A 144,179-nucleotide genomic window follows, 5' to 3' on the forward strand; every position below is an offset into this window, starting at 1 on the left:
CACTTTAAACCAATCTGAATTCCCTTTCTGGAACTCAAGCTGCATCACAATGCTTTTGGAACGCTTCCAATAGAAAGCACGGGCGTCACCGGCGGGGTGATGTCACAACCAAGAAGCTATAAAAAGCACATGGAGTGAGGTTCCAGGTCCTGGGTGAAGCATTTCTCTGCCTGCCCCTTTAAATCAAGACAGGCTCTAAGATCATGGTTGTGTAGTGATCTGTATTGATGCAATGGTGAAAAGCTAAAGCAAGAACATCAGGGGTGCAAGTCGAAGCTTTTCCTGCTCATCTCTGCCTCCCAGGCTGAGTGAGAGGGCGCTGGTGTAGTGAAGAGATGGACAGGTAGGGGCGTCATGGTGCAACGCAACAATGCTCCGCTACCACTATGAGGCGAAGAAAAAGACGAGGACGGAAAAGATTACAAAACTGCCTAATTGTACTGAATTTGCCCTCTTTTCCAGCCCTAAAAGGGGCATCCCAGCCATACTTTCATGTATCCATCCTCTCCTCTCACAGGAAGTTCCTGAGGTTCACTTTCGGGGCCAAAGCTTAACAATATTCTGTTCTTCACTCTCACCCGAAATATCACAAAGTGTGTGGATGCGACTCTGGTTCCCCTAAGACTTCAGGGCATCCACATCCTAAACTATATCGACGATTTGTTGATATTAGCTCGAGCAGAGCAGTTAGAGGTCCGGCATCGAGACGTAGTGCTCTCTCAAATGAAGGAGCTGGGGTTTTTGCGAAAGGGCAAAAAGAGTGTGCTTTCTCCTTTACAGAGAACCACTTATCTAGGTGTCATATAGGTTTCGACATTAGCGGATGTCCATTTGGTACCTGGGTCTTTAGTGGGGACTTACCTGACTTAATCCACTTTTTAATACCACCCTTATCCCATTGCAATTATAGAAACTATCAATACTATACAAAAACGCAATTATAACAACGCATGGCATTACAGAGAGAGAGGCATTCCGCATATGGAGGGTCAGAACATTTTTACTAAAGCAAGCTTCAAACCTCTACACTACAACGTCAACTGTGCCACCTACATCATCTGGAGCAGTTCAGATTTTATATTTGTCTAATGACATGACAAAAACATAAAAAATGTAAATAAAGTACAACCTTCTCAGCAGAGATGCAGACTCATAATTTGCACCACTCCTCAGAGGCTGTAATCCAGTGGTACCGCTTGTATTCACTGGTTGGAAGTAGCAAACAAACCCTTTCCCAGGCTGAGACAATCAGGGATTGGCGATCTCTCGATGTCTAGCTTTTCTTGAAAATTCTTTTTTAAGAATGTTAGAGACCAAATCAATTTCTCTTCCTCCATAGGCATAACAAAGTCTAACTCAGATGTATTAATGTGTGCAGAGCGCTACAGACATGTTTTGCCAATTAAACTTGGCTGTAACAGTTTCCAACCAATCAGAGGACGGAAAAATGCTAATGCTATTCTGGGCCAGCTAGCTGGCCCTGTGAGGCGAATTTGAAATCTGATTGGTTAAAGAAACAGACTCCTTTCTCATTGAGACTAAGGTAAAAAGGCCAGTACTACCACTTGAAGGCCCTGGGCAGATTAGATTGACATGGCAGCACATAGAGGCTAAAATCTGATTGGACAAAATATCTAACCTCCCCATACATATACTGGAAGCAGTGCAGCCAAGAGAAACGCTACAAAATGAAGAGAAAAAAACTGTTGGGAATAAATTAATACAATTTCATTTAACAAATAGAATTTACGGTGTAAATTTAGGTCAGTGCTTCTGATAGTGTTGAGGCCAGCAGAGAAGGCTTTGCTGGCACTGACCGCCCACCACTGGGTTTTGACTACTATGCATGCACAACTTTTTTCCTGCCCGCATTGTGTTCATCCTTATGGCCGTCAGAAAGGTCAGACAAAGGCAGTCAACCACTGTCAAGCAGTTCCAGAGACTGCTAGGGCTTATAGTAGCAGCGTCCAATGTGATTCCACTTGGCCTCTTGCGCATGAGTCCCCTTAGTGGTGACTCAGGACCCAAGGGTTCTCATGGAAAGGAAATCCCCTCCATATGATCAAGGTCACGTGGCGAGCCCTAACTGCCTTAGATGTTTGGAGAGTCCCCTGTCCTATGTGGGGACTCTCCCATGTCTAGGCCCTGTGCTAAGAGTCCACGGTTGTCCCATAATGCTTATGACAAATGCGTCCCATACGGGGTCTATGGGAAGGGCCTTAACCTACTATGGCACATCAATTGCCTAGAGATGCTAGCCACGCTTCTAGCATTAAAGCAATTCCTCCCGGACCTCAGAGGTCACTATGTGTTGATCAACCACCATGAACCACCAAGGGGTCTGCATTCACACCCCCTGTACAGGCTGGCAGACCAGATCCTTCTGTGGGCCCAAAGGAAGCTCATTTCCTTGAGAGCCACATTCATCCTGGGACGGTTGAACAAAGCAGCAGAAACCCTGTTGAGACAGGGGTTGAGACCCGGACCCATTGAGAAAGCGGCTCCATCCTCAATGTGGTGGAGCGAATTTGGGAGAAATTTGACTGCGAATGACGATTTCTCAGTTAGGATGTGATTAATTTGAAGTTTAAGCTGCCTTTCCTTCCTTTCTCTCCTTCTTCTTTTCCTTTCTCTTCCTCCTTTCCTAATTTTAACTTTTCTCTTATTTTATTTTCATTTTTAATTTCTTTATTTCTTTTTGTTTGTTTGTTTGTTTGTGTAGTTGTGAGAAGAACCCGGGAAAGGGTCTGTTTGCCACTTCCAGACCAGTGAATGAGTGGTACCACTGGAGTACAGCGTCTGAGGAGCAGTGCAAATTATGACTATGCATATCTGGTGAGTAGGTTGCATTTTATTTAAATATTTATGTTTTTCTCAGGTTATTAGACAAATATTGATTCTGAACTGCTCTAGATTTACATTTACATTTGCGGCATTTAGCAGACGCCTACCAGAATACGAGGTACCAAATGCACGGCCCGCCACTGAATGGCACACTGTTATCTATAAAAATAAAGAAGAATCTAAAAAACAATCATCCAAACATTTGTGAGACTCAGGAGGAAAGTGAGTATAGGGAATGTTAAATTAAAGTTAAATGGTGACGGTAAAGTTATTATTTATTTAAACAATAATAATTTAACAGAAAATTACATTTTACAAATAATCTTTTAAATAGACATGTACATGTCTTTGGCAGTAACTTTGGTAGAATTTAAATCACTTCAGTTTAACTCAGAGACCCAAACCTTTTTCAGCATGGTAATACCCTTGTGCAAAAGCTCCATGAAGATACTTTGGTGATGAATAAGAATGCTGAGTGCACTCCAGGCCTCCTCACTCTACATCAGTACCTGTAAATGAATGGACTCAATATTCACAACCACACTCCAAAATTTTAAGGAATATATTCCCCCCAAAAAAAAAAAAAAAAAAAAAAAAATGTAGCCATGAAGAGCTGAGCTAAGGTAAGGTTCACAAAGCAGATAAAAATAAGGAATGAAAGCATAAAAACTGAAGGCACTTTTTCATTTTTTCAATTAAAATACATTACACTAAAAAGCTCTAATACAAAAATACAATTGCGTCACATTCCAAGCAAATTTTTATAAATGAAGTGCCGTATTTTGGAAGTTCTGGGTTTAGACTTATAGCCTTCCCTTACCAAATTGTAAACACCATAAGTGTTTTATTTGTTTATTTAATTGTATTATTATTATTATTATTATTAGTAGTAGTAGTAGTATTGTTCATTTTAGTGTAATGCACCACCCAAAATGTTTCTGCAGCACTAGAAATGATCGAGCCTCAATAGCACATGTCCATTTGGTGGGATAAAAACCTGGCATGATGATTATAGTGATTACTGTGCTAAGCAACCTCTAACACACCTTATGGATTTGTGTGGCTGGCAGATGTGTTTGGCGATTAATTACATCGCAATTCCATTTCCTATGTGCACTCTAAAAATATGTTTGTGAAAGCTGTTGTTTTTGTGGCACTTTTGTGTGTGGTGCTGCCTTTTGTGTTATTATATAGATTGCCCTAAATCATGCTTACACCATACACATACACACAGACACAGGCATTAATGAAATCTGACTCTGGGCACGCAGCACAGTTTGAAGTGCCAGGTTTATAAAAGAACTAGAAAGCCAATTCAAATCAAACTACATGCCCTGGTGGTGCATTTTAAGACTGCTAGAACTCAGGTCTTCTGACCTCTATTTTTAGAATTTTTGTTCAATTTGATGCTTACACATAAATTTGAATTCACAATTTGTGTAAAAACTGACTATATATCTACCAAACATATAACTGTATATTAATAAACAAAAAATAAATGTGGAAAATCTATTTAATAATAAACTGTAATTAAAATAATTATCTATCTATCTATCTATCTATCTATCTATCTATCTATCTATCTATCTATCTATCTATCTATCTATCTATCTATCTATCTATCTATCTATCTATCTTTACATATGTTTTAATGATGTGTGTGCTGTTAAGCATTAGTAGCAGGAAGACCATAGCTTATGATGGTACAGGATTACATTAATAACTACAAAGCTTTAAATAAGATAATCAAACAAATTCAGCCTAACTGTATGTTCTAGACTAAACTAAACATTTTTAAACTAAACCTGTAATCAGTGGTTAGCAGTCAACAATATACACATACATTATATATCATATATATACCATAGCTATGATAATAACTTACACAGTTGAACAAATACACAACGTCATCGATGTCGCTTGAACAAGGAAGCTACAAAATGAGTGATGGTAGCGACATTAGCTTCTTTTGTTTAGGTAAGCACTTTGTGTGTGAGTCTGTGCAGCATGGCCAAAAAGCAAACAAACTGTCGCATGTGTGTCCCTCCTTGCCCCTGACACACACACACATGAGCTTTGTGTTGTTTTCTTGGGAGTTGAGCATGCTCAGTTGACTTTAGTCCATGCTGTAGCCGTATGGCAAAATGCACTCTCCGCTCAGGTCCCGCTCTCGCTGAGGCTTATTGTACCCCACCTGCAGGGCAGTTGCTGGGGAAACACCCTCTTGTGACACGTTTCCTATGCGGCACCTAGAGGCTGATACGACCCAGAGTGCATGGGATTTGGCCATCTATCTGTGTTGGCAGCTCTATCTGAGCCCTCCTTCGAGGCTTTTGCTCAGGAACCTGTCAGTATTCTTTTGGTGATATCCTCCCTGAAAACAATTGGGGACCTACAGGCTCTCTCTGTAGACTCTCAGCAGATGGATAGTGGATGCTATTACCACATGTTATGAGTCCTGTGGTCTTCCCACTCCTTTCGGAGTCAAGGCTCATTCAACCTGGAGTATGGCGGCCTCTATGGCCTGGTCTGCGGGGGTTCCCCTACTGGTCCACACCTTTGACCTGCATCAGGTTTTACGACCTCGACGTCAGAGCCACTTTCGGCTCCTCTGTCCTGCATGCTCATGGTACCCAGACACACTTGGCAGGGAATGGTCAGTATGGCATGATTGGACACTCCTTCCCAAAGCATTTTGACGCAGCTCGAGGTACTGAAAGGGAACGTCTTTAGGTTACATATGTAACCTTAGTTCCCAGAGGGTAGGAGACGCTGCGTCAAAAGTCCATACTCCCTGCATCCCCGTGGTGCTTACCTTCTCATTTTTCAGAAGCTAATGTCACTACCTTCGCTCAGCCATTTTGTAGCTTCCTGGTTTAGGCATCATGCCGAGATCCAAATAAATTCAGAAACAAATAAGAAAGTGATTGAGATCTATCAATCTGGAAAATGTAATAAAGCTGTTTCTAAAGCTTTGGGACTCCAGCAAACCACAGTGAGAGCAAATATTTACAAATGGCAAAAACATGGAACAGTGAAGAACCTTCCCAGGAGGGGCCAAGAGGTCACAAAAGACCTAACCACATCATCCAAAGAATTGCATTGTGCCCTCATTCTTTCCTAGCTCCAGACCAGGAAAAGCTAAATCGACTGTGTCCAGTGCGAGCACTGGATACATCCTTCCACAGGATGAGTCCATGGAGAAATTAGGAGCAACTGTTTGTCGGATATGACCCTTACAGGAAAGGTTTTCCTGTCAATAAGTAGACTCTCAGCAGATGGATAGTGGATGATATTACCACATGTTATGAGTCCTGTGGTCTTCCCACTCCTTTCGGAGTCAAGGCTCATTCAACCTGGAGTATGGCGGCCTCTATGGCCTGGTCTGGGGGGGTTCCCCTACTGGTCCACACCTTTGACCTGCATCAGGTTTTACGACCTCGACGTCAGAGCCACTTTCGGCTCCTCTGTCCTGCACGCTCATGGTACCCAGACACACTTGGCAGGGAATGGTCAGTATGGCATGATGAGCAAAAAGAACATAAAGGCTCGCCTCAGTTTTGCCAGAAAACATCTTGATGATCCCCAAGACTTCTGGGAAAATACTCTGTGGACTGACGAGACAAAAGTTGGACTTTTTGGAAGGTGTGTGCCCCATTGCGTCTGGTGTTAAAGTAAAACCGCATTTCAGAAAAAGAACATCATACCACCAGTAAAATATGGTAGTGGTAGTGTGATGGTCTGGGGCTGTTTTGCTGCTTCAGGACCTGGAAGACTTGCTGTGAAAAATGGAACCATGAATTCTGCTGTTTAACAAAAAAATCCTGAAGGAGAATGTTCGGCCATTTTTTCGTGACCTCAAGATGAAGTGAACTTGGGTTCTGCAGCAGGACAATGATCCAAAAAACACCAGCAAGTCCACCTCTGAATGGCTGAAGAAAAACAAAATGAAGACTTTGAAGTGGCCTAGTCAAAGACCTGAGCTGACCTGAATCCTATTGAGATGCTGTGGCATGACCTTAAAAAGGCGGTTCATATGCTCGAAAACCATCCAATGTGGCTGAATTACAACAATTCTGCATAGATGAGTGGACCAAATTCCTCCACAGCAATGTAACAGACTCATTGCAAGTTATCGCAAACTCTTGATTGCAGCTGTTGCTGCTAAGGGTGGCCCAACCAGTTTTTAGGTTTAGAGGGCAAACACTTTTACACAGGGCCATGTAGTTTTGGATTAAGTTTTCCCTCAATAATAAACACCTTCATTTAAAAACTGCATGTTGTGTTCAGTTTTACAATTTTTTTTTACTAATATTTAAATTAGTTTTATGATCTGAAACATTCAAGTGTGACAAACATGCCAAAAAATAAGATATTAGAGCACCAAAAGACAGAGAGCAGGAAAAGGCAAAAACTAAACCTCAAACCTGGGGACCCAGGGCAGATGAGATTGGAAGCTGTCTGAAAGAACAAACAACCAAGAACCGGCAAAAGAAAAAACAAAAAACAGCCGTCCGAATCCGAAATAAAGCTAGTCCGGAAAAAAACGAGAGATCCAAAATGAGAGTAAAAATATTCCACAACAAAAAAACGGCAGGAAGGTCTCAAAACAAACACGACGCCGAAGAGACAATATGGCGAAGGGATAAAAGAAGCTGGCGCCTATTTATACACCGATGCAGCGCCGGAAGTGGGATTACCAGAAGTGTGCGCGCCGTCGACTGGCAGTCATATTCACAATGGCTACAATTAGACTTTTTCATTTAGCAGAAGGGTGATAGACTTAGATAATGTGCAATTAAAACAGGATCTTGGTGACTAAAGATTGTTTTTTACTAGCATAATCTGGCAACCCTGTCATTAACAGTCCTGTACGGTTAATATTGTTGACCATGAGTTTGTGAAAGCTAAGTGGGGAATTTTTAAAGGTAAGCAAAACAAGAGAAAATTATCTTATGGACTTGAAATTGAGGAATTTGGAAGATTAAAATTTGCATTACGGATTATATAAATGAGAGTGTTTTGCCTTTTTTTTTTTTTTTTTACTGCATTATCAACCGTTAACCAGATATTTATATTAATACAGATAAAACTGTAAAGTATTTATTATCATTTTACTCTGAACAGCCTCTGTGGTGATTAAGAACCAAATTCCTTGGTGTTCACCTGGTGGGGAACCACATTTGGTCACATAACACAAGCTCTATAGCAAAAGAAAATCCAGCAGTGTCCCAAACCTTTTGAGAATACTGAGGAATGCCCAGCTCCCACCACTAATCCTCAAAACTTCATCTACCAGAAATGCAAACAGTAGCAATTGTGCAAATTGACAAGTGCAGATAAATATGAAATATATGTACAGCATGTAATATACTGTATAAGAGGATAAATGTACAGCAAATAAATATAAAGTCTATTACAGTAAAAAAAATGTGCATGAGTTGATGAGTAAGTACAACAAATACATTTTGTTGTACTTACTCATCTATACAGATAAAATAGATGCATCAGGATAATCTAGGATATACAATGAATTATATACAGGATAATGAATAGAATGATTGAAAATAATTTATTGTCCAGAATGATCTAGAATGTGCAGAGTTAAGCAGAACTGCATGATGATTACTGGCAGTAAAATCAGTAAAGTCAGTAAAGTAACAGTGAGCCATCAGTGTCCTAGAAGTGTAGTGCGAAGTTCAAGGTAGATGAAAAAAGCTTGCCCTGAACCTGTTGGTGCGTATGTTCCTGTATCATCAGGGTCTCTCTTCCCTCTATCATGGACATTTACACAACTTGCTGCATCTGCAAACTCAACAGCATTGTGGTTAATCACACACACCCCTCACAACCACTCTTCACTCTCTTGTCTTCTGGAATAAGGTGTGGAAGTATTAGGACACTTACTTCTAGACTGTGTAGCAATTATTTTTAGCAAGCCATTTGATTACTCATTACAAAGGGACTGAACTGTCTCACACACACACACACACACACACACACACACACACACACACACACACACACACACAAACAAATTGCTGCTAAAATATTCATTGTATATTTGTTCAAGATTTATTATTATACGGACAATTCATTAGCAAATTGTCTGTACTAGTCGGTGCTGTGCTGTGTTGTTTTTGCACTAATTGTTGCACATGTGCACTTGTAGTGTCCTAGTGTGTTTTGTGTTATTTTTTGTTATCGTGTCTTACTTTATGCACCTTGGTCCTAGGAAAACATTGTTTTTCACTAGGCCACTTATGGTTATTAGGGTGTGGTATTGCAGCCTTATACATCATAAGCCTCATAAGTCCCAAGGTCTCCATTTAGCTTTCCTTGTTTGCCAGTTCTTTCCAGCTACCTGTTGGTTGGTGATTTGGCAAGACTGCTCAATTATACCAGGTTATAATTACTCAAATATTCAAATTAAGTTGTTGAATTAACGGTAATGGTATTATTGTTACAATTATTTGGTCTGTTCTTTACCAAACAGACAGTATAATATTTTATTAATTCTATAAAAGGGATATCTCCCCAGCCAAGAAATACATGACCTCCCACTTTACTTTATACTGTACAAATAATAGAGCATGTAGTTGAGATTAAATATCGCAGGAACATTGAAATGTGAGCAGCACTCAGAGACAATCACGTACTGACTCCTTTGTAAGAGAAGCTTGTCTTAAAACCCTTAACATCACAGTTTCAACTGTAATCCACTATATTAATTTTCTTTCTTACAACATCTTTAATAAAGAATTAGAACTTATACATTAAAACATTAAGCATTGGTTCTAATGAGTGAATCTAGCCCAAAAAACATACATTTCAAATGATGCTAAGTTGCTCAGACACAAAGCATTTTAGTGAGCCGGTAAATCACATTAGTTTCTGTGACTGTGGTAACCGGGGGGCACTGACAAACAGATGGATAATGCCAATTGGTATTTTGGCAGACATGATATTAGTCCTGCTTAATTCAAATTGGCCAGGAGAAATGTCATGCAAAAATAAACTCTTTACTGTAAAAAAATAAAGAAAGAAAGAAAAAAAGACAAACGTTATAGATCATTGTAAAAAACTGACTTTTGAAAATATGTTTGAATTGGCTTAAAATTTCTGGACGGAAAATAGCTTTAGATTAAAGGGAACAACTTCTTCGTTTTTTGACTGCTCCCATTAGGGGTCACCACAGTGGATCATTTGTATCCACACTACCCTGTCCTCTACATCTGCCCCTTTCAAACCAAATACCTGCATATCTACCTTCACATCCAAAAACCTCCTCCTTGGTCTTCCTCTTTTCCCCCTTCCTGGCGGCTCCATCTTCAGCACTCTCCTACCGATATACCACATGTCTCTCCTCTGCAAATGTCCAAACCATCTTTCCATTTCACTCTTGCAGATACCCTTCTATTACTCTTCTCCACCCACTCCACCCTGCCTGCACTCTTTTCTTCGCCTCTCTAACAATTATATTAAAGGAAATCATAAGGGGGAGAAAAATGATATACAATAAGACATTTTTATTGTAAAAATATTAAAGAAAAAATATGACCATGGCATCATCAACAATTATTTAATTAATTAATTTTATTATTATTTTTTTAAACATAAAGCAAATTGTAGAGACAATTATTAATAAAAGGCAATATTTTATAAAAACATACCTATTACCAACCTACCAAACCTATTACCAACAAGGGACTTGTTTATGTGTGCGTGCATGTGTGTGTATGAATTTCATTAGAAAAAGACTCTGGCTTGGTGCTGCTGATTGTGAGAATAAAGAACATGATTTCAAGTGTGAGCTTGTTTTCTGTGTAGGCAGATTTCTTGCAAAATAAGGGAAACCTACATTATTTTTGTAAATATCATATTTTGTAAAGATAAGACACTCATAGAAAGAAGTGTTATTAGTCCATAACATGGAATAGGTGGGAGTGACGGTGAAGCACTGGTGGTTTCGAGGGGAGGCTCAGTGCAGAACAATGGCCTAGATAATAATTATAACAGTAATTCACAGCTTTTGAACTGACGAAGCTGTTAGTCTCAGATGAGAATTGTTTCAGTTCATATCGAGGACTCTGTCAATCAGATGCAAATCTGAGCACACTGTATGACTGTAACACAAAAGGAGCCATGTGTAATATTACTGAATTCTTCAGCACTCAAAAAAGGCTGTGGGTGGAAGCTTAAACAAAAGATGGCGATTTTCTTTTGCATTTGATCTCATTGCTATCTAGGAGAAATGACAGAAATATCTATTCAGTCTTTCCTTTCCTAAATCATATTCTAATAGGAAGACACTTCTTCAAACTGTGGATGTTCAAAAAGCTACATTGTAAATATCTGGGTGATGCATCTATGGAAATTAAATATAGGTGTTTGGACATTTAGAAAAATCACACTATAACGAATGCTGCTGCACAAAGTTATGTTAATTTATAAAGTTTGTTTGTTTGATTCTTTCTTTCTTTCTTTCTTTCTTTCTTTCTTTCTTTCTTTCTTTCTTTCTTTCTTTCTTTCTTTCTTTCTTTCTTTCTTTCTTTCTTTCTTTCTTTCTTATGTTTTTCTTATGGACACCTGACACCTTTCATATGTAAACTTTGCTTTTATAATAACCTTCACTCTTCTGGGAATATGTTCCACTACATTTTGAAGTGTGGTTGTGGAGATTTTTGCTCATTAAGCACAAGGGCATTAACAAAGTCAGGTACAATTACAGGAGGCCTGGGTTACAGTCAGTGTTCCAATTCATCTCACATGAGGTCAGTGCTCTGTAGCAGGCCACTCCTTTCACTCCAATCTTTGTAAACCATATCTTTATTTAGCCTGTTTTATGCACAGGGGCATTGTCATGCTGAAACAGGTTTGGGTCTACTAGGTTAAGTGAAGGAAAAGTTTAATACTACCACATCCAAAGACTTTAAATAGTGGTCAGTATGAGAGAATTGTACTCAAAGCATGAAATTTTAACTGCTGTAATACAAGATACACAACATTTGTATGGTCCTGTCAAGCAGACAAAAACATGATGAATAGGACATTTGCAATGTCTTTGCAAGGTTAAGCAACATACAGCTGTTATCATTTAGGGTGTACACACTTTTGTTGCCAGCTATTTTGACAGTAATATCCGTATGTTAAGTTATTTTCAGAGGATAGATACATCTATACTGCTATACAAGCTACACATTGACTACTTTAAAATAAATCCAAGTTTTATTTCTTGAAAAGGTATACTATAATAGCTACTTGAAAAGGTATACTACTATGGTTGCTGAAATGTGAAGGGGTGTATTCACTTTTGTGAGATCCTTTATATACCTGCTCTGGTGCTGGGATTTGAACTTATAAATTGCTAATTAAACGCACAATGTTTTAACCACTGAGCTACAACTTGACTGGTATTATCGTTAACTTTAAATAAAAGTCTCCTAACAGGAATATTTACTACATCATTTAGAAGCTCTTTAGAATTAGGCCTGCATTGTGTGGAGTGTCTGCCATACAAGACCCTGTGAATGAACTGTTACTATAGAAAAGATGACATATTAGGACTAGCATGTATTATAAACCTGTCATTTATCTGACAGTCATAAATATTTAAATATGTGTAGCTATAGAAACACTTTTCGGATCAGAGAACTCAGGCAGTGGCATAATTATTGTAATCAACTCACATTGTTAAAAGAAAAAAACTATTGACTATTATTTGTTACCACATTATAGCTTATACTGTATAGTATAGTATATACTGTATGCCTATTAACATGCCAGCATGTGCAATGAAAAAAAGCTTTCCTGCATCCCTGAAGCTCGGGATGGCTTTGTCTGGAGTCAAATAATAAGAATAAAACTGGCTAGGCTGAGGTGATACTAATACCTGGTTGATAATTATCATTTAAACAATCGATGTAGTTTGGGATTCAGATTTTTTAAAAAAAGGATAAACGCTAACCTTGACATAAAACAATCTTTGTATACTCTCTCACTTTCTCACTTGCATTCTCATTTAGTCTATGACAATGTATAAAATAAAGCAAAACCTAATACCATTGAAGAAAGTCACTTATTCAGTAAAACAAATCCGTCTCAATTATCTTAATATTTAAAAACAATTTACCAACATTATAATGCTATTTCCTATAAAATTATTATCCATTGTATATCGAAACGACACACATATATATACACAGGACACATTCTATTTTTTGGCAAGCAACTGAGACCCATTTTTGCAAATCGCCTTATCGCTAGTCCATTTCCTGAGATTTTGATCAGCATGCACTCCTGCACCTATCATTGAAGCCTGCGTGTGAAGCACAGAGATAGCCAGACCAATCAGCAAAGCAAGTACTGCTCCTGATATTCTCAACTCAGGCCAGTGGCTGCAATATAATATCATATTTCATAACATCCTGATATCATCATTGTCCGATATAAATCTTTCAAAATATTCCATTAACAAGTAAAAAAAAAAGATTTTCTTTTCAAACAAAATGCATTGGGAAGTTTCAGAATTACAGATAAACACATTTTAGATTAAAAATAATAATAATAAAAATAATAAATAAAAAAATAAAAAAAAAATAATAATAATAATAATAATAATAATAATAAAAATAATAATAATAATAATAATAATAATAATAAACGTATAAGCTAATATATCTTAAGTCTCAATTTATAATCTTAAAACAAAGCTGTATACATTCTGGTATTTACTTCTCAATATGTTTCAGTTTACTTATAAATTACATAGTCATGAATAAAACCAGGAAAAACAATTCTTTTAAAATTATGTAATATTATACTTTGCATGACTGACTGTCTAGATTTATATATTGATCATACATTTTCAACTTAAACCATGGCTGCTGCGCAAATTTACTATGTAGAAATTGTTCAGCATCAGTTGTGACCAATATAGTCACTGCATTAACCGTATACCCAGTATATCTACTCATTTCATTAAGCATTTACTTTTTTTCCGAGTGAAACTGTGAGCTGGCTGTGCATGGTAAAAAAAAAGAAAGTAAAAGCATTTACACTGTTCATTAGCGATTATTTCCACTAGCTGACAGCTGATAACCTAACACACATTTGTGGAAAACAACCGGAGTTGTATGAGGAAGCGACCATTTATTGTCAAACAGTTTACGAGTTTTACAGCATTGTGTTTCCTGTGGAGACACAGTGGGTCTCCGGGGGGAAAGAAGGTTCTAAATTATTTAATAGGCAATAAGATTTTATTATGAATAATTAATAATTTACCCTCCAAATCAAGTAATTGTGCATTCAAATACTGAAATATATAAAAAAATATATAGTTTAATTTTTAACTGATTCTGTTAGTTGAATAGTTTGCATAAATCTTACATAGAAAGCTACTCAGGAACAATTTAGTAGGATGTGTTTTGTTTGTATACTATCTAGAAAATGAAGATGTAGTTTTCATTTATTTATTTATTTTTTTTTTAGATTTTAAATTGTCCACTTTCTTTTAGGATGTGCACTTTCAGTCTGACCACATGATACTTTTACTTGGATAATTTGGAAATGGAACCCATTGTGGTTTTCTACTCATGCACCTCACAGTTAAATATTTTGTATGTATGTTGAGTTAAATTTCTGCTCACAATGGTTGCAATCTATCCTTCCTGACAGCTTCAACAAATCTGGATGTTTTCCTCTAACCTTTATTTATCAATAAGGACTTCCCTTTTAGAAACTCGAGCTGTGTCACAACGCTTCTGCGTTCTCCACACTCTGAATCATGTGTGCAACCTGTCGAATGCAAGGTCACCGGTGGTGACGTCATGACCAGGAAGCTATAAAAAGCACACGAAGAAGCTGGGTTTTTGTTTGAACACAAGAAGAGTGTGCTTTCTCCATTCCAGAGAACTACCTATCTAGGTGTCATATGGGATTCAACTGCTATGCGTGCGCAGCTTTCTCCTTCCCGCATTGTGTCCATTCTTACGACCATCAGGAAGGTCAGTGAAGGGTAGTCACTCACTGTCAAGCAGTTTCAGAGACTTTTTAGGCTTATGGCAGCAGCGTCCAACGTGATTCCACTTGAGACCCCTTCAGTGGTGGCTCAGGACCCAAGGGTGAATCCCTTTGTACTATCAAGGTCATGTGCCAATGCCTACCTGCCTTAAAAGTTTGGAGAGATCCCGGGTTCCTATCTCTAGGTCCTGTCCTGAAAGTCCCCGGTCGTCAGGTAAGGCTTACGATAAATGTTTCTCTCACGGGTTGGGGAGCGGTCATGAGGGTTTATGGGTAGGGCCCTATTTACTGTGGCACATCAATTGCCAAGAGATGCTAGCCATGCTTTTGGCTCTGAGGTATTTCCAGATCCAAAAGGTCTTTACGTGCTAATCCGTTCGGACAACACATCGGTGGTCTTGTACATCAACCACCAGGGTAACTGCGTTCATGCCCCCTGTACAGGCTGGCATGCCAGATCTTCCTGTGGGCCCAAGGAAAGCTGCTCTCCTTGAAAGCAGCATATATTCTGGTCTCCAAGGTTCCCTTGGTCTTCCCACGACCTGTTAGGTTCCAGGCATTCTATCTTCTTCCAATTCAGGCCCCAGACCAGGAGAAGCTAAACCAGCTGTGTACGGTGAAAACACTGGAGCTGGTCCCTGGAGGAAGTCGAAACAAAAATCTGCTATGGCCCTCCAAGGAGAGGCCTCCCTGATAATAGGCAGACACTCAGCAGGTTGATTATCAATGCTATTGCGTCTTCCTACAAGTCCTCTGGTCTCCCTGCTCCGTTCGGGGTCAGAGCACACTCGACCCGAAGTGTGGCAGCCTCTAAGGCCTGGTCCTCTGTAATGTCCCTCCAAGACCTCTGTCACCCTGCGGAAGTGTTCCCGAAGCGTTGCGACACAGAGACTCGTTCTCTGAGGAAACTAAGGTAACATATCTAACATAGAGACGTTCCCACCCACATAGCGCAATGTATTCATCAATTGTTGTTTGTTTTAACACTATTCTAGTCAAACTCTGGAGACTTTTACGTGTAATTATTCTAGCAGATCCCAATGTGTGAAATGGTCAAACCAGCCCATTTGGTACAGTAATTTACTTTATCCGCTCCGACTTTTCCTAGCGGCAGCGTAACAGGTAATTAGTTCTTGTTTGGGGAATGATAAGAAAGACAAAATTAGCCAATGCATACCACTTTACTTGTTTCCATGCAGATAAATTTGCAGGGTTACAGTGCAATATAACTCCCAGGTGGATAAACTTGCCTTAACCGACCATATCACAGGCTATAACCGTGTTCTCTTTCAGGAACTAGAGCTGCGTCGAACGCTTTGGGAATGCCCCCGCGTTGTTCATGTTCTGAATCATGTGTAAAATACGTGACGTCCTATAGCACAACAGGAACAACCTTTGGCACGCACACTTCTTCCACCCATAATACATTTTACTCTGGACTTCAAGACCCACAGATAGTAGTCTTAAAGTAACAGCTCTCATTTTCCCTCTATTGCAACAAGTACCAACAACAATGCCATGGTTAAAGTAATAGAAATCATATTTTAGATTGAACATTCCCATTGATAGCTTTTTGTTCCCAAAAGCACTGTGTGGACAGGTAGTTTGGGCACGCCTCTAAATAACTTCTTGGATCGTTACTCTGTTTGGACAAATGGCCAAGTGTCATCGGCTGTAATTTTGGATAGGCTAGCTTGTATATAGGTAGCGAAGTGGTTATGTTTATTTCTCTTTTGGCACAGTTCACCTTTGCTGTGTGATTTGTATTTCACTGATTGTAGCTGAATGTTTCTTTTCTTACTATTTTATTGTTGTATGTAGTCCTCTATATGATTCTTGTCATTTGTAGTTTTAACTGGTTAAAGTAAATGGAAACTAAACTCAGTCTTGTTTGTTTTTTCTTTAAGGCACTATCCCATACAACAAGTGTTGCTCCCCTTGACCATAGACCTTAATAGGGAAACATTATACTTTCCAAGATTCTTTAAAGCTATTTACCATGTGCATCAACAGCAAGAAGAAGCATTCTGTACTCAGAAGGTTTCACAAAATGAATGTGCACACAATTCCTGTGAGCTCCCGAGGGTGATGGGTTGTTTTGGACATTGTGACAAGATGAACAGCTTTTTGCCATATTTTCAAACTGTTTTATATGTGACAAAAAGTAGCTTCTCAATACTTACTTTAATCTTTGATTTCACTGTGCCCTTTTGTGCAAAAATGACAGTGAAATAATCACCCTCCTCCCTCACTTTAGACACTCACATTGGACAAAAAACTCCAACCTCTCCCAGATGAAGGCACTCTGATTTGAGTTATTACCACCATGTTGACATTTTACAATAACGTCAATTACTTCAGATAACTCTGGGTCACTGCTAGTCTCCCTTTTCACCTGTCCAGGTGGAATGCAGAAAGAGATGTTATTTCAATGTGTGGACCAAGGCTGGTCATGTGAGATTGGTGGTCAGTTCGGAGTGATAGCGCCCCTTCCATACAATTACTGATGAAATTGCTTGATGTCAAAAACAATGGTAATCACGGGCAAGCTGAAATGTGTTTTTTTTTTTTTTTTTTGAAAAAAATGGCTTTTAGAAAGTAGGTGGAAGATTTACATGGTTTGCTCAAATGCACAGGATACCATTCAGGTAGCACTATCTGGACAACTAGCTGAGGAAGTGGTCCACAGGTCCACAAGTCCCTTGTGTATTAATGTGACTGTTCTACATGCTGTTTAATGGATGCCTGACCAACACCTGCCTTGCTGAATTTTTGACACCCAGTCAGAAAACAATTCAATTCAATTCATTTTTATTTGTATAGCGCTTTTAACAATGAACATTGTCTCAAAGCAGCTTTACACAGACAATGTGGTGATTAAAAGTGAATATGTTCTTTGTAAGTAAGTTTGTCCCTGATGAGCAACTGTGGCAAGGAAAAACTCCCCGAGATGGAATAAGGAAGAAACCTTGAGAGGACTCATGAGGGAACCCATCCTCATCTGGGTTGCATCGAATGTCCATTTTAAGCAAATATACAATGTTGTCACTGTTGACATTAACTACAGTCCAATCCATCCTCAAAGCGCCCGTTCTTACTCCGGAATTTCATGAAACCACCCAAGGTGTTGATGAGAAACCGTCCCAGGCTGCACAGAGTGGCCTCCAGTCAAAGAGAACACTATCCAGAGGCAGGCCTGGACGAAGTGGGAAGATCCACGGAGGGGAGAGGGGCAGGAACAGTGGTCACTGGAGCCTCAGAAGCATGTTTAACTCGACCGAGAGAGAGAGAGAGAGAGAGAGAGAGAGAGAGAGAGGAAGAGAAGGATATGGATTATTAAGTGTCCTTATTGTTGTATCAAAGTTAATGTCACTGTGCAGTTGGAACTCTGGCACGACTCGCTATGGCAGCATAACTAAAAGGGAGAACCAGAAGGTAATACAGGCATGAGGGATCTCTGGGATAAGAGATGACCCATCACACCACCGTCAACAAACCTGTGTGTGAATGTGAGGGGACGACAGCATACAAATATCCCAGTTCACCAAACACTCTATATCCATATTCCCTCCAGATCTGAGCCTTTACCTAAGAAAAAAAATCTACTGATCAAAGGCTTGACTAAATAAATAGGTTTTCAACCTCAACTTGAACACTGAGGTTGAAACAACTGATCAATTAGAATTATTACTCTATCATCGCACGGTTGTGTATTACTTGAAATCTGGATTGCTCCATCTTTTTTAGTACCAGAACAATGTACAAGACCTATTCACAGATCATCACAGGATCAAGATCATGAATCTTGAATTTTGATGCATTCACAGATCATTGCTGGCTCTAAACCACAGCTTGTACAGGTAATCTTTCACCTTGGGTCTTATAGCATTCTACCTTTCATGGACACAGACTTTCTAATAGGTTTGTATTCTAACTTCTTTGTAATATTTTTCATGCTGCCTATTCCATCATTAAAAGCCTTTTTTAGATTTTCCAATATGGCCTGCGGGTGAATGGAACCCAGTGACAGCTTCTTTACTGCTTGCCATTCAAGCCGGATTTTCTTTAACCATTCATGGCCCATTATAGAAGCATAATTTCCCTTGGTAACATATATTGGCAGACTTGCAATTTGCAATTGCCGTTGCACTGAACAGTCACATTTGTCATCCCTTTCATGATTAAAAAATGTGTCTTAAGAACATAGTGCAAGGTGCCTCATAGATTTCCTGTGATACTAATGATGCCTTCAAACCAGTGTCTATCTGCAATTTTTACTGCATGTCCTTCCAACTTGTTTTTAGCCCAGTAGCCTTCTAAGCTCTCATCCACACGGCTTGTCTGCACAGAATTTACAGCAGCAGGCAATTATTCCTCAAAAAATAACTTGTTTTCTCATTACAATGCTTAACTCTGTGAACATATGTTTTTGTGTTAACATACAATAATTTGAGTTTAGTTTTGGGTTTTTTTTGTCCACTTTATATTGCCTTTTTTGCAATTATGACAGTATATATCTTTACACCAGCATGCAAATGCAAGGAATCCAGTGTGCAGATGGGACTTTTTTGTGTTTTTGGTTTATCAGTACTAGATTTGTGTAGTCTACCGTTTAGCAGCTTGGTTTCTTTTAAAGCCATTTCCATTGCTACACTAATATCACAAGATTCAAAGCACTTTCTGTAAGTATCCTTTTTTCTGCATTGCTTCATTCTGTAATCCCCACATATGCTTGTCAAAGTGTGTCACTAAAGGCATCCTTACATTCACAAAAGATAACTTGGTAACTTGCGTAAACATGACTTCCTGATTGCATTTTTAAAATGGGAATCTTTCTGTAATCACCCATGCCATGATGAAAATCTTTAGGATAATCACACTCAAAAAAGTGGGCACTATCTATAACTCATAGTTTATACTATGTTAGCCATGAAGAAGTGTACAAAGTCTTCTTCTTCTTTTTGCTTCTCCAATTAGGGGCCACCACAGTGGATCATCCGTCTCCATACCCCCCTGCCCTGCCTCTTTCAACCCAACCACCTGCATGTCCTCATCACATCCATTAACCTCCTATTTGGCCTTCCTCTTTTTCTTCTTCCTGGTGCCTCCATTCTCAGCATTTCCTACCGATATACACCGTGTCCTAACTCTGCACATGTTCAAACCATAAAAAGTAATCCACTACAATTTGAGGCTTGTAGTATAATAGTGTCTGTTTTTTTCCTCACAGAGGTGTACTTCTACTTTTTTAATTCCACACCTTTACTCACAGCATTTTAAACAATAACACTTGTCAGTTGCCCACTGCTTTGCTCCTTTCTTTGTTGAATGCTGCTGCTGTGACAACCACCTTGAGCACACATGGTGTCTACCTACCACCTTCTACCAACTGTGAGCAATATCAGTGCGAGGCATCAACAGGGATATTAGGGAAAAAACTTGTCCACATTACAGACAAGAAGCATCAAGTTCTTGTTGCCTTTTTTTTGTTCATATTCTTTGACTTAAATAATGACCATTCTCATTTATTCTCAATTTGAAAGTTTTATAGCAAGATGGGTAACAAACACAATTACCCACGATTTGAGATAATGAGGTACACAAAGGGAATCAGATAAGATAAGATAAAATAAGATGATATATCTTATCTTATCTTATCTTATCTTATCTTATCTTATCTTATCTTATCTTATCTTATCTGATTCCCTTTGTGTTCCTCATTATCTCAAAATTCACAGGTTGGGTACCAAAGTCTGATCCTACCACCTCTGTGACTTAATAGATTTATCATAATAGGTTACAGTCTTTAACCATCCAGAGCCTGTGCCCACTGCAGCCTTGTTTTTTTTTTTTTCTTGGCTGATGCAAATAGATCCTGATGTTGTGGTCTACTGCCTAAAAGGTTTAAATTTTTGTGCGTTCTGAGGTGCATTTCTGCTCACCACAATTATAAAGAGTCATTATCTGAGTTAGTGTACACTTTGTGTTTGCTTGAACATCAACCAAAGCTGCTGGCCCATGTCTGTGTGGTTTTGCTGCCACACTGCTGCTAATAAAGAACTCGGTGAGTAAATAGTATTTACATATACAGTATACCATCCACCAAGTGTATTAGGAAAATTGTAGCCCTGCATTTTCCTGTAATTATCTAATCCACCAGTCACGGATAGACCAGGCATCAGAGACCAGTAGTAATACAGAATGTCTTTATTTGTCTTCAACATACAAACATGGAAGAGCTTGAGAAGAGACTGTAGCAAATAGGCACAATCAACCTAGGTAACACTTAATTGAATGCTTCCTCAGGAGCATGGAAGCACAGGGGGCCTGGAAGCACAGGGAACCAGATAGGTAGGAAGTCTAGTTGATCTATGGTCATAACTGGTAGATTGAATCGTAAGTGAGGGGAAATGGGGACCTTATAAAGGGGATAAGTAAATGGGGAACAGGTGTAGGTGATTAGTAGGAGTAGGACAGGTGTAGGTGATTAGTAGGAGGGAAAGGCTGAGTGAGTGTGAGATCATTGGAGGCAGGTGTGACTGGTGGCTCCCTGACACCACCAAGCAATGTTACTAGTTTGAAACCTAATCAAACACACACAGGTCAAAAGCTTCAGTTAATTTAAACCAAACAGAATGGAAGTAGGATCTCAGTGACTTTGATCATTGCAGATTTCTCAGTCAGACCTTCTGATGTGTATGTGTCTTCTTCTTTTTCTTATATAATAATAATAATAATAATTATTATTATTATTATTATTATTATTATTATTATTATTATTATTATGTAAATCTGAATGCTTGAATATGTATACGTTATACATGTATGTATACATGCATTTATAACATAGTATTACAGCATTTAGTTATTTTGTACATATTTTTAAAAATTCTTTGGCTATTATTGTGCTTATTATGATTCTGCTGAACCTGTCTAAAAGCAGCATACTGACTAACATGTTTTTACCTAGAACTAAATAAACAGGGAAAAATACTTTACCTACCCATTGCTATAAAATTATATACCATGTTATTATGTAGTGAACACAAGAGATGGGTTAACATGATAAAGTGCCCACTTTATTCTGAAGGAGTAACTAAGAAACAATAATATGGACATTTATGAAAAGAATCAAACTAGACAGACTTAATGAAGCCTGCTTATGCACATTTAAAGATATGAGGTCCATGTAATCTAAGCCTTGTTTCATTTGGCTTAAGTGTTAACATCATTGTTTCTGACACTAAATCAATAAACTAAAAGCAGCATAACTACTCTGCATTAATCTCTATTAGTTTTCAAACTCGGTAAGGGAAAATAGCTAGTATCTTCAGATTGTATTGATAATACAGGAGTCCAGTGGTTTATATCTCAAACCGGAAGCCTAAAATGAGTGTGGTCTGTCTGATTAAAGTCATATTAAAATATTGCCCATCCCCTCAACTGTCATTCTGATATTTTATATGTAAATTATAATTATAAATGGAAGGGGAATGAGAGTATAATTTATTCTCATATTTAGTAATTCTGCACATAATTTTATCCAAAGCAAACCCAGAAATAAATGCACATGGCTTGCAGGCAAAGCAATGCTATACAGTCTTCTAACATGACCTTCAGTGAAACATACACAAGGTTAATGTGAGATACAAGGCTTCTAGAAACAAATGTAAAACCCACCCAACAAGAAATTGCGGTTTTTTATTTATTAATTGACAACCGATATCATTGTGTTTTTACCCCTCTTAAGAAAAGAATACAACAGATAGAAAACACATAGACAAAGACATGAGTCATGCCATGTTCCTTTGTCTCTATTCCATGTTTTGGCTAATGTATTTGCGTATCTGAATTACCCATCAGTGCTTTGAATTGGCTCTGCTGTGAGCACTTCCACTTTCATACCTTCTTTTTGTTCTTTCAGTGTCGGAACAGACAAAGAATCTTTGTTTTCATGTAGGCAGGTTGAATCAGGAGAGCAGCCTGTGTCTGCTTTGATTTGTTGGAAAATCAGATCTTACTGCTGTAACAGGCTGCTGTTTGACTTTTCGGATATGGAAATTGAGAAAACAAGGCAAGGTAAGTTTAGGATTAAAAGCAAATATTAGCATAAAATCACACCTTTAAGTCTGCAGTAGACTGAGAAATTGCCCCTGAGGTGAAAGTGTATAATTTTATTCCAGCACCGTTTTTTCTTATTCAGTGCCATTATGTATTATTCTTAGATCAGTATAAACCAGTGGATACAGTATATTTCACCTGTTAAACGTGCTATAAGTTATATGAAACTTTTTCAAACACGGTAGACAGAAATGCCAATCCATCAGCTCTAAGTAATATATTTTTTTGTAATATACCATATCTTTCTGTCAATGAGTTAATCTTAAAGTACAAGACACTGATCTCAAACTTCTTTGTGTTGCTGAGTTCTAATTTCATTCAACTATGCACTTTTGTAAAACTTTGTTCTACTGTCCAATTCTTTGTTTAATAGACTGTATTGTTGAGTGGTCACACCCTTTGTGCTCTGTCAGTTTTCCAGGAAGAACCAAATGTCATTGCTTTGAGGAAAGTAAAACGTTTAAATGTAGCCAACAAAGTGGAACATTGTTTCACTCATTAACTATATGTTAGCTGTTTAATACAATCTGTTGAAGCAGATGGTCTAAATTATGTCTCCCTGATAATGGGTATTGAAAAAGAAATAATTTGATGAATAGCAGAATCTACATCTCTGATGTAAATTGACCTTCTACCATATTGTTTAGATGTAAAAACAATATCTATAAATTGTACATTGTTTGGTAACTTACCAGGTATTTATATTAAACATGATATGCATACTGAAGATGTGTAGTACTATCGGGATTTACACAGATTTGAGTTGAGTGAGTGTATTGAAGGTTAATACAGTAAGAGCAATTAGTATTTGGCCTAAGACAAAACTAAGGATTTTTTTTTTTTTTTTTTTTTTAATTAAAAAAGCCAGTTTTGGGAGCATTGTGCATGAAGAAGGACAGCATGTTACTCATTTTCACTTTTTATTTTTTATGCCTGAATATTCTATGAATAATAATATGAGTTACAGGTATTAGCTAAACTGATTCACTAAACTGGGGCACGTTTTTTTAACAAGAAAGCATATTGATTTAAACAAAGCTTTGACATTATTTTATTAATTTGACAGCTTCAATTATGAAATTTAAAGTGTTATAAAATAGCCAGCATCCAACACACAAATGATCATGAACTCATTTTAGTATATCTTGGCTTCATTAAATTGTGTGTAACACAAAAAAGGCAGTGAGCCTGTAGTGATTTCACTTTGAGTTTCCCCATAATATATACAAGACTTGTTTCTATGCATCTAATGTCTAAAGTCTATGTAAATGGCAACCTTAAGCTGGTATGTCTGAATACTGGCAATCACTTGAGCAAAAGCAGTGAAAGAACTGTGTGCATTGTCGATAAGCTTTCCTTGCAATTGTTGGTGTCGTGTCTCAGGCGGTTAACTTAAACATGTGGAGGCTTTTTCATGTATATCTGCACACATGGCAGCAAACAAAGCCACTGCATAATATACTGTAAAGGCATTGCATTATTTTAAAAGGTGGCAGAAAATAATGGCTAGGAATTCTGGAACTTTAGTTTAAAATGTTTACCATTAAGGGAGTCCTACATTGGTAGGTTCTGAAAGTCTGTTAGAAATGGACAAAGCTTATATTTTATAATAGAAAATGAAATCCAGATTGAAATTTGCTATTGTACATTTGTTTCAAATAACTCAAAAATGTCATGCACTTGAATCTTGTTGAATTGACAAGGAGTATTTTGTCAATCAGAGGGACCTTTATACCTTTGTGAACTGATGATGATTTGCTAAGAGGTATAGGACAAACATAGTCATAGCCTTAATATAGTGCACCATGAATAATGACTTATTGCAACTAGCAGACAATTGGTTAAACCTGCTTGTCTGCTTCCTGGCCTTGGCTCTGAACTGTCACTTGTCAACTGGTCCTGTTCTGACTGAGTTTTGAAGTTATACTGCAAAAAAATGAGAGCAAAACCTCACTGAATTTGATGAATACAAAATTGCTTTAATTATCTATAACTCACCTCAATATGTAACTGAGCAACTCTATGATTATTTGTACCTACTGTCTACAGAGTTCTATTAAATGTGCAGATTGTAAATCTCATTGTACTGTTAATGCAAATGTAAATTGCATATGCAAATACTCAACCAATAAAGCATGTGCACATTAGCCACCTACACCTTCAGGTGTGTGTCAGGTTGTCCCACCACACCAGATGAGTAATTTTAAGAGCAGGTAAGTGGAGTAAAGTAACTTCTATTATCCAAAGAACCACTGAGTTGTAAGAGTGAAGTCCTAATAACTACTGTATCTTTGTGCATAAAGACTACTATACTATATACTATAGTGTGTTTATTGACTTTGACTTTTTACTCCAGCCCCATTTGTTTTCTGTTTTACGGTGTATGCACTGCAGTTCTTGACATAATAATTAAAGTCTTGAGCCTTTATTAAAACTTTCTTGCTAACAATCAGGTAGGGGTCTGTGTGTGTGTGTGTGCATGTGTTTATTTCAGAATCCTGCAAACTGCATGTCATTTTTTCCAACCAGGGAAAAAGGACTGCTGTTTTCTGCTAATTGAATAGTTGCTTCGAATGCACCATCTCTCCAAATGAAACACCAAATAATTATATGCACAGTTGGACCTTCACTATCTTGGGAAGGATATGTCTCCGGTATCATCGTCATTACCGACCACCTAAGGCACCTTCACCCTCCTCCAAACCAACACACGCACCTCACATACCACACGCTGATTGCCAATTAGAGCAGAAATCAATTTGCAATCCCCATCGCTAAATTGATATCATTATGTTTATCGCGGAATGAATAATTGATGATCATATTATTATAGCTGAGACCTAATGGTGCATGAAGTCAGCCTGGCAGGTTGTCGGACGAAAAAATGTGATTGTTGATAATTAGGGATTATTATTATCATCTTCCCATGGTGCACAGACACAGTTTTCAAGTAAAGAAGCACTCTGTACTGTACGAACAGACCCCATGGTTTTTTTTTTTCTTTGCTTTATTTTATTACAATTAGTTTCTTACAGTTTGAATGTTTTCTGGAAAACAAGCTCAACATGTACATAAGTTACATATGGCAACATTTCTCTCAAATTTCTTTTCATTAATGATGCATGAATCTATAAATACTATTCGCATAATGTGAAGTAAAACGATGGTCTTGATTTGTGGTTTCCTTGTTTTTATATTCCTGTGCTCCAAGTTATAGAGAATAGTTCTTTTAATGTGTGTGATTTACTCGTTGCATCTATGACCAGCTCCTAAAAAAGAGGAGGACACAATTGTATGAACATACACACAAATATGATTATGCTAGTATAAATATACTTCAGTGTTCTTTTTCTATGTATACATGCAGACAGAACTGGATGGCCTCATTAAACTTAACTGACTAAACTAAATTTTAGATATTGTTTAGAGTGACTAGGGTGAAAGGTGTGAACTTTTAATTAATTCAGAATGAATTTTTAAATCAGTAAATGGATGATGACAGATACATAGATAAAACCCTCACACACATAGTTTATGCAGTAATCCAGTAAGGTCAGTCCTGCTATAGCAGCAGAAAGCATGAATTTATGTTTGAACGGATTCTTATGTTTTTTTTTTTTCTGCTTACCGCATTTGTAAACAGTAATTATATGATTAGCATTGCTTTCCTGGCAGCTAAGACCATTCTGGCAATTCTCCTCTACCATGCAACTGACCATAATCTTTAATTATATATATATATATATATATATATGCATATATATGCATATATATGCATTTAATAATTAATGATTATTAATTATTAATTAATGACTTTTTAAACCTAATTTCTGACCATCAATAATGTTATTAAGCTCGAATATTTTCTCCATGGGGAAAATAAAATTTTAGCAAAACAAATGTAACTAATTTCAAATAAAACTCTTAGGCTATATGCACTGTGTTTCCAACACATAACTGGATAATTATATGGATGGAATGTGCATGTGTTCCTCATTCATTGACATAATTATTCCACTACTACTACTAATAATAATGATAATAATAATAATAATAATAATAATAATAATAATAATAATAATAATAATTATTATTATTATTATTATTATTATTATTATTATTATTATTGTCATCATTGTTTTTGTTTGCTGCAAATACTTATAATAAAAATAATATAAAATAATTACAGATGCATCACACACAATGTGCTGTCATTGCTATAGCAATGTCTTACCTCTGTGAGTGGGTTATGAGTAAAATTCAGCGGTGTTTCAACTCCACCTGCATTCATGGTCACCTTAACAATAAGGAGGCTTCCTGCACCCCAAACTTTTACTTGTCCAAGTTTGAGCTCATCAGCTGAAGCAAGACCATAATGCACAACTGTGTTCGAGAGAGTGTTCTGAAACACACACACACACTCTTATGTACACACTCAGACTAACACGAGGAAAAACAAAAATCTGAAACAAATGTGGTGGATATAAGTGTTGCTTTGAATTTTTTTTCTTTTTTTTTTTTTTTAGGATTTTTAAATAATGTTAAGCACTCAGAATTACGCTCATATGTTTTTAAGGGTTGGTCTAATAGCAAACGAACAATATTAGCAACACAATCATTCCTCTTTCTGAAGCCAATTTTTTTTTTTTTTTCACTTGAGCCTTCCTGCTTGATGCCATATGCACAGTGTGATTCTCTCAAAAGTGGTCATGTAGGGCAAAATTCCAAAAGGTCTCTTTTTTAATCACAATTACTTAAAAACAGCAAAGCAAAGATTATGAAGAGTGTTTGGCTATTAATAATTGTGTCTGGTTCCTTTTTTTAATACAAATTTGAGTTACACTTAATTATAATCATTTATCCAACACCTTAACACCATATATTTCTTTTTTTATTTTAAGCCTGTTTTCTCCAAACCTGTTCACTTGCTTGCTTTGAGACTAGTCAGTGAACCTCAATGAACTGCAGCTTATGCTTCATTATGCTTATGCTTATGCTGAATCTACACAGAGAATTTTTATTCATCCTCTTCCATACACAAGCTGACTGATGTCTTCGGTTGGCTTGTGCCACTTTGATTCACAGGGGAGAGGATAATTACATCCCTCCCACCATGGAAGCATGGCTAGTTTGTTTCATAGGGCATCACAGGGATTCAAACACACGATCTCCTGTAGATAGCATAAACACCTTCTATCTTCTTTGAAAATGTGCACACTGCAAAGTCTACAGATGTTTATTTTTTATCTTAGGAAGGCACATACCAGGACAGCAAGACATCTGTATTTATCATCAAAATGGGTATTACCCACTATTATATCAAAACCATTTCACCCATGGTATACCACTATGAATACTAACTCTATAATGTACTTCTATATTTACAATCTAGATTGCATAATCAGCTTCATAAGGATGTAAAATGGATAGCCATATAGTCAGCGCTTGAAGAGATGGCTTGTGGAAATGGGACAGAACCACTTTTTTTGTTAACGTGTTACTGTACCTTAAACACGGTGAAGTATGTCAAGAGATATTCTTTCTTCTCATATGTGCCTGGAAGGAAATGTCAAAAGACAAAAAAAAAAGACAGGGGAAGAAAGAGAATGATGGTGACATTTAACAGAAAATCATTTTGCCATTTAATTTATATTCTCTATAATACCCCAAAGCCTACCAACACACACTTAATTTCCTATTACAGTATGACAGAGTATATACTGAATTAGTAGCACACTATTTAATCCCTACTGATCCTATCATCCAAAGACATGCTATATTATTGTACATTACAGAAAAATGGATGACAAAGACTTTCACTGGCACAAACACAGTCCATGTGTATAAATCATGTAATGTTCGATATGTACAGTTGAAAACACCCACCAATTCCTTCTCCATCATCCCAAAACAGAGAACCTTTTGCTGATCCTTGATCATCAAGAGCAGCTATCAGACCGAGAGGATTCTTGCGACTGGAGAAGTAAAAAGTTACAAAAATAATAGAAATTATTATATTATATTTTATTATGTAAGAATTATACTATTACATATATAATTCAGTCTATGCAAATTTCACAGATGCAGTGTTAACTAATAATATGATAACCACTAACACTGCCCTTTTCATTTTCACATTGTATTATTGTATTCAATGTGGTATTTAATTAGATTATTACATCTAAAACAATTATCATATTTTGGACAAAAAGTAAGTACAGCTATTTTACATCAATATTTAACACATTCCTCAGTGTTTTTTTTTTTTTTTTTTTTACAATAACTAACTAGGTGCATCAACAACATAACCCTCATTAATGTAATATCTGCAGTGCTCTTAATAAAAAGAATTTGTCTGACAACCAAACAATCAGTCTACAACTAATTCCTAAGAAAGTTCAAGGCTGTACCAACTCAGTTCTTTTTCAAAATTCAAATTCAAAGCCACTGAACACTCAAACATGTAGAAAATGTTTTATATGCTTTCATTGATCTACGCCTTGCCACAATTTTATTGTAAAGTTTCACAGACACTTTCCTGAAAATCATGGCTTTGGGCTTGTCATGAAAATGCGATGTAAATTGATGGACTTTGGTTTTTGCCTTTCCAAAACTGTGTCCAATCATTCAAACTGCAGCAGGGGGACAAAAAAAAAAGAGTTGGAAATTTGTACCTGTAATTTGTGTTGTTCTCAGGTTTCTGCCAAGGTAGGATGAATCCTCCTCTCACATGTAGGTTGATATGATCGAGTGGAGTGGGCATGGTAAGAAACATGCCTCTCGCATTTAGCAACTTTGCCTGAAGGACAAGAAAAACACGTCAAAAAGACAACACAGATTTAAGTTAACCTTTTTTCTATTGTTTTACAAGTTACAAGCTAAACAAATGTTATATATATATATATATATATATATATATATATATATATATATATATATATATATATATATATATAAAGGAAGTGAAAATGGATGCAACAAATGTGTCAATTGCTAATATCTATACTGTATGTCATATTAAAATGTTGAAAATATTCAAGTAGAACAAACACACACAAACAGGTAGACACTCTTTTGTATAACTCTAGAAAGTGATGATACACTGGGATAAATAAGTTTAAGAATTTAAAAATACATGTAATGTAGTTAAACATACCGTGTGGTAATCGTACCAGCGAGCATTAGGGATGTAGCCATTAACCTCAGTTACTCCCTGAAGGAACCATGGGAAAAAAAAAGAATTCAGTAATCACCTCAATAATATATGATAACCATTTTTGCTCTGAGGTGATGTACTTTAGCATGTACAGCCTATATACAGTATAATTGAATCCATTAATTGTAATTGGCCTAATTAAAATCTTTTTTTCTTTCTATACTGGAAAGGCTACTCAACAATATTATAGTGTGTAATACCCTGTTAATGATGGTGATGTGTGTGTGTGTGTGTGTGGGTGTGTGGGTGTGTGGGTGTGTGATGCATAACCTGATCCAGAGCAGGACTGATGAGCAGTGCTGGACCCCAAAGGAACTGTTTATAAATGTCCCATGTCGATTTATCATTCACAAACCTGCAGCGAATAATAAAATCTGACTGAAAATAGACAGTGAAACAAATAGCTATGTGGAATATCTAAACATTGGGGATGTGTGTGTGTGTGTGTGTGTGTGTGTGTGTGTGTGTGTGTGTGTGTGTGAAACTAAATATGAGAATATGAGGGCATGGTGTCCTATTCAGGAACAAAAGGTTATGATTAGGACAAGTGGAACATTTAAATTAGTCTAATCAATGGAGACTGAAGAATATGAGAGACAAAGTGACATCCCCAGCTGAGTCACTACACTTTCAAAACATTCAAGGACTTAGCAAACATAGCAAAGTAAATATAAACAGCAATGGTACATATGTCCACATATAGTTATGCGATATTCAAATTTTCTGTACATATGATTTATTAAATATTTTATTTTTTTACCTAAATTGAAAAACCACAGCTTTGTTCTTTTTCCATTTTCATATTTCTAAGGTTTCTCAAACAGTCAAAGCACTTGATAAGAATGTGCGCAATGGAAATAGAACTCCTTGTTCTTTATTTTTTTATATAGTTTTAGCAAACTTTATGCCCTACCTGTTTTCAGAACAGAGCTTTTTGTGCATTAAGGTTTTCTCTCTAGTGTGAAAAGCTTTTTTATCTGTTTAGTAACTTAAAAAAAAAAAAAAAAAGACTGCTGGGGAACTTCTGTTATAGTTATAGGTAAGTGACAACTGAGAAGATTAAACATAAGAGTATGTTTGAAAGTATACTGTTGCTCATTATAATGGGTTAATTAACGAATTAGTTAATTAATTATATTTTACAATCCTTTGGCAAATCACAATGGTATAAGAAAAAAATAAATAATATTGCTGATTTAGTAATGCTGATTTGTGTGAAGATGTATTAGTTACTAATAACATAACATCTAATTCAGTATATTCCTATACTGCTTTTTGCTATACTTTCGACATGTAAAAGTATTAAGCACCTGCTTTTATAACATCATTTATCAAAAGTGAACCAAAAAAGTTGCTAAATTGCTAGCTGTTATGCATACAGTCAAACTGTAACCTAGAGTACAGTGATAAAAATCCTAACAAAACCAATGCCTGTTATGTGTTTACTTTTGAACAGGCATGGAGTGGCTGGAAAATAAGAAAAGCACTTGCATTGACTGGGCTATAGTGAGATATACAATGGAGTATGTGAATTACACTTTAATTCATGTTGCAATTTTCTTTATATAACATTTTAACCAAGTATGTTGCTATATACTTTAAACTTTAAGCACGAATAAGAACAATTGAAGTGAAAGTAATCATTTGAAAACGATACTTACTCGTGAAGCATAGGCCGGACCACAGTGCTTCCTGCAGTATGAGCCTCAAACATGAGTGTGTACAAATAGGGAAGGAGTGAATAGCGGATGTTCAACACGTCACGAGATACGGTAGTAAAAGTATCATTCCACGCCACTGGATCTTGTCTCTGTTGCACAACAAAATACAAAGCCAAAGAAATTTTCTATTATTAATATGTACTAACGTATCCTGCAGTTTTATAATAATAAAGTCTATAGTAGTCATAATAATGTTTTAAATTAATTTTATATTTTTAGATTGTTCAAATACAATGAATGCAGTGAACACTATTAACTTTGTTGCAGTGCAATAAAACATGCTTGGTTTTGCTCATTTTTATGTAGTACTGTATATGGGCTCTAATACAATACCAGGCACATTAAAAAAAATGTGTTAGGCAACAGGAACCAAACCACAGCCAGCAATGGCCAAAAATAATACTATGTGGCCGTTTAAATTAGCAAAATTAGTTTTAATGATACAACTCCAATTGAACAAGACTCCTCAGACCACAGAACAGTATTGCACATTGCCTCATTCCATTTTACATCTTTGGCCAAGAAAAGACAGCAGTGTTTTTGGATAATTTTCACATTTGGCTTCTTCTTTCCATGTTAAAGCTTTAACCAGCATTTGTTAATTGCACAGCGAACTGTGTTCACAGACAGTGATTTCCTGCGGTATTTCTGAACCCATGAAGTGATTTCCATTGCAGAATCATGCCTGTTTTTAAAGCAGAGACACCTGAGGGCCTGAATATCTAATATTGATTTTAGCCCTTATCCCTTCACATACATACTAACATACTTTTTTATACTCAATCATGTTACTGACCTGTAGCCTTTTAACCTAATTAGTTAATCAAATTCTAATTTACCTTATTGTATTTTCATTCAAATGGAACATTTTCTCAGTTTAAACATTTGATTTAGTTTTTTATGTTGTATTGTGAATAAAACATGGGTTTATGAGATTTGCAAATCATTTCATTTGATTTAATTTACATTTTACCTCATCTGTTTATAATTTAGATTGTAATACTTTGTGCCAATGTTTTAATACTGCATGCTAATGTCACCATCTAAACCAGTCAAAGGTCTTAATAAGCTTCCCAATAACATGATTTGCACACATCTATATATGTAAACAGATTGTTTTTTGTTTATGAGGGGTTGAGGCAAAATATCAGAACACTGTCAGGAATTCTAAACATAAATGTAGGGTTTTTTTGTTTGTTTGTTTGTGTTGAATCATGTCTTTGGAAACTCTGGAATACTGCAAAAGTAGAAACTCTAGATTTGTGTTTACTCTCCAATTTCTATTTACAAGTGTTCACACTGCTTTGTGTTAATGTTGTAGAGTGTGACACGATACACTCTTTGCGCCATTAAATGACTTCGGGGTGGAGACAAAAAGAAAACTGATAATGAGCAACATGTGCTAATAGGCTAACACCTAAACACATTCTGGACCTTTCATCACCGCAGTAAGGCAGAGGTTTTATTTATTTTTTTATTTAAGGTGTGAAGCTCCGTGGTGGAACTAATTGAGAGTGCCTTCACACTTGGTTGGTTTTAGCATTCCAAGTGCTCTCAAAATAAAGAGCATATTCTTATGTATATATAAACACAACAAATGAACCCAGACCCCTGTACAAGTGTCTGTGGTTTGCCTTGAGGTCCACTTATGTGTCTTGGGAAAAGGTAGTAGTTCCAATCTGCCAAGCATTTAATTTTTTCATTATGGAACTTGAGGTGTACTCTCTATACATACAATAATACAATAATTCTATATTATTTTTCAGTTTTTTTTTTTTCACAGTGCTTTTTCTATGAACTCAGACAGAATAAATTCTGAAAGACGTATTTATAACATATTTCTGTCCAAAACTAACAACATTTATCAACAAAGAGTAATAAAATCTAGAATAGTATGTTAAAAATACACAAATATATAAAAAAATATGTGACAGCTAGGTGTCAACTGTTGGCCATATAGTGTGCTGTACTTAATACTTAGTACATCTGCTTTGTCCTTCAGAGAGAGAGCGAGAGAGAGAGAGGGGAAGAGAAAGCGATGACAAGTATGTGGCCTTTTTTCTCAAAACAGCTAAGTATTCCTTGAATCAGCAAACAAATTCCTGCGACCAATAAATCTATCAAGTTAACCTATTAGTTACTCTCATAACTGAAGTTTAAAACTACTGCTACTTGTTGCAATTAGAAATAGCTCAACATAGAGTAAAATACACCAAAGCATTACAAAAGAGTTGAACAAGATGTCCTGTCCTTGCTGGAGTTGTTTATTAAGTTATGTCCAATCTATACCTCTTGCGATCTATCAGCCTATAGTTTCTCCTCTGTTCTGAACAGCACGAACAATCTGCACGGCCCTGGAATGGCTCTCATATTTCCACATTATAACATGCTGAATGCAGTCGACCTCCCCCGGTTGGGGCTAACCGCTTTTCTCAAACAAAAGGCTGAATTATTCCAAATGTACTCGGCTCTGACTCCATTAGCGACAAGCTGAATGTGATGGAAGGCCACCCACAGGCCTCAGGCTGCCTCATTTCCACCAAAAACAGCAGGAGACAAACAGGCCTGTCTGAAGGTAGCGCATCTCTCTCACTCATATCGATGAGTAAATTTACACCAGCAAATGACTTTGCTAGACATTAGGAGTCAACAAGGTGATCTCTTTCTCTTGCTTTATTCCTTTTCTCTGGCTCCATATTTGTCTACAGACTCTGCCTTTCGGCATGTTTTTACATCTCTTCTGATATTCATCACATTCATCAAAGGTTTTGTCTCTACCGCTCTCTCTCTCTCTCTCTCTCTCTCTCTCTCTCTCTCTCTTTTCTCTGATGAACTTTATCTTGACCACACATGGATGACCTTCCATTTTCTAGACTCCTTTCGAGCTGTAAATGCGCTCCTAGCGCAGACACATTAGCACTAATGATACGTTGGGAGTTAATTACAACATGGAGAGGACAAACTCATATAAACAGGAGTATAAGGACGCTCTGTTATCAGGACTGTCACTGAGACTTGTTGCACACAAAGCCTGTGTATCTCTCTCTTCTTCTTAAATTCACTTACTGTGTGTTGGTATGTTGAAAAAGGAATTGAAAAAATGTATGACTCAGGGGGGGCGCAAAAAAAAATAAAATTACGCAACCATTTTTCTCGACATTGTACATTTTTAAAATCATATTTATGCACAGTCCCGGGAGAGCTTAGTTTGTAATCAGATACACAATGTGCCAGTATTCAATATGCACAATATTTCTGGAAGACATTTTGCCCTCTTAAATACATTTCTCTAACATATTTAGAAGACAGTCTCTTCTAAGGACTGATTTGGGAGAAATTTTTCAGACAAGATTTTGCTCAACATTCCATAAAATCCAATCTAAAACACATTGCACACAAAAGTGTAACTCGGATTGAGGACAACTGATGCAATATATTTTGGTATTTATTATATATGTATTTAATTCCTATAGTTAAATGTAGGTAACTACTATAACAATCTGCATAGCACTAACTAGTAATTCCAACTGTTTATCACTTCCATACTGTAGCTTAATCTATTTAAAACCCTATTCACTGACCAGGCATAACATTATGACATTAAACATTATGACCAATGAGCGAATAACACTGATTATCTCTTCATCATGGCAACTGTTAGAGGTTGGGATATACCAGGCAGCAAATGAAAATTTTGTCATCAAAGTTGATGTGCTAGAAGCAGGAACAATGGGCATGCGTAGGGAGTTTGATAAGGGCCAACTTGTGTTTCTAGACAACTGGTTTAGAGCAACTTCAAAAAATCTCTTGTCGGGTGTTCCTGGTCTGCAGTGGTCAGTGTTTATCAAAAGTGGTCCAAGGAAGATACAGTGGTGAATACAGATACAGAGTCATGGGCAGCCTAGGCTCATTGATGCACATAGGTTCTGATCCAACAGACGAGATACTCTAGCTCAAATTGCTGAAGAAGTTAATGCTGTTAATGCTTGATCAATGGCCATAAGGTTATGGGTGGTCGGTATATACTCTTTATTAGTTTATAAAATCCTGTTATTCATCTTAATCTAGTTGTGTACAGCCCCAAAGTTGTGTCTTTAGTACAGTTGTATAAAGGCAATATAAGTTATTAAGGGGGAGGTGGTAGCCTAGTGGTTAAGTCAATGGACTTTGGATCCAGGGATTGTGGGTCCGAGTACTTGCAATAATAGGCTGCCACATAGACCCTTGAGCAAGCCCCAAAAAGTCAGACAACTTCAGTAATAAAATCCAGTATAAAGAAGCTGAATTTGCACAATGTATTGCAATTTTATGATAAAATCCTAAACCTGTAATGCAAAGAGCGTCCTTATATGAAACAGACAATATTTAGAGCCAAAGCTGCTCAGCATTTCAGTAAAAGAGGCCAGAGTGTTTGTGAGTGACATCAATCGTGGGTTTTTGCTTTAATGTTTCTTTTGCTTAAACATCTATTTCCACTGTGTTATTAAATGATTGAAATGGAGAGATCGGCTGCGCAGATCGCCTTAGAAAATTCAATTAAAGTGATGTCTCGCGGTTGGCAACAAAGCCGCGGCGTTGCTCGATGAGGAAATTCAACCGCGCCACATCGATCCCACACACTCAGGGTTTATTGGATTTTCTCACTCAAAGGTCACTTTTTAAACGAATGTCATGGTGAATACCTGACAACACGATGGTCCATCGACCTCTGACATCAGTCACCAACACCCACACACTAATTCTCTCTCTGTGACACAGCAGTGCAGGTGTGCTATTGAGCTTTTAGTGATCTTGAATGCACTCGTGAAAAAAAAGCCCTGGCATATGATCGTATATAGCAAGGGTGACAGACCTATTCGGTATGAAGATCCAAAAAATAACGTTAAAGCAAAGAGCTCAACAGATGTGCGAACAGCACATATAACTTAAATGCCTCATTATATAACAAAGTTTTTTATATGGATTTGAATATTTCTTAAGCCTACCTTAATTTTAATAACTGAGGCTTATCTTGAACATCGCAATACTCATCCAATGCAATGCTGAAGGCTGGAGAATGCTCTATTAATAAATGTTTCAAGTTTTTTTATATTCATGCCAAAGAATAGCAAAAACATCACTGAGGCATTTTTTTTTAACAAATTCCTCTTTACAATATACCTTTTTCGCATAAACAATGATTCATGCTAGCTGATCTGATGCTAAAATCCCAGTTTTTGAATGCTTTGGTAAATTTTCAAAGTTGAATTTGTTTCTCCGACTGAGTTTTCTATGTGTTTACTTTGTCCTTGTAAAGTTCACTGCTTCTGGGAATTTCCTGGACTTCTGTACGATGGAGTGAGTTGAAATGGCACCCTGGGCATTTAGGGCAGCTGTATATACTGTACTTCAGTAGAAAATAAAAAAGAGCATTTTCTTATGTTGAAGTGGTAACTTAGCTAAAACAGTATAATATTTATATCATTAGTACAATATAATATAGGAAAGTGGTAGCTTAGTGGTCAAGGCTCTGGGTTATTGTTTGGAAGGTCAGAGGTTCAAGCTCTTGGGCCCTTGAGCAAGGCCTTTAACCTACAGTATCATGACTGACCTTGCATACTGAACCCAGCTTCCTAGCCTTGCTATGATATGCCAAGAATAATTTTATTTACTGTATTTAAATGTGACAGGTACAAACCACCTTCACAACATTAGTATACTCCTTAATGCGTTATACTGTATGTTATCATCCAGGGTTTTATCTCAATTGATGTGATCATAGAATTGTAGTGTAATATTCTTATTTTTTATATACAATAATCATTAATTAATTTGCTGGTTTGTTAATTAATTAGCTAATAGTTTTTATTGTTCAGATCCTATATATTTAATCCACATACTGTATCTGATTATTGCAAATCATTTTAGTTCCATTTTGGTTCTTTCTGCTTTTTTCCCTTTCACTTTGTTTATTATTTTTTATACATTTAACTGCCAAATTTAAAGTAAAACATATTTATTGTTAATGTTTATTTTGGTTATTGTGGTGGACTTTTCAGGAAACTGGTCCTAATCAACCTTCCAAGCACATTTTTAACAAATGTAATGATATGGGTTACCAGATGGTATAAAACCAAACTTTCTAATATTATGTAAAAAAACAGAACTGCAAGATTTTCCCTTAAAATATATCCACACTGTGAAAAGTCCTTCTTTTTCTGTGAATGTTTTCACTTGTTCTACTCAGAGTGTGAGCTCACCGGGTTCCCTTTGCCATTATGATTTCTGGAATATGGGTAAAATGCTCCCAGCTGCATCCAGCGAAGGCACATCTCGTACTCGGCTGGGTTAAAGAACCCACAAATATCAGCTCCGGTCTGTACCACAGAGAAGAGTGTATTGCATTACCATATTATACTATTGTAAGATTTGAATGAGTAGGCATTAATATAATAATAATAATAATAATAATAATAATAATAATAATAATAATAATAATAATAATAATAATAATAATAATTGTATTCAAATTAATTATCTAAACAGCCTGGACATCAAATCGGACAACGTAGGTCACTTACATAAGGAATTCCGAACAAACTGAACTCCATCATTCCTGAGATAAGAGGGAGGGGCACAGAGAGATAGATTCAGCATGAGAAAAACAACAAGGCGTCTTTGTCCAGCAGAGTGAGTTTATGTTTACTGGAACAAAGTAGTGATTCATCTTTCATCTCAACACCCACCACACACACACACACACACACACACACACACACACACACACACACACACCCCATCATCTAAATTTCTCTCACTCTCTTTCATACACATATACTCACACACACTCACACAATACAGTACATACATACATACAGTATATACATGCTCACACACCTATTACAGACTTGTAGAGTTGATCCCAGGCAGCTGTGTTATCACCCAGCCAGTGTCCTGCCCATTTTCCGCTGCTTGGGTAGGTTGAGCGAGTCACCACAATTCCTCTCTTCCCAGTTACTTTAAGCAAGGCACTGCACACACACGCACAATCAGGTTTAAACTGCGAGAATGTGTAGCTACAAATTACCAAGTTAAAAAAAGCACTGAATAAAGTGTGTAGCTTTACTTGTTTTACATAAACGATCCCATCTATATCAATCCTACTTGTGATTGTGTAACTGTGCTGTAATAGCTGAATGGAATCAATGAATATTACCCTCATCTGAATGATGGGGTGGAAAATGTGATGTTTGTAATGTGGTAAATTCACTTATCATTTTAAACATTCTCTGCACATCATTATATGTTAGGCACATATAATGTAATATAGCTAAATAATCTCAGCTTTATTTAATGTCAGCTCAGTACAGAGCCATGTCAGAACAGAGTGCACTCAAACTTTTCATACTGAAGGTCCCCCCGCCAACCCCCCAGATTTAGAATTTACCTCCTGCTCTTTGTTAAAACACCCCCCATTCTAATACACATTAAAAGCTAAGTCATGCATATGTCTTCTTAAAGTGCACACTAAGATGCATTTAAAATCGTAATGACAATGCTTTGCAAACAAACTTAATATAACAGTATGGAATTCCTAAGTTTTTGTAACTCAGAGAATATACATCCTGTTTCTATTTAACTTTATTATCGGTCCAAGGCCAGTAAGCTTTAATTGATTAGAAGAAAAAAAAGATCTTGCTCACTCACTCATAAGTGGGTTTGGCGTGAGACCAGCCATACAGACTGTGCACATCGTAGTGTTTAACCGGAGTGCCATCAGAAAGAAACTGCTGGCTGTTCATGCAGAGGGTTTTGTGGATCAAACCTCGTTCTTTAGACTCTAGGGCTGTAAATAAAGAAAGCGTCTTGGTTAAGATCAAAAGGGTTATGTCAAAAGAGCTGAGTGGCAAATCTTTATTTGGATCAGTCAATATAGATATTCTCAAAGAGTCAATCTGACTTCTGGAACTAGACAGACATTAAATCAAGCAAGCAATCAATCAATCAACGAACAAATAATTACATAAAATGATTAACCATCTAAAGTTTTCTATTGGAAAATGGTTGCTCAAAATGTATTGAAGAGGTCTCCAGTGCCAGTACATTTTTACCAGTACAATCTTTAAGAATAAAGATGTATTTAGCTTTTTTTCAGCTTTTTATGAACCTTATAAAGTGCATATTTTTGTCCTGTAAAGTGATATAATGTGCAAATTATGTGATATAGATCATGTACTCACCCATAAGAGGTATGAGCGAGTACAATTCGGCATCCTTGAAATAATACTTTACACTAAATGCTACAGAACAATTACCATTCAAGCAATCAAAGAAACCATTTCTTTAACAACAAAAATAATACTACTTTTTGCTAGGCATCCCAAGCAATAAAGTGCAAATGGTACTATTCACAATGAAAGTTCACCAATACTTGGTGGGGTATGTAATGTACATCTCAGCATTTCACATGCACAAATGTACGAATCTTTATGTTTAGCATTTAAAAAGTAACTATTGAGATGTAAACATCTTACCTGGCATGTACGGTGGATAATCGAAGATTGCTAGACCTTTACACTTTCCTCCAACAGTGCCATCAACAAAACTCACTGGTTCGTTCATGTCCTTCACACAAAATAGCAGAAAAAAAAAAAACACAATGAAGGACATAAAGCTGCTATTAATTTTCTACAGCACAGCTCTAACAGTAGTTCCAGCTGTTACATGAACAGCAGGCTTATATTACTCATTTTGATCCATTATTGTTTCTATAGTAACAGCTCATTCACATGGACTTGTACTTCAGACTCACCACATAATCTAAAAAGCATGTATAATTTATGGATGTGGTTATTTTTCTGGTGTGAGTCTCCAGTGTAAATGCTTAGGTAAGATTTGTTTTATTTTCTAAAGGTTCCCAGAATTAGAAAGACTACAGGATGGCTTGTCTCAACTGGCCTGATTACAGAGTTTCTACAGGAGTGTACTCTTCCTAAGTTTGCTCATAATTAGCCCCCATGTGCAGTTCACTAGGTTCACACACAAAATGTAGGTATTTATGAAAATAATGAGTAAGGACTAAGTAATAGCAGTGTAATAGCAGCATGGAAAGTTTGCTTTTCATAATAAGTCATTAACATAATGTAGAAATGTTATTTTCTCTTGATATCTTTAAAAATAAGGTCATGCTTTCTTTTAAGTATATACCTATATAAAATATCATTAATGACACACACACACTCACACACACACACACACACACACACACACACACACACACACACACACACACACACACACACACACCTTGTTATTTACAACATTCATTCTTTTTGTGGACAACCATGCATTACAGTGGCATGAATACTTGGTACATGAGAATGGCATGCTTCTAGCTCTAACTTTTAAAATGTTTTCTATCTTACAGAGCATATATGTTAACTTACGATCCACAGGCCGTCAAACCTTATCTTTGCATAGAAGTCAGTGATTTCTTTCAGCCACCACTCTGCGGTACGGTTCCGGAAAAAGTCTGGGAAGGCTGCATAGGACCTGTATTTCTGAGTGAGACGAATAAATCACACACAGACACACAGACAGTTGATTATGTCTGCAATGGGTCAGCTATGATGAGCTCCCATCATGCCTTTGTACTCTGATTGGATCTACGACCGAGTGACACATCCCAAATCATCACTGCTCACTCTATCAACTTCACAATTACAGCACATTGTATCGATGATTCTGATATGATGAGGATTTATGAGGAAAAAAAAGGACCAGATAAAATGTGAGATAAAATTTAAAATATCAGGTTTTTCATTTAAAAGGAAATAAATGACAAGGCCTACCTCTATTTGTGTGTCCCAATCTAGAGATTCATCAACAGTGACATTTGGTAAGTCAGGCCACACCTAAAAAAGAAAAAAAAAACAAGTGGACCACAGTTCAATCCAACTCCTTTACTATGAAATGTTCATGCGATTGTGGTTCATTTGTATTTAGATTTTGAATGTGGATGACCTACTTTTCCCCAAACGATGTCATCACCCAACTCAGCTGGCCATTTGATAAACACGTCACTTACAAGACCGTTCTCGAAAGCAGGATATGAGGTCTCATTGCCCGAAATTGCAGGATCCTGATAATAATAATAATAATAATAATAATAAAAAATACAAATAAAACAACAAAAAAGCTATTTAAAAAACAGAAAAACAAACATTTGCTACTTAATTATACTACACACACTACAAATACATGATTTCATCAAGAGACACCAGTATAATGGCATATGAGCTTTTTACATAAATGTAAATCCAGAAATATGGAAGTTCAGTGTTAAAAAGTATTGTGTTAAGAGCTGTGCTACAATTGAAATACTCTTTTCCTCTGTGGCCAGAATTAAGCATACATGTATACAAACATACAAGCAAAGTTATTACTTTCATACTAAATGCATTAACATGTAAAAAATCTTGAAGTTTCACTGTAACTAATGCTGAGAAAAAAATATAGAAATTATTTCATTTTCTGCCACTTTCACCTGCAGTGGGAACCAAATAATTATAGATATTATTAACAGAATACATAATTGGTATTGTATGAATTATTAAAAATTCATAATTAAAATTCATACTGCAGGAATTTCTGTTGACCTTTACACAAATAAATAAATTCTTTATATCTTTCGGTCAGAGGTTTATAGGGGATGAATTTCTATTTTATGGATATATGAGGTAAAAAGCAAGTACTGGAAGTAGAAAAAAAGAGGAAAAACATGCAGATCTAGGTTTATAGGATAAAATGTCATTCCTATTCTGAAATAAAATAGAATTCCAGCATCTTGTTTTAGTGATTTTACATGGAACTCTCAAAATTATGGCATACTTATTAATATGGCAAGACAGATTGTGCTTGAATTGATTCAAATGACATTTGTTTGATCACCTTATCTACAATTGTCTGACATCCACCAAACATGTATGAACATTTCACACTGTGGTGATTTATTGTAATACCTCATCCTTTCCTGGTGTTAATTGCTGCCTAAATCACTGCTTTTTATATCAGCTAGATAAAATGTATTATGTTATGTACTGTCCCTAGCAATGACCTGAAACTTTTAAATCATATTGTATATCACAGTGTTCACCTTAACCTTTTGATTTGATTTCCAATTTCATCGTTTGAATTTGATCCTTCAGTCTCTGTGTCTGTATCTGTTATGCACAATCATTCCAAAGCAATTGCATTTACAATTTTGCAACGCATTGTTCAAGCTGGATGGCTTCAACTGCCTATTTTTGATTTTGAAAATCAATGCTAAAGAAAAGAAGCAGTTCTGCATTTTCCAGGTGACCAATATGACCATGTAAATGTTAGTGAGGGCTTGATTTTAGCTTAGCCAATCAAGTATGATTGATTTACATAATATTAAGACTAGCTAGATCTTGTTTGACTTTATTGTATAAGTAAAACCAGTACACCAGCATAATTTAATAAATATACAAAAAATATGTGGAAGTTTTTGCAAGCGAACATATCAAATCTTTCTCTTAACTCAGTGAGTAATGTAAAAATAAATGCTGTGTACCAGGATGAAGATGAAGCGCATGCCCTCCCCCCTCATTTTTTCAACCAGCTGAGGAAGGTTAGCGAAGTCCTTATCAAGCACAAAGTCCAGCTGCCTCTCCATGTAGTCGATATCTGCATACTGCACATCCTGTCAGGGACCAAAGGTCACAGTCAGCACTCATTTATTCAGGGGGTATCACTGTGCTACTGCGTGTTACTGTGTATCTTAACACGTACATGAGTTCTAGATTAGTCATCTATTATAATGTGAACATTTAAATTAGGAATTTTATTAAAAATGGAATTATACATTTCTTACATAAGGAATACCAGCACTCATCATGTCAGCATAAAGATCTGCAATTTCTGAATCGTTGACATAGCCATAGCGACAAAGCTGAAATCCAAGTGACCAATATGCTGGGAGAACTGGACGGCCAATTATCTGGAAAAAATAAAAAATAAATGAATAAAAATAAATAAAAATAAATAAAAATAAAAATTATATATATATAATTAATGAATTATTATTTTAGAATGAAGCCATTGCAGATTTTTTGGTACATACACACACACACACACACACACACACACACACACACACACACACACACACACACACACACACACACACACACACACACACACACACACACACACACACACAAACATAAAACAATAGTCACATAATTAAATGTAGTATTAATGTAGCAAATGGCCACAGGAAAAAAAAAAATAAATGAAAAACAAGAAATAAAGATTACACCAGTCTATTCATGTTGGGTGGGTTAGCAGTTGGAGCTTGAAAGTTTTTTATAGTAAAGAAAAAAAAAAGATTACTTTGTAAATACAGGTTTTTGTTAATTTTATTTTTTTCTTTTTTGTTAGCTTTTTGCAACTGCATTGGGACACAAGAGGGTGGGCATTACAATGATTTGGAAGTGGGGATTTATGGGTAGTTTATTGCTTTAATAAACAGCTTCATTATCATCATCATCATGTTCTTCTTCTTCTTTTTATTATTGTGTACAATTTTTGCTTATTGCACATGCCAGGATTTCTAGCAAAGGGATTTTTTTTTAAATTACTACTAAAAAGCATATGTTGATTAAAAGGACAGCTCTATGACAGCATAAATAAAACATCTGTATCTCACAAAAAAATCATAAGTGTTTATTACACTACACATCATTATAACCAGTTTAGAAATAAAGATGCATAAAGATGTTCATTTTCATGATCATGTGCAGATATTTATAGATCTTAAATAAAGTATGGCAATTGCTCTGTTTAATTTTTACAAAGAAATAATAGTTGAAATTTTTTTGACGCAGTTACTTTTGACAGTAACTAATACTGTAACGCATTACTTTTTAAATAAAGTACCGTATGGTGTGTTGTCCGTTACTTTTTTAAATGAATTAATTTTGTCTGAAGTGTAGCCTACAGTCTAACCTGTTTACAGCAGAGACGCATTGTAGGATTGTTGGATGCTATCCACTGTAAACACGAAGAAGACGCACTGTGGGCATGTTTCCATTTATTCAGGTCTGTGCGGCAGTAATGGCGAGTCAAGGCGAGAGCAAGACGAGTTTCTCAAAGTGGAAATATGCTCATTATTTCACTTTAGTTGAGCATAAAGACAAAAACTTTTTAGTCAAATGTAAGCTGTGTCTTTCTGGTTCGAAGGTCGTATCTACTGCGATAGCAGCAACTCCAATCTGTCGAAGCTCCTCCAGAAACTCCATGCCTCGACGAAGCTAGAAGATAACCTGGTGTTCTGTTCTACATTGTTGATAGTTTTCATACTTAAGCTGTGAAAGGAACATTTTTAAGGGCTCAACACAACAGCTTTTATGATGCAGAAGCCACTTTAGTTTTTGATTGTGAATATATTATTCAGCTTGTTTTGTTATTTATTTCAGAAATCCTTGTGATATATTCAGTTTGTTCTGGTCTGACTTAAATAAAATAGTGTTTAAAAATTAGTTTGTGTTTAAGTCAGTTTTGTGTTTGTATAGACCATAACGCATAAAAGGGCATTAATGGGAACATTAAAGAACTTTCTTTAAAAAAGTAATTAAAAAGTTACTTTTAACAGTAATGCATTACTTTTTGGTGTAAGTAATCAACAGTAATCGGGTTACTTTTTGAATGAAGTAACTAGTAACTGTAACTAGTTACTATTTCTTAGTAACTAGCACAACACTGCTGGCCACCTAGCAGCTTGTGTGAAGTGAAAATAGCCAACAAGGAACCACACCAAATATGCCTGTTCCACCCTGTGCCCTTTCCCCTTCAGTGAAACACAGCAAAAGATGTTGCTAAATCTCAGTAAGCCATGCACAAGCCCATATAAAGCCGATATAAATTCCAGACTCTTACAATCTTTTTTACACTTTCAATGTCATTCCCTATTGGGAATCAAGCTTTGTTATCTTTAGACCCTTGAGGCTGCTGTGTAAACACAATCCTGTTCCCATGAACACACATACACACACTTACCGCAGTGTATTCTTGTACGACCAGTTCTGGAGTGGGTCCCATCACTATGTAGAAGTCGAGGATCCCGCCGATAGTACGGTAAGTGAGAGCGGGCGTCGGCTGAACCGTCACATCTAAAATAATAATTAACATTAGTATGTTATTATAACTGATTCATTTGGTCCAATATTGAAATTACAAAAATGATCACAGCACCATGTTCTAGCATTTTTAATGTTGTCCACAGAAGAGACAATTAACACTGTACCTTTACTATATTATATTTACAGCCTAAATGTTACTCATTGTCAAGCAAACCTGTTAAAATAATAATCCACTTTTTTATAGTTTTCTTGTGTGTCAGGATATAGAGGATTTTCCTGTGGCCAAATCTCAATTTCTTTTCTTTTAGATTGCAGTTTTATATATATATATATGCTGAGGTAAATTTTACTTTTAAATAAAAAAATCACTCAAATACAACTTGGCAAAGTGACGCGCATGCTAAAAGGTCTCTAAATGCAGCACAACATGTGTGTTTGTTATACAATCACATATTTATAAATGTTTACTCTCTTTAAAGCCAGCATTTTATTTAGTCTCCCTGGTTGTTTGGGACACATTAACACTACACACGTGTCCCTAACTGCATCTAAAAATAGCACGATTAAAACTGGATCCAAATGAGTCTTCAAGTCCAAGCTTATCACTGTTGCTATCACCCAAACCAGGTAGTAAAACTGAATACCAGTTATGGTCATAGAGAGGAATATTTGTGAGCCAAAATATTTGTAAACGTGAGAGGATAAAACTGTAGCTGTAGTCTACAAACTAGGTCTGCAGATATACAGAATAAAGTGTGTGTTTATCTCACCCATTGCATTGCTGTTGAGCAGCAGGACTCCATGAGCATCAGCATTTGGCTCCAAGCCCATATAGAAGGGTTGCACACCGTAACTGTTCAACTTATACTGCAGAGAGTGAAAGAACCAAGTGAATAAGGGATGGAATGGAACAGTTTTTTTTTTCAGCCAACAGTCAGTTAACAGCATGTCCATATTGATCATTTGTAAAAATATAAAATGATAAAGATCTTAGTTACTTAGTAGGAACAACTGTAAATTATAAATATGCTCTGGATCTAGCTTGAGTTTTACATGAACCGTTTGGTTTTGCAGGTGTATATTTAAGTCATCTTTGAAATGAACTGATGTCTTATTTCTTTGTTTTTTCCATAATGCATTTTAAACTGTCATTACTTGTTTCCTTTTTTCTTCAATACAATTCACTTCAGCTAATAACATCTTATAATTATGAGTTCTGACCACTGCAACTGATTTTGACAACGATTCTCAAAATAGCATGAATAACAATGAGTTTTCGGTTTGTATTTATCCCCAAACCCTTTGCTGCCCTCACTTACAATACATGTGCTCTATTCCCATTCATACTTTCATGCAAATTGGCTTAGACTTTTTTCATCAAGCTCTTGTGTCAAATGTGCTTGCACAAGTGGAGCCTCATGGTGTTGTTTGGCCAAAAAAAAAAAAAAAAAAACATGCTGAAAATCAATACAACATGCTATTTTAAATGAAGTAGCATGGCGAGTTTGATTCTGTCAGCTCATTTATTTCAAGAGACCAATACTTATTTTTCATTTTTTGACAATAATATGGACAACTTGCTTCATAGTGGACTGCTAGTGGACTCCATTACAAATTCAGATTTTTTTACATATATAACTGTGTGTGTGTGTGTGTGTGTGTGTGTGTGTGTGTGTGTGTGTGTGTGTGTGTATATATATATATATATATATATATATATATATATATATATATATATATATAATATACTGTATATATCAGCCTTAACAAAGAATCATAAACAGAGTAAACATAGCAAAGGTTGTGCAGAACAGAGCTCTGTCCAAGAACATAGAGCCATCAGAGGAAGCAACAAGATGACTAACAAAAGAACTGGGAGACTGAGATGCTTCAGTCATAAGCATTATATAATATATGGAGAACAAGTATAATTCTTTTAATCTACAATACACCATCAAAACTGTGAAACATAGTGGTGGTAGTGCCATGTTGTTGAGTTGTGATGCTAACCTAACCTTTTACTTTTCAAATTAATTCAGATAGATTTATGGAGCAACACAATATGACAACCTGTTGAAATAGTACACAATCAAATATATAGATTAACTGTAATGACTCTTCTCCAAGTTGCCTGCACTGGCTCTCTAGCAGTCTTAGTAACTGATTTTATCTTATAGTTCTATCCTTAGTTCATAACCAGCTCCATGACTGCCTACTGATGTGGAAAACAGTTTTGCACTCTTCCAGCTTCCAGTTCTACTTTTTTTTTTTTTTAGACAAACTCGCTTTCTTTAAAGATAAGGTTACAGAACAATGAATGGGAGAGTTCTAGACATACTGTCTGGGTATAGGGTGTGTGTGTCTGTTAAGTTATCCTTAATTCACTTACCCCTGGAGGCTGGTCTTTACTGAACATGCCCCATGTGTGCCAGTGCATGTCTTGTCTAAAGCTTGTATGTTCTGTCTCACCAAAGCCGTAGATGTATTGTGATGGAAGTAGAGTTGAAATTTGTATAAACATGTCAGAGAAAATAAAGCCAGGAAGAGACGAGTTCCATCTTCAGGAAAATAATTTTAAACAAACAAACAACAACAAAAACAAACAAACAAAAAAACATAAGCATATTATAAATTGTATAAATTATATAAATTCATTTTAATTGTCTAATATGTTACTTAACATAATCTAGTGAATCTTACTAATTCTATATTAAGTAATTTTAATAAAAAAAAAAAAAAAAACAGCACAATTACGAACTACAAGGAAACATAACACAATTACACAAATAAGACAAATTAATACAAAAATCACTTTATAAACATCTCATTGTATATGTGAATGGATATACAAAAAGTATGCAAATGAAAGTATAGTGAATGCTAATGTTATTGTTATACTCTGACTGCTGGCCATCATTATACTGTGCAAATAGTGAAATCCTGACCTAAGGTTTCTCTTTTATTCAGTTTTAACCCTGATAGAACCCTACAGTATTAAGGTCACAAAATGCCCTTTTCTAGTTGAAATATTCCAGCTAAACTGAGATGATAGTAACAATATCAACTGAAAGAGGCAAAAAAAACAACAAAAAAAAACCTGATGCTCTATCATTAAAACAATTACAGTTTGACCTGAAAATCTGAGCGACTATGAAGTACTGCACTGTGTAACTTATTTACTTGAATAAAGAGTAAAGTGTAATGACTGACAAGGTCACAGGTGCAGTCTGATAAATTACTGTGTGGTCATGTTTGCAGATGATTTATGAATAATAATTATGCAAATGAGGTTTGAGGGAAGGCACAATATTTTTTAAGGTTTTGTTTTCTTCAGTGCTAATTATACCCAACTGCCACCATGGGTTTAGATGAGTCTCCAGGAGGATTAACACTATACCCTATACACTATTCTGGATACATTTTGAAAAGGGCATTTTTGTCTCAAAACCCTCCATGTCTACAATTTCGATTTAAATCGTTTTTTTTTTTTTTTTTTAAGTTGCTCATCTACACTAAAGTGTCAAAAAACCCGCTTACTTCCCTGTAGTAAGTATGTGTCATTTCCGCCTGCAGGTTATTTACTTTCTGGCTCTTTGAGACATTGAGGCAAAGACTAAAAATGCATAATTTTTTAGAAAGCCTCCATTTCACAGTCCACACTGCAATGTAAAAAACTGTGTTTTCACATTTACACACTTTGGAGGTCTTTTCCAAAAGCTACGTTTTTGCATGGATGCAAGGCCAAAATGGTAAGAAATATTTGCTTTTTTAAATAAAAACATATTAGCTAAACATGGCCCAAAGCTGCATTACAAGTGTGAAGCAAATTTCATATAATAACAAAAGAACGAGAATTTTATATATACAGTGGAACCCGCTTATCTCGACCTCAGTTATCTCGACAACCCTATTAAGTTGACGTTTTTGAAGTGGAACCGCCAAATTCTCGCTTTGTCTTAGCATTTTTTATCGGTTATGTCGATTCTTTTATGTCGCCGAACCCTGATATCTCGAGCACAAGGGGGGAAAAATTTGCCATTAAACGTCGGTTATCTCGGTGCAGCCGCAGAAGAACTCGCGGAAGTGGCGGAAAAATCAAGGCTTACAGCTGTTACAGGTGTTGTATTGTATACTGGTGAAGCTCTGCTGTTAGTTAGTGCACATATGCCTTTTGTTGTTAAATGTTATGCGATGAGCGGGAGGCGAAAGCCGTGCTTGGCGGCGCAGAACGTGGGATCCGCAGCAAAAGCATAAAATGAACCCCCGGCAGGATCGGGGGGAATCCGCGGTGCGCTTTGGGAAGAAAAGCGCAGCCGTTGAGAGAGTGCCGGTGGGAAGGCACGTACCGGGATACACATGAACGATAACAACGACCGCCGTGAACCAACATATACCAACAATAACGGACAGTGAGAGTGTGGAAGTTTAAATAGGAGCTGGTGATGATAAACGAGCACCATATGTGCGCGATTGAAGCCGGGAGCTTCAGAGAAAGTGGCCGAGAAAGCACCGGACACGCTGAAGGGGGCCGAAGGGGGCGTGGCAGGTGTATTCCTGACAGATAAACATGTACTGTATGTATTTTTATAGCATGCCTTCATCAAACAAATCGCGGCAACGCTGTTGTGTAAAAAAACCCTTCAAAAACACGTGCATGCACATTCTCATTTATTAACGCACATCATGTACATAAAGAAATTTCAAGCACGTTAATATATTGCCGCCATTTTGATTTTCGTTTATCTTGATCATCGGTTATCTCGATGCTTTTTGGCGACCCCCTAGGACATCGACATAACCAGGTTCCACTGTATATTATTTTGCTTTTAAATAGAAACTAATATGTGCCCTTTAGTTGTAATAATTGATACATAAAATGACTGTTCTCATGGTAAATCACAATGCAGGTACTAAATGAATCTGTTTGAAATGAAATTTGCTTTGTGGGGTATTTTGTGCTTTGTGAAATACCCCCATATGGCTACTCAAAAGACATTTTTTTGATTATTTGCAAGTTAGCAGATTTTTGCTGGTTATCAGTTCTAATTTTACCCACGCACATCTTTATAAAAATCTAATTCATATATTCTCATCACTGTATATCAGTGTGGTCACATATTTCTGAAATAGAATTGTTAAATTGTAAACTTACATGACAGCTCCTGTGCTTTTCCTGATCACCTGAATACCAAACGGCTGCACTGTGACGTTTACTGTGTACATCCTCTTCGCCTCATCTGTCTCTGGAGTGGATGGTAAATCAAGAGGAACAGGAACTTCATAGCGCTTATTAGCTGGATCAAAGATCTGAAGGAGACAAACAATGGCCAGTCTGTAAGATTAATTCATTTATTTAATTTGACTATATTTCATTGTGTGACAGTTTTTACTTTTGTTTGTTTTATTTATCTTTTAATTTTAATTTCATTATACTTCATACTTTTGTATCTAATCAAATCCTAATTCATGCGGGTTTGTACATTACCTTAAACCGGAGAGAGTGTCCACTCAGATATGTGATTTCCACTCGTAGTGCGTCAATGTTTTTGGATAAATTTCGTGGAGCCGGGTATTTATCATTCCATCTGATATTAAAGCTCCATCCATTTGACATTTCCTGTGCAGACTCTGATATGTAGCCATAATCCGTGGGGAAATAACACCATGGCACTCTGTTCAGATTTGATGGCTGGAGACAAATATGGGGAAAATATATTGTGATTGATTAATAATAATACATTATAATCTAATCATTCAATACATACTAAATGAAATACATACAATGTATTTTAGTCTTCAGAAAATGCTGTTTTTTCTATTATGTACAGTAAAAGTGGTAATAAAGCCTGTTTGATTTGTGAAAAAAGTTGTTAATTATATTTAATATATTTATCTATGGCTTCTAAATGTTGTATCTGTCTAATCTCAGATTATTAAAATGATGAGGTGAGAGAACTTGACAGATTAAATGACTAAAGCACCACTGCCCTGCCTTCTTTATCTTGAGATAAGGCAAAGGCTGCAATTCCCACTGGTGCCAGTATTGACAGGTAGTTGGCAACAACTTTGTCAGTAATGTAGGAAAAATCTAAAACAAAAGCAGAGCAGAATGTCTAGGTTCCCTTTCAGGAACTTAAGCTGCGTCAAAAACACTTTGGGAACGCCTCGCGTTGTTCATGCTCTGAATCATGTGTAAAATCCGTCCAATAGGCAGTCGTGACGCCATCGGTGGGTGACGTCGCGTAAACCAGGAAGCTATAAAATGGGTAAGCGATGGTAGTGACATTAGCTTCTGTTTGTTCAGGTAAGTGCTTTGTGTGTGAATCTGTGCAAGTAATGGCAAAGAAGCAGACAAACTTTTGCATGTGTGTCCCTTATGTAACATGAGCTTTGTGTTGTTTGCTTGGAAGTAGAGTATGCTCAATCGCTCTCTCGAGAGATGATTGTCCGTGCTGTTGCTGCATGGTTATCCGCACTTTCCACTCCCGGAGATCACTCTTCGAGGAAAGATCTCCCTCGCGGCTCAGGTCCCGCTCTCGCTGAGGCGAAGCGGTGCTGATGGTTGTGGGGCTTGTATTTCCGCTCCGTATTTCTTCCTTAGAGGAGGCAAGAGTGCTAGCGAGCCCACGGACTCCTCCACAAGATGTGAGAGTTTAGAGTGCAACCTCACTCCCGCGGGTGTCTCCCTCTATTTCCGCCCTAAAGATCGATGCAGATGGAAGAGACCCGCCGCCTTTTAGGAGGCCCCAATGGCTGCAGGGCACTGCTCCAGCTGTTTTGAAGGGTCTGTGACCAGCCTCGAGAGGCTGGTTCCCCTTAAAGATTTCCTGGCAGCTTATGAAGGCCTGCCAGATGTATTTTGGTGGGTCCTACACACAGTAGAGAGGGGCTACTCGATTCAGGGTCCTCTCCTCCCTGGTTCAACCATGGTGGGACACAAGCAGGCTCTGGTCCTGGAACAGGAAGTGCGCACCCTCTTAAGGAAAGGGGCCAATGAGGTGGTTCCTACCGTAGTCAGAGATTCAGGCTACTACAGCCAGCACTTTGTTGTTCCGAAGGATGGCGGAATGCAACTGATCCTAGATCTGCGCTTCTTGAACCGCTTACTCATGAGGCTCAGTTTCAGGATGCTTACTCCCAGGGAGATTGTGTCTCAGATTAAGTCCGAAGACTGGTTTCTCACGATAGATCTAAGGGACGCCTATTTCCACATAGCCGCGAGAGCTGCGTCAACGGGCCATACTCCCTGCATCCCCGCAGCGCTTACCTTCTCGTTTCTCACAAGCTAATGTCACTACCATCGCTCACACGTTTTGTAGCTTCCTGGTTTACAAGACGTCGCCCGCCAATGGCGTCACGACTGCCTATTGGCCGGATTTTACACGGGATTCAGAGCGTGAACAACAGCTCTCGTTCCCTTAGGGAACTAGGGTTATATACGTAACCTAGTGACAAACCAAGTCAACTCAGAATGTAATCATAAAATAAATTTGAATAACAAACATTAGTGATAAATATGGTATATGAAAGTCATTCAGGCTGAAACTTTCCTTCAAGTGTCTGTGGAATTTTATTTACACGTACCACCCAGATGCAGCCTCTTTCATTGCAGGACTGTTCATTTGACGTTTCCCCAGGATAGCAGTCAAAGCGTTGTAAATTGTCAGCGATGGAATTCCAGTTGATTTGGTAATTTTTCCCCAGCTGTAGTTTAAGGTTTTTCAGATATAGCACCTAAAAAGAAAAATCACAATCACAGATTTTACACACACAGTATATGGCAGCATGTTCATCTTGAGTTCTGTTTTTGTTCATGTTCAGCAAAATAGAGAATATTACAGAAGCTCTGTGCATTTTTTTTCTGTTTTATCATGAATTTTCTTATTAGCACAACATAATAACCATTGTTTTTGCATGATATCAAATTCATTTTTCACTCTATTCAACATATCTGTTTTTTATTAATCCAGAGGCAGCAAAAGCATAGAGCAATCCCACAGCATCACAAACATATTTATTTTAATCTGTGATTTCTAACAAACCATTTTTATACAAATTATTAAAATTGGAATCTAATGATTTCCAAGATTTGACAAGAATTAAAAGGAAAGAAAAAAATTCTTATTAATGTGGTGATCACAAGAATATTTAAGTTGTGATTACGAGACAGAAAGTGCATGGCATTTCAGGCCTTCCATAAAATATTCGCTGTGCTTTTTAATTTTCTGTTCATCACAGTTGTAAAGAGTGATAATTTTTGTTACTGCTAACTTTCTTTCTCATAAAACTAGTTTGGATATTTTCTTTTGAACTCTCTCATCACATCTTAGAAGAGATTGTTTTTCTTGCCTTTTTCTTTTATTATTTTTTATTATTTTGTGATTTTTTTTTTTTTATCACACAATACTGGGGAATCTATAAGCTTGCTATTAATGTTTTTATTATACATTTTTTATGTAAAAAATATTTTTTATACCAATAATAATTATAAACTACTATGACTACGACTACTACTACTACTAATAATAATAATAATAATAAAATAATAATAATAATAATAATAATAATAATAATAATAATAAAATAATGAGTATTCTTCTTCTTCTTCTTCTTCTTCTTCTTCTTCTTCTTATTATTATTATTATTATTATTATTATTATTATTAAAACATTTCAATTTAGTATCACTACAGTTCTATATAGAATTGGCTACTCTTTGGTATCCTTATGTATTACCAATTTTAATGATAATGTCACTTGGTATTGCACTTACCTTCTTCACTGTTTGATACTTAATGTTAGCCTCCGGCAAGGTAGTGACCATATTGTCATCAGTGACAGTCACGGTCATGGGAGGTGTGCTCTGTCCTAAAACAGTGATATTCTCAAACACCAGATTGTTTGGATCAGCATAGCCATTGTGAAGAACTTGCATGTTCAGCACTCCCTGAAAGAAACAAACAATTTTATTACATTGTATACTGGATTTTGCCCACACCAGTAAGCTCACACTGATTATTTACATTACCAAAATCCAAAACCAATTCATTATCATTCGATGGTATGATTTGATTCTCTTCATTTGACATCTGCACTACAAAAAGGTCTTCATCTTCCCAAAGCCCTAATCATAATCCATTAGTTGCACTCATTCTGTTTACTTGAGCTAACAAATATTGATTCCACATTGTGAGCCAGATGAACTTTGGCAAAGCTAGATCCACAAGTGTTGACACACAAGCTACTCAGCAAACATCTAAATAGGTATTCTGTAAAAAGACTAATTGTTGAGTATAACTGCATATCACTGAATATAAAAGTACACGTCATCGAGTATACAGTACCATCCAGCACACTAAAAGCAATCAACACATTTTTATGTAACACATATGTCATTTGGCTGACGCTTTTATCCAGGGCAACTAACAATTATCTCTTTCATACAACTGAGCAGTTGAGGGTTAAGGGCCTTCCTCAATAAATTCCAGCAGTGGCATCTTAGTAGTGCTGGAATTTAAACTCACAACCTTCTGAACTACCACCTCCCTCCTGCAATATGTTATAATGCATGAATGTGTCCTTTTTATTCAGCTGCAGAGGAATTTTAATTTTCTTACGGTGTGCACATCATTCGCTCGTCAACTGTCCAGAGGCATTTAGTGTTAACATCACCACAACCATTAGATTATCAAGTACTTTAATATTAATTCAATGGGGTAAACAAGTGTTCCTTCAACTTGTTTGTACTTTAACAGTTTTCTTTTTATGCTTGTCTCAGCAAAATGTCATCCAAATGCACTTACTGAACTAAAGCAAGCGAAAAAGAAATCACATTCTGTATCATTCTGTTGCAAAGTGTTTAGATGTCCCTCATTCCTGATTTAACCTAATAAAAATGAAAGAAAGATTCTTTTTATTTTTTCAAATGTTGTTTGTCAGCAGCTATGTTTACATGCACACATTTTTAAAAGTCTGAATAAAAAGTTTGCAGTTTCAAGAGAAAGGATTCTGTTTTATTAATTACAGAAATGCACACATCATCTATAAGCAAAACAGATATAAAGCATTTACAGAGCTCTTCAACATATTTATTGTTGCTTTTACCTTTTTTTTTTTACTTACTTTTTCAGACATTGTAAAGTGTTCTGCCTTTTTTAAAATACTGAATTGTCTGTCAGTTTGAGTACAGTGACCTAGCCATTATTGTAGAGCTGAGGTACAGTACAGTGTAATAAAAATGGGCCATTTTAAAGGAGCACATCATGACCCAGAAACACAAGCTGGCTCGAATAGCAGAGTGAATCACCCCTGAGTCACCCACCTTATTCAACTGAATAGAAAATTAAAACCAAATTGGCCTCAATTGTTTTGCTCCAGAGATATTCTTACAGTGGGGTATCCCCATTATCCCCCCAGTGGGGTGTGAAAGAACTGCAATGTAATTTTTTTAATAGAAAAAAATTAAATAAAAACAGCAGATGATCCATTTGCATAGGTGAATTAAAAACTCTGATATTCACTGACGCTTTATGTAGGCACTGGATGAGATGTATTTATGTAAAACATTTTTTGTGAATTAAAAACAGCTGAACAGATGATTGGATGTAAGTGTAAAGACTTTGTATTGTCACCCAAATGCACAGCCACGGAAAAGTAATGGTGATGTAATATTGATATAATAATGTAATCATGATGTAATATTATGTTTTCCTGTGAAACAGATTGTGAAAGAGATCATCCACTGCCTTCTACATTATAGAAATCCAATCCTAATTGCATTAAGTTCATTCTATTTTGATTTAATGTGCATTCTATAAGCTCAAGCTGTTATATAAATGTTATATTAGAAATGTATTATTAGTTTTGATGTAAGCATAGCTACTAATGTGATAATAGGATTTAATTGAATTTAGATTATATTTCTATTAGCTATATATGCATGGTTAATGTTAGGATGATATATAACAAAAAGACAACCTGGAACAAAGAGTTAAAGCACTGTTAATAGTTAGTATGATGTTTAGAAGACCTACTTGAACAACAGAGAACTGGTAATGGATGTAGGACCCAGATGAAACAGTATCTAGAAAACAAAAAGCGCATTGAGAATTTCACATACACAAAGATCACAGGGCAAAAGGATAATACTGGTGCTTTAATCAGGAATACACATCACCCAACAATTTACTTGCACTGAACCGTTATTACACATACTGAATGTTTATGTTGGTACACTCAGAATTAAGCAGCACACATCACCAGTTTGGATTCTTTCATTTCAGTGAACCTGTCAGCAGCCTGAGCAAAATGCCAAATCGAGGGTGACAGATAATTTCGGGTGCAAGAACAAAGTTCTAGACAGATCCAGTTGTGTGAGTAGGATAGGTGAGTGAGTGAGAGTTCTGGACAAGCTTGATGACCTGTGGATGAAATCTTTTTCTTCAAATTATGGGTCACCTCAAACTCCTATAGCATTTAACTAATGGTTGCAGTGTAAAGAGAATGTGTTGGGTTCTGTCAATGATAATATTATGGGCTCTCTTGATGACCCTGCAGAAAAAAAAATCGGTTTCCAGTGATAGGAATGTTTCCCCTGAGATGGTCTGAACAGTATTAATCATCCACCGAGTTCAGAGATTTGTGCAGAAAAGTTTCTAAACCAGAATGCCACTGATGAAATGCTTCCAGAGGTATCTCTCTTTTTTTACCTCATTTTAGAGGGATGTGCCAAATTTCTTATGTGTTCTTATTACAATCATGGATAAGACTTACTTTTTATTAAAAAAGATGTATTCCAAGAACAAAGATGATATAAAGAGGGAATGCCAGAGAATTTAATGGGGTTTACCCTTCCACACTTTTTCTCCTCTATGTGCAAACAAAGTGTGCACAATGTTTCCTTTTTTGTGGGTCAACATTTTGCTCTTGCTGCATTCATTGAGATATTGTAACCAGATATTGTAATAAAGATATTGCCAGATCATTCTATAAGCTCTTTTATCAACCCAGTGTGAAGTCCAATGACTGCAGAGTCATCTACAAATGAATGGTAGAGTTGCACTGGAAGGCATCAACACAGTTGTATGTAAAAAAAACGTAAAGTGTAGGACAAAGTATACAGCCTTGGCTGTCGGCTGCATGTTAGATCTTTCAAAATTGTTTTAAGGGACTTGTCATTACCTGCCTGTACATACATCAATTGGTGTTTTATGATAAAAAACAAACAAACAAAGAAACAACAACCAAAAAACATAAAAACAAACAAACAAACAAACAAATCCATGCCCACATAAATCACCCAAAACCTTATGTGCATAATTATAAAATGTATGTTTGTCACAAAACCCAGACAAATAATCACCTATATCCACCATACCCTAAGTAAAGCATGGTGGTAGCATCATCACACTATTGAGCTAGAACTAGTGCTTTAGTCAACATCCTGGATAGCCCCAAATACCAATCTATTTTGACTTAAACCTTTTTTAGATATTTGATACTGAGGAAAAATGACAAGTTCCAACAGGTTAACAACCTAAAGCCCAAATTTAATAAATGAATGGCTCATGGCCTGCATGTCAGATCTTTCAAAATTGTTTCAAGGAATGTACCTTCAAAAATTTATTGTTTGTTTGTTTTATCCATGTCTGAGTTATTGGCTAGCAAGGAGTGCTTTATGATTAAAAACAAACAAACAAACAACAACAAAAATCCATGCCCACTTAAATCATCACAAACTTTATAGCCATAATTGTAAAATATATGTCTGTTACAAACCAAAGCATGGTGGTGGCAGCATCACACTACTGTATGGAGCTGTATTGGGGCGCTAGTCAAGATCCAGACTAGTTTAAAATACCAATCTCTCTTTATTCACACCTCTTTTAGATATTTGAAGCATTTGAAGAAAAATGTCCCAGCATGATAACAGTCACCAAAGTCAACAAATGAATGGCTTCAGAAAATGATCAACCTTTTGTAACAATCCAGTTGAAACCAACATCTAAAACCTACAAAAAAACCTGTGGAATAACTTGAAAAAGTACACAGGAGATCTCTTCCTATCTGATAGATCAAGAGATTTTTATTTGCAAAGGAGAGTGGAGTAAAATTCTTACCCTGAGATTTTATGACAGTGAATATTTATTCAAAAAAACATTAGTTTGTTGTGCAACCAAGTTACTGTGAGATTTTTTATTTCTTGATTTCTTATTATACCTAAAATGTTTCTTTACTTTTTGTTTTATTTGGACTGTGTTGGCTGCTTTATCACACTAAAGATGGATAAAGATCTGACAATATATTTTGGTTTCTTTATGGTTTTATAGACTTTTTATAGCCACTATAACTGTCTCTGTCCTTGGTGAAGGTAATAAAGCTAACTTTTACTCTTGCATCAGAAATATGCAAAAAATATGAGTACTCAAATATACGAAATGACTCTGGCTGGGTTATACACCCAAAACATACACAAACTTCCTAAGAAAACACAACACAACAATACAATACAGGTACAACCACGCACACACACACACACACACACACACACACACACACACACACAGCAGGCAACATTTCCTTTTTTATCTCTCATACACAAATATATTACATTGCATTTCTCTGCAACTTTTACACTCAGAAACACACTGCCCCCAACACATACACATACACACACATTTACACTCAAACACACCTACACACACTCTTTTTCTCTCTCCCACACTGTTATCAGTGAAAGGCACATGTATTTGTTATGATGAAATAAAATAATTTTTTTCAACTGATAACAACATAGATAGACTTTTATACCAGAATAGCACTGATAAGAAAGTCATTAGAGAAGATATCTCACACATCCAAAAAAAACACCCACACACCCAGATAAGAAACGAGAAGAAGAAAATCAGCACATTTCCTTGTAATTAGTACCTCGAGAATTTCCATCGTCCCAGAACAGCTCGCCTGATGCCTGGTTGTTGTCATCGAGTGCAATGATCAGGCCCATAGGAGAACGCCGACTGCAGGAGCACACATGCTTTCATCATCACACACTTCTTTTACTAGGAACTAAATAAGAGAGACTCAAAAGCAGAGACTTTGAATTTCTTTGAGCTTTAATTCCAACATGCCATTGGGAGGTTTTTAGTTTCTTAAATGAAGCCTGAGACAGAGAGAACCATTGTTCATGTTCATTAGCACTTTAAAGCACTGCACATGCATTACAGCATTAGTAACTGCTATTACTAGTTTATTTATTTTGGGGAAAACAATTAACAAAATGTTTTTTTTTTTAGAAAATTGCAGGCAGGTACAAAGAAAAATAGCTGTGTGAGCAGGAATACAAACAATCCCTCGCCCATCTCTTGTAGAGACCAGTTATGGCCTCAAGTGATGTAGTGGAGGTTAAGGAACTGCCAGAGCCGCAATTCACACAGCATGCTGACAGTGCTGCCATTTCTTGTTTTGTTTTTTTCCCCCAGGGTTTTCCAGTATGTTTGGTGCATAGTGCTAGGGTTTCTATAAATTACATATGCACTAAACCAGACATGCCCATGCCATATATGAGATAAGGAAGAAACTTCTTTTCTATTTTAAAACTCTATTGTGCTATAAATGCGATTGATATATTACAATCTATCTATCTATCTATCTATCTATCTATCTATCTATCTATCTATCTATCTATCTATCTATCTATCTATCTATCTATCTATCTATCTATCTATCTATCTATCTATCTATCTATCTATCTATCTATCTATCTATCTATCTGTTTGTCAAACCTTGTATATGTTTAACATTTACATCCTAAATATCCTTAATGCCACAAGTTAAAAACTCTAACACCCTTCCTTTATCACTTTATCAATTTATAATTTCTTAATCAGTTCATGCCTTTACAAACCACCATCATCACCATCATCATCATCTTCATCACCACCATCATCATCATCATCATCATCATCATCATTATTCTCATAATCAACTACCTTACAGGGAAATGTATATAATGTATAACATTTATGTGTGTGTGTGTGTGTGTGTGTGTGTGTGTGTGTGTGTGTGTGTGTGTGTGTGTGTGTGTGTAAGCAGAGGGTAGAGTTACCTATACACAGTAGTGACTGCAGGTCTTTGGATCGGCAGAATGGCTCCGCCCCTGATGTGGAGACCCATTTTGTCTAAAGGCATGGACAATTTAACATGCTGTTTACGCTCCTTGATTTTCTCTTCCTGCATAAAAAAGATACACAAATCATAATCTTTGACTTCATCACTAATCTCTTCCTCCTCATCATCATCGTCAATTCAATAAACAGCTTGTACCACCTTCTTGTTAATCATCTTCATTGACACTGCCATCACCAATATCTTTCACCAAAGCAAAAAAAGCTTAAGCTTTCACACAGGTACTTAACATTATAGCTATTTTACACAACTCCAGATCATAATCTGGAGCAAAAACAGAGGCATGCGTGGCAAGGAAAAACTCCCTGAAACCTCATGAGGAACAAAACTTGAGATAAAATAGACTAAAGCAGACAGATTATAAATCATTAACCTTGTATATGATGTAAAGTCTACTCTCAAAGAATAGAAACCTAATTATAGTTTACAACTATACTGTAGTTCAGATATAAAACCTGTAGTACTGTAGCTCAAATAAACCTTTTTACTTTGTGAGTTCGTTGTGTTCTTTGTATTTATGTACTCACTAAATTTCAGCATTTATATTATTAAAATTACCTGCATACCTGGTTGTACCTCTAGGGATGCTAGATGGTTCTTGTGAACACTTAGATGTAGAATTTGAGAGAACTATTTTTTCTTTAGATCATGTCCTTCAAATGGCACACTCACTCATAAAATCAGGGAAAATGCAGACTAATAGCACACACTTATTTTTAATCTCTATTTAATCTCTTAACAGCATAAAAGCAGTAGAAAACATAATCATAATTCATTGGCACTTTATAGGCAGGCCGATCAAATGCTGTTATGTTATAATAAAACATGTTGGTAACAATATCCATTAAAAAAAAATCTCTTTCTATCTCTATCGATCTGATAATGTTTAAAGACAAAATGACTTTGCGAAAGATAATTAATATATTCATCTAAAAAGACCATAATCACACTGCTTCTCTAATATGCCTTTTATGCCCCATTTTCTCTCTCTCTCTTTTTCTCTCTCTGTTTCAGTCTATATCGCCACAGTGCTGTCTATGAGCAATTTCAGATTTTATACTCTTCATTACTCAACTCCATAAGGAGCGTTTCTCTTCACTACTCATCTACCCATTCATCCATCTCAGCTGGGATCACTCTTCACCCAATAGCTGATTGTGAAGCTTATAATTGACAAAGTGCAACACACACACAGAAAAACATGGAAACACTAAAACACTGTCCATCTGGACCTGCCATGACAAGAGGCTTGAGCTTAAGCTTGTTTTATCTTTTGCATGAGCAGTGCTCATTAATCTCTGACAAGAAGCTGGAGAAGCTCTTGTCCTTAATCAACATGTGTGAAAATGCATCAGTTTTTTTTCAGTCGCCATTCACCGCTCCATCTTGGAACTCATTTCACACTAATCTCACACTTATGTGCTTGAAAATATTAATCTAATTATGGATTCAGAACTCTAGCACTATTACACATACATCAGCAGGTGTGCTTTACTCTATAAGATAAATGGGCACATTGTAAATGACTTCAGTGTAAAACCTTTAAATAAATCCTTTAAATAAACAAAATGTTATTCAATTTATCATTTTCTCCTTGAGACCACTTTGGATAGAAAAATAAATAAATAAAATTTTGAATTTTTAACAATAACACACTACGACCTAAATCTTTAAATGTATTATGTTCATTAGAAGCTTTAAAAAAGATTTGTAAACAGAAGGAAGCATTAAATGTGAATAATGTGTGAAAAGTATATTCCTTCTAGACTTTGTGCAGTGTAAAACAACACAGGGAGAGATCATTATACAGAGAGAGAGAGAGAGAGAGAGAGAGCAGCATAACTGCAAGATAACCAAAGATGTCTTACTAAGATATTGAAATAAATGGCTTAGCTGGTACCTGCACTTTGGTCAAGAAGAACATTTCAAAATATGAGTTTTCAGCTGTTAACCAATATTATTTTTTTCACAATATATTAATACTCTACTCTTTAGGTAAACCAATAATAAGTCACATAGTTTTCTTTCTCTCAAGAATGTACTAGAATGTACTGCTACATATGTATTTTCCATATTCTCGATCTATAATCTCTAATAGTTTTTATAATCCTATTTCTAGTATACATTTTACTTCATTTGATCTCTTTGAATAAATCTTATGAACTCTTTTTTATTTTTAAAGCATTTGGCAGACCCCCTTTTTCAACCTTTTATCTAATTTATATAACCGAGTAGTTAAGGGGTTAAGGGCTTTGGCTTTGCTCAGGGTCCCAGCAGTGGCAGCTTGGTGGCACTGGGATTTGAACTCATGATCTTTCAAGCAGATGGCCAACATCTTATCCACTGAGCTACCACTCCACTTTTAACCCTATGGACCAGTCATTAAAAACATTTCCCTGTATGTTGTACTGTGTATGGTTATATGTAAAAAATATATATTTGTACACAAATGCAATTCCATTATATATATATATATTCTAAATTAATTTAATGCATTTATTGCATCTTAATGTTATTCAAACAGTGGAGTGAACATGTGGGTTGGTTAGATTACATTATTCAGAGTATCTCTACTCAGTGTGTGAGAATAACTCCACAGTGTGCTTGTGACAAAATGTTGATATTATTATCATATTAAAGGGGCTGCATATACATTGTATAATAATTTGTATTTGTATTCACTAGACCTGGACAGCCCTATGTACTGGCATTTTTGTGATTTTGTATTTTACAATAAATGGCGGTTTCAAGTATATGGAAGTAAAAGTAATAGAGATAAAAAATAAAATAAAAATAAAAAAAGTTCATGACATCTCTGGACTTATGGGTGTACTGTATGTTGTGTATGTGATCTTACGGTCTCATAGTTGTACCACACAGCATCAGGAATGTATGCTTCAACTGTATCAGCACCCTGTAACAGCAAATCATATAAATGAATCGGCAGCAAAAACAACAACAGCAACAACAACAACAACAACAATAACAATAAAATTAATAATAATAATAATAACAATAATAATAATAATAATAATAATAATAATAATAATAATAATAATAATAATAATAATGACAGATTTTATTATTACTTTTTCCCCACCATCACAAATAATGAGCACATATTTAAATCCATTATCAGATAAACTGAAGGTTGTTGCGAATAATTTCCAAATAAACAAAATATGTATAAAACAAAAGCATGTCAACATGAGTGTGCATTTTGTTAATGAGGCAATGAAAAAAAGATTTCTTTGTTTCCAGCCATGTAGATGTGCAGTGAATATCTAATGCAAAACCAGGTTTATAGCAGCACTAATAAATCATCATTCTGAGAGACATCTTGACTGCTTTGAGACACTGCTTATTTTTTTTTTACTCATTAGTCAGATTTAATGTAGTAAATGGCAAAAAGAAAATCAACTGTCTTCAACTGACAGAAACAGGCTTCTGCAAATTTGCATATGCAAGTGCCATTCTCAAAGTGACCTGAGGGTTTACGAAAGAGAATTGCAAGTGCAAAATGAATGGATTTGCACAGCGCTGCATGTGGTCTTACACACAAATGTAAAGTTAATCAGGGCCTATGGGTACTAGGGTTTGGACCCGACAGTGTAATAATGACACTAGACTTGAGTAGAATTCAAGGCTACCAATTATTCACTATATATTTATACTAATGCATTATAAAGTAGATTGCCTAGGTTGGTCACAGCACAGTGCCTCAGGTCACTGACTTATCCCATAACAGCCTCTGTAGAAAAAACTACGGAATTTTAGAAAATAAAACAATTTCTGTATTTTTACTAAATGGTTACATCAAGTTTTAGTGTTTGTCTAAAACTGGTTCTGTGTCAGTTTAATACAGTTTAATTTGATTAAAAGCAGGTATAGAAAGCAATAAGAAAGAAAACAGAATAGGGAACAATTTTATTGCAAAATAGCTATTGTTAAAGTGGTGTGATGAGCTCTGAGGTGGAGCTTCACTGCGCCCACACTAGGGAGTCCCTCCAAAATCTTTAAATGAATGTCTCCTCACAGAAATCTTTATTCTGTCCTTGTGGGAAGTCTATCATATAAATCTTTGACTAAGTTGTTACTACAGAAACAAAACACATATTTTTACTACTGTTGTTTATGTGGCTTTCCAAGAGTGCCTATGTTTCACCAAAATTTCTATACTTTGTCATTTTACTCGGTATACCACTCCGCTTGTCAAATCATTGATCAGCAAACATGGTAAAGGCAAATTGTTAGGAATACAACTTTGGCTTAAACCATGAAAACTAGTCAGTCGAATATAAACATTTTAAAAAGAATGAAATTTTATGAGAAGGTACCTTAAAAAGAAATGTTAAGACAGCTAGCAAATATGCTGTGATTATGGCTTCTAGAGGCCCTATTTCTGCTATTAAAGAAAAAAAAAAAAGGTAAGATTGCATTGGAAATGTAACTTTCTTTATATTAATGTCATGTTCACAGAAAGCAGGTTGCGTTTAAATGCAAAACCCAAGCGGCTGGCTGTTTAAGTTGTCTGAACTAAATATTTAAAGAAGTCTGCTGGAAATAAACAATGCATAACTTTCAACTAATCACAAGTCTGTGCTTTAATTAACACAGACAATTGTTTTAAGTTGCAAACATGACATACAGAAGGTTAAGACACAGATACCTGCATGACTGAATAAATAACTAACTGCAAGAACATTCTGTTTTGATGCACTAGATTGTTTTATTTATTTTAAATACAATTAGAATTTGTCATTCTATAAAGCTTGCATTCAAACAGCAAGCTAATAGTTACTCATATCAACTATGCAGAACCCAGGATTTAAAATAAGCTCAACTGCTGGAAAAGAGCCGAAACTTCCAGAGATTAATCAGTTCCTGAGCTCCTAAAAAAATTATTCTGTTGTATTTACACCTATAGTATTTTATAAAATACGCATATACATTCCTTTGATAAATAATAGTATATAAACAGCACTTGACCATGCGCTTCAAAGCTTTCCTCACTCATATTTGAGCATATTATTAAGCATCATATTCAGCACATTTCGATTTAACACTGCAGCTATGTTCCCAAGGATTTCTTATGTATCAAATCTATTTCACATATTTTTCATAACGAGTGAGACCGTGCTAAATTGGCAATTAATCACCCATTTGAACATGACCGCAATCTATCTGTTGCTCTAATTTCGCTGTAATGAGGTCGGTGCTCTCATTAGGGAGGAAAGAAAGGAAGAAAGGACAGAGGGAAATGGAAAGGAGAAATAAATCCCTTCTTGGTTTTTATTTTTTATTTTTTTGCAGCAAGTCTCAGTGGAGGTCACCATCACACACCCAGAAAGAGCAGACAGGAGCAAAATAACACAGGGATGCTTATAGGGGTAAGTATGACAGAGAGACAGAGATCTCTGAATTTGTGGAGGTGTGTATAAAATGAAAGATTAGAAGTGAAAACATAATAGTTCAAGTAAATACATATATCTCTGTGTACTTTTGAGTGTATATAAACTGTATGTCTTACAGCATTTAGTACTGGTGTGATAAGCAAATGTGCTCCCCATAGGAACTGAAGATCCACTGTCCATGTTGCAGGGTCTGAGTAGAATCTGAATAGAAATAAATTGTCGCACTTACAAACTTTTAGCTAAATCACCTGAACTACAGTTGCACTACAGAATAAACAGGTATTTTTTATTATTATTATTATTATTAATAGCTCTAATTGCAAATATACAAAAAAAAAGATATTTATATATAATAATACAATAATAATAATAATAATAAAAACAATAATATTATGTATATCTATTACAAGTGGCATAGAATCTTGATCCAAAGCTGTAAATAACAGCTTTGCACTGTATGCTTCTGTCTGCATGCTATAGTGCTATGTGTACCACAATGAACAAACTACTGGTGCTGTTTGATGGCATTAGCAAAATTGCTGATAATAGCACCATGAGTTTACCCTCCCTGAGTCCCTTCTGTTGTAGTTACCATGGCAACAAGCGTCATGTGTTTATTTTGTTTTTCACATCTCTTATTAATTTCAAGCTCTGCTCGTCTTGTCATTTGAAAAATATATTTTCCTCTTGTTATTCTTTATTATTATTATTATTATTATTATTATTATTATTATTATTATTGAATAGTCTAAATCAGGATAAAATAATATTATAATCATATTATACTTATTATTTTATTACTAATTATTAATTGTATTATAAATAAGAAGAACATTTTTTAATAATATTAATGATATAAATTGAGACTATGAACAACTAACATCTAAAAATAAAAGTAAAAACATATATTGGTGGTAAACTCACTCATGCATGACGGGTCTCACCACCGTGTCTCCATTGGCGAAAGATCTATAGAAGAGTGTGTAAAGGTACGGCAGGAGTGTATAGCGGATGTTCAGATAGTGTTTGGAACTTTTCACCAGCACTGACTCGGCACCAAATGCGGCAGGATCTTGAGGCTTAATAAACAAACAAACAAACAAACAGATAAACAAATGATTAAGATATTAGTTTACTTTTATATAAATCGTTAGTATTCATAATTACTTTTATTATTATTATCATCAGGTGCCATAGCTTAGAAAAAGGGGATTTTACAAATCACAAAAAAGACTAAGTGTACCCTGACCCCAGCCTGGGGGTGATATCTACAGGCAAGCTCAGGTGCTCAAGGGGGTAACACATCTTTCTAGTGCTTACTTGGGCACTTAAATGCACATTGGGATTGTTAAAAGGGCATGACTTGAAGTAATGATCTCCGGGATCAGGGCCAGAGTGGTGACAAGACTTCTATGTATGCTATGGATTGCCATTAAAAAAATAAAAATAAAAGTGTATTCATGTGTACTTGGTACCAGATTAGTTTGATTACTTGAGTCCATATATTCTGAACATTTGGGAAACAGGATAGATCTGCCAACTGATCACAACTCAGCATATATTGCACAGGGCACACATCATCTCTACCTGATAAATCTAAGAGGTTTTTCTAGGTTTTTTTAGGATTTGACAGTAACTTCAGTGAAAGATTTTTTATCTCTTACCTCTAAAATAATATTTTTCCTATGTGCTAAGGGAGCTCTTCAGTTTAAATAGACCACATACAATTTTTCAATAATCCAGTAAGGTCCAAAGTGTCTGGATGACTGTTTATGCATGTCATGGCAATACACTTAGTATTTGCTGGTGGAAGCTGTTAGATTAAAAGTGTATTGATGTTTGGTGCTCAACAGGGAAGAGTTACCAGTTACAATCTCTGATGAGCAAGTGTGTAAAGTGTTGGCCTCTACTCGGGATATTGTTGAGGACAAAAGTTGTAGCAGCAAGATTGATAGTGCAAAATGAAAACACTAGACATTCTCTCCATTTGAAAAACAGTGCCAGACATCTGCTGTTTTGGAGTTCATCAATGTGAATTCATAGCAGCGAAGCTGAAGTGGAGGATTGGATTCAGCAGGACATTTTGAAAGCATTGTACCAGGTTACTTTTGTGTGGTTAATATTGCTCTTTAGTGCTGCATGGAGGTCTAGGGCAAAGTCTGTAGATCAGCAAACTGGGATTGTGGTCCTACTTTTAAGGTTATGTTACTTGATAGTGAGTGTTGAATATCAAAAAGTTTGTCTTGTTCCCTCTCTACATGAGCTTTCGATAGACAAAATATTAAGGAGTCGAGTTTGTAGAGGTGTCTAACTGAACCACCTATTTTATTAAATTGTTATTAGTACCTACAAAATATCCTCAAATGTTTTACTGATAAAAGTGAAGAAATTGGATTTAGAATAAAGTTGGATTATGGCATACCATTCTGTATTGAAATCCAGAACATGGTAGAGTGAGAATATATTACACTTGCCTGGGGAAGAAATAGTACCTGTAGCTGACTTCCTTAATGTAAAAAAAAAAAAACACTAGGTAAAGCCCATACAAATAAATGAATGAATTAATGAATAAATAAATGGAAGGATGGACAGACTAAAAAAACCTCAGCAACAATAGTGTGCATTTAGACCAGCATTACACTCAACTACACTATATTTACATTTATGAGTGTGTATGACACACCACCCAAATAATATTGCATGAGGTCAGTGCTGTTACAGTTGTTGGTCAGAAATAACCAGGCTACCATCTGATAGATTCGGTCTTATTAAATGGACAATGATTGTTAGTAGGTTTAAACAAATAATGCTAGAATTGTTCTTTGTGTTAAGCTACTGGAATGTACTGCAGTTAAACACAAAAACAGAGATGATCTGTTATGAAAGCCAAGGGTGGAGGTTGAGAGAGGTTTTGGGTCTACGTGGATAAAAGCAGATCATGACAGAGGAGGACTTTGGAGGACTGATTACTCACTCACTGAAAGGTCAAGCCTTATTCATCTCATTTTGCCATGGAAATCATTTTCCATTCATCCTCATTTGGCCCCTTAAACACATAAGCTCATAACGTATTCTGTAATTGTCACTCTCTCTTTCTCTAATCTAACAATTATCATTGGGGAATAAATCATGGACAAAGAGTGCAAGAAGAAAGACACACTTCAGAGCCCCAAGTGTGATGTTAATGTGCAGTTAAAAATGTATGCATTTCTTTGTAGTATATATTGGTGTGGAATAACATCGGGCTGCACTGAATGAAACATGCTACACGGTATGCAGTGTAGTGTTTTACTGTTTATTTAGTGTTCATTTTTTTAAGCAATCATTGTGCAGCTATAGCAATTAATTGTTTGATTAACCACCACAGCTCCACCAGTATATACAATTTGTTGTATTAAGCTGTACAGTGAACACTGTGATATATGTTTTAAACTATTGATTTATTTATTTTTTGTTTGTTTGCTTGCTTGTTCATCTTTATATTTGTTGTTTATTATAATTTATTAAATGTCACTGTTACTGTAAGCTACATCTACTATTAAACTGTGCTAGAATCCACTGTCTCACACCTTAAAACAAACATAACTGCACAATTGCACTTAAAAAATAAAACCAATCACCTGAAATGTAGAAATGTCCACTCTGGGACATTGTGCACCAATCTTGCTGCTACACTTTCTTTCTATTTTATATATATATAATAATATATATATATATATATATATATATATATATATATATATATATATATATATATATATATATATATATATATATATATATATATATATATATATATAATCACATACAACATATCAAGTGATTGTATTTGTTCCTTCCATCCAGCATGCACACAATTGTAACTATTGCCATTAGACATTTTATATTTCTTGTATATCCTTTGTACATATTTCCTCTAATAAAAATAAAATAAACATTGCTCAGTTCATCTATTTCATGCTTTTTCTAACGTAAACCATTAAAATCCATTCCTTGAATCTAATAAATAATTAAACATACTACCTCTGGCTCTTTGAAAACACATTACCTAACACACTAATTTGCAACTACAGTGCAACAGCTAAAGGGATATTTCAACAAGTTTAGTGTTATATTGCAGCTGTAAACAATCTGTTATTGTTTAACTAAAACATGCACTTGTGAACTGTCGTAATGTTAAAAAGGTGCCCTTATGACTTTACTGTTTCATTAAATGTTACTTTAACACAACATGCAAAATATCCTTGGATCTACAGTTCAAATTACAATATATCTCTTAGTTTATCTTAATGTAAATGAAGACACACCACAGTAGTCATTTTAACAAACATCAACACAGATCTTGTGAGAGCAATCACTGCGTGTCATCTTAAAATTCAGTTATTTTTTATAAAAGCATACTATTAAGTAAATCCTATGCATCAATTAATCAGTATATACATCAAAGCTAACAAGAAAAAAAACTATATGGGATTTGGGCCTGTTGCTAGCTCCTGGAACGTTTTATGTGTACAATATGTATTAATCGAGAATTATAAAAGTTACATCAACAACAAAATTATTTAACACTGAAAATTCTGCTGCGCTTAATGTTCGTTCTAGCTGTGATATTTTATTTAATGCATATACTTACTTTGTAGTGCTGAGCATTGTGATTACGACTAAAAGGATAAAAAGCTCCAACTTGCATCCAGCGTGTGCACAGCTCCTCAGTTGTGTCATCAAAGAAGCCACAGATATCTGCACCGATCTGTATATAAAATATGAATATGTGCAAACATTTTTCCTTGTTAAAATCCAAAATAAATTTACTTTCATTAAACGTTTTTATTCAGAGAACGAAGGTAAACATTTCTCATACATTGCACTTAGTTAATTAGCACATTGCATTTTTGCCTAAATGGTTATGGTTATGGTTATGGTATAGTAAGTTTTAGTAACATTTATTAAGTCAGTTACTGATATAAAGGGAGGAGGTCTTGGGTGCAGTCAGGGTTTTATATGTATCCTAAAAGTGTTTAATAGGGATCTATAAGAGAACATTCAAGAGCTTTTACTCCAACCCATGTGAACCATATATTTATAGAGCATGCTTTGTGCAAAGGGCACTGTCAAGATAGAACAGGTTTGGGTCTCCTAGTTCAGGTGAAAGGAAAATATAATGCTACAGTACTGCATCCAAAGCCATCCTATACAATTCTGTATAACAAAAACTTTGTGGTAACAGTTTAGCAAAAACCCACACATGCAACTCCCTTAGTTTACATGCCAGTCCTGAATGGTGAGACATTGTACCAGAAGAAGCTTTAATTCCAGTTACTCCTCATCTAATATTTGCTGAGTAAGGACATCACAGATCATTCCAGTAATCTTTAACCGTACATGCCGTCGAGACAATTTTTAGTCTATCATCTCTGTTATAGGTTAAAGTACATGGTTAATCATTGGTAAAAAAAAAATAATTAAAAATCATTTAAGATCCTGTTTGTTTATGCCAGTCCTCTAGCCTTTTCCAAAGACTTGCATTTACAACATTTGGCAGCTTATCCAGTTTGACATACAGTGGTTTCCTGTAGCCTCATTCAGAGGAAAATATCCTCATGTTTGCACAAATATGCCAAGGCCAAAGAATACTATTAAGCTAAAAATGTTAGAGATAAGTGACAATATTGCCGCCAATACAGTGCATTTTTTATTTTTTTTTCTTAAGTGCTTAATCACAAATTCTTCAGTCTTTATTTGAAGACCATCCCTGACTCAGCTTTTTAGATAGCTAAAGCAGTACTTTTTACTTTCTTAGTGTCAGGACAGAGTCTCTATACTGTATATGTCTTCCTTTTATCTTGATGGATGCTGGGCTACTTCAAGCCTCATCAAGCCATCTTCCCTTCTTCTCACCCGCCCCTTCTTCTCTTCCTCTATCCTTTTCTACTCTTTGCACTTTTTCTCTATCAACTATTTTACTGCTCTTGTTCTTAATTACTCTGTGGAATTTGCTTTCCAGGCTTGTATTCTTTAAAGTTTTAGGATCCAGAGTTTCAGCTAGCTATAAAACATTCTGACAGGTCCTGCAGTGTGTGCTTTCCTAACCTGGCTGACCTTAACCTGAGGTAAATGTATATATTTGAAAGTAAGAAAAAAATATTCAATAAATGTGAACTTCAGGCAGTTTTGTTTAAAGCAGCAATCCAACCAAGCACAGACAGACAGGGTTTAAGGGCATATTCATATTGAAAAGTCAAGTACACATGCATGAGTCAAGAAAAGGTGTATATGAAGACACTTAGGAATGAACCATGAAACCAGAATGAACATTGACAAGATATATATATATATACTGTAAAGTTGTTTCAGTGTGAATTTTATTCCGATTCAAACAGTTTTAAACAGCAAATTTAGTAATAAAAGCATGTCTTCCAAGCGCCATGTATGTCTCCTTCTGGTAGTGATAAAAAATCGGAAGAGTAAAGCCAGCTTTTAGAGCAGAAAATAAAAATTATAAATCAGGCTGTCACTGTCACAGTCATAACACCATCTTCGATTTACGATATTTTTGACTTACATATCTCCATCATAAGAAGAAAAACTACCTGTGTGTATATATATATATATATATATATATATATATATATATATATATATATATATATATATATATATATATATATATATATATATATATATATATATACCCTTATTTTTATGCATGTCACTGTTCATCTTGACATGATTATATATATATATATATATATATATATATATATATATATATATATATATATATATATATATATATATATATATATATACATATATATATGGTATCATATATATCATAAATATATATTGATGTTTTCATTCCTATGTTTGCTCTAGCTCAATGCAACCCCATCTTCTTTGGCATAGAAGGTAAATTGTTTCACATTTTTGTTCCTAAACAAATATGGTTAAATATTAAGGTGAATGTACCCTTTTACATTTTTTCTTGGGCAAAAGTCCAAAAATTATAATTGCTTTTGAATGTATTTAAGTATCAAAACCAAAATTGCTGATCTATGAGAAATATATTTCAATAACATACATAACAATGCAATGTAATGTTTTACTTTCCGGTCCATTATACGTTTTTAAGGACAGAGTTTTCTTTTGTTACAGTTACACAGTGAGAGTAATACTCAAATACACAAAGCACAGAACCGTGGGGGTACGGTCGTTGTAATTTAAATTTTATTTATATATTCACTTCAGAGTGCAGGTAAGGACATATATTGTGAAAATAAAATGTAAAAAAGTAAATAAACTAAACTTGAAAATATTACAGAAAATATATTGTTGATTGTAGTAAAATATTCAGACTAGTTGTGATATAATGAAATGCTCATTGTTTTGTTTTTATTAAGGGGGCTTAAAACCACAGTATAGTGGTTCTAAGTGCATTTTTTTTTTTTTTTACATTTTTAATTTAATATTTATCAAATTACAATTCTATTTTAAAATTGTTATTCAATCAACTTGTAATTGTATCTGACATTAAAATTACGATTATTGTGAAATCCTTAGCTTGTTCATTTGTTTAATTTTCCTATAAATATTGGGAATCGACTTCACCTGGTGCATTATGGGAATGTTACACCTTACATTGCCTTCCATAGTGTTACGCTCTATATCTAGCTCCTCTTACATTTCCTGATATATATATATATATATATATATATATATATATATATATATATATATATATATATATATATATATATATATATATACATACATACTGTGACTTCAGTGCCTAATCTTTGAAGCATTGTGCTCTAGCAGTCACAGTGCACTGTATAGTTTTTATCCATATATAGGCCTTTGAAATACTGAGGCAGATGGCAATATAGCAGTGAATATCTTGGGTAGTAAATAGTAAATACTTGGGTTGTGTTCTAAACTGCATATTCATAGTTTGTCAGTATACCACCGTTGCATTACAATTGAGGAAAAGACCTTAATGGACATTATGCACTTTCAGATGCTGTTGGAAATTTTTTCAGAATGTGTATCAACTTGATGTGGGGTTGAGAACGGGTTCAGCACAACCTTATATCCTTATCCTCTATCCTCAGAATTGTGGTAGCATTTCTACTATAACTGATAAACCAGATCATTGCAGACAACACTGATTGCAACAGGTTTGTACTTACATAAGGCACACCGAATAGGTTAAACTCCAGCATTCCGGGTATTGCCCATTTAATATCATTCCAGTTGGCAGCGTTATCACCCAGCCAGTGGCCTGAATACTTTCCAACTCCAGGGAAAGAGGAGCGAGTGAGAATGAATGAGCGATTGCTGCCAAAGACTTGCCTCACGGCCCTAGAGAATGAGAGGAACAGAAAAAAAACATAAGCGTTGGAATAACTTGAGTGTGGGAAAGCAAGCAGGCAAGGTATTGAGCAGTTGAAACTTTACTCCTGAGTTGTTCTCATTATAATACCTATATATCTTTTTTTTTTCTCTATTACTTCATCCCACTTATCATAATAAACAATTGTAAGCCACTAGAGTCATTAGTATGGTCTGAAATTCTCCTAAGTGGAAAAAGGGTTTGAATATATTACATTTTTCATCAATCCTTTTATTTTATAATTTGATCTCATTAATCTCTAAACAACTCTATTTAAATACGGTTTTAAAATTATTTTCAAATGTTTCCAGTGTAAAAAAAAATAAAAACATTTAAACTGAAGCAATCAAAAATATTAAATGTTCTAAAGGTTTTTGGTAGACTTGAGTCCTTGTGTAACTAGCATTCAGAATATTTGCCATACTCCTTTTTTTATATTATTAACAATATATTTCAAATGTCATATTTTCCAATCAACAAAGTAAAGGTGAATTTTAAACCTATTCAAAAAGGTTTTAAATCTATAGACGGATTTCTCTACTAAAATATATACGTTTTTGGCTTTGGCCTTTGCGCCCAAATATACAGCACGATAAAGTACTTACTTTTCTGTCGCCAGCACCATGGAATATCCATAAAGACTGTGAACATCATAATGATTCCCCCAGGCCAGCTTTGCATCCATACACAAAGTCTTACTGTACATCAAATTATCAAGGATGTCTATAGAGAGATAAAGAGAGAGATTATTTGATAATTAATTACAGAGTATACAATTTTCATATTCTAGCAGGTTTGTCCTTGTGGTTACTGGATCTTACGTTTAGGCATAGCATTAATTAGGTGCATTTATAATAATGTTAATGGAAGGTACATTAAATCAGATAATAAGACAAGCCCATGTTGTGTGTGTGCAAGCACAAGTTTGTAAACAGGATATGCGTACATATTTGAGTTTTATATGAGAATTTCCTCAAACAGTTTATGAGATGTACAGTGTAGCCTTCAGAAAGATGTTAAGTAGGTCGGAAAGAGGGAGAGAGAGAGCGAGAGCAAGAGAGAGAGAGAGTGGGGGAGAACTGGACTATAAAATGGCAAGTGCGTGCCATCCAATTGACATGTAGCTTGTCCGAGCATATCACCTAGAATTAATAATTCATGAGTATACAGAAAGGTACCGGGCGGTGTTTGTCCCTGCTCAACCCAATTAAACAAAATTCAAACATATATTTATTATACAGTATATCTATACATATGTTAGTCCAATTCAAAATTGTGCAGTTAAATAGTTAATAAATTAATTAAACTTGAACACATAGACACCATTTTCTCATCAAGTCTCAAATAGAATTAAACATTAACCAATTCGGCAGTCTGACTTCATTCTATGCATTCAATTGCATTTTTCCATCACTAATATATATATATATATATATATATATATATATATATGTACAGTGGAACCCGGTTATGTTGATGTCCTAGGGGGTCGCCAAAAAGCATTGAGATAACCGATGATCGAGATAAGCGAAAATCAAAATGGCGGCAATATATTAACGTGCTTGAAATTTCTTTATGTACATGATGTGCGTTAATAAATGAGAATGTGCATGCACGTGTTTTTGAAGGTTTTTTTTACACAACAGCGTTGCCGCGATTTGTTTGATGAAGGCATGCTATAAAAATACATACAGTACATGTTTATCTGTCAGGAATCCACCTGCCACGCCCCCTTCGGCCCCCTTCAGCGTGTCAGGTGCTTTCTCGGCCGCTTTCTCTGAAGCTCCCGGCTTCAATCGCGCACATATGGTGCTCGTTTATCATCACCAGCTCCTATTTAAACTTCCACACTCTCACTGTCCGTTATTGTTGGTATATGTTGGTTCACGGCGGTCGTTGTTATCGCTCATGTGTATCCCGGTACGTGCCTTCCCACCGGCCCTCTCTCAGCCGCTGCTCTTTTCTTCCCAAAGCGCACCGCGGATTCCCCCCGATCCTGCCGGTGTTCATTCTATGCTTTTGCTGCTCATCCCACGTTCCGCGCCGCCAAGCACGGCTTTCGCCTCCCGTTCATCGCATAACATTTAACAACAAAAGGCATACGTGCACTTACTAACAGCAGAGCTTCACCAGTATACAATACAACAACTGTAGCAGCTGTAAGCCTTGATTTTTCCGCCACTTCCGCGAGTTCTTCTGCGGCTGCACCGAGATAACCGACGTTAAATGGCAAATTTTTCCCCCCTTGTGCTCGAGATATCAGGGTTCGGCGACATAAAAGAATCAGCATAACCAATAAAAAAACGAGGTCGAGATAAGCGGGTTCCACTGTATATATATATATATATATATATATATATATATATATATATATATATATATATATATATATATATATTTTTTTTTTTTTTTTTTATTCATATAACTTCTTAGAAAGTTGTGAAAATATCCTTACGCCTAGGTTTAATGACAGGTTTTTTAGATCCATGGTATAAATGTTTTGGAAAATTCCTCGGTTGTTTGTCAGGGTTTGGGACTTCTTGACAATAATCAGAATGAATGCTATTACTGCAGGATTGTGGCTTGAACATGGGTGCTATGGAATGAGTGCCTTGTGACTTTTGATTGTAACTGGGGTGGGAGTGGGGGTTTTAATGACTTAATGCCCCTCTATAGATGGAGCATATCCAAGTACCCTAGAATTACTTATTGGTAATTAGCTGAGGAGTTCAATACAATGGATTAAATCAAGGGGAAAAAAAGCTTACAGGATTGAGCCTAAAACTTTTAATTGAACATCAAGAGCTGTATGTGACTTACTTGGAGTGAATGGTGGATAATTCAGCGTATTATCAGCACATCCTTTACTGGAGCCTTGCACAAAGCTGGACACCTCGTTCATGTCCTTACAAATGAACAACAATTAGTTCAGCTCCGTTATCTCTGCTCTGCTAATTGTTAGCGCATTAAAACTGAGAATTATATGGAGGCATTCAAAATGCTATTGATTTTGGCATACATAATCAGCTAAGAGCACACACTCACGCACATTATACTGTTAACAGATCACATTATAAGCGGCTGCTAATTCCTGTGTAGTTACGCACACACATAAACTAGACATGTAGCCATAAATTGTGTCTGTGATAACCTTTATTTTTAAGTAATTTTACCTAAGGTGAAAGACTGACAGATACCGATGATTGGATGATTCCGATAATGGAAATGATGACACAATTCACACATTTCCCATTTTACACTTAATTATTGTTTGATAGCATGTCACCAATGTGTAGATGTGTAGGATACAAATGTAGAGGTGGACAGAGGTGCAGAATAATATTTAAATAAATTTCAAACAAAAAATATATATATATTAAAGACATCAGTTATTTCATGTTTCTAATAATATATATATTTTTTTTACCTCTTAGCCTTCAGCACCACACCCACGCGCCCGATATCCTATACTACATTTTAAACAAATATTTTTTATTATTGATCCTAGAAAAAAGGCTGCTGCAAAGACACAACTCAGTATAACATTTTTGTGTGTCTTATAGATAAATATTAAATTAAACACAAATTTATCATTTGCTTTGAGCCATGTGTGTTAGCATCTTTCATTTGAGTAATAGTAGAACGCCTATATAGTCTAAACCTGTCATCTGGAATGCGCCAAACACTTTGTTCTGGGAGTTCTCCAAATATAAAATTTAGGTCTTTACATTTAGTTGAGACCCCTGCATGAGATACACAAGAGCTGCATTACATTAAAACTGCCAAGACAACCTTCTGAATTTACACAAACATAAACTGACACTAATACACATACTGTATCTATTTTTATAAGATGTACTACTGCTTTCGATTTGTAACCCCTCAGAAGCTACACTGTAGTTGCCTCATATACAGTATTATAACATACTGCTGTCTATACTTCTAAATTAGAAGAGACAGAATATGAAAGAAAAAAAACTGCTCTTGTCATGAGTTTTTTTAGATGGGGTTACTTACAATCCAGATTGCATCATGATTCACTTGCTTATGGAAGCGCTCGATTTCATCCACCCACCAATTGATGCAGGATTGCTTGGTGTAATCTGGAAACACGGTATCTCCAGGCCAAACCTGCATAGAATACAAACCATACCATATATAACTTGGAAATCTTAAAAAAACTTTAGAACTCTTCAACAAAAAGTTTGATGTAAAAAGCATCACAAAGTGAAAATAGGTTACACTCTTTAACGTACCACGCCACTAGCACCAAGTTGTGACTGTATAGTAACTATGGTTGGGCTGTATGGTGTTAAAAACAATAAGATAAAATTGATAAAAACATTGAGAGACTATTACATTTGACTGCTATCTAGTGAATTTATTGAGTATCTTGTAAAAGGCTGTTTTAGATGTAAATTATTAAAATGTGTTAGATAAATAGTTTGTGTCTGGAAAAAAAAAAAAAAAAAAAAGCCTTTTTTTCCCCTCAGAGTAATAAAACTTTGTTTTGGCTTCTCCCATTAGGGGTCGCCACAGCGGACCATCCGCATGTTTGATTTGGCAGATTTTTTTACGCTGGATGCCCTTCCTAAAGCAACCCTCCCCATTTATCCAGGCTTGGGACCGGCCTTAAGGCTTGTGCAACCCTAATGGCTGGGGTTGGTTCCCTGACCAGGGATCGAACCTGGGCCACAGCGGTAAAAGCGCCGCATCCTAACCACTAGACCACCAGGGGACCTTTCCCCTCAGAGTAATAATACCTCAAAATAAACACAATAATACCTAATGTATGAACTAGCTCTGATAGCTAGTGCAAAGCTTGTCTTCTTACTTTTTTCTTTATGAACTTGAAAAAAAAAAAGTATTTTATGCCCTTGAACTTTTTCAATAAATATATACATTTGTTTGTTACACTACAGTAATTGTGTTGTACATTTAAATAAAATAATAAATAAATAAATAAATAAATAAATAAATAAATAAATAAATAAATAAATAAATAAAAGTCACAAATTTAAAAATAAGTAAATATTTTATAAAAAAAAAAACTAAAACACAAACTCACTAAACACAATCCATTGTTGATCTTATAAATATAAAAATTTAAATGTATTTTTTTTGTTACAAATGTTTATGGTGTAAATGTAATTTTATTTTAATGAATAAAGCTAAGATAATATTACATTTCGCTTCATGAGCACTCCTACTTATCATCTCCAATCATTATTTCAATGAACTTCCTTCATGATGCTTTTAGTTAATGTGTGAAGATCACACTTTGTCCATACAGAGATTGATATAAATCCATACACAAGCACATAGTAAATGTGATTCTATCAAGATAAGAGCTAAATGGCCATCTACGGTATGTCCTTATCTTGTACCACACTCACACTTCATTTTATGTCCCTTTCCCTTGGTTCATTATCTAATCGCTTTGACATATTTATTAACTGATTAATGACACCAGCAGGCTGAGATGTCTAATGAACATCCAATTCATTATTTAGTATATATCAGAGCTATAATTGAACTTCTTGGGCTATCATGACCAGCTATACAGGCAAGTCTTCAGAACTTTTGTAGATGAGAAACAGTTGGGTGTAAGTTTAATAAAATGTTATGGAAAAATAAAAATAGAAATCTGCCCAAAATTCACAGCACTGTTTTGAAAGCACTGTCAAACCTGTTTTGTACACCTTAGTCAATCATTGTTTGTTTATGGGTCTATAACTGGCATTTTACACACAAAAATTATAGATTTATTTTCTAATATAAAAATAAAAACAGAAATGCATTTCTGTGTTTGTCTAAAACACTATCAGAAGCACTGACCTTCATTTACAACCTAAATTCTAATATTTGTTCCATAAAATTTTATTACTTTATTTCCAACAGTCTATTCTTTACAGTTTGTAGTGTTTCTCTTGGCTGCACTGCTTCCAGTACGTGTATGTGGATGTTCGATTTTTTGTCCAATCAGATTTCAGCCTCTATGCACTGCAATGTCAATCTAATCTTCCCAGGGCCTGCAAAGTCTGTCCTGCTGGCCTATTTATTTTATTTGAGAATATTACCAACGGGCACATCTTTCTTTGAATTGCTGCTATTGCTCTCTTGCACAACATTTTGTTTCCATTTTTGTTACTTACAATGTTCACGTTACTCTTTTACACACACCGCAGTGTGCAATAAACAACAGGTTTACTGGCGGTGCTATTTTGTGTTTTGTGACCCTGAAAAGGGCCTGTGTTTGGGTTTGGAAATGGGTTTTAACTATTTCCTTGTTTTTATGTTTAAATTATTTAATGACTTATTAAGTGAACTGCTACATCTGTTAATATCTATGTGTTGATGTTCATAGTAACTTTGCAAAAGTGATCTTTATGAGAATAAATGTAAAACAAAACATAGACAATGTGGAAATAAAGGAAACACAAAACATACCTTAGTACAGTAATAAAAATATATCTTCCTTGTTACTATAAAATATAATTAGGCATGAAGTTTAAGTAGGTCTTGGATTGATGGGCAGAACAGGGGAGAACAGATGTTATCTGATGTTCCCACGGTTTGCAATTTTTAAGGTACATATTTTCATTTTTATAACCACTGTTATTTACCTCTCCCTGTAGTGGAGTCTTTCCATCTGACTCAGTGACCCATGCCTCAGCTTTTGTTCCTCTGTCATATGATTCGTATGATCCGTTGATTGTCTTGTTTATAGATATGGCGGGATCCTTTAAAAATAAAAAATAAAAAGGCACATTTTTAGGCTTGATTATGATGATTGCTGGTCATTTATCATACCAGCACAGGTGTTGAGGCACAGGTGGGAAAAGGCAGCACATTTCTGCAGCAAATTTCTTCTTTACAAACAGAAGTAAAAGCTAATTGACCAAATAAAATGGCAGTGAAAAAAAAAAGATGACTCACCAATATAAGAATATATTTTTGCCCTTCTGCATGCATGTAGTCAGCAAACTGCGGCAGGTCTTTAAACTTCACCAGGTCGTATGTGAAGTCCTTTTTGTTCTCCATGTAGTCTATATCTGTGTACTGCACATCCTGGAACAGGTGATGCGGGAGAATAAATGAGTGTATTTGTCCTTATTATCTCCTTCTTTCATTTTCTGCCAACTCCTTCAATTCACCTGGGAGAGTCTCAGGTTTTCATCGTTCTTGCCTGAGAGACGACAGGTCTAAAAAAATATTTTCTAATGGATTATTATTCTGTGATTTTCATATGTAAATGCAAAAGTCTTTTAAAATTCATTCTTCATACTACCTTACTTGAGTCTGGAAAATCTTTCTATTTTAATTAAGTTTACCCCAGAACTTGTTTCTGTATTGGCTAAACCGGTATGCCTTATCCCTTATCCTTTGGCTTTAAGGGTTGTGCATAGCTAGTATTTTGCAGTTTCATTGTTATCTTTTTTTTTTTTATTAAATTATGTTTTATAAAAAGGACATGCCTGAAACCCCAGTGTTGCATTTCTGATGTCTCAGGCTTGCAAACATTTAAAATTTCCACAATTTCTGCACTCATTTTTTGTCAACTATAATTTTTCGTATCATTAGTAAGTATTAGCTGCTGTACCAGGACTAAGCAAGACTAATTAATTTGTCATGTTCATAAGCAATTGCAGGATTCAAAGCGTCTCTAATTCACATTATTATGGACAAGACCCCTAGACTGCAATTCAGGAGCTTCCAAGCTTGTTAAGTATTCTTTCATAGTCATTATTGTTTGCTAGTAGCTGTGGGCCTCAGCTATAATGTATATTTTATTATTTTGAGAGTTTCATGCATAAATGGAAGATTTTATAACTGTTCAGGGAAGGACCCATAGACCTCTTTCTAATTTCTAAAATCTCAGACGTGACAGTTATGTTTTCCTTGCTATTAACATTCAGTTGCTGCCACAGGCTTTGGCTCTGATGTATACATCATTAATATTTGATATTTATATATTAATGCTGGAATCAAATTATTTCCCAAAGATTTTGTTTGATGTTTGTATCGTCAGGTTTTTGCCACCATATATGGCAAATTATCTTTCAATATATACTGTATACTGTATGTATTTATGATGCTTCAATCAGAATAAACTATGAAGGTTTTATTAATGTCAGTTTTGTTGATATATATTTTTTTTACTCTACTGGCAGATAGTTTAGTTTATTTTAAGTTTGAAGCTGTAGAAAGAAGCAAAATCTTCAATTCTTCCCTATATGCAAATTTAGATTTAATTAAATCCATTGACGGACTGTCAGAGCCAGCAAAGCATTGTCTGCTTAACTAAATGCCATTAAAATCACTGACTTATGTATTATTTTTTTTTCCATGAATATGTATTAAATTATTAGCTTGCGCTGCTTCCTGGATTTTCTGTTTACATTGGAGTTTCTTTCCAATCAGATTATAGCCATTACATCAGATGTCAAAATCAACAGATCTTAAAGTACATGTTGCTTGAGGGCTGTTGGTTTAACCATTTAGATTTTAAGCTTGGAATTATGTCTTCCAGTGCATGTTTGTGTGGTGCTTTTATATCTAAACGTAAGAATGAAAAACAAGGAGTTCCCCAGAACCCTTACTATCCACAACATCAAAGTTATAAGATGTGTGTATTTTTAATTTAAAAAATGGTTATTATTATTATTTATTTTTTTTCCCCCCAGCATTAGCATCTGTTAGAAACTGCTGTCTCTTAGCTCCAATGTATTGCTCATTATTTTGGGCTTTTTCTTAAATAAATTTTAGCACCAAAGTTACAGAGACTCAAATTATTGACCTTCACACATCTTCTAAAGCTTTAAACTTGGCAAAGATGTGTTCCCCATCATTAGCATCCACTAACTAATGAATGGCGCGGTCAAAGCCTGTTGCTCATGCTAGTGTGTTAGTTGTCCCATTGCCTACTGCTTTTCATTACATTGGCATATTCAGTCTTCCATAAAGCCTCAGCAGATGGTGAGCTCTTCGTGCCAGGTCTTTGCAAATGCTAATCATATGGAGACATATTAGGCTGCTGTACTAATTCTCCCTTTGCCATTATGCCAAAACATTGTCCTTCAGTGTATCTTACAGCAATTACAGGTGAATCTTTAAGTACTGCAAAACATAGTATGTGTTCACTTATACATTTGATTATATAAATATGATTCATGGTAAGTAATAAATCAGACATTATTTAAAAAAATCATAATAATTTTGTTATGTGCTTGTTTGGGTTTGTGGAGAATTTGGTAGATGTGGTTTTCAGTAAAAACAGAAGGAGAGTTAGTTATGTGTTCTCTTACATAAGGAAGGCCAATTGCTCGATTTCTATCCACTGTTTTCTTGAGCTCTTCCAGGCTGCCATAGTCCCAGCGAGAGAGTTGGAAACCAAAAGCCCAATATGGAGGAATAGTTGGCCTGCCAACCAGCTAGAGAAAATAAAAAACACAAACAACATGGTATACATAATTATTCGCCATTGTTAGGTCTATTAAAAGTCCTATACTCAATGAAATCATGGTAATATCTGCATATTTAAAATACATGCAAATATGTGCACTTTTGCTGTTAATGTTTCTTACAAAATGTAAAAAATTTCATTTTACTTTATAAATGTCTGAATTGGTGCCAATATTTAAAAGTTTCACATATTTTTCTTTTTTTTATGCACAGATATTTTAAAGAAAACCCACACCCACTGCGGAGACAGTCTTTCAATGCTCCACAATCCACAGGCCTGAAAACAAAACAACTTCAGTCTATCTCCCTCGACACAACCTCTCTCTTCACCACACTCATTAATCAATACAGCTCTTGGGTTTGTGCTAATCCTGCCTGTCCTGTGTCTATGTTTTGCCTGCTGCTGCAAGTCACTACACCACAATCTTTTTTTTTTTTCCTCCTCTTTTTAACCTCACTATAGATCAATTGATCAAATAAAAAGTCCAATTTCCTTTAAAGCCGATTTGTCGTTACGTTGTATATTTAATTTAACATGTAATTTGATGAATGAACGTGGAATAATTATTCAGTATTTATTTACTCAGCATAGTTACATGGATGGTTATTGATGGGTTTCAATAACATTGATTTGAGTCAATTTTCTATCTCTTTAGCTCTCTCTCTCTTTTAGTTCAGTACTCTATTTATTATTCAAAATGTATAGTAATTGTATTATTATGCTTAAACAGGACATTTCATTTGTGAAATATGATACAGGCTGTAATCATATTTAAAATATTGCTGTGTACTGTTTATATGAAAACTTAAATAATTGGATTGCTAAATTGAGATTGAATTATTTGTGTGCATGTGCTTGTTGTGATACAAATAATTTCGCTAATTAAATATAAGGACACTTAATCTCAATTACACTCAATTACACTAAATAAGAATTTTGGACCTTATTCATAAAATCTTTTCATAAAGTTGTGTAAATATATGCATAAAAGAACCAAAGGACTTTTTAAACGTTTTCATGTTCCTGACACAGCACATTTGCATTTAGTGACGCCCATAAAACACCATAAATTGGCACAGACAGGTGGGAGCATTGAATAAACAAAAGCTGAACGGCAGAAGTGGAACTTATTTTGATGCAGGAACTCAAGCTGCGTCAACAATGCTTTTGGAACAGTTCCTGTGTCCACGCTCTGAATTACATGTGTAATCTGTCTAACAGAAAGGTGCGACTTCACCGGCGAGGTGACCGCCTTAACCGGCACAGAACGGAGCTGTGAAGAAAGTTGGAGCAGCAGTTTGTCTGCTACGGCCCTATAAAAAGGGACACCCTGCGAACAAGCAGACCCTCAGCAAAGTGGATTGTGGATTCTATCTCAACCTCTTATGAGTCCTCTGGTCTTCCCGCACCTTTCTGGGTTAGATATCACTGCACTCGGGGTGTGGCAGACTCTAAAGTCCGGTACTCTGGAGCATCTCTCCAAAACATTTGCAACGCTGCAGGCTGGTCCACACCGATGACCTTTAACAGGTATTACAGCCTTGACCTTAGTGGCACTCCTGGCTCTTGATCTTTTGACCTAGCTGTGCCTGTCCACACTAGGCAGAGACTGTTCCCTGAGAGAACCCTGGTTCCCTGAGAGAACGAGACGCTGGGTCTCCAGGTCCACTGCCTCCATCCTTGCAACGCTTCCTTTCATTGAAGCTAGCGCTGGCCCCACAGCATGTGCTTTTTATAGCGTCCTGGTCGTGAAGTCACCCTGCCTGTGACATCGCACCTTTCCGTTGGAGAGATTACACACGTGATTCAGAGCATGGACACATGGAAGCGTTCCCAAAGCTTTGAAGATGCAGTGTCTCATTCCGCCAGTGAATTATTTTTTACTCTAAAAAAGCTATTCAAAGACTTAATAGCTAATAGCTAAAATAGCTAATAGCTAATATATATATATATATATATATATATATATATATATATATATATATATATATATATATATATATATATATATATATATATTTTATTTTATTTTATTTTTTTTTTTTTTACATGAGAGTTGTGTTAGATCAAGATAGAATAAGTTACCCAGCAAGGTTCTTGCCCATTTCAGCTGTAGACCCCAGAAGGGAAATTGATTAAATTAAATATTTCTGATTGATCAGCACTATTCCATCACTAGCATTGAATCTGACCTGTGTGAACTCCTGTACAATAGCCTCTGGTGTGTCTCCGAGGAAGATATAAAAGTCCAGAACTCCTCCGATCGTTCTATAGGTCACAGCAGGTGCTGGCTGAAGAGTCACGTCTATAAACACATGCCAAAACATGAAATCGATCAGTTCATCTTTCCAAAGCATCAAAACAATACCCCACCGTTTTCACATACACTTTAACACACACATGCCGAGAGGGACATTGTGTTATTCGCCATGTGAAAGATAACAACACAGAAAAATGCATCCACTCTTGAGTGTCCTATCTTGTTTGTTACAGGAAATGAGAGATCTGCTGAAGCATCATGTTTTTAACAGCTCGGTCTTCATAAGTTGATTAGAAATTAATTTTCCACCTTCACTTTACAATTCGGTTTACTTGGAATTAGCCCAGAATAAACACACACACACACACACACACACACACACACACACACACACACACACATTTTTTATTTTTATTTTTTAAATCTGTGCAATTAGATTTTAAATATTTACGACGTGTTTAGTTCGTACAACAATACAGGGCAAATGTGGAATGAGGCCCATACATATTTGAACACTGACAAAGTTATTTTTTATTTTAGCTGCCTACCATAGTATATACAGTTAAAATGAAATAACGTATTGTCCAGTTACATATTATTCATCTAATTATTATTTTTTTTTGTATTGGGTGTTCTTATCTTTTGTTTGTCAGGGACTGGGAAGTGGATGCAAGTGCAAGCCTTTATAAAAAAAAAAACAATGCACATAAAATGGGAAAAAAGAAGAAAAACGATGCAGTACAATACAGTAATATATATATATATATATATATATATATATATATATATATATATATATATATATATATATATATATATATATATATATATATATATATATAAAATACCTGCTAGTGCTAGGGTTAATGTGTAATATAATTCTGGCAACCATTTTGTGGTTAAAAAAATAAATAAATAAAATAAAAAAGCATCAAAAGGAGGGTCAAAGGGATGTCATCACCAAAAAAAAAAAAAAAGCCACCAGTGGTGTTAAAAAGTAGTCACACCCATCAAAGACTATCTAAAACATTACTTGTGGCCCAACCAACTGGTAACAAACTAAACTCTTAAAAAATAAAGACAATAAAAATTAGCTCAGGGATGGCCAAATAGAAACAATCTGTGGTAGATGACAGAAGTTTACTTTCCCTGCTGAAGGAACAAATTTTTGAAAACAGTTGGCCAGAACCAGAAAACCAGTTAGAAATTGTCAACAATCAAGACAAGACTTCACCAGAGTAGATACAGCCAGTATACCACATGACGTAAACCACTGGTAAGACTTAAACACAGGAAAACCATATCAAGCTCATCCTGGAACAACATAATATGGACAGATGCGACAACCATCAACTTGGCAGTGCATCACCATGGAAGAAGCCCAGCATCTGGTGATGTCTATGTTTTTAAGACTTCAGACAGCCAATGACTGCAAAAAGATTTGCAACCAAGCAACTGAATGCAGCTTACATTCTTGTTAATTGCATTTGGACCAAACAAGCAATTTTCTAACACTGATTTTAATGCAAGTACTTTTCAATTTAAATTTAAATCTATTATTTAAACTCATATGTAAATTCCACTTCAATAATTGGTCAGTGTCTAAAATCAGATTGTTTTTTTTTTTTATTTTTTACCTGGAAATTTGTATAACAAATAATAAAATAAATAACAGTAAACTATTGCATCAAAATGCACTTCTGTTTCCTCTACTCTCAAGAAGTGCAGCCATTTTGCAAAATACATTTTCATAGCCAAATAAGCAATATGTTTATTTTACATATATTATTTATATTTATTTTTCATTTGCTATGATAAACTGACCAATAATTAACCAATATTTAACTTATCAAATGACAACAGTTCCTGGGAGTACATTGGCACCACTGGTCTACAATGGGTGTCCTGTCTATTAGTCAGTAGATCAAAATACTTATAAACATGTCATTCGGAAAATGTTCTAGGCTTTTAAACTGATTATAGTGCAGTGCATTGCTGGGACTTGGTTACCCATTGCATTGCTGTTCATTAGGAAAACACCGAAGGATTTGCCACTTTCATCCTCCAGACACATGAAGAAGGGGTAGTGACCATACAGGTTGTGAGTACCCTTAGAATAAAACAGAAAAATTTAGTTGTTTAAAATGGAAAATAAATAAATAAATAAATAAATAAATAAATAAATAAATAAATAAATAAACATTTGCACAATATTCCATTTTCTAAAACTGCAGTCTATAGCTAGGAATCTTTGCCATTTTATGTTTGAATTTGCAAATCTGATGTTAGTAACATGTTTTGTAGATTTATTTTGACTAATTAAAATCAATATATGAATTTGGAGTGGTTCCAAATAGTAGACTTTGGATTTTAGGCCCTTACTCTGAGCAAAGAGTTGACTTACACCATTGGGAAAAGCATCTCTTGTAAATATAGGCCACGTCTTCCATTCAATATCATGGCGATATGTCTTGTGAACGTGCTCGCCGAGTCCATAGATATTATTTGAAGAGAGTTTGGCAGAGAGTTGCAGGTACTGGTCAGCAAAAACCAGTGGTCCAATACTGGTATCAAAGCTAAGAAAGAGAGAGATAAAAAACAGAAAGTATTTTTTTTTAAGCAAATTCTTCTGTGTAGAAACAAACAACTGGTTTTGCCCTCTGCTAGCTTTACTCATTTCTTCATTAATTTAATAGTCACTTTTTTCCATTTTTTACCAAATAATGTTTTTTGTTTGTTTGTTTGTTTGTTTGCTTGTTTCTTTGTTTCTGAAATGTCTCCTGGCAGACTGGTGTTACAACAATCTTGTAATTTTGTAATGCATCTGGTATCCAAAGTTCTTGTATGAAACAGCGTGCAAAAAAGTATCCATGCCAGACACTGGCACCATTGTAAATCAATAAACTAATCAATGTATCTGCTATTGCAGATCAAAATGTGCCCAGTGAAGGTGATCACATGTTATGAGAAAGTGACTGACAACTGAAAAGCTGCCTTGTTCCATAAAATTATATGGCACCTTCTTGACAGATATGAAGAGGAGTGGCAAATACTTTTGTCAAATAACAGAGTTCTGTATCTATTTTTGGAGATTTTACAGAGTGATGGTTGCTTCATAGTAACCTATGTGCTCCATGGTGAGTCGGAGTGATCCTCATCCCAACAAAGTGTGGCATCTGGATTCTTATTCTCTGTAGAGTACAATGCCAAGCCATTGACTTTTTCCTTGAGCATAGTATGCTGAGTGTGGGATGAGTCTAATCCTTAATAGGAAGCAGTATGAACATTTTGAGTGTTTGGCAAATTGTCAGATGTATTATCAAGATATGTTGCAAACAATCATGACTAGTTCCAAAGCATAGCACACTAAATAAAAAGTACAAGAGACAATAAAAATGGAAGGTCTATTGTAAGTAAGTGGAGAACTAATATGAGTTACTGACCACTTAGCTTAACTAGAACAGCCAGAGGGTACAGTACATGTGACAATCCAGAGACCACCTATGGGCTACCCACTAGAGATCAGTACCATACCTCATATTGTCTCTCTCTCTCTCTCTCTCTCTCTCTCTCTCTCTCTCTCTCTCTCTCTCTCCAAACTGTCCTACTTGTGCGGCCCCTCTAATAAATTCATTTCTAATCTTGTCCATCCTCGTCACTCCCAATGAAAATCTCAACATTTTCAGATCTGCTACCTTCAGCTCCACCTCCTGTTTTTCACTCTATGCCACTGTCTCTAAACCATACAACGTAGCAGGTCTCACCACAGTCCTATAAACTTTCCCTTTACATTTTTGAAGATACCCTTCTATCACAAATCACTCCTGCCACTCTTCTCCACCCACTCCACTCTGCCTGCACTCTTTTCTTTACTTCTCTAACACACTCTCCTTTACTCCCTTCAACTGCACCACTCCACTGCCCTCTCTCTCATTCACACAAATGTACTCTGTCTTACTCCTACTGACATTTATTCCCCTGCTCTCCAGCATGTAACTCCAGCTCTACAGGCTCTTCTCAACCTGCTCCCTCTCTCACTACAAATAACAATATCATCCGCAATCATCATAGTCCACGGAAACTCCTGTCTGACCTTGTCCGTCCACCTGTCCATCACCACTGCAGACAGGAAAGGGGTCAGAGACGATCTTTGATGCAATCCAACCTCCACCTTGAACCAGTCTGTCGTTCCAACTGCACACTTCACTGCTGTCACACTGTCCTCAACCACCCTCACATACTTCTCTGACTTCCTCATACAATACCACAACTCCTCTCTCGGCATCCTGTCATACGCTTTCTCTAAATCTACAAACACACAATGCAACTCCTTCTGACCTTCTCTATATTTTGCTATCAACATTCCTAAAGCAAAAATTGCACCCATAGTGCTCTTCCTTGGTATGAAACCATACTGTTGCTCACAGATGGTCACCTCTTCTCTCAGCCTGGCTTCCACTACTCTTCCCCATAACTTCATGGTGTGACTGATCAACGTTATTCCCCTGTAGTTACTGCAGGTCTGCACATCTCCCTGATTCTTAAAAAACGGTACCAGCACACTCTTACATTCCTCAGGCATTCTCTCACCTTCCAAAATCTTGTTAAACAATCTGGATGAAAACTCCACTGCAATCTATCCTAAACATATCCATGCTTCTTCCGGTATGTCATCTGGTCCATCCGACTTTTTACTCTTCATCCTCTTAATAGCTGCTCTTACTTCCTCCTTATTAATCCTATCCACTTCCTGCTTCACCATCAACACACTCTCCTCTCTAGTTAACACCTTGGTCCCTCTGCCTGGCCGATCGGTATAACTCCCTTTCACCTTCCTTAGTGTCAAGCTCATACAGCTCCTCATATTTTCCTATGCTTTGGCCACATCCCTCTTTACCTGCTGCCTCATCTTCTTGTACTCCCGCCAACTTTTTTCATCTCTCTGCCGATCCCAATCCTGTTTTGCCAACCTCTTTCTCCTTATGCTTTTCTGTACTTCCTCATTCCTCCACCATGTCTCTTTGTCTTCCTTTCTATTTCCAGATGTCACACCAAGTACCTTTCTAGCAGTCTCCCTTCTCACTTCTGCAGTAGTTGCCCAATCATCCAGCACGTCTTCACCACCACCAAGCCCCTGTCTGACCTCTTCCCTGAACCTCACACTACAGTCTTCCTTCTTTAGTTTTTACCATCTTAATCTTCTGTCAGTCCTCACTCTCCTCCTCTTCTTCTTCGCCTCCAAAACCATCCTACAGACCACCATCCGATGCTGTCTAGCTACACTGTCCCCCGCCAACACCTTACGGTCTCCAATCTCCTTCAGGTTGCATCTCCTACATAGAACATAGTACACCTGTGTGCACCTCCACTCTTATATGTCACCCTATACTCCTCCTTCTTCCTAAAATACGCTTTCACCACTGCCATTTCCATCCTTTTAGCAAAATCTACCACCATCTGCCTTTCCACATTCTTTTCCTTAAGGCCATACATACCTATCACCTCCTCATTACCTATGTTCCCTTCACAAACATCAGTTCAGTTAATACAATGTTTAGTTCAGTTAATGTTCTAGAGAAAGATGACTTAATTAAAGTGTTCTTTGGTAGACTTTAATAACATATAAAAAATAATTAACTACAGCAAATATACTACTATCATACAATTACAATAATTTAGTTAAAATAATAATTAATTTTCTTTCAAATAATATTATTGCATACAAACTGGTGAAAAAAATTATCTTTTCATTTAACTCTGACCTTTGCACCTCACTCTATCAGTTGCACTCTTTTACCCTTCCATCAACAGTTGTTAAAATCATATACTTCGATAATGAAGGCAACAAACGTAAGTGACAAATTAGGACTCAAGTTCAAAGTACTGATATCATATAATTACAGTTAATAACTATAAATGTTCTTAGAAGTCTTGTATACAGCAGAGATAATAAACAGCACAGTGCTTTGAAGTGTGCCAAAAGCTAATTAATAATTAAGCTTGAATTGTTTTGGCTAGTGTTGGAAAATCAGACTCTTCTAATGAATGTGTATGCATGTGCATGTGAGTGACACAGCTATAATCATGGCATCTCTTAGTCTGGCATTTGACTGGCATGCCACTGTCAAACAAACCACACTATTATTTTAAAATAATGCATAATAATGAGCTCAGAGCATAGAAATGAGCCTACCCGGTTATGGAATACAGAAGTACGGCATTAATGACAGCTAAGCACTGTCATTACTATTTTATCTCTTGACATGGAGCAGTTGTAAGCAATGATTCACAGCTAATATCATGATGGGATGTGTGTTCTCAGGCACACAAAATTAAAACTGACAAATAGTGACAGCGACTATGTGCTTTCAAGACATGCAATTGAGAATAAACAACAATGGCATGTAAAAGAGTGTACACAGAAATAGAAATTGTCTGAAGTGACAGGAATATACAGCATGACAACATGGTGGATCCATAGCATATCCTAGGAACACTGGGCATGAGGTGGGAATACACCATGCATGGGATGCCAGTACATCACAGTACATCATACACACACACACACACACACACACACACACACACACAGAAACATATAAACTCCTGTTCATCACATAGCAGCAATTAAATCCTCACCTAACAGTTTAGAAATCTGTGAAAGTTATTTCAGGAAACTGATGATTCTATTACAATATGTAACTCAGTTTCATTCAAATTAACCACCTTTTTGCTTCTTTGTAAGACTTTTTTTTTTTGGATTTTTGTTTTTAAGGAAGCAGAGTATTAGGAATAAACTACCTATTTTATATTGCACTGTAAACAACACAAGCAATGCTAGATCATTCAACATCAAAGTCACTTCCCAGTCAAGACCAAAGTCTTTAGGCGACATTCAGCAGATCAGATCAAAGAATGTCTCCAGAAATACAAAACGACAAACCAGGCCAAACCCCATAAGCCAAATTAAAAGTGATTCAGAAGACCAACTGCACAGCCAGCCAAAAGAACACACAGGACCTGCCAGTGGTAAGACAATTAACTAGGGGAAAGGGGGGGGAATCAGTAGAAGAGCGCAAGATAAAAATGGCAGATGCACAAGCAAGGAAGGACAAATGAACACAGCGGTAGGTGAGGACAACCAAAATAACAAGATTCTGTTTGACCAATTAAAATGTGGAATCTACTGCTGCCAACAGTTGTTCTGTTACTGTGTAACTTATAAATTACTGTAGATGACAGAACATAGAAAAAGGCCCAGGCACAGAAATCAAACATGAGAAATAGGGTGAGTGAGGGAAAGTAGACTCTAAACCCAGATCAGCAAAGAACTGAAACTGAATGTTCTATAAACTGAAAAACCACATACAGTAACAAATGCCCATATGGTCACAAAGTTGAATAACATTTACAATTTAAATTAATACAAAAAATAAAAAGACTTTGCTATGATCAAATGAATGTCCAAGATGTTCATCAAAGTGCTTAGTTTTAGTGAATGCAAACAGTGACATAAAATTAAACATGGCTTTCTGGACACCAATATAAGTCTAAGTGAGATCGACAGGAGAAAATTAAGAGTGTTTGTGGCAGCGGGGGCGTGGCCGAGCGCCGGTTTGTGAATGGAGGGCGAGGCCGGGAGCAGGTAGACACAGGAATGCCACACCTGAAGCAAATAATGTCTAATGAGTGTTCTCTCTCTTTCAGTGATCGGAGGGGGCATTTAAGGAGGAGCGCAAGGATGTGTGTGTGTGTGTGCGTGCGTGCGTGCAAGCAAGCGCGCCAGTGCCAGTGCCAGAGATGTGTGATTGAGGCACTGAGCACCAGTGTTAAAAGAAATTACGGCTTTATTGCCTTCTAACCTGTTCTGTCATGGCGTTCCTTTTTCCCGAACTTATACGCTCTCCCACAGAGTTATAGAAGAAGAAAAGAAGAAAAAAGACTTACAGGACATTTTTGTTGGATGCTCTGCGGACTCTCACACCAAAAGGATTCTTGAGAAGCTCAAACTCATACTTCAAAGGTCCGTTCACAGAGCTGGTCAGAGACTGGATGTGTTCATGTGGAACTTCAAACCGTGGTTTATTTGCATCGGTGATCTGCACAGGTGTAAAGCAGCCACAGGCCAATTATCGGCTATAGGATACAAGTTAACATTCAACACGCCCAATATTGTTAGACTGCCACTTTAAATATACTCTTGTGTACAAGCTGCCTAGCTAATCAGCTTTTTGGCAGCAGTTGGGCACACTATAGAAAAAACTACTAAGCAATTTGGAGGACAGTACAACAGTACGGCTGTCTTCTAAGCACATGTGTTTTGACCTCTTTGTTATTGCAAAGTAATTTTTTTTAAACAAAATTACAATCAGAATCACAGAAATGATTCGCCTGTTTTCCCGCAGTATTTCAGGCCATCTAAAATTCTTGGTAATGCAATATCACAATGATGCGTGTTTTTTTGTATTTTTCTTGCCATTACATTTTGCTATTGATCCAAATATGGTCAAAGTGTGTTTTAAAGAAGACATAACATTTTTATAAAAACTAATAAACAAATAATAAGAAGGACTAGACTTCTTGGTGGCAAAGGCATCTCCATCAATGCTCTTATATATAGGCTATATGTGTGTAAACACACCTTCAGTCTTTATAACAAGTATTAATACAATATGCATACCTTAAATCGAAGGCGATTTTCTGTCTGCATTTCTGCCACAAAGGATAGCTGAAGAATGTCGGAGCCAAACAGCGAGGGTGCATTCTGTCTTTCCAGCCTGGCCTCGATTTCTGATAAATAAAGTGCTACCATTTTATCACAAACACGCACATTTCATAGAGAAATAGGTTCAGATAGGCTAGTGCTAGGATGTGTGGGTTTCAGTTGTCTCGTTATGGACCAGGATAATTTTATCTGGTTTTATTAAGAACTAAAGCAGACAAATTGAAGTTGTTTCAATATATAAGACTTTACCATTCATTCACATTATGGCCAAAAAGTTTGTTCTTTGACACATGACCATTACACACATACACAGGTTACAAACTGAAAGTAAGGACATAATAATGCTGTAGCTTTAAGAATTCCTTTGACTGCAACTAAGAGGCCCAAACCTGCTCCAGCGTGACAGTGGGTCTGTGCAAAAAATGCAAAGTCTATGAAGACATGGTTTACCAATTTTTGGAGTGGGAGAGCTTGAGAAGTCTGCACAGAGCCCAGACCTCAACCTCGCTGAATACCTTTGGGATAAATCGGAAGAGTGACTACACACTAGGCCTCCTCGCTCTGAAATCAATGCCTGACTTCACTAATGCTCTTGAGGCTAAATGGCCAAATCCCAACAGCCATGCTCTAAAATCAAGTGGAAAGCCTTCCCAGGAGAGTGGAGCCAGTTTATGAATAGCAAAGGAAAACTGAATGTGGAATGGGACGTTTCAAAAAGCACATATGGATGTGATGCTCAGCTCTTCACCAAATGTTGACCATTTAGTGTTAGTAATTTTTTGTCCAAAATAACCTTTTCGTTATTGTTAAATATTACTGCATGGTGGTTGTGTGTTCTCATTACCAAAAATAAGTAAAACAATTCTTGGTAAGTCATTTCGTGCTTCTAGAGTGATACATAGAAAAATGGATATACATTATATAAAACCCATATTAAACTGACCTAGTAGTCAACAAACTGGTATTAGAATACCTAATAAGTATCTACTCACTTCCGCTATTTGGCTGGCTTTGACTGACCACAGTGTAGCCATGATTACTAGAAAAGAAGCACCAAGGCACATTCGTTTGGTCATTAGGACTCCAGCAGCAGCCACGCTCTTGACATCGTTGCTGTAGGGATGGGGAGCAAAAACAATTAAAGGTCATAATTATAATAAGCGTTGTCAGTCTAAGTAGTGTCAGAGAACTGTGTATGCTTTAAATACATTTTTATGTATTTTTGTTTATAAATAACTTAATAAGACAAGATTAAAAACAAATTTGTATATTTTACCTGGGATGCACCTGCATCTGGAAAGCAGTCCACTCTTTCAGACAGGGAAATAATTGGACATTGTGCTACAAATGTTGTTTCTGAAATATGAGATGAAAAGATGATACTGTACAATCACTGTTTTCATTATTTCAAGAGTAATACAACCATGTATTGGTGTTTATTTTTTCAGCAAGATGGTAAGTCTAATAACTGTAATAACTGGGAAAGTGTATTATTATAATAATAATTATTATTATTTTACAATAGTGGATTTATTGGCTAATCCGTTAGACAATTAATCAATCAAGGAATCAAGTAGTCAGATTACCAATATTTTTTTTATTTACTGTATGGTTCAGTGTACTAATTTATCCCCAATAATAATACACAAAGGCTTGTTTATGTTTATTTGCAGTATTGTGCAAGTTCTCTGAAGCTCTGTTCACATGATCGGTTTCTTTGGAAAAGTTGATTTACACCCAGAAGGCCAGCTGTGAGTCAGAGCCCATGAGTTCAGCCATTAGTATAAAGTGTTATTAGGATTGCACAACATTTTCCCAACCTCTTAGGCTTCCTTGTTGCGTGAGCGCAACAAATAGCCCATTGTTCTCAGGTGTTGTTGTTTAGCAATAGATTAAATAAAAAGGGAGAAGAGTAACCATGACTAAGTGCAGGGTTCTAATGATATATGGGAGGATTTTATTCCCCACGTGTGTGATTCTAAGTTTTATTACTCTTTATAAACTCTTACTGGTCGAAGCAGCACGTGCATGGTGACAAACCAGGAAGTGATGCAGCTCTCAGGTCAACACAAACAGCTGTTTATTTATAAAGTTTTGCAGAGATTTGCAAAAAAAAAGCAGCGATGTGGAAAATATTTTTTGGGCCGGAGTAACAACAGAGACTTGGAGATCTGCATCTGTAAGTTACAATAATTCTCCCTTTATGATTTTAATGGTTTTATTGCCTGTTTGTTTTTATAAGAGAAATGCTTGAAAAGTAAGTTTTTGTGTGTATATATGTGCGTCGGTGTGTGTGTGTGTGTGTGTGTGTGTGTGTGTGTGTGTGTGTGTGTGTTGTTGAGATTGGAATGGCCACACATCAATATGAATGGCCATGACTGTAAAACAATAGCTTGTCTGGCTACCTGGTCATCAATATGAATGCCAAATCAACATCAATAGCCCCAAACATGTATAACAAAAGCCTTTAATGGTCAGCCATTCATAAATATGCAGACTGTATGAATAGAGTATGAATGATCACCTGAGTTTAGCAGGTGGCTCTCAAACAGGGGGAGGGAGAAAAGTATCAGACATAGTCTCAGATAAATGTTTGTAGGAATCTCATTTGTTATGAAAATCTTCATTACATTTGAAATATAAACTCATAAGACATGTGGCTTTCAACCCAGTACTTTTCTGGATTGCTCCAAGACTGATATCATGTATATGAAATAAAAATAATTTTCAATGCAGGAAAATGTATATCTATGGGACTTCATCATGTATAACTTAATATCTTTTTGAGCAATATCAACGTTGATGGTTGACAGTAAAGCTCAAAGTGTCTTTTTTTCCAAAGATATTTAAATTGTGTATGTAGCACATTTTTATCAGGAACTGTTAACATTTGAAGTTAGGGAGGGCATTTCAGCTGTGAGTCCCAAAATCTGTGTTGAGCGCTAACAGGTTAAAGCCTGCAATCTAGAATGTCCATTACACGGACATGCAAGCGGTCTTCCTGTGGTACATATCTGTCTGTCCGTATTAAGACGACAATGAGCCAGAGTGGCATCAAGTCTTTAAATTATGATTATGAGTGACAACTGTCAAAATAAGCAAGACTGTGTGGTTTCAGCTGAGATTTTATCATGCCCTTATGAATCCATTTGTTTTCTGTTTGCCTGAGAATGATACAGCTCTTGGCTGACCCACTTTATTTGTTGCCCTTGATGATAGAGAAGGCTTGATGTGTTCTTCATGCTTTATCAGAATATTGACTTTCAGTATTTTTCTGCTAAAAAGCCAGCCTGTTTATATTGGGTTGAGTGTGGTAAAAAAAAATTCTTCTATGTCTTAGTGCTTAGCAATTTGTGATATGACTCTGGTTTGTGCAAAAAGAAAGAAAGATACAAGCAAACAAACAAATGAGAAAAAGGTCAACACTAATAAAGAAAGCAAAAGCTTGTTGGAAATATCAGTTGGCTGATCCATGTTTAGTGTGGATTAGAACTAAGACAACCATATTCATGTCTTTGTGTTATGAATCTGAGAATATATTTTAATATAGTGTTTTTTTTGTTATAATCTAATTTGCAGTATCAAACCATTTGGGTGAGAAAGAGCGATTTAGTTAAGAGCTTATATATGACAGCTTTATTATTTTTCTAATCATGAGATATGAAATCTAACATGCATCACTCACCCGTTGTCTCGTTTTGTCCTGTGGCAAGCACGGCAATTAGTCCTATGGCAACAATCCCGATCATAACAAACATCACCATCAGGGTTATTTCTAACCCAGAGAACTTCTTTTTCCCCATCTGATATAAAACACATATATACAAAAGCCGTCATTGGTTTTATATTTTATCTTTTTTTTTACAATATTTGACAATTTTATCTATTTACTGTTTTTAAAATATATATGTTTTTTGTTAGCAGAATTATTTCACTGCTCTTTGTTCAGGACATATTGTGTTCCTTTAAGAAACAAAAATAGGACATGTGCACATGTTGAATGTGCATTGAAGCTATAACATTGATTATAGCGTTTGTAATTTAAAAGGTCAATTTATATAACTTACCACAATTAGCCAGACTTTTACAAAAAATTTATTTGTATGTGAAGCTGTGCATATTGAATGCACAGCTTCAATGATCTGAATTTCAAAAGTTGAAAATATTCTGTAAAAAAATTTTCAACTTTTAAAATTCAGACCATTGAAGCTGTGCATTCAATATGCACAGCTTCACATACAAATACATTTTTGTAAAAGTCTAATTGTGGTAAGTTATATAAATTGACCTTTTAAATTACAAACTCTATAATCAATGTTATAGCTATAGAGCTTTATACCTTTCAACTGAAACTGAAAACAGTTGATGCATTGTGAAAAAGAAAAATACAACAAAGAAGACTTGAGACTGTTAAGCAGCTAAAATCATATATTGGACACAGATGGGATAACATTCCTCTCCAAAAACTACAGCAGCTGGCCTCCTCAGATCTCAAACATATACAGACTGTTGTTAAAAGTTGAGCAGATGCTACAAAGTTGTAAACTTGGACCAATCCAAACTTTTTTAAAGATGTGTTGTGCCCATCAATTTCAGTTATCCTATATTATCCAAAAATCAAACATTTCCCCAGTTTAAACATTTGATAAGTTTTTTATGCTCTATTGTGAATAAATATAGGTTTATTAGATTTGAAACATAGCATTTTTCTTTTATATACATTGTACTTTTTTCCCAACATTAGTTTTATTTTATTTGGGTTGCACTAGTATTTAGCGGACGCTCTGTTCAGCCATAGTGATTGGATATCTTGTGCTGAACTGGTAAGGGGTGTTTTTCTAGTTGAAGCTTAAACTTTCCCAATTAAGGTCTTTCTTAAAGGGGATAGATATCCACAACATTGCAAACATCTTTGCTGACTAGAAAACTGATAACAATACAACGCATACTGAATATCACACATTATGCCATCTGATTATGAGCAAATGCTTCATGCAAATATCTTGGGTTTTTTTTATTATTATTTATTTATATATTTTTTTATTACTTTTGTTCTCTTTGTAAAGTCTTACCAACTATTGGAAAAATACAGTCAAAGCTCCAGAAATAAATGCACACTGCTTTAAGTGTATGGAGCATGTTTTATAAAAATAAACAGCATTTTCTGAGTTTATCTATTAAACCACACCTTTCCACCAATGCTTCCTGAATGTATCATGTTTTCAGTGAGAAATTTAGCAAAGAGAAAATACAGCATGCAGTACACTTTATAAATTTTTTTTGTTCCATTTCCCAGTAGTAGAGTCACATTTTTCAGAACAAAAGCCTAAACTCTTTTGTTTTCTTGAAACATTTTAGCCAGTTTCAGAGACAGAGTGGCCATATCGGTCCCAATTCAGCTATTTTATATCACGTAAATAAAATGGATAGGGGGTATATTTTAGGGGGGGAAAAAACAACACAGTTTGGACTGTTTATTTCTCAGAATGACTTATGTGATAAGACCTTTGCATGAGGACAGCTATAAATTAAGATGAATACAATTTATACAATTCAAATAGTATACATGTATTCAATTTTTTCCCCACTGTAAGGTTCACCATAATTTCCAATTTAGTCAGAACATTGTCCAAAACCATTGTCCAATCAATATCATTTATGCACTTCACTGTGAGCCAAAATATCGCTGCTGAAAACTGAAAAAGTCCTACTTTTGCCGCATCAGTGCATCTTTCAAACACAGTGAGCAGACAGGCCAAACATTACTAGCATGAAATGAGGGAAGGGGGAGGGACTTCACTCTTTCTCAAGCTAAACATGCTCTTGAGCTTCCAGTAACCCTGTCTGTTTCTTTTTCAGGACTTGGCTGATTTATCCTGACACCCCACCTTCTCAAATTTTCTTCAATTGGAGACCACTCACCGCAGCTGAGGGTGGTTCTTTCTCATACTATCTTTGAGAGAGAGTTTCCTTACCACTGTTAAAGTTTATCCCCAAAGTGCTGGCTTGTACTTTGGGGATAAACTTGTATGAAATAAAGTATGATGCCAAATTGTATATTTTTAATCTATGTATTTTTGTAAAGCTGTTTTGGGCCAACATCCATTGTTTAAAGCATTATACAAATTAAACTTAATTGAATTGAACGTCTATAGAGTATCAAATTAATATTGTAAAATAATGTGGAATGGACCATTTTAATATGAATAAATGGATGTTTAGAAGCGTATTTTGGCATGCATATCAGTGTACTTTGATTTTTATATAGGGGAGCTCCCACAAAAAGGTGTGTAGGTTTATTATTATTATTATTATTATTATTATTATTAATTAATTATTAGGCATAATTAATATGAATTAGTGTATTAGACACAATTAATGCATTGAGGCAAATTATTTGTTTCATTTAGTCTATTTATCTACACATAGAGCACTGTGTTTCCCCAAGGACCATTATTACTGACGCACCACCCACTAAAGTCTGGAGCGCTCTGGACAGGTAAACTATATGGAAGCCTGTTTCCGCTACATACAAAAATTGCCTAATTTTGACTTTATTTCTCGAAATTCCGCCTTTTTTTCTTGCAATTCTGCATTGTTGTTTTTTTTTTTTGGGCAATTGGGCAGTTACCCATCTGTAGTGCCAGAAAGCTTTACATATTGAAAATGAAATGGGCTACAATCAATATTATTGCATGATATCAAACTGAGCCCCTGATACCTGAATATAAGTCTGTCTAACACTCAGCTCTGAAGGAAACAAGATAGATGAAGCAGCGGAGTCCTCTTTCATACACCAACAGCTTTAAATTTCAGGCCAACAACATGGTTACCAGTGGATGCACCAGAGATGTTGTATGTTTAGCGGAAATAAAGTTGCAATTGTGAGGAAAACATTTTGGGGGCAGAAACGGGCTTTCATACAATACACAAGATGTTGCAAAATGAAAAATGGAGGAACACAACACAAAGTTACCAAAGTTTGGGATCATTTCAAACTAAAACATAAAGTAAACACAGTACAATGTGTTAACCTTATTTTTACATTTATTTTATGATTTAATACATTTTAATATGTGTATTTGCATTTATATGTAATATGGCAATGAAATGCACTAAATGGGTTTAGATTTAACAGATATTATTGTAAAAAAAAAAAAAAAAAAGTACTTCTTATTCGAATACTCTTTAATCAATGGGATAATCTGTAGAATACTCGATTACTAAAATAATCAATAGCTTCAGCCCTAAAATAAATCATGCAATATCTTTAAAATTGTGATTTGACTCATGAGTTTATAGAAAAACAGTTGGGATTATGTGGTTTTTCTGTATGTTTGTTTGTTCGATTGATTATTATTGTTTGTTTTATTAGTCTTTCTTCTGGGGCTACCCACAGATTTTCTTAATGTCACTGGTAGACTGCAATTGAGTTTTCCACGATGATTCTGCTATAAATATTTAGTCAATTCTTGTAGCCCCTGTCCTTTATTGTGACAAATGAAAATAGACGGTAAAAGGTAGATGGTTTTATTTAAATAAAATAAAAAATGAAATTCTTGTTGCACAAAAACTTTGCACATGTTTACATTCCAAACAATTTACTAAAATAGTATTTTAATTGATAATCCTGATTAACTTTACTAAAAAAAAAAAAACAGGATCACTTTTAAATAAGATTTGATTTTGATTTATTCTTAGTCCTACCTTTGCTGTTCCACTTTGCTGTGCTTGTAATCTCCTAACAGCAATCCACACAAGAAGTAAGTGGTTTATGCTGTTCCTCCTGTATTTATAAAGATCCTTTAGTGGAGTATAGTTCAATGAAATGATCCTTACTCACTGAGTGTGTGTGTGTGTGTGTGTGTGTGTGTGTGTGTGTGTGTGTGTGTGTGTGTGTGCGTGTTTGTGTGGCTTGGGTGGGGGGCTCGGGGATTTAGTGTCAAGACTATTGAGTTATTGCAGCAATAACTCAGTGTTACCAAATGATAACAGCTGTTATTAAAGTTTTCATTGTGTCCAAACTTGAAACTCTCTGAGTATCGTGCAATGTCAAGCCTAAAGTGATCTTCTGGACCATTTTTAACTCCATATTGAGAAGAGGATAAATGATTGTTTCCAAAACAAAAATCAAGTAACTATAATTACAATATTAATGCTTTAAAGAAAAAACCTGCAGATAATGCTGCATATTATCTTTCATTATTTTGAATATATTAATACAGCAGAGAGAAAATGTATTCTCACAGCACAATAAATATTTTTTAATTACATAACCCATATGAAACAGTTGCATGAAAGCTTGAGTTGGTTATATTCGTCACTAGGTTACGTATGTAACCCTAGTTCCCTGAGGGAACGAGAGCTGCGCCAAAAATTCTTTGGGAACGCTTGGCATTGTTCACGCTCTGAGTCATGTGTAAAATCCGGCCAATAGGCAAGTCGTGACATCATTGACGGGCAACATCACGTAAACCAGGTAGCTATATTGGCTTCTGAAAAAGGATAAGGTAAGCACTGCAGGGATGCAGGGAGTATGGCCCATTGACGTAGCTCTTGTTCCCTCAGGGAACTAGGGTTACATACGTAACCTAGTGAAGTTTCCTTTTAGGAACTCGAGCTGCATCAAAAATGCTTTGAGAGTGTCCAAGCACGCCATACTGACCAGTCCCTGCCTAGTGTGAGGGGAAGACCAGATGACTCATAACACAAAGAAATTGCATCCACAATCCATCAGTTAAATGTCTGCTTATTAGCAAGAAAACCTTTCCTATGAGGGCCATAGCAGACAAACAGCTGCTCTGACTCCCTCCACATACTCGTCCTGTGGCGGTATATGTCCAATGCTTGCAAAAAATGACACAGTCAATTTAGTTTTTTCTGGTTGGGGGCTGGGAAAAGAGAAGTGCCTGCAAAATGACAGGTGGTAAGATAGCCTAAGATAACTTAAGGCACATACTCCGATTAAGGGTAGAGAAAAGTGCAAACTCCAGGAGAGACAGGGCCACGGAAAGAGCCTGTAGGTCTCTGACCCTTACAAGTGAGAAAATTGGCAGAAGAAAGGCGGTCTAAACCGACAGATATCTAAGGGCCACCTCGGCCAAAGGATCAAATGGGGGGCTCAGATAGAGCCGCCAGCTTAACGGCCAAGTCCCACACAGGCACTCTGGGTTGTATCCCGGGCCTCAGCCTCCGGGTGCCGCGTAGGAAATGTGTCACAAGGGGTGTTTCCCCATCGACTGCGCTGTTGGCGGAGTACAATAAGCCGCGATAGATAAACCTTTAGGGTTTACGGAGCCAATCCTGTGGTAAACTGTTCCTGCAAGCACTCCAGGACTGAACCAACCGGGCAGTTGACTGGGTCCAACTGGTGGTGCTCACACCATGTAATGAACACATGTCATTTAGGGGCATACAACTTCCTCATTAAGGGAGCTCTGGAATGGAGGATGGTTTCTACTACCTCAGTAGAGAGATCGGCTGCTAGGAACTGTACCCCCTCAGGGGCCACAGCCACAGCTTCCATAACTCTGGACTGGGGTGAACCAGGGTTCCCCATGCCTGTGAGAGGAAATCCCTCCTAGGAGCAATTCCCAAGAAGGTCCCTCGAGGAGGGACAGTAGGTCTGTAAATCAGGGTCTGCCTGGCTAACAAGGTGCCACCAGGAGGAGACAAGCTTCTCCCTGGCAGATTCTCTCCAGAACTTCTGGGAGCAGTGCGATAGAGGGAAAGGTGTACAGATGTAGCCTAGGCCATGTCTGCACCATGGCGTCCAGCCCCAGTGGGGCTGGGTGAGAGAGAGAACCAGAGGAAACGGTGTGAAGTCTCCTAAGTCGCAAACAGATCCACCCAGGCTCTGTAATATCTCTGCCATATCTGCTTCACCACCTCGGGGATGGAGCCTCCATTCCCCGGGCCTTGGCCCTTGCCTCAAAAGGGCATCTGCTCTCCAATTTACCTGTCCCGGGATGTAAACTGCTCCTTTTGTTTTCCCTGGGACCATAGAAGGATCTGCCCCACCAGCCTGTACAGGGGGCGAGACCAGAGACCCCCATGGTGGTTGATGTACGAGACCACCGGCGTGTTCTTCATACGGACCAAGATGTGGTGACCTTTCAGGTCTCAGAGGAAGTGTTCCAGTGCCAAAAACACTTCCATCATCTCCAGGCAGTTTATGTGCCATAAAAGATGTGACCTGTACTACCGACCTTGGGCAGAGCGTCCACTCATGAAGGCTTCCCAGCCCTTGAGGGATTCGTCCATCGTTAGCATTACGTTACGACAAGGAGTTCCCAAAACAGGGCCTTAAGATAGGAAAGTAGGTTCTTTCCATACTTATAAGGCTCAAAGGGCTTGCCACGAGACCTTGATAGTACGGAACAGATTGCCATTTTGAGAGAACCCTCTGTCTCTGGGCCACCACTAGAGGGGTCTAAAATGAAGGAAGCCAAGTGGGATCACACTGGACCCTGCCGCCATGGGACCAAGCAGCCTCTGGAACTGCTTCACAGTAAGTGACTGGCCTGCTTTTCATCTATTGACTGCAGTAAGGATGACTTTGATCCAGGCAAGAGACAATTTCCCCCAACACAATTGAGTCCCACACTACACCCAAGAAGGTGGTTCTCTGTAATGGAAAAAGCACACTCTTCTCTGCGTTTATTCTTAACCCCAATTCCTTCATGTGGGCGAGAACGACATCTCGATGATGAATCATCAGAAGCTCTGATCGACCGCCATACCTTGGTGGCCCTGAGGGTTAGGTCACAGCCCGACATAACTCCTAGATCGTCAGCCCCAGAGCTGAATCCCGCATCCATCTGCCTGCAACAAACTCATCGTCTCATTGCCGAAGCGAGTGCTTTTCCTGGGGAACAGGATCTTGGCACAGCAGGAGAGGCTGGAAAGGACTCATCCATCTCCATGCCTTCTGCTAGGTCAGCCTGCAAGCCCCGCAACATTTGGCGCCGCTTTGCCTCGGCGAGAGCAGGACCTGAGCCACAAGGGAGAACGCTCACCTCCGAGAGTGCTCTCCAGGAGCGCATAGCCACACGGCTAAAAATGCTAATAGTTGACTCCCTTGAGAGCCGACTATGCATGCTCCTAAGCTAAGCAAACAACACATCAGCTGCGTCTATTCCCCCCCCCCCAATGAAGTGGGGCAAGAAGGTAAATCCAGTCGGAATTCTGCTTGCATTTAAAGCTAATGGCTTCACAGATTCACAAACAAAGTGCGTACCTGAACAAAACGAAGCTAATATGACTACCAACGCTCACCCATTTTGTAGCTTCCTGGTTTATGAGAAGTCGCCCGCCAATGACGTCATGACTTGCCTATTGGCCGGATTTTACGCTTGATTCAGAGCGTGAACAATGCGAGGCGTTTCCAAAGTGTTTTTGATGCAGCTCGAACTCCTGAAGGGGAACTGAGGGTTAAACTTTAGCCTGTGGAGATATACTGTGTGTCAAGTAACAGGAAAAGGATAATGGAAAATGTATTTCTGCATGCATTCTACATTCTATGAAATGTAGAATCTTTTTCTATCATGTCACTGCTACTCTAGTTTAAAATTGCAAATGCTGTAAAAAATAATTAGGGAAAACAAGCATTGTGACTTACTGTACAGTTAAGATTTTTCCAATGATTTCTTAATACATGAACTGCTAATATATATATATATATATATATATATATATATATATATATATATATATATATATATATATATATATATATATATATATATATATATATATATACACAAAATGCATAATAATATAATGGACATTATAGTTCTCAGTCAGGAGGGTGAGAGGGTTCAGTTACATAATTGTATTAATGTGGCTATAATGGCAGCTGGTTGTACCAGAAGTAATTTATAGACATCATTGCAACATGACTGAATAGTTACAGTATGCAATAACCTCATGGGTAGTATTATTTTTTACCCTCATAAGCTTCCTCCACACTTCATTTCATTATTTCATTATTTCATTATTTCATTATTTCTTTATTTCTTTATTTATTTATTTATTTATTTATTTATTTTAGCTTACTTTGAAACTGCAAATAAATTTTAGCCTTACTCCTGACATAAGCCTATTTCTAAAATGTTATATATGGTTGTATCTCAATGAGCTTTGTTTCTCAAGCAGAAACAGAACAGCACAAGCTGCAATTGACAATTCTTTCAATGGCTTTTTTTGTCTGCACTTTCATTCAGGCTTAGATTGCTCCACACAGACCAAAAGCTGGGTAGGCAGCTATCACGCAAAAGAGAGGCAGTGCCAACTAAAAGAATCAATACTCAGGATTGAATTGCTCATTGCAGTTTTAGTCATGGGAGTGCCTGGGTGAGGAGTGAGGATGAAAAATGATTTTTGTGGGTAAAACATCTCCAGGTTACGTATGTAACCATGGTTCCCCCTGGGAGCAAGGTGCTGGGTCAGAAACGCTTTGGGAATGCCTCTGCCTTGTCTATGCTCTAAATCCCCTGTATAATTAGTCCAATTGAAATTGCACCATCACTGGAAGGGTGACGTCTCAACCAGTAGGCTTAAAAGCACATGGCATCAAACCAGCTTCTGAAAAGAGAAGGAAGCACTGCAGGGATTCAGGCAGTGTGGCATAGATATGCAGTATTTTATTCCCTCTGAGATCTATGGTTACATATGTAATCTAGATACGTTTCCCTTCAGGAACTCGAGTTACATCAGAAACACTTTGGGAACAAGAGTCCAATCGAGCCAGATCAATTCCTGCCTAGTGTGGACAGGCACAGAAAGGGTGAAGGACAGAGGGGCCAGGAGTGGCACTGAGGTCAAGGCTATAGAACCTGACAATGAGGCCACCACACTCCGAGTGGAGTGAGCTCTGACCCAAAAAGGTAAACTTATAAGTGAATGAAATAGCATCCACAATCCACCTGCTGAGAGTCTGCTTGTTTGCAGGGAGCCCTTTTTTTATAGGGACCGTAGCAGATGAACAGCTGCTCCAACTTTCTCCACAGTTATGTTCTGTGAATGTATTAAGCCAGTTAAGCTTCTCCTGGTCAAGGGCCTAAAAAAAAGGAGGATAGAATGCCTGCAGCATGACAGGTCATAGGAGAACCAAGGGCACCTTAGGAACATACCCCAGTTTGGGGTAGAGAAAGGCACTGGCCATGCCTGGAGTAAACTTCAGGAGAGATGGGACTATGGAAAAGACCTGAAGGTCCCCGACACTCTTTAGGGAGGAGATAGCCAGAAGACAAACAGTCTTGACTGTAAGAAACTTTAAGGGCACCTTAGGCAGGGCCTCCAAAATGGCGGACAGGTCCCACAAAGTCACTCTAGGTCCCACCCAAGGTCTCAGCTTTCGGGTGCCATGGAGAAAATGTGTCACTAATCGGTGCTTGCTCAACAATTGCTTAGCAAACAGTGCCCGATAAGCCACAATAGCCAACATATAAACTTTCAGGGTAGAGGAAGACAGCCCTGTGACTTACTGTCCCTGCAGGAACTTCAGCACGGAACCAACTGGGCAGTTAAGTGGGTCCAACTGGTGGCTTTCGCACCACACAGAGAACAGGTGCCAGCTCTGTACAGCTTTGGATTGAAGAATGGTCTTTACTACCTCGGCAGGGAGACCAGCGGCTTAGAAAATCCCTCCTGGCTGGAATTTTCCAAGGAGGTTGCTCAAAAAGGGTTACCAAAGCCGGAAACTATGATCTGCCCAGCCACCGAGGGGCCACCAGAGGAAAACAGACTCCATCCCAGCATACTCTCTCCAGAACTCCTGGGAGCAGCGTGACAGTATAAAAGGGAAGAAGGGAAGCTGCTCTCATTGAGAGCACTAAACATCCCAGGGCAGTTGAATCAAGGAACAGACATTCTTTTAAGGCAGGGCCGAAGCCCAGGTAATGAATGCTCCACACAGAATTGGTAGAGCAAATATAGAGAAGATTTTACAGAGCACAACTGGATCTGGAAACGCATGCCGGATGTGTCTCAGTGGGTCTTGCACACTGTAGAGAGAGGCTATACAATTCAGTTTTTGTCTCGTCCGCCCAGGTTCAACTGGGTATGTCCCACTGTGGTGGGGCCCGAGCAGGCTCTGGTCATGGAACAAAAAGTAGAAACTCTCTCAAATCAAGCAGGCCATTGATGGGTCCCTTTGTTCGACAAAGAGCCCTGGTTATAAAGCTGGTTCTTTATTGTTCCCAAGAAGGATGGGCGGGGGGCTGCATCCCATTTTAGATCTACATCAGCTGACTTGGGTGGTTGAATCAAGGAGCAGACGCCCTTTCGAGGCCTGGGTAATGGAGGCTCAAGCTGGAAGTGGTGAAATAAATATAGCGAATATTTTACAGAGCACAAGTGAACCTGTTTGCGACTCAAGAAACATCACACTCACTCCCTTACTCACCCAGCCCCTCTTGGGCTTGACGCTAGGATACAGGCATGTCTGAGGCTCCGCCTGTATGCTTTTCCCCCTGTATCACTGCTCCCAGGAGTTCTGGAGAGAGTTCGCCAGGATGTAGTCCTTCTCCTCCTAGTAGCCTTGTGCTGGCCAGGCTGGCATGGTTCAACCGGTGATTACACACATTATTTCAGAGCGTGAACACTCAGGCCCATTCCCAAAGCGTTTCGACGCAGTTCGAGTTCCTGAAGGGGAACGTCTCTGGGTTACGGACGTAACCCTAGTTCCCCGAGGGAACGAGACGCTGCGTCTCCGTGCCACATTCCCTGCATCCCTGCGGCCCTTACCTTCTTACGCAGGAGCTAACATCTGGTCCATCTTGCAGTCATTTGTAGCTTCCTGTTTACGCGACGTTGCCCGCTGATGACGTCACGTTCCAAACGCCTATTGGTCAGATTACACACGTGGTTCAGAGCGCGGTCACGCAGGGGCGTTCCCATAGCTTTTCGAAGCAGCGTCTCGTTCCCTCGGGGAACTAGGGTTACGTCCGTAACCTAGAGACATTACATACGTAACCTAGAGACATTCCCTAAGAGAATGAGACACTTAGTCTCTATGCCACACTTCCCTGCAGCGCTTTCATCTCTTTGACAGAAGCTGGCACTGGTTTCACTCCATGTGTGTTTTATAGCTTTCTGCTCATGACGTCACTCCTCCGGTAATGGCGTTTGTCCAATTTAAGATACGATACAATACGATAAGATAAGATAAGATAAGATAAGATAAGATAAGATAAGATAAGATAAGATAAGATAAGATAAGATAAGATATACCTTTATTCGTCCCACAGTGGGGAAATTTCTTTGTTACAGCAGCAAAGGAAAAAAATACAAATAAATGCAAGTATATAAAAAGAATAGACACATAGTTTACCTGATTACACATTATTTCAGAGAGTGGACAACCCAGTCGTGTTCCCAAAACATTGCAAAGCACCGTCTTGTTTCCTCAGGGAACAAGGGTTACATACGTCACCTAGAGACGTTATATGTCATACCTTTAAAAATGTCTGGTATATTTTAGCCTGATACAGTGGTTCTTTCAAGTTTGTAAACCCTTTAAAATTGTGTATTTATCCATCAATATGATCCAAAACACCATCAGATTTTTACACACCCTAAAACAAAGCAAATTAAACAATTATTCCCAGTTATTTTTTTATTTAGAAAAATTATTATTATTTTTTTTTAGAGGTATGTAAATCTTTGCCTTCAGTATCTCATGTGCAGCAATCAATGGAAGTTAAAGTCTCTGAAAACTGTTGATAAGTCCCCCATAACAGCTTGGAGGAATTTCAGCCTACTCCTCAAAACAGAACAGCTTCAACTTTGGGATGTTGGTTGGTTTGTTATGTAGAATTGTGAGCCAAAAGAGGTGTAAGCAGTGTATTCAAGTTTTCAAAAGACAGCAAGTGTGATGCTGCATGACTACATGGGTTAAAGGATCCTCTAATATAAAAGTTCTTTCACTGATTTAGAGAGCAATGCAGATTGAAGGTAACAGTTAAAACTTTATTGTACCTGCATTGCATTGTCTTGAGGGAAGGCGACCAATTGAATGCCAAAGAGGTAATACTTAGAAGGCTTACTTTTTTAGTGCTTTTCTAATGCAGTTGTCCTGAAGGCATCCAGGAGATGGTGAGAATGCTTGAGGCAACAGAAACAAGGGAAAACCTCTCTCAAAAACCTTGGGAGAAACCAGGGTTAAACAGGGGACACTGTCCTTCATTGACTAGTGCTGAAAAATTTTAGCAACTATTGAACTTTTAGAAGGAATAAATTAAGAAATGTATAGAGATACTGTGCAGGTTCTGGATGCAGGTATTGAAAAGATGCAAGCAGCATGGATTAGAAAGAGAAGGTGATATTATTTGGGCAATATTATTAAAAAACAAGATTAGATAATATCTTTAGATATAATGTGAAATGAAAAATTATTGTTTATACTTAGTTTGAAATGGAGCAGGTTCTTGTGTCCACACCATGTGTCTTTTTCCATTTAAATCTTAGTTAACAGCACTTAAATAAACAATAATTAATTGAGAAACCCCTTCAAAAAAAACCTACAAAAACTGTGTGTCAGTGCAGTGTGTCTTGTACAGTGATAAATGTCCTTATTCTAGCTTTCCCAGGCATTTAATTCAGAGCACAGAGATGTATCAGAACATGGAAATGAACCAAAGAACCAAATTTGCAGTGCTCTGTGCGGGTTCTTGGAATTGGTTTAAAGATGGTGGGAGCAGTAGGTGTTTATTGCAAGCTATATAGTTCTAGTTCTGCACCCTAGAAAACTGGCATGTGCTGGTCATCTGGAAAAACTTTATATGATGTGGCGCTATTTATTTGTTAAATAAAGAAGGAAATATTTAGCACAAAAAGAAGCATTTGTGCAAAGACCCTATCGTGCATAATTTCGGTATAAAGTTAATGAGGATGAGAAGCTTCAAGTATGGTTTATATATATATATATATATATATATATATATATATATATATATATATATATATATATATATATATATATAAAATGTGTGTGTGTGTGTGTGTGTGTGTGTGTGTGTGTGTGTGTGTGCATTTGTGTGCCACACAATTGTCTTGTATTCAAACTCTTCCTGGAAACAACAGTGCTGCATAACAACAAAGGCTTTGTTATTCCGAAACAGGATTAATGAGTTTTTTGAGGTCACAAACACAAGCTCCAAGGAACTAATGGACTCACTGGTATTTAAGGACCAGCAAAGGTCTTCTATATGCAGACATACTGTATGGGGACATATGCTCACCGTCCACTTTAATAGGAATACCTGCTCATTTATCAAGTTGTTCTAATCAGCCAGTTATAGTGGTAGCATCGAAATACCCGGGCTGCTTTTTTGGGATCTCTAGAAATTTCTTATGCAACAGTCTCCAGAAACTTTTGAGAATGGTGCAAAAATCTTTTATGGGCACACTAAACGTACACCTTGTCCTGTAGCCATAACTAAATATGTTTTGCATATTAATTAATTTGCAGGTGTATATTTTAGCCAACTATGTTAACAAAGAAGCAGCCAATAAATGAAAAGAAAAATTCCAATGTTTCATTAATTCTAATTAATAATCTGTGGACCTTTATCCATGCCACATTTGTCTATGAAACCGGACTTTGGATAATCTTGCTTTTGGATCAACATGCAATATACTGTATGACTGTAAAGGGACTCTATATATAGACATGGCACATTGACTATCTCTCATGCACGCAACAAAGCTGATAATTTTACCACCGTCAAGAATGTGATCATAAAGATAAGATTAGAACAATTCCTAGAGGTGAAATAAAACTAGAGACCACAATGTCTTGTGCCTGTGAATAAATCTCATGTATAGTGATATGAGGTAAATTATTAATTAAAGTATGTAAATTATTAATGAAGTGCAACTGATTGGGGAGAAGTGAAAAAAGAACACTTGTGTTGGATTAGAGTTACTGTACTGTGGGCAGTAATTCATGTGAAAAAGTGGTGTTTAGTTGCGGGCTTGGTCAAAGCCAAGCACAGGTCCAAGCTTGAAAACAATGTCAAACAAATACAGATAAACTAAAGATAAATGTATTGTGACTGAGAGAATACTAAGGTATAACATTTCCTTGTTGAAAAACAGAACATATTGCATGAGCTGTCCAAGCAAAGAGTCTCATACCATATATTTTGCTGCTGTTTTTAATCTTTTCTGGCTGTATATAGTATTAAAAACAACTTAAATGCATTACAGTTACTTTCTGGATTCAGATCGATTGATGCTTCAAAACAATTTACACCTCTGCCATGCATTTTGCTTTTGCAATTCCATTTAAAATAAAAGTAAAAGCATTCACACCACCAAAAAATCCACTGAAAAGCAAAACCTTAACTGTTTTTTCTTAATGTCAGTAGAACTTTTAGGCCAAAGCTATTACATGTTGATTTTTATAGAGAAGTGAACTTTTAATTTACTCTCATTAGTCCATTAAAATCATGCCAAACAGAAATGCAATCACTCTCCAATTTAAGCACTAAGGAACTCGGGAACTCAGGAATAAGCTTTAATTAGAGAATGGGGTAAAAGCCTGAACTTGGTTGGAATTTTACTGTTATGCATGCTCCTCGTGTGACTTTTTATATAATATTACATCATAATTTGCATCCTACTTTTGCAATTAACCACTGAACATTTACATGTACTCTACCATGTGCATTAATTCATTTGCAGGTGTAGTTTTGGGTGTTTTAGACAACTATGTTAACACAGATGCATCCAGTAGGCGAAAGGAAAAATTCCATTAGTTCATTCATTCTAATAGAGAAATCGCAGACTTTTTTGCATGCCGTATTTGTCACTAAAACAGGACTTTGGATATTCTTGCTTTTGGATGAATAGCAATATATGACAGTACGGAGACTCCATATATAAACAACCTTAACAGTCTCTCCGACATGCAACAAAGTGATACTTTATATAGTATTGTGGGCAGTGTTTTGTTCACAATTATAATTGTCCAAGATAGGGATCATCGTGTTTTTACATCCACCAGTTACAGAAGCTAAAGAAGAGTGCTGTTTTGCACTGCAAAAAAAATCATTCATGAACTGCTTTTTCAGCTTCAGCTGTACCAATGCTTAACTACTCTCCTAAACGTTAACTGCCAGCCTAAACCTATTAACTAACACTTGCACTTTACTGCAGTCATCTGTTATTGCATTATTGTATGACTGTGTTAGATTACCCTCCAGATGCACTTCAAGTATTTTAGTGCACCACATAGAGCACCTAAGCCACGGTTTTAGCCACTAGGTTTTACTACACAGTAATATTAATGTGCCTTAAATTAGTGAACTTGCTAGAGAACTTAATTGCTGCTGATGATTACACAATAAAAAGTCTATATAACAATTGCAGCTTATTCCAAAAAAACTACAATTTAAGACGTATTAGTGTAAGCTACAATAAATAAGAAACTTTCAGATTGCTAACCATAGCACAGCTTAGCATTCAGATAACTGCTTACTTTAGCTACATTTATGTATAAAGCATTAAACAGAGGTCAGAGAAGAAAAGGGTGTGTTATGCTATATGACTATGTTTGATCATACTGCTGATCAAAATTAGATTAAGCGTTACCATTAATGTCTAATACTGAGCAAAATCAAAATATACATCTGATTTAAGTGTAACACTGTTTTCAAGATTTAAAAGGTAGACTCTGCACTCGAGTTAGTATCCTTCTACTTTGTTGCCAGTGCTATTTGTGTTCTTTGTAATGTCATGCTTTTCGGCTCTGATGTTGTTTTTGTCACAGCATGTAGTGTATAATAATTTGTCCAGGGACTGCACACAACAGAAACAAATACCCACAAGAAAGTATGCTGTCTGTAGATTTGTAAGTTTTTTTTTTCTTTTGTCACAATAAAATTTAACTCACATAAACGCTCAAATACATAGGCTTGGGTTCAGAACTGAGATTTTGCTGGCAGCAAGTTTCACAAAGTGGCACACACAAACACCATTTAAAATCCATAAACTGCAAAAACTGACCATTTCCACAAAGGATGTACAGTGTACATATACAGAAACATTACTATGGATGGTGTCATGTCATTAGTAAATAAAATATACCACAAATGTGTGTATACACCTATACACACAGACACAACCTTTTGCATTTTTCAGGTTTGCTTTCTTCTTTTTTTGTTTATTCACTGCTAAAATGTGATCTAAATTCTAAATCAATCCTAAAAACCTTTTTTTTTCGCAAGAATACTATTTATACTATTTACTATTTAATTTAGTAAATAAGCGGATTAGTAAAGAAGCAGATTTAAAACTCAAAATTACTGTATATTTACATAAAAATTAATATAATAATACTGAGATAAACATACAGTTCATACATGTTACTGTTCTATGTTCTATGGAACGGTAAGTTTGACAGTAGCACACATTTCTAATTGATACCACATAGCTATACATGGATGTTATACATAGAACCTGACAACTCTGTTTGTGAAACTTATTGCATTATGTATAAACAAAAGAAATATGATTTCATATATTGACCTGTAACTATATATTAATACATAGCTTATGTCAAAATGCACTGTCCATAGAGCTGTATACAGTATCTCTGCAGAGCTCTCAAAAAAAAAAGATTTTAAACGTGTTAAATATTCATAGTCGTGTTTATGCTGCATGTTTCTCATTATATCACCACTCTCATGTTATTAAAAAAGAAAATTGTATGACTAGCAAACTTCTTAGATTGTTTTCAAAATGTAAACTGTAGACCACATAAAAAGGAAAACAAATTTCTTTTTCAAAATTTACCAAGCAGAGCTTTTATTTTCCTTTCATTTTCCATCCGGTACTTTTCTTTCTAGTGCTCCCAACAGGCACATACCCCCAATGCTGACTCAGGCCAGGAAACCGTCCGGCCTGAGCTTCCTTCCCCCCTGGCATAAGAGACAGAAGGTTTTGAAAAGTGCTCCTATATTCCCAGATCCCATCTGGACTTCCCTAGAGAGTCGTGGCAGACGATGGAGTGCCCATTTTCGCCACCGGTCCCATCTTGCTGGAGAGGACATAGGTGGTGGCTGCAGTGGCTGCAGCACTCCTCCTTGGCCTGGTCCCCTGCAACATACCTCTCTTCAAGCACGGGGTTTCCACAACACTGTAACAAATCCCACTCATTCCATGTTGGAAAAAAGACAGACAGGTTCAGAGACAAGTTCAAAGAGCTTTTATTTTTACCCTGGTGCTTTCCTTTCCAGTACTTACACCAGGGCTCACCCCCACACCCTCGCATTCGGGACGTCTTTCCGTCTTGACATCTGCTGGCGCCCACTCGCGGATTGGCCTGCCTTCCTCCGTCGTCTGCCTGTCTCGCTGGGGGATGGCCACACTTGCACTTTCTTGTGCCCGCCCGGGTTTTTTCGTGGACTGACACAACTTTTCCCGGCATCCGTCCGCGTGCACTTGCCAGCCGGCATATCTTTCTCTGGCGCCCGCTCGCGCTCAGTTTCTGTTTAGCAACCTTTATGCTTGTCTCTGCTTGGTGGCTCTCTCCCAGAGGCTGGTGTCTTTCTCCTCTTTATTGGCATCGCCAGACTGAAACAGAGTGCACTGATTAGTCTCATCAGCTGCAGGTGTTGCTTACCGCTTGTTCCATCCAGCTCCACCCTCCACTCGTGCACCGCTGGCACATACACCCATAATACACAGACACACACACACACACACACAAACAGGCCATAAACAGTCCTGCACTTCGTGCATGGTCATCTTAAATTAGAGGCAGTCTGTTGGGCCTCAGGAGATAAAACTCCTGCTTCGTGAATAACAAAAGGGCTAGAGAGTGGGAAGAAGGAATAAAGCATTGCCCTTCTAGTCTTTGAGTAGTGAGGAGCACACACAGTGAAAGAGAACTCATATTCTCAAGAGGTTACAAATCAGACAGATAATTCACTGAATGAAAAATCTATCTGGTAAACCATTGCACCTCACAGTGACTCATACTCCTTTATTCTTGTTATTAGTGTGTAGTATTATGGGTCTTAAACGTACAATTTGTAGCTGAAGCGATTGGTTTGTGAGTAGTGCTTGTAGCACTAATGTGTCCTAGCACCTAAATATGCATTTTTGTAATTAAAGCCTTTAACCATTGACAATCATTCTGATTTACACTGGCCAATACAGACCACTTTTGTTGAAATGTTGTTGTATTGAAAATATATTTTCATATAAAAATGGCATGTTTTCAGTAATATTACAATGTTTATACTTAGTTAGGTTTGCTTTTTATTTTTTTTTATTTGATTCTACAGCTGACTTGCATCATTTGCATTTAATGAAAACTAATTATCGGTGGCTTGGTGACGCAGCTCCAGGGTTCCTGCTTCAGTCCTGAACTCAGGTTACTGTCAGTGCAGAGTTTTTAAATATTCTCCCTGTGTGCATGCAGAGAAGTGTCTAAAAACATGCAGGTAGGTGGATTGGTTACACAAAATTGCCTCCATGAGTAAGTTTGTGAGTGTGTGTGCATTGCACTTTTCGATGCACTGTGCGCTCATTTGAGGTGTATTGTCACACCTTGTATCCATTGTCTCCTTGATAGACTTTGGATTTCCCATGACCCTCACAAAGATAAAGTGGGCAATGAGTCAAACGAATGAATGAATGAATGAATGAATGAATGAATGAATGAATGAAGACTCATCAATCATTGTCAGGCATATCATAATGATACATTTATACTAGATATTAAATCAAAATCTAATAATAATAAAGTAATAAACCAAATGAACATATGAAATATTAAAATCGAATATCTTAAAAAAAAAAAAAGTTTCAAGTCAGAATGGCAAGAAATTAAGTTAGAAATACAACATACTCTACTACTTTATAGACCATTAAAATTATAATTTTTAGATGCAGAACAATTTTAAGTGGTTAATGTTAATCTCACATTCATACACACTGACACACACACATGTGAGAGTTAGACATTTGGGTTGAGAAAGGGCAGGGCACTTTTTAGCTGAGTGTCCTTTTCCTACTGAGACACCAGGTGTGCTGACATTGAGATGTCTGCAAACACACACACACACACACACACACACACACACACACACACACACACACACACACACACACAAATGAGTTCAAGTGAGACTGCATTACGTAAGCATAATGTGACTGGTGGTTGACTGACCACAAAATGCTGAAAGACTGAAGGAGAAAGAGAGTTAATGCAGAGAGAGAGAGAGAGAGAGAGAGAGAGAGAGAGCAAGAGGGAGGAAGAGATAGGGGAGAAGAAAAAGACTTGATATATATGTATTATGAGAATGAGATAGAGGAGAAGGATATAGAGAAACGACAGAGGGAGACTGTCAGACTGTGTCGTCCGAGCCATGAATCACCCGACATGCACACTTTTGCTGCGTAAACACTCTTTGAGAGAGAAGAAACTGCACTGTGTGATTCTGTACCTTTCTCTCTTTATTTACTTTATTTTATATTTTAGCATTGCCTTCTGAAATTCCAGGAATGTCTCAGTTTGCAGTTGCTCAATCCAAGTTCTGACTGCCTTCATCTGTATCTATATGTGACAGAAAAAAAATCATGTTTCCAATTTTTTTTTTAATTTAGCCCATATTTAAAAGGTCAACATGTTCTGAATAATTCCTGCATACCTTGATGCCTAGACAGAACGAAAAAGAGTGAGATATGAAGTGAGTGTGCGGAGACATAAGTAGAAAGAGTTTCAAATGATTGAAAATCTAAAGGAAGACATAAAAAATTTATACAGAAACACTGTTCCAACTGCTTTACTCAGCAGGTTCACACTAATCATATAACACAGAAAAATACTTATACCTGCAGTGCCATTCAATAAGCCATAACCAAAACAGAGCAAAATCAGATTAGAAATCACTACTAAATATAAGAAAAGTACAGAATGATAATAAAACACCTTTAGACCATTGAAATATGGAATACTGAAACACCAAAAGAATAGTGTGACGGCGTGTGATTGCCATTAGTGTGTAATGGCAATTCTGAGGATCACAGTAACTATAGAACAATGGAACCTTTACTTAGCACTGTGGATAAAACCTAAAAACGCCAAAAAATGACATATAAAGACAAGGGGCATATGGTAATGGACAGCCAAACCTTAGTGATGCACTTGGGGAGTGAAGGCTGGCCTGTGTGTTTCGATCCAACAGACAAGCTACTCTAGCTCATATTTCTGAAAAAGTTAATGCTGTTAATGTTCAATGAGTCAGACTGTTTTGGCAGCAAAAGGGGATCAACACAATATTAGGCAGGTGGCCATAATGTTAAGCATCGTCGGTGTACGTACACATGAAGTGAACACAGATTTTTATAGCAAAGGAATGAAAGAAATGTTCACTTTCAAGGAAAACAATATAAATTGGAGCACTATGAGACCCTAATGCAAACAACTGACACTGTTCTTTAAGAGGTATATTTGGACTATAATATTTCTGTAATTTCTTTTTATTTCTTTTATGTTATTTGAATACTTGTTTGATCCTATATGGAAATTGTTATTTTGCATATAGGCATATCCCATCAATGTAGGAAGCTGGGGTCAGCCATGTTATTGCGCATCTGGAAAAACAAAGGGCCATGCTGAAGGGCCCCAAGAGTGGCAGCTTGATGATACCTGAGTTTGAACCCCCATCTTCCGATCATTTACCCAAAACCTTATCCTCTGACTTATTCCCTTTCCCTAATTTGTATTTAACATTTTAATTGAAAGAGATTTATGTCATGTAATGTAATACAAGAACAGGTGGATACACGTGTGATTTTATTTAAAGGAATAAACAAAAACCAAACACACAAACAAAACCATGAAGCAAGACACATAAAACTACACTGGACATACAAGATAACAAGGAAACTATTGGCAAAGTTGTGGAACACACAAAGACACATTCGCAGTTCACATACAAAAGCTTGACAATTAGACATAGCGAAAATAGAGCCTAATCAGAGGTTCTAATCATAAGTGAGCACAATCCGTAAGATGGTACACAGCGTATGGATACTGAACATAAAAATAAGCTCGGTAAAAGTCTCATTGGACTAGTAATGTAGTCAGGTGAAAAACATGTCGAACAAGACCTAATACATGATTTGTTTCTCAAGTCTGTGGAAGCTTGTGGCAGGACTCCACAGTGGACTCCAGTTCACCTGACCCAACCTAATTCGGTTGAAGGTGTCCTGTTAAGTTCTAGCTGAATAATTTTATCTAGAGATGCCAGTCGGTTGTCTGCTGTTCCTGACAGAAACTCTGCAATTAGCTGCACCTGAGCAAACTTCTCAAATTGCTGCTGTTTTCATGGCCTGTTGAATTAGGACAGGAGAATCTGATGTTGTACTGTAACTGGTGAAAGCTGTTAAGGGACTTAACAGTCTTGCTGAGTGGAAACGTTTCCATGACGACATGAGGTATCTCTTCCTGGGTATTGGCACCACTGTAGAACCTGTTGTGTGTGTGAAGGTCGGTGGAAAAGAACTCTAAGAACAAAACAGATTTTGACAGAGCTTCAGGACTCAAAAATATGCACATATGCCATTTTTCTATGAAACAAATGTATAAAGCTAACCTTGAATATCCTTGTACTTTGGAAATGTTTGCATAATGAAAATCAAATCAACAAATATAATGAGTAGTAATTATGAAGAAGTGCTGTGTTTACTTTTATTTTGATCTTTATTTCTGAGGGTAATATAATGTCCCATGCCCTCTACTGTATTTTTTTAGAACCTTTGAGTACAGGATCCCAGTCTTACTGTACAATTTTACCTGAAACACAGCTTTTGTGTGTGAGCCAACAGAATGAATTAGCTGAACATTGCTCCAAAAATAGTTCTCTTTTAGTGGAAATATATATATTTCGAATGAGTGCACAGAATCAGTGTTGAATAAAAAAAGATGAGACGGCTTTATGTACTGTACGTATGTTACCACTAAGAGTTAAGAGTTCTATATCATGTTTCTCGAACAACAAAATAAATTTTGCTGGATATTAAAATGAGCTACAAAACCAAATAATTAGAGCCTAAAAACTGAGCCAGGCTGTTTAAAAAAAAAAACAGTGCTGACTGCATTCATAAAGTTGTTTTATTCTCACCTTTAATAAGACGCACTATTATTAATGCTGATTCGGAACCATGGAGAATGATGTGCATGATGACCTTGTCAACAACCTCACTGTTTTTTCCTTTTTTCTTTATCCTTTTATGCATTACTCACTATTGTTCCTATTAGAGCATGTATAATTAAGTATGATCACAAGACACACACACACACACACACACACACACACACACACACACAGACAACCTCCTTATGCTGCCTCTGCCTCAACCTCCTTATGTGAGCCTCCACAGGAAGTCAGCACTCTCCGAGAGAACAGCAAATGTCAGAAACACAGTCATTAATGTTCCGTGCCTCACATACAACGTGCACTCAGTGCGCATCCATCCCTATTAAAACGTCATCATTCTAAATTATATGTGCATGCGAATGCAATTAGTCACACAAGCTCATACATATGCAAACATTCTAAAGCAAACATCGAATAAAACAAGTGAGACTCACAGTGATCCATCCAAAGCAAGGTCATTTAAACTGGTAAATTCTACTTGCATGCATTAGCACTGTGACCACACACAAACACATGCACATACGCACGCACACACACACACACACACACACACACACACACACACACACACACATGCACACAATTAAGTGCTTGTGTGGATTTTTCTCAGTGCACAGCCAGGCAATTCGAAGCTGATCAATACTCCCAGCTGTGTGTGTGCTACACTGTAGGTGGAAAACAGCAGGGAGCAGCGGGAAGCTAACTAGCACACGGAATAAAGGATGCAGATGCTTGAAACTGGAAAAAAGGCACGAAAGGCAAAAGCATCCCCACAACGCTTCCAGAAACATTTGGCTCAAAAATGCGCAGACGAAATTGTCACCAATCACATTTTACTTACTCGATATTCTGTCCCCAAGCCTTCAGGAATGATATGGCAGTCTATAAAAACATGAGACATTTTCTTTCCCCCAAGCAGCTGAATGGCAGACTGTACATTTTCTTCTACCACAATCACTTCTCTGCTACAGCTAGGAACACTATTCTACAGCTGGAACGCAGCTAGAATTCTTCATTGTCAAGTGCAATTACTCTTCGGCGTTTAGTATGCTAAGTGCTGTGGACTTTCTGTACCCGGTATTCTTTATGTACTTCCCAACATGCAAAACTCCTATATTTTCATGCTGTACATACGTTGTAGTATATTTTACCATATGTGCATACTAAAAACAATTGCTTTAGTATTTGAATGAGACTCACAACACTAAAAAAACCCTGCATTTCTATATGGCACACAGAAAGAAAATAATCAAAAAGTAAAGAGCGTGAAATGTGGGGGTTGTAAGAAAATATATTATTCTAATAAAAATAATAATAATTATAATTGCGTTTTTTATTTTAAAAATAAAATTGTTTTGAATATTACAGTAGCCGATGAGTCATTTTGTTGTAAAAAGAAAATCTATCTATCTATCTATCTATCTATCTATCTATCTATCTATCTATCTATCTATCTATCTATCTATCTATCTATCTATCTATCTATCTATCTATCTATCTATCTATCAACAATTTATTTAGTTTAAATAGCATTAGTTAACACCAAGAAAACAAATACAATACATATTAAATAGGGTTGTTTTTTTTTTGTAAGAGATAATCTACTTAGAAAAGACCAAAATATCAATTAATCCAACAGAGCCCCCGAAAATATTCTCTATAACCATTTACAGAATTGATAGCATCTTTATTGTCTTTTAATAAAGTTGACCTAAAAATCCTTTATTTATGGATTTACCAGGTTTACCTTTAAAGTGGACATGAGCTAACAGGATACAAATCTGAGAATTAAATAAAAAATATGTTCCAAAAAAAATAAAAATAAATAAATAAATAAAAAATAAAAATGTTTTATATATATATATATATATATATATATATATATATATATATATATATATATATATATATATATATATATATATATCCCACAACAGGTTTCCTGTTAAAAAAGAAAAACAGGAGTATTGTAACATAAAAAGAAACAGCGACACAAATTAAACATTCGTCATTGATTGTGTCCATATTGTGCATATGCAATTTTTTTAAAACCTTTTTTATGTAACTTTACATCCAGTTAGTTGGGCCCCTTTTTTTCCTCAAACAAACAATAAGCACCAACCTGCAGCCCTCTAATAGGTTCACTTCCTCTTCTATTCCAATGTTTTCCCATCTGATTTTTCCCTCCTCCCTCTCTCTCTCTCTCTCTCTCTCTCTCTCTCTCTCTCTCTCTCTATCTCTCTCTTTTTCTCTCTCACACTCTTTCTTTCTCATGCTCATTCTCTTGCACACACATACACTGACACACAAAAGACATGGCTTTTTTTTCCATCCTAAATGATTTACAGAACAAAACATAATACTGGGTGACGAAATTCTAGCAACTGCATTAATACCCAAATGCTTTTAGCACCACTCTGAACTTTTCTTTCTCCCTTTCTCTTTAAAACACACAGAGGAATAATAAGTCCATAATATGTCTGTATTTATGCAAGAGGAAATTGCTTGTTTTTCCAACATGGGTTACACAGCTGCTTAAGTTGGGTTCTGTGTGCTTCACTGAGATTATGCAAAGTGCTTGTGTGTAGTTTACTCATTCGCATTTGCCAAATTGTTATTGACTAAAAGCATCTGAGACAGAGTTTCTCAATCAAATCCAGACCACTGCCTTTATAATTCACTCTTGCATTTAAGCTAAAACAACAGCAGCTTTAGAAAAATTTGACTATAAAAGCAAAAGCTGTTTGTATAATAGGGAGCTTTTAGAAAAGTACTTGACGTAGCAGATCTATCTACAGTATGCACTGTATCTATCTGTCTGTCATTTAAAGGTAAAATTCTTTTATTTGTTTATTTTATTTTTATTTTGTGTGCTGACTGAGAAAGTGTAAGCATATCATCTGAAGATACAGGTGTAGATTATTAAATTATATAATGTGCTGTTATGGTTAAAAAAAATAAGCTGACTGAGCATTTATAATCTACATTTACGTTGAGTCAGTATTAATCATAACATCTTGTCTGAAATCAGTAATGTCTCCAGATGCTTTGTCCTGAAATATGTTTTTTGGTCATGTAAGAGAGAATATAAAAAACAAATTCCTAGAATTTTTTTTTCCTTGTATCCGAACAGATGAAGATATTACTTCAATGTATATTTGATTGCATTTGATATACACTTAATAATGCTGCTTTCGAATTGCAGTTAATTCTATTTTAAATATTTTTACAGGCCACAACATATAACACTGTATGTTACTGTAAGAAATTTGTGCTGGACATTATACTGGTCCACGCTTGAGTCAGTATCATACAAGAAAAATTTGCTCAAAAACTGAGACATAAATAAAAGTCCACCTTCTTGCAACAACTGAATATTACTTATGTCTGTTAGAATACCAGGGTTTCAAATTGTATTATTAAATACATTCTTAATTAACAATATTTGTTCCAAAAACACAGCAATGTAAAAGAGGAAAGATTTCAGGAAAAAGAGGCCACTGACTCTAAGCAATTAGCTAGCGTATTCATGATTGCATTTAAAACATTCAAAACAAGTGCTACGTTTTCATACAGAATACGCCAACAACACCTAGGTAAAATAAGCAAGTAGTGTTTTTTAAAAATAACAAGTTTGAGCTAGGAAAAAAGTATAATTTTGTGCATCACTTTTACTAAATAAAAAATGGCGCATGAATAATGAAGTCTGTTTACTGCAGCCTTTTGAAGCAAATCAACAGCCATGTCCAAGCACGAGTCAATATTAATTTCTGTTCTGTGTTATTTATGCTATTGTGACAACAAAATCTCAAGGCCATTAGGAGTGCAAGATCAATTATTTGTTTTTGTACAAAAAAAAAACTAAAAAACAAGAAATATACTCTAAGTATATACTCTATACTTAAAAACACATACATGAATAAAAGCCTGCAATTGAAAGCAAGCGCATGAAATAGTTAATAGTTACATATGACAACTGAGCACTGGCCTACCTAAGTTTATCCACCAGTATAACATGGTGGTGCATTACCGACAGGTATTTAATGAAGCAAAAATGAACGCCATTTCTAAAGAAAGAAACCCAATTAATAGACAAGTCCTTTTACTTCAGCCACATGTGCAACACCCGTATACAAGATCTCTAGCAGAAGCCTCAATATTAAATGAATAAATTAACAGAAATCCAGTCCACCCTGGGTTTTCTTTGCTTTTTTTTTTTTTCTCAACTTTTAAGTTCTCTGACCACCGAAACTCTGGGATTACATTTTTCCTAGGGATTTGATATGAATGCAAATTGTGTGGTTTTGTGCAAATTTTACAGGAAAGAAAACAAAAAAGTATAAATGGTTTTTTAACAACTCTTTTGAACTGCTTTGGTTGACGTCTCCTCACCATGTCTAGCTTTTCTTGAAAAGTCCGTCTTAAATATGGCTTTGTAAGTATATCTGTGACCAAATCTTTTGTTTTTTATTTTTTTTATCTGTCAGCCATGGTGGAATAAACAAATAAATAAAACAGACATGGTTTGGTTATAGCAGTAGTTTAAGCACCCACACTATTGATTCTGAATCCTGGATTGCTTTGACCCTAGCAACACAGGAGTGTGGAAATATGATTGGATAGAAACTCTAGCATACACATACACTTCTTGGAGCAGCGCAACCACAAGAAAAGCTATGAAATGAAGAGAAGTGCTAGCCTGCCACTGTAACTGAGTGTGACTCTAAAATGACATTTACTCCATGACCCTTGGTTATTAAAAAAAAAACAATACTAATAATAAATAAATAAAGATTTGTCACATGCAAATGAGCAAACACTGCAAATCTTTTTTTTTTTCTTTTGTATGTCTATTGTTCCTCACTTCTTGCCTGATTGAGACCTTTAAAAACCAAAGCACTAATGACATAATCATTGAGGGAAGGAACAAGAAGAGAGAGTGGGGAGAAAAGGAGTTGGCAGAATTCGATAGAGAGCTGAGAAATAACGGCATGTGAAAACAAGCGACGAGAGCAGTGCACAACAGAGTAACAAACAAACTACAAAGAAGGGTAATGTCAACACGTCCATCTGGGGACAGCAACACACAGCAACGTAGCGAAGCCATTTAATACGGCAAATCAGCCAAGTATAGATTACATAAACGTCAAGCAGCCAAATAACGATTGGCCAGCAGAGCTCTAACAAGCCAAGATCAACCCCGAGAGGAAAGACCCGAAAGGAACAGCAGTAAAAAATAAAAAATAAATTAATTAAAATCATGCACACAAGCACGTATGCCAATAACAGATCACAATGGTGCTACGGACCGTATTATTCTATGTCAGTGAATGTGCATGCGAATAACCATATTAATTTCAATACTAGATTAAAGGTTTAATTACACACACTAATTGCATTTTTTCTCAAAAACACAATATGCACAAGGTAGTAACATTACAATGAATGAATTCTGTTTTATCCAGGGTTGCCAAGTCTGTGTGACAAAATCATCCCAGCGTCAGCACAAAAAAGGTATGCCCTTTGAAGGTACAAACTTTTGAAATTCAGTTTTCCTTTGACAACTGTCACTGTTATGGCAAAATTACATGATATGACCTAATTTCTAAATATTTTGAGCCATGATAAAAAAAAAAAAAAAAAAAATCCTAAATAGCTCCTAATAGCCCTTATTTCATATTGAGTGATTTCTTAAATCTGATTGGTCAGAAGTTATGCATTATTTTTTTTAAACAGACAGCAGTTCCAGCTGTTGTGTGAGCAATAGGTTGATATTAAAGTGCTTGGTCATTATTGTTTCTATAGTAACAGCTCATACAGAGGCACTTGGCAGATGACCCACATAATCTAAGGCTGATATTACCTGGATTATAAAAAATGTTGTTTAACAAATTCAAATTTATAATTTTTGATGTGTGTAATACACAACATTAGCTTTAATAAAAATATTTTAAAATGTGGGACTTTTTATAAAACTAAACCAAACATTGTTCTGTACATCATTAGCAAATTGCTGTGCTCAAAGCTAAATTCATTGTTTAAAAATTTTCCATATATCATGTAAGCAAATTTTTTTAATTATATCCAAAAAAAAAAAAGAAACAAAAACCACCACACTGCACGGACATAAATGCTCCAAATGTAGACCAGTTTTGTGAGAAAACTGCAGACCGGCAAGACTCATATTATCCAGGTTTAAGAGCAACCAAACCATATGTACCTGTTATACCCTTTTTTTTAATCACTATTTACCTAAAAAATGTAACACTAGTCAGTCAAAAATGGTTTGTCCTTTTGACTGTGTGTACAAAAAAAAAAAAGCAACCAAACTTTTACAGCCACACTTCAGCTTGGAACGTATCCTACCTTCCACTCAGGCAATGTCTACATTACAAAGTCTCAAAAGCATGTGTGTGTGTGTGTGTCCGTACATGCTTGTATTTGTGTTTAAGACAAACAATTGAGATTCCTTCATTCTGACCCTCATAAACAAATGATCTCTTCAGCACAGTGGCTGATTCTCTATACACATCTCCAGCTGTTGGGATAAATAATACATTTAAGAGAATAATTTAGCAAAGCAGGGCATGGAAATTAAAAAATAAGTAAATAAATATAAAAATGCCATTGTTATTGTAATAAAAATAAAACAGATAGTGTATCAGTAGCACTTTTCATCAAATTGCAATTATATTGACTGGAAAACTATTATATAATGCAGATAATCTAACAGGTAATTGCTATTAAGCTGTATAAGTTCGTATTTGGACTTTAGACTATATGGGCTGATGTGATTTATCATTGTTTACTCGTTGTTTTCAGTTGTCCTTGTCATGTTGTACGGCTTACTATAGAAACTCACGATGAATGGACTTGTTCTGTCATCTTGAAAATGAATTTGCAATCATATGATGCACTCAAACAGAACCTGCATTCAAAGCAAGCAAGGTCTCATAACACAGTCCTGTATCATGAGAAATGTACAAACGTATACATTGGTAAAGGAAAAGAGCTTCACATCTGCAACACAAATCAAGACCTGGTGCTGTCCACATAGAAGACAAAAGGTTGGAAAGATGAAACGTCTTTGAACGGACAACAGAATCTGAGCACCACCTTTTAATTAAATGTTGTACTACGATATTAAAACGCCAATCAACACTCTCTAGAGCCTAAAGTCAGTGCGTCACGTGTGTGTGAGTGAACGACCTTCCACTGTGCAATCGAGCTGACCTCGGGGATGTGGCAAGAAAGACTTTATATCTCCATCCTCTGTACCGAAGAGACTGATATAACAAACGATAAACAATTTTATTGAACCAATTTGCTGCTTTCACACTGTGAACTGAACCCTGCATGAGCATTATTTTGTGTCTTAATGAAATGAAAACGTTTTCTGACATTTTGTTTTGTGTAAAGATTTAACAAATTTAATTCTTAAACTACTTTCTTATAATACATTGCACTAATTCCCATGTGCTATAGCTGAGCATTTACAACATTTTGGTTTTCTGATGTGTTAAAAAAAAAAAAAAAAGAAAGAAAGAAAGAAAAAACGATTGATTATAATCATCTATTTTAGGCAGCACATCCTGTAAATTGGATCCTAAACTGTCTTGCTGTTGCCCTCCTGTGGACAGAATCAGTATTGACAACTGCCATCGAACCGGATAGACAGCCTGTGTTTAGCATAGTGTTTAGCCTTCAAGCAAGTGAATCTAACATCTTTAAATTCCTACTGCTTGGTGTGTGTATGTATACTATATATATATGTAGAGAGAGACATTTTGACTGATTTTGTCTCCCTATTCCCATTGAATTCCAGCAGTTCAGTTGGTTTATTTGATGCACAGCGGCAGCCTGCAGCAGGTTTATAGGCATTTTCTAATTTGCTTTACAGCAAAAAGGGAAAAAAAAAAGAATGCAGCACCATATGCCATCAAAATAGCACTACATAAATTGTATTTCTCCCAAACGGTATTAATCAATACCATTTTTATTTGATTTAGAAGGGCCTGTACCGCCCTCGTTTTATTAAGAAGGCTATACCAGACGCATAATCACTATACATAGATTTAACATTACCTTTACAATTAAATTCTCACTGAAATTACAGAATAAATATATGCACATTTTTCTTTTTAAATCTTTGTGTGAGAGAGAGAAAACAATAAAAGTGTTTCCTACAAAGCCGTTAGTGGTAATATCCAGAAGCGTCGTTGTCTTACGAAAGTGCATTAAACTCCATAAAATCTCGAGTGTTGTTATGTATTCACAAACATTGATCCTTGGGTGTGTCTTTTTGCGAGAGGAATTCGCGTGTCTGTTTTTTGATAATATATAAAATAAATAGATCACCAAACAGTAACGCGTTGCACAGTATCTCCATTGAAGGTGAAGTATCTCAGTGAAACAGTCAGTTTCAGCAGTACCCACCCCTGCAGTTGAATGCATGCAGCAAGCTGCAATATTCTACAAACTGTGCCAGGCCTTTGGGCAAATATCCGAATGTGCATGAGAGAGGGGAAAAACGGTGAAAATGTGACGTTTCCCCCGCAGCCGTGCGGCTGAAATGCTGTGTCACGCTCTCCCCCATGCCAACCATGGCACACACAAATCGGTTCTGTATAAAAATAAGGGTCATAACATTGCTGGCTACTCTGAAAAAAGGCACTTCATTGAATATCTGAGTATGGCCTTTCCTCCAAACTAATTTGGGGGAAAATATTTTTGTGATTTTTATCACGATATATATATATATATATATATATATATATATATATATATATATATATATATATATATATATATATATATATATATATATATATATATATATATATCATGATACACATATAATATCATGCTTTATTTTATAGTGGTTGTGGTTGGGGGGTTGCTATATATGGAAGTGAGCTTACACTCTATCATCAGAACCTATATGATTTCTCCAAGACTTCGAGGTAATCCGGCTTGGTTTGGAGCTTGGCCCTTAACTCGAGGTATTCATTTTGCTCTGGAAATCCCTTTCCCCCAGTAAAAAGTAGAGTTTCTTTTAATCGGGCATCTTGCTGCAAGTCAGGATATTGCATTCCTGGAGGATGTGCATGTGCAACATGCATGTCCTTTAATTTTGGAACCGTGCCATAAAGGCAGTCTACAAACCCCACAGTCGGAGTCGGTCTCTGACTGTCAATGACCGTGGGGCAAAGCACGCCATTCTCATGAAATCCCGCCATTTCTCCAGACTGGTTGACCGTGACGATGGTGTTAAGTTGAGAATTTGACACAGCCATAGTCCACTCCTTCTCTTTCTCCAACAGAGTTCGATAATTACTGCTGTTTTCCTTTGTCTCTGAAAACCGCTCTCCATCTATTTCACCCTCACGTGGTTTGTAAATGGGATTGTTGCACATCTGAGTAACAGGGTGGGGGATGTATTCATAAACATGGCTGGAGGCAGGTTTCTCGGGCGAAGTCTGCTGTTCCTCAAATATCCGGCACTGCATCTGGATCCCGGTCAAATCCACCACTTCCTGGCGCTTCTTGAATGGAAGTTTCTTCCTTCTCCTTAATACAAAGGCGAAGAGACCAGCAGCGACAAAAACAGCAGAGATGAACAAGATCAAGAGACTGAGGATGAGGACCGAAAGTGGTATAGCCCCTGTGGAAGGGGCATATCCTAATCCAGAGTCACTGGTGGAAGTGACATCGTTAGCAAGTCCAGGAGAAGCAGCAGAAAATTTCATTTCGGGGCAGATCACCTCTATTTCCATCATGCGAAGGTCCTTGCCAAAAGCAAACTCTGGACTCTTGCAAATGACTTCTCCAACCATTATGACAGAGCTCAGTTTCTCAATCCACTGCTTGAGTGGAACAATATCGCATGAGCATTCCCATGGGTTCTGGTGCAAGTCAATCTGTACAATGGAGTCAAGGTGCTCCAGCACTCCACTCACAGGCAGATACAGGAAATAGTTGTTGCGGAGATTCAGCCTAGACAGGGAGGTGCCAGCAAACGCATCGACAGGAAGCGTGCGCAGCAGGTTGTCATTCAAAAAAACCAGCTGCAGGTTCGCCATTAGGCTGAAAGCAGCTGGTTGAATCTCTCGAATGACGTTGTATTCTAAATAAAGGTAGCTGAGCATCTGCAAACCACGGAACATGCCTGGAGTCAACCTTTCAATATCATTACCATTCAAGTATAAACTTTTCAAATTGGGCAGGTTGATGAAGGCACCTTCTTGAACATACGATATCCGATTGTTACCCAAATGGAGTAAATCCAGACTGGAAAAATTCCAAAAATCTGATCTGTATATTTTCTGAATCAAGTTTCCACTCAGATAGAGTTTTTTGGCATTCAGTGGTCGTGGCAAGAGCTCGGAGATGTTGTGAAAACCCTTCTCTTTGCAATTTACAGTGAGTCCCAAGTCATTGATGTGTAGATTACACATACATCCTGTCGGGCAGATGATTGGAATAGGTGGCCTTGTTTGATAGCCAGGTACAGGAGGTTGGTTTGGACCAGGATAAAGACTCCGTGGAGTTGGTGGTGTTTTTGTAGGTCTGGGTCGTTTGGTTGGCTTTACATATCTCTCTCTGTACTCCACTGAGGAGGCAGTGTTATGGAAAGATGACAACATGGATGAAGGTTTGGTGGGCCACATGTTCTCATTACTGAAAGGTAGCCTCGGGATGCCGAGTTTTACCTCTATCTCAGCTTCAGAAAGCAGTGGGCATAGCTCACTCCGTTTGATCTCGCGGAGATCTTTGCCATGAAAGTGAAACGGATATTCGCAAGTGATATCCCCCACCAGAGCAGTGTATGGGATCCTCTCCAGCCATGTTTTGAGCTGTACAATCTCACACACGCAGTTCCATGGATTTTCTTCGAGCTGAATCTCCATCAGACTACGGCCTACATACTCCAGCATGCCCTTATATGGAAGAGTCTTTAACCGATTGCCACGCAAATCAAGGTGCGTTAATGATACAGACCTGAATAAGAAATTGGGGAGCATGGGTATCAAATTGTCATTTAAAATAAGCACTCTGAGTTTGTGCAGGTTTCGGAAAGCACCGCTTTCGATTTTCTTTATGACATTGTAATCTGCCTGAAGGTATTCAAGGCTCTCAAGTCCAAGAAAAGTATCATTTCTGAACACCTCCAGCTTGTTCTCATGTAGAAAGAGCTTTTTTAAAATGCTCAGCCCATTGAATGCACCAGCATGAATGTCCTGCAGCGCATTGTTCCCCAAATTGAGTGACACAGCATTGTTGAGGTGCAAAAAGCTGTTAAAATACAGCTTGCGCATAGAGTTCCTCTGCAAATTAAGCTTAAAGGGCCTTGTCCATGACTGGGAGATCTGGCTGACATTTGTAAATCCTTTGCTGTCGCAGTGCACATGAAAAATGCCCTCCTTGACTTCACAGTAGCAAGGGTCAAAGCACGGCTCGTCTATTTCCTCAGACTCGTCCAACAAGGGGATCGGCGTAGTCCAACCTAAAGCTATTGTGCTTAGCAGGGTTACCCACAGCATCCTTCCTCCAAAACCTGATGAAGTTGCGGCCGAGTGCCACTTCACTGCACTGAAAGAGACACAGAGAAAGGAATAAAAGACATGAGTACACGGGCAAAGAGCTGCAGCGCTTGCACGACATTTGTGGAAATGTTTGAGGGGAATTCTTTGCAACGACAACACATTCAAACACTCACAAAATTCCACCAACGTGGCGCTAAATCAATAAAGCATCTGCCTTACAAACAATCCAGTACAGGGACAAGGATGAGCGTCATAGTGACGTGATGTTCTAGTTCTGTCGGGACAACGTACACGCCCATGTTTACAGCTACATCATTTGATTTTCTGGAAAGGTCGTGCATGTTGTTTGGTTTTGCCAGTGACAATGTGAATTTGCATAGCGCAACTGTTCCTCCAATTAATCATGTTTGGTCTTCACATCCATCAGATCAGACAGGAGCTCTCATCTTCTCTCGCTCTATCTCTCTTTCTCTCTCATCCACCCACATTATACGCACACACACACACACACACACACACACACACACACACACACACACACACATACATGCACACATGGTTAGTGGGATAGAGTGAACATTTAGCAACTTAACACTTCAGGCAGTGCTCTGCACCCTCTTTGTCATTTCACAGTACTCAGAAAATCTGACGAATAGATTGATAGATAGAAAAAGAGAGTGCAGTAGAGAGATAGAAAGAGAGAGAAAGAGTGAGAGGGAGATGCTGTTGCTTCCTCCAAAAATCTCCTATCAGACCGGCAATGCGTATCTAAATCTCTTTGCTTTTCCACACACTGAACACACTTAATTAGCTATCGGCACATTGGAGAAGAGATGCTGATGGATGAGATCGGTTAAATGTGTTACGGTCCCAGAACCTAGAAAGTGCGCTATGATCCCAAACACGCTGACTTTCGGTCAGAAATGTGCTTTTAGAATGGATGAAAGACTTCCATTAATCATCCATGCATAATTGAGGAAAATGGTAGTTGCCCCCTTAGATGAATAGCACACTTTGTGCCAGGCAAAGCCTATGCCTCGGCATTTCAGTGCGTTCTTGTATGCGTGTGTACGCGTGTGTGTGTACGTGTGTGTGCGTGTGTGTTGAAGAATACATTCCCAAATCCCGACTGTATTTGATTGCCTTATAATTATAACATCATTTCTATTCCCAGTGCTGCAGGTACCTACTCTGTTTTTTGTTGTTTTTTTGGGGGGTTTTTTAGTCGGCTCCAACTTTACATCTCCTGTGCCAGGATGGATGTAGAGACAGGTGCTCCGGAGGTTTTAGACTGGAGGGAGACATGCACTGAAACGAAAAACCGAAGAAAAAATATTCTTCTTTCCATAGAGTCCACCAACTGCAACATATCTCCATATCATAATTGCACATGCATTATAACTCCGTTACACATCCGTTTTACACTATATATTTAGAGCTTTGCAAATAGGTGATTGTGATATAAAGATTTATTTTTCAGGCCAAAAGACAATTAAAGTAATGTAGTCTTTTTTTCCTGCTTAGATTAACAATATCATCTAGAGAGGTCCTTCTGACGGCAAAAATCAATGAGCAGAGAGCAGGTTTGTATTAAAAATAGAGACTGAGATGCGTTTGTCCTCCCACGTCCGAGAATTCAGGGCAACACTCACCTCTTTTCCTAATGGACTTCAGTAGCTTCCACAAAAAAGGGGGCATCACAGAGTTTAAAGCTTGTTGGATCTCTCCGTCCTTAACATCGCTCCCTGTGTCGATTTCTGCCTTCCTCTATCTCTGCTTGCTCTTTCCAGGCAAACGAGAAGTGAAGACGTGATTGGAATGCAATGTCCCTTTTTTCTTTTTCCCCCTCTCTCCTCCGTTAGGTTGGTTTCTGGTTGCAGTTCGAAGCGACTGAGATACGGCTTAATTCATGTCTGTGGTTAAGCAGCGGCATCGACTCAGTGTGGATTCGCACAGAGGAGACGCGGTACATCGGCACGGTGCGAGACCTCACTGTGAAATGAGCTTGAAGGAAAGCGAGCAGGAGGGAGGACGAGAGATTGAAGGAAGGAGGAGGAGGAGGAGGAGAGCATCAGCCTTTCTCTCTCTTTCTCTCTCTCTCTCTCTCTCTTCCTGCATGGTTATATATTTGGTGTAGATCAGCGCATCGCATCTCCAGGCAAATGCACTTGTGTGATTTTATTAGGGAGGCAAATTGGAGTCTGTCATGTCTGTATAGCTCCTGTTTTTAATTGAACTGTATTCTATATTTATACAGAACTATTCTTTTCTGGAAGGATGAACAGCTGTGTAAAATCTCTCTCTCTCTCTCTCTCTCTCTCTCTCTCTCTATCTCTCTCTCTCTCTCTCTCTCTCACACACACACACACACACACACACACACACACACACACACACACACACACACGGTCTGGTTTCGATCTTTCTGCAGCAGGCTGAACTCATGAAAGGCTCTCTGTCTCCCCACCGATCTCTCTTCAGCAGATCTTTATTTTTCAAGCCTGTCCTGTAGTGGGCGACCAAGATCTGCGACTCCACCTCTATCCGCCCCACACACTCACTCACTCTCTCTCTCTCTCTCTCTCTCTCTCTCTCTCTCTCTCTCTCTCTCTCTCTCTCATCCACCCACATTATACGCACACACACACACACACACACACACACACACACACACACACACACACACACATACATGCACACATGGTTAGTGGGATAGAGTGAACATTTAGCAACTTAACACTTCAGGCAGTGCTCTGCACCCTCTTTGTCATTTCACAGTACTCAGAAAATCTGACGAATAGATTGATAGATAGAAAAAGAGAGTGCAGTAGAGAGATAGAAAGAGAGAGAAAGAGTGAGAGGGAGATGCTGTTGCTTCCTCCAAAAATCTCCTATCAGACCGGCAATGCGTATCTAAATCTCTTTGCTTTTCCACACACTGAACACACTTAATTAGCTATCGGCACATTGGAGAAGAGATGCTGATGGATGAGATCGGTTAAATGTGTTACGGTCCCAGAACCTAGAAAGTGCGCTATGATCCCAAACACGCTGACTTTCGGTCAGAAATGTGCTTTTAGAATGGATGAAAGACTTCCATTAATCATCCATGCATAATTGAGGAAAATGGTAGTTGCCCCCTTAGATGAATAGCACACTTTGTGCCAGGCAAAGCCTATGCCTCGGCATTTCAGTGCGTTCTTGTATGCGTGTGTACGCGTATGTGTGTACGTGTGTGTGCGTGTGTGTTGAAGAATACATTCCCAAATCCCGACTGTATTTGATTGCCTTATAATTATAACATCATTTCTATTCCCAGTGCTGCAGGTACCTACTCTGTTTTTTGTTGTTTTTTTGGGGGGTTTTTTAGTCGGCTCCAACTTTACATCTCCTGTGCCAGGATGGATGTAGAGACAGGTGCTCCGGAGGTTTTAGACTGGAGGGAGACATGCACTGAAACGAAAAACCGAAGAAAAAATATTCTTCTTTCCATAGAGTCCACCAACTGCAACATATCTCCATATCATAATTGCACATGCATTATAACTCCGTTACACATCCGTTTTACACTATATATTTAGAGCTTTGCAAATAGGTGATTGTGATATAAAGATTTATTTTTCAGGCCAAAAGACAATTAAAGTAATGTAGTCTTTTTTTCCTGCTTAGATTAACAATATCATCTAGAGAGGTCCTTCTGACGGCAAAAATCAATGAGCAGAGAGCAGGTTTGTATTAAAAATAGAGACTGAGATGCGTTTGTCCTCCCGTCCGAGAATTCAGGGCAACACTCACCTCTTTTCCTAATGGACTTCAGTAGCTTCCACAAAAAAGGGGGCATCACAGAGTTTAAAGCTTGTTGGATCTCTCCGTCCTTAACATCGCTCCCTGTGTCGATTTCTGCCTTCCTCTATCTCTGCTTGCTCTTTCCAGGCAAACGAGAAGTGAAGACGTGATTGGAATGCAATGTCCCTTTTTTCTTTTTCCCCCTCTCTCCTCCGTTAGGTTGGTTTCTGGTTGCAGTTCGAAGCGACTGAGATACGGCTTAATTCATGTCTGTGGTTAAGCAGCGGCATCGACTCAGTGTGGATTCGCACAGAGGAGACGCGGTACATCGGCACGGTGCGAGACCTCACTGTGAAATGAGCTTGAAGGAAAGCGAGCAGGAGGGAGGACGAGAGATTGAAGGAAGGAGGAGGAGGAGGAGGGAGAGCATCAGCCTTTCTCTCTCTTTCTCTCTCTCTCTTTCGCTCTCTCTCTCTTCCTGCATGGTTATATATTTGGTGTAGATCAGCGCATCGCATCTCCAGGCAAATGCACTTGTGTGATTTTATTAGGGAGGCAAATTGGAGTCTGTCATGTCTGTATAGCTCCTGTTTTTAATTGAACTGTATTCTATATTTATACAGAACTATTCTTTTCTGGAAGGATGAACAGCTGTGTAAAATCTCTCTCTCTCTCTCTCTCTCTCTCTCTCTCTCTCTCTCTCTCTCTCTCTCTCTCTCTCACACACACACACACACACACACACACACACACACACACACACACACACACACGGTCTGGTTTCGATCTTTCTGCAGCAGGCTGAACTCATGAAAGGCTCTCTGTCTCCCACCGATCTCTCTTCAGCAGATCTTTATTTTTCAAGCCTGTCCTGTAGTGGGCGACCAAGATCTGCGACTCCACCTCTATCCGCCCCACACACTCACTCACTCTCTCTCTCTCTCTCTCTCTCTCTCTCTCTCTCTCTCTCTCTATCTCATACACACACACAATCTCTCTCTCTCTCTCTCTCTCACACACACACACACACACACACACATAAACACACATAAACACACACACACACACACACACACATACATACACACACACTTTATTATTATTATTATTATTATTATTATTATTATTATTATTATTATTATTATTATTATCATTATTTATAATATAATTTATTTAATTACTGTTCTTTAAAAATAGTCATTGTTGATAGGTTTCCCATGTAGATAATAATAAGAAAAATCTTCTTCTTCTTCTTTTTAGTGATATAAAATAATGGAAGAAATTATTATCAAATATTATTTAATTTTTGAATAATTTTTAGTATTAAGTAGTAAGTAGTATGTATTACAATGAACACCCTGTTTATTCGTTTATTATTTATTGAATGGTGTCATGGGAGCACAACATTGTAATTCGGAGCTTGGGTTACTGTCTGTGTGGAGTTTCTTTTAAGGCTCTTCAAATGTCCGATAGGGATTTCCCCTTTATTGCCGATGCTAAGTTTCCCCTGCGTATGTGCTGCAATTCCTCTCAACAGAGTTTTAGGCTAATGGTATCCCACTTCTCAAAACTAGTGAACCAGTATTGTTTCATTCATTGATAGAGACTGAAAGCACATCTGTACAGGTACGTCACTCTGTATAAGGACTTCTGCTAAATGGCATACATTTTAATGTAAATAGATGTTAATAGGTATGTGAATGTGTTTGTGCACATAGTTTTCTGTATGGGCATTCTTCTAATAGCTCCAGCTTGACCATGAGTCTGACCAGAAAAATTAAATAAAATAAAATATAATAATGCTAATAATATTGATGATGACCAAATGTATTATAACAATAATAATAATAATAATTATTATTATTATTATTATCATAATTATTATTATTATTATTATTATTATTATTATTATTATTATTATTATTATTAGTATAAATATTATTATTATTATTATTATTACAGCTACTTCTACTACTAGTAATAGTAATCATAGTAATATATATATATAAAAAAAATTAATTGCTCAATTATCCAAACCAAAGATTTCTGATTACTTAAGCATTCCATTTCAATTTGGAAATGTCACAAGAGAGGAAGTGTGTGTTCTTGTTATTGCTCTCGGGGGTAGTCACACAGCCCACTGCCCCAGTAGGACATCACCTGAAGAACTTCAGCTGGCCCTTCAGTACAAGGCATGATATCAAGGCAAAGAGTGTATTTACTGCCAAAGAGAAAAGAGAGAGAGAGAGAGAGAGAGAGAGAGAGAGAGAGAGAGAGAGAGAGAGAGAGAGAGCAGGGGAAAGAGAGCTCAAAGTGATTATAACAGTGTGTTGAAGAGCGGCAGGTGCCTCTTGGTGAACAGCGGTGTGTAAAGCTGTCGCTCAATCTCCTGCAAGAGAGTCCCTTTTTTATTTCTGCTCCTGTCAAGCTGTCAGTCAGGGCACTCATTGCTCCATCCATGTCTTCACAGTTCTCAACTTGTTTCGCTCTTTTCACATTTAGACTGAATTACTTTAGTCTCCAGTTTTCTCTGAAATATTTATGACCATATCCTTTCTTGTTCTGACCATTGTTCTACTGGTTATAGGTTTTATGACAGATAGAAGGAGGTTAGCAAAGCATACAGTTGAGTCCGAAGTCTGCATCTATTCTTTATTTTTCTCGCCCCGTGTACTGTCTGATAAAACGCTTTGGGGAAGGAAGAGGCACACTCCCACAGACCATTTCCAGTCACCATGAAATGTGTCAGACTTTCTTCCTCAGTCTGTCTACCATCCTGGACTCTCAAAGCAGACACACACACATACACACACATGCACACACAAAATTGAACACAAACTTACCAATCAATCTCTACTCAAGCTGTCCTTGTGCCAAATTGCTCTCACCATTTTGCTTTCACTGTCTCGTCCATCGCTTATGCACGGTAAAGTCGGGTGCACAAGCTTGTTTCTATTTCTACATTCTATTTTAACAAACAAGGCCACATCATCATTCTCTTGATGTCCAAAACATGGTGCTGCTATTAACTGAAAATTGCATGGCTGATGGAACAGGAATTGTAACATCAGTCAACCATGTGTGTTAGAAGATTACACGTTTTACACGTTTAGGGTAGCATAATTTGTAGTAACAATTAAAACAAAACAAAAAAAAACAATAAATAAACAACTTATATGGATTTAACAACTTATATGGATTTAATTATTTTTAATCTTGCACTTTCCTTAATCTTGTTTAAGCTATTCTGTACAGTCCCAGGATTTGTAAACTTCTGGTCACTAGTGTAAATAGAGAAATGGTTGCCCAGTCGTTAAGACTCCGGGTCAGTGTTTGGAAGGTTGACAGGTTCAAGCCACAGTATTGCCCAGTTTCCCTTCTTGGGCCCTTGGGCAAGGCCTTAAACCCTCTGTGCTCCAGCCAATTTACCCCATTTAAAGATACCATATTCCTGATTGTTATCCATAATTTTTCCCCCTTTATTTAAAGAGTATCTTTATACTTTTTCTCTCTTTTTTTTTAGCCATTTCGATGTTCTGTAGGGCATAAGCAGTTAAGCAGAAAAAACTCCTCAGTAAAAATTAAATACAACAGATTTACTAATGTACGAATGTACTAATAAAAAGCATCAAATTCTCTACAGATTCCTGTCATATAGGAGAACTGAGAGACTACAGTTCCATTCTAAACAGTGAAACTTGGCACATGTGAAGTGAAGTATTTCACCAGTTATATAATGCATAGTTCTGAATAAGATAGTAAACCAGGCAGTAGGAAACAAGAAAAGAAAAAAAGAGAGTAGTTTGAGAGTATTGTATTTTTAAACTAATATTTAAGTATCACCTGAGTACAATTTTATCAGTGTTAAATACATGATTAAATGCTTAGATAAATAGGAGTTTAGAAGATTTGCCACTCTTGGGCCCAGCTTAGGAGAGCTGCCTCTTTTATTTTATTTTTGAATGTCATTTATTAATTTGCATGTTAATTCGTTCATTCATTCATTCATTCGTTCGTTCGTTCGTTCATTCATTCATTCATTCATTCATTCATTCATTCATTCATTCATTCATTCATTCATTCGTTCGTTCATTCATTCATTCATTTATTCATTTATTCATTCATTATGAGTAGCCACTTTATTCTAATAAAACAAGATTAACCCAAAGCATATCCCAGTACCACTGAGGCATGAATGTGTTTTTGAATAATACATATAAACTGGGCAATATTTTTATATTTGTTTTGGATAACTCTTCTTGACAACCAAGACTTTTGGACCCACATTCAGAAAATCACATATCAATCCACTTCTACCCCTTATTATTGTAATAGTGCAGTGAGTTGAAAATATTGTCAACTTGTAAAACCAACATGGGAGTGTAAGGCTGGAGCATTAGTGTGTCTTCCTCTTTTTCTTCATTTCTTCCTTTTTCTTCTTTGTCCTCCTGGGGATAAGAAATGCTTCTGGAAAGAAAATGGCACAGGCCTCCCACAGGCCTTTTTCATTCCTCCTGAGACATGTCAGAATTTTCTTTGTGGTCTGTCAGCCATCGTAGACTCTTAAAGCACAAAAAGAAACATGAACATGTCAATCAACCTCCACTCACACTGTCCTCAGGCCAAATTGTTCTTACCAGAATCTGTCAATATCTAACATCTCACCACTTTCCTATTCAGTGTATACAGCAGGGTCCAAAACTGGACTTAATTCATTAGCTGTCAGACATTAATACATACATTTAAGTTTTTGTTAGCTAGGGTAGTTGTCCAAAAATAGATTTTTAAAAGAAATGGTATATTTTTAGTTAGGGGACTTGCTTAAGGATCCAAGGGTGGCGGCTTTTAGATACAGTGGCTTGAAACCCTAACTTGACCCTAACCCTAACTTGATCAGAAACCCAGAACCTTAACCAGCGAGCTACTTCTTCCAGTATTAAGCATTCCTATTTTATATAGTATTGACTCAATTTACTATACCCTGAATTGTCCCTCCTGCTTTCAGATAATTAAGAATGTACAGCTTTCTGCATATACCATTGAAGAATGATGATATTTTAAACTATAAACCTTGATGGTTTTGATAACTCATTAAATAAAAACAGATCTTGGCAGTGGACTCTTTGGGAACTGAACTGTATTTGGCACAGAGTCTAACCTCACCTGTGTCAAGAAATGAACACTCACATTCATTTTCGCAACTCTCTGAAATATGTGATCTGAAGACATATTGTTCCACAGGCTCTGCCAAGTTACTGTTTCAACAGTGTGAGTGTTTGGATAAAGAAACTTCCAAAAATAACATGGTGTGTGTGGGTGTGCAGGCACCAGTGATGTCGTGCTTTGATGTGGAAGATAGCCCAGTCTTGATGTGTCGTCCCGTGGGCAAAAAACACACCCAACGAAATGCTACAGGATGAGTAGACGGTATCTCCTCCACTCTACACACTCCTACATGTGAGTATCCCATGCTACAGACTGAATGCTGAATTGTTCTGCTGATGATACATACTGTACCCTGCTTCTAAACTGTATTATAATTCATCCTTATTGTTTTATATAGCCTTATATGTCATAAGATAAGATAAGATAAGATAAGATAAGATAAGATAAGATAAGATAAGATAAGATAAGATAAGATAAGATAAGATATACCTTTATTCATCCCACAGTGGGAAAATCTATCTGTTACAACAGCAAAGAAAAAGAAGAAATGTGCAAATATATCTATCTTATAAAATAGAAATATATAATACAATAATAAATAAGATATATAAGAAAATAGAGTTATATATTACCTTATACTGTCTATCCCTTAAGAAAACTGTGTATTACCTGCAGGACATTGCAAAAGTGTGCACTAGGTTTTTGGAGACTACTTTGGCATTAATAATGTAGTAGATGACAACTTTAAAGTTTTGTGCTCAATGACTTAACAGGGTCATATAGTTCATAACTAGTTAAATGCTGATCTGCTAGTAGATAGAAGCAAGTTCCACCAGTTGTGATGAGAAGGATGAGTTTTAACGGAGCATTCAGGATTAAATAATGAAAGTAATAGCTACAATGAAGGAGATAATGGCAACACAGATTCAAACTGACCACAAATAAATGGCAAGTGTAGAATAGGGCATTTAAAAGATAATACAAACACAGGCCTGATGTTTAATTTATGTTTATTTTTTAATTGTCCTATAATCTTTAATTTTGTCAATTGGTGGAAGTTAATTTAAAATCCATTATCCTGCGAATTAGTTAAGCAGTTGGAGTATATAGCAATGCCACTATTTAGTATCTGAATTGGTTTAGTGCACACCAAACAGCAGTAAACCTGCGTTCAGGTTAATTTCTAAAGTGGCATTGACCAAACTATATATAGCATACTATGTAAAAAAAAAAAAAATAAATAAATAAAATAAAAAATATTAATAATAATAATAATTTTATATATATATATATATATATATATATATATATATATATATATATATATATATATATATATATATATATATATATATATATATATATATATATGCATTAATGTTAATTAAATAATAATAATAACTGAAAAGTTATTAACTGTTTTTAAGAATTTCTGTTTATTTAGTGCAATATATTTGTTTATTTACATGGTTGTACATCTCTATTAAGTATTTAATCTACCACATACACATTACTTGTTTATCAGGATCTGAACCAAAGGCCTGAGCCTAACTATAATATATAACAAGAAAAGAAAGAAAAGAAAATATGTCAGAAACCCTAGAGAGGTACGTTCTGGTTGGATAGTCATGCACTGTTCCAGATTTTTGGCAGCAAATTCTTTGAAGTTGACCTAAAACATCAAAGATGATCCAGAAATTCTCTTTTATTTGCCACTTGGTTTAACAGTGTGATTCTAGGTCAGAACCAAACATTTCTTAGTGGGGTCATGAGACTTTCTGACAAAAAGTATGCTCTAGTATTTTGTTGCAATAATTACTGCCATTAAAATGCATTATGCATGAGATGTCAAAATCAGAGATAGACAATGTATGATGTCAACTGTGTGTTGTGTTAAAGCATGAAATGTCACATATAAAGTGTGAATTAATTATGCACCAATTTTACACTGCTATCTGGCCTCAAAGTCTTTTAAAGTGAGCCATTGTGTTA

The 144,179-nt window shown here is 36.6% G+C and overlaps 2 protein-coding genes and 1 non-coding gene across 6 annotated transcripts; all 3 read right to left on the reverse strand.

The window, feature by feature from the left end:
• Positions 1-25,979: 25,979 nt before the first annotated feature.
• On the reverse strand, positions 25,980-103,358 carry si (sucrase-isomaltase (alpha-glucosidase)). The gene is made up of 48 exons (XM_046864475.1): positions 103,217-103,358; positions 99,195-99,312; positions 96,786-96,865; positions 96,502-96,622; positions 95,465-95,574; positions 94,732-94,883; positions 89,189-89,360; positions 88,795-88,894; positions 86,717-86,829; positions 84,367-84,492; positions 81,998-82,129; positions 81,685-81,801; positions 79,076-79,189; positions 77,879-77,963; positions 75,664-75,781; positions 74,856-75,027; positions 71,300-71,416; positions 67,591-67,745; positions 66,783-66,867; positions 64,110-64,166; positions 61,173-61,297; positions 59,996-60,084; positions 57,100-57,149; positions 54,840-55,013; positions 53,652-53,801; positions 51,553-51,756; positions 51,220-51,374; positions 48,457-48,625; positions 46,838-46,934; positions 45,985-46,097; positions 43,799-43,924; positions 43,499-43,627; positions 41,930-42,043; positions 41,754-41,816; positions 41,349-41,462; positions 40,437-40,527; positions 39,610-39,748; positions 38,800-38,933; positions 38,484-38,518; positions 38,163-38,279; positions 31,864-32,012; positions 30,473-30,557; positions 30,143-30,199; positions 29,661-29,785; positions 28,873-28,961; positions 28,493-28,542; positions 27,221-27,388; positions 25,980-26,255 (listed from the first exon to the last, which is right to left on the reverse strand). The coding sequence occupies exons 2-48, from the start codon at positions 99,310-99,312 to the stop codon at positions 26,178-26,180; spliced, it is 5,433 nt and encodes a 1,810-aa protein (XP_046720431.1). The 5' UTR covers positions 103,217-103,358; the 3' UTR covers positions 25,980-26,177.
• On the reverse strand, positions 79,725-79,797 carry trnak-uuu. The gene has a single exon. It is a non-coding gene; the product is annotated as a tRNA-Lys (tRNA).
• Positions 103,359-129,050: 25,692 nt separating the features above from the next.
• On the reverse strand, positions 129,051-137,510 carry slitrk3a (SLIT and NTRK-like family, member 3a). Of its 4 annotated transcripts, none has more exons than XM_046863765.1 (3): positions 137,031-137,510; positions 136,571-136,688; positions 129,051-133,281 (listed from the first exon to the last, which is right to left on the reverse strand). In XM_046863765.1, exon 3 carries the CDS (start codon positions 133,230-133,232, stop codon positions 130,620-130,622), a length of 2,613 nt encoding a protein of 870 aa, XP_046719721.1. In that variant the 5' UTR covers positions 133,233-133,281; positions 136,571-136,688; positions 137,031-137,510; the 3' UTR covers positions 129,051-130,619. The 4 variants fall into 4 exon arrangements, with proteins under 4 accessions (XP_046719721.1, XP_046719720.1, XP_046719722.1 ...); XM_046863764.1 differs by lacking the exons at positions 136,571-136,688; positions 137,031-137,510 and adding exons at positions 134,426-134,543; positions 134,888-135,237; XM_046863766.1 differs by lacking the exon at positions 136,571-136,688.
• Positions 137,511-144,179: the final 6,669 nt, after the last annotated feature.

The sequence above is a fragment of the Silurus meridionalis genome, chromosome 13 (genome assembly GCF_014805685.1).
Source record: "Silurus meridionalis isolate SWU-2019-XX chromosome 13, ASM1480568v1, whole genome shotgun sequence".
Taxonomy (NCBI): Eukaryota; Metazoa; Chordata; class Actinopteri; order Siluriformes; family Siluridae; genus Silurus; species Silurus meridionalis.

Excerpts from the sequence above, each read along its gene's own strand:
- si (XM_046864475.1), bottom strand. The coding sequence starts at position 99,312 with ATGGGGAAAAAGAAGTTCTCTGGGTTAGAAATAACCCTGATGGTGATG. Across the intron at positions 96,623-96,785 it reads CAGATGCAGGTGCATCCCAG|CAACGATGTCAAGAGCGTGG; the intron begins GTAAAATATACA and ends CCATCCCTACAG. Across the intron at positions 57,150-59,995 it reads GGACGATGGAAATTCTCGAG|ATACTGTTTCATCTGGGTCC; the intron begins GTACTAATTACA and ends TTTGTTTTCTAG.
- slitrk3a (XM_046863766.1), bottom strand. The coding sequence starts at position 133,232 with ATGCTGTGGGTAACCCTGCTAAGCACAATAGCTTTAGGTTGGACTACG.